Source organism: Anoplopoma fimbria, chromosome 16 (assembly GCF_027596085.1).
Source record: "Anoplopoma fimbria isolate UVic2021 breed Golden Eagle Sablefish chromosome 16, Afim_UVic_2022, whole genome shotgun sequence".
NCBI lineage: Eukaryota > Metazoa > Chordata > Actinopteri > Perciformes > Anoplopomatidae > Anoplopoma > Anoplopoma fimbria.
The window spans coordinates 16,177,382-16,321,560 of NC_072464.1; the positions used below are offsets into that span (position 1 = coordinate 16,177,382).

Consider the following 144,179-nt stretch of genomic DNA (forward strand, 5'->3'; position numbering starts at 1 on the left):
AAATATCAAGCGAGTCCTTTTAAGCAGATTAGTTTTTGGGCATCTTAACATTTCAATGTGTCGGTATAGAAACTCTCAGACAGACACACAATAACCTACTTATTTTTAAGCTCTACTTTTGCCTTAAGATGCCATCTCATTTTCCACCTGCGATTTCTATAAGACCAAGAAATGTTTGATTTGAGTAATTTTCTTTACCCTGTATTAACATACTCAGACTAATATTGTCATTACTGCTGTATCTTGTCCAAAGCAATCAGCTAATGTATGAACTCATGGTTCAGACAATGACTAAGCCTTTATCGTAATGGGAGAGAGACAATTTGTCCAAAAAAAAGGACATTAATCAAGGTTTTGTTAGATCGTGATGACAAACAGTTCATGTAAAAACACTTATCAAAACAGCAAATTCAAAAATGTCAAATTTTTTTGCTTAACCAAAAATACACATCTAATTAATCATTATATTTGCCAGTATCTTTACTAAAGGATATAAGTCTGTAAAACTCTTATTACTACTTTATATGATCAGGGTGACTAACTGCCACCACAACCATGACAAACCTTCCACCTCTATTATTTCCCTACTGAAGAAGTGTGACATCACCTCATCAATGACATTATACTTAATATACAATTCATCTTTATTACCAGAGAGTTTAAATGTAGCTGAGGGTTGCCACTTTTCAAGAATGAAGAGTGAGTCAGCAGTAGAACAATCCTTTTCTTTTCTTTACAATGTAACAAAAAGTGGCTCATATTCTAATATCCTAGTGAATAAAAGGTGGAAGTGGGAGTTCTGGGGCAGAGAAGTAATATAAAGTAGCTTGCACATATTGGTTGCTAATATACTTGATTAAAACAGTGCAGCAGTGGTCTGATAAACAGACTGAACTGCCATTTTGTTTTATTTCAGTCATTTCATCTGTGATGGAGTCAGAGACGTGGGAGGCGATTCTAAGGTCTGGAACCAGGTCAGAGCTGCAGATCTGTAACTACAACATGCACTGTTCATTCTTACATGAAGTGTTCAAAATATTGGCTTAGTCTGTCATGTTTGGATATTTTTTCCTTAAAAATGGTTATGCACATAGCACATACAGTAACATGTCTGCACATATCCTTTTGCTCTCATCTCAGAGCAGGATCTAGGATTATTTTATTTCTTTTGATAACAGGGGACATAAAAAAGAAATAGTACTTTAAAGGCAACAAAAGCCACCCATCAGTTTTTTGGTCTTCCATATATTTTTGACAAATGTTGGCAATAAAAAAAATCTACTTTTCTCTAGTATCAAGAACCATCCTAACTCAGTCCATTCTGTTGTCTTACTATACAGAGATTAGAGAGAGCAGAGTGACGGAATTGAAATCAATGCCAGCGTTACGCTAGGAGAAACCAACAATGTTAACAGAAGAAGAAGACACATATGTGTTCTTTGCCTCGGTTTCGACAACAGCTGAGGGTCACAAGTGAGTCATACATCAGACAGGGACCTTGGACAGGCTTGTACGTTCTCTGTGCAAATATGCAGTTTGGTTCCCACACAGCACTCTACACCAGGAGACAACACACCTAGGGCAGAAGGTTGTTATTATGATACTTTATGGAACTCTATGGAGCATTCACCACTCTTTGTCTTTATTTTAATCACTTTTAGGGCTTTTTTGGAAGGAAAGGTTGTTTTATGGAAAATACAGTACATCATTTCTATTGTACTATAAACATATGTGGCATGAAAGAAGTCGGAAAAAATGAATCACCCCAAATTTGGCTATACAGATTGTATAGCCAAAAAATTGCAGAAAAGTCTGCCTAAAAAGTCTGTGTTAAAGCCTACTGTGAGATCCACCACACCGCCTTACATGATCAACCCATCTAACTTCAATTATGTATGGTCAAGAGATTCCAATAAAAATGCAAATGAAGTGCCTTGAAGGGAAATGGCTCATAATTAATAGAAGGAGGGAGAATTTTTTGGGAAAAACCTTTGGGGGGTGCCTTAAGTAGACACAAATTTGAACTATGGCGACACAGCAGACTGGGCTTCTGGATATTGAATGCTACTGGGGCGGTAGTTGTACAGACAAAGGGGTTTCGTCTTTCTTGGGACAGTGACAACGGTGGGCTTCTTGAAACATGTGGGGACTACATAATGGAGCAGGGAGAGGTTGAAAATGTCTGTGAAAGCATCTGCCAGTTGATCCCCACACACATTGAGTCATTATCACAGCACTGCTGGTTTACGTAATGTCTGCATCTCTCCCAGATGAAACAAACACTATTCGTGCTTTGAATCCAACTCCCCGTCTGAGGAAGGTACAAAAGGCCCAGGACCCCTACCGACTGATAATATTGAGGGCAGATGTGTGCAGATCCTTCAAAAACATGAGTCCACACAAGGCACCTGGACCTGATGGCATCCGTGGCTTCAATTTTACTTTTCATATTACTAGTATGCATTAACGTATTGTCAAATCGTCTGCAACAGTAACATGTGTTGCATAGTCTGGATTCATTTTATTAGATTTTAGCCTGTTTTATGCCACCACATGTGTGTTATAAGCACAGAGGAATTATATGCACTGCCATCTGCAGGCTTTCTTTCAACGAGTTTCACATCTGGCCACACCCCAGTCACTAATGTCACAGCAGATGTGATGTAATTGATAACAATTTCACAAATATGATGTATCTATAAGCACACACACACACACACACACACACACACACACACACACACACACACACACACACACACACACACACAATGAGGGAAAGAAAGTGTATGGAAGACATATGGACACATCTTTCCAAGCTCTGCTCTCCTTCCCAAGTGTGAAGGTCCTTTCTGCTCATTTCTTATGCAACCCTGTACCTCTAACACACACACACACACACACACACACAGATCACACAAACACACACACACTGATTAAGCGCACACACACGTATACACACGCGATGAAAGTGCTTTGTTCTGTCTCCTGGGACTGCAGATCCAGCAGCCACCTGTCAGCCCACATTTAATACAGTCTGCAGGGGGTGGTGTGTGTGTGTGTGTGTGTGTGTGTGTGTGTGTGTGTGTGTGTGTGTGTGTGTGTGTGTGTGTGTGTGTGTGTGTGTGTGTGTGTGTGTGTGTGTGTGTGTGTGTGTGTGAGTTTGAGTATGTGAATGTTTGTGTGTTTCAGGTGGCCGAGCTCTTTACTGCTTGGAAAATAGAGGGAGCTTCTGTATAAGTAATGTGACTGGACCAATGTGAGGAATTGAAATATATGTGGTAATTCCTCAAGGCCTTTTTTTAGAAATAAAGAGTTTGAGCTTGGATTATTCAGTAACAAAATGGGTTCCTAGAGAGTTTGATTCTAGATCGTATGGTTATGTAAAGCTTTAAATAAATAATGAGCGTGTGCTCTCCAGGCCCTGACCTCTGCCTGTATGATGCTGCAATACAACTCTCACCAAGAAGAGTGACAGCATCATCACTTTCAGCTAATTCTCCAAAAACAACATACATTTTTGCATTTTGCATGACCCAAAAACATATTTTGTTGTTTAATTTTAAGATGAACTATCAAGCCAACTTCCCCTCTGATGTGTAGGTATGGAGAAGATACAAAAAAAAACATATGAAAAAAATCTAATAAGAGAAAGCTTAACAAAAAATCTTGACTTCCCTCAGAGCGAGGAGATGAGATTTCCCCACAAGTAACTACTGCATGCGTGGGACTTCTAATTCAATAGACGGTGATCCACTCATTTATTTCAAGCTATTCCTTACCATGTTCATGTGGCAGCCTTCAGAGAGCGATATCAAAATGTAACTGATACCTAAAATGAAAAATCTGTGCTATTCATTAGAAATTTTCCCAGACTTTAAGCTGGGCAAAGTGATTATTCTTCTCCATTAGAATCTCATTTATCAGCCCTCCCTCCTCATTAACCTGCTCTCCCTCAGAGTTAGTGGGTGATCTACTGGAAATGTATGAATGTGTGTATGTATGTCAGTGAGTGTGTGTGTGCATGAATGCATGTACAGTATGCAACTTTAAGCTTCAATCATTAAAGAAAGATGACGCATCCAAAACAAAGTATCCAAACATCTCTACTGGGTTTTAACATGCATTTTCACAGCATGACACACAAAACTTTCCTATCTTTAGTAAGTCCAAGCTTCATATGCAAGATGCAAATACATAAGTTGGAGAGAAGAGATCGTTCTTTGAATTCTGTAAAACTGTTTTATTGGCTTTGGGTACGTTATGATTTGAGAATCCCAATTACAAAACCATTTTCTACCTCATTCACACCAGTTGGCTGTTTGGGCTTAAACGTGTTGAGAGATGACAGAATACAGTCCTACAGTACAGCTTATGATGGCTGAAATACTGTAATTAATGAAATGAATGGAAGAACTCGTATCCAATTTAAGCAGAGTTGTACTATCAGTGTGAACTGCTGTGTCTCTTTATGGCAAGGAAAATTCCACTCAGTCTTAGTACAGTACTATTCAACTTCGTTCCATTCATTCAGTCCATAAAATTTGGAAAATACAGTCCAACAATGAGACATAACTATGTGCAATTCAAAGCAAATTATTCAATGCATACATTTTCTCATTGTACTTTGAGCTATTGAGTATGACCCAGTATGAAAAAAGCATGATTGGAATATGAATATTTTAGAGGGGAAGGAACTGGAGATGAAAGAAGCTCTCAAATTGTTCCCGCTCTTTAAGTTCTAGTCACTACTCTCAGTGAGGCATTTATGTAAAGACTCGTTATGAGAGATTTACTGAAGTGGATCCCAATCAATCCAAGAACAGGATTACCACTGGTCTTTTTTTCTTACTATTCAGTAAATAAAAACATTTTCTTGTCCAGAAATATTCAAAATCTGGACTCGTTCTTGGAAAACCCTGTGAGAGACAACAGAGAAAGCTGGTTATTTCTAGCTGACAGTTAGATGAGAGGATCGATACTACTGTCTGCCTGTTTGCTAAATATGAAACAGGGGGGCAGTTAGTATAACAAAAAAAAAAGTCATTATTTGGACAGAGTTCAGTTTCCCTCGGCTTCCCATCTTTATGCTAAGATAAGTATCTCCTGGCTTTAGCTTCATATTTAATAGACAGACAGGAGAGTGACATTGATGGTCTCATCTAACTCACTGCAAGCGAGTACATTAGGATAACATTAATACAACATTAAAACAATGTATCCTTATTAAGTTTTAATCAATTCTAATGTGATTAAAGACATTACAGTGTTTTCATCTGATAAAACATATTTCTAATTATTCTGCGGGCGCCGTTCATCACAGCTGTGGATGACTGATGGGCACGAGTGTTATTCATTTTCTAAATCTACACATACAAGACAAAGCTGGATGGCACTGATACAAATAGGTCTGATTTCTACTAGTGAACAATTTCAACAAAATGTCAATGTTATTACTATTTACCTTATGACGATAGAAAAAAGCTTTTCTGTGGCTTTCAGGTATAAACTGTTGTCTCCTGGCTTTTGAAAATGAAAACATGTTGCATTTATTGCTATTTTGGGAGTATTGTTTCTTATACAGTCATACCTATATAGCTCTGTATTGAGAAGAACAATAAAATACCTTAAAATACTATAAGCAGAAAAAACACACCTTTATGTCATAGAATTCCTTGATATGTGTGAGTGTCTTGACAACAAAGAGAGCAAAGGACACTGAAGGCAGTCGGGTAGCTGAGTGACATGAAAATGAAATAAGAGACAAAGAGATGAAAAGAGATGCGGAGGAGAGGTGGTCAAGGAGAGAGAATGAAGGAAAGAGAATGAAAGTCTAGTCTGAGGAGTGTGTGCGTGTGTGTGTGTGTGTGTGGGGGGGGGTCTGGGCCATTACATCACTGCTGCAGTGGCTGACAACATGAACATTACTAACACTCTCTCTCTCTCTCTCTCTCTCTCTCTCTCTCGCTCTATGTCGGACATCTATGTCAGACATCATACACAAAAAAAATATATTATTCTGATGTTTTAAATTTTATAAAAATTTTAAGTCACTAAGCCTCCAAGAAGAAATAGTTGAATTATTTCTATTGATATATATTTCTTTTTTAATAATTCAAAAAGTTGATAGCGTTTCTCACACTCACACTGCTTACATTTTTAATGTGGTCCTGTTGAATTATATAACACATCCCCTGATGCTTTCATACACAAAAAAAATTATCAATAAGAACTTTGAACATTTAGGCTGTTAATTTACATGCACACAGGAATAGATTTGGTTCAATGAAACACGAAAATAAGATGAAGTCGCTGGGAAAAGTATTTGTAGATGTTTTAAGATGTATCTCCAGGACCTCAGGGAGATATAATTAGTTAGTAGCTGATGTTTTACATATAGTGAATAGTGATGTTCGTGTGTGTGGAAGATACTTCATATTCAAAAGTACTGTATAGTGGATGAAATGTGCAAACTATAAAGTATACCCCCTCTATTTGCAGTGGCAAAATAGATGTGGGAAGGGTCTAATAGCTGATAGGAACCGCACAAATGGATATGATGTAAAGACAGTGAACTGACCCGGGTCAGGATCGCATGCCTTTCTGGTTCAGCGACCAGTGTGATGGAGGCGTGAGGAGGTGAGGAGGAAAGAGAGGCTAAACAAAAAGGAGAAGGTCAAACAGACCTGCTGGGAAATGCCAGAAACGATTTCCCTCATGAAGACAGCAGGGGAGAGAGAGATGGAGGGAAGACTTACATGTTTTCACCTCACATACTTTCATTGTGTTTGAATGTATGCTTTGTTTTTAAAAAACATCCGCACCCTGCTAGGCCATACTGAATATCGGTGTATGTGTGTGTGTGTGTGTGTGTGTGTGTGTGTTGTGTGTGTAAAAGAGGGAGTACGAGCAAAAGAGTTGGTGGAGGTATGGGAACTAAAGTCTATAAAGGAGCTGAATGATCAATATCGAATGTAGAGTTATGAATTTTTGACAGCTGTAGTCAGTTAGGACCATCAAAAAAGTGAATTAAATATGAGGAAAGCCTCACTGATGTGTTGTCAGAGATGAGGAAACTGCTTAGAGCAGGGATTCTCAACAGCTCTTGTAATTTCGTACTTATGACCTACTTTAGCTTAAAAACAGTTCCCTTTCATGTGTTCAATGCGTGACTGGGATCATACCCCAGGAACTTGGTAAAACATCTTTAAATGCACTTTTAAATGCAGCAACAAATCAGTCAAAACTTACAGAGGAATTGATATTCCAGTATATAATGTATAAAGTAGAAAAACAAAGAACTGAATTGAATAGATCTGCCGCGTTGTCACCTGTATCTGATCCAGCTATTTGAGTCACTATCGGCTTATTATCCATGCATCCCTACTTAGAACACCACCATAATAGTGGGAAATATAAATTTCAAGTATTAAAAACAGTTACCCTTCCTATCATCTTTTACAAAATAACTGCAGCCAAATGCCTGTAAAATCTACGCGCCCTAAACAGGAAGTTATCGGTAATTTGAATGTCAGGACACACAGCACCAGAGAGCTTGAGCACTTTCATGTCCGGGTGTGTAGCATTTTGGGGGATCTATTAGCAGAAATGGAATATAATATTCATTACTATATTTCATTAGTGTATAATCACTTAAAACTAAGAATTGTTGTGTTTAAACTTTGAATGAGCCTTTCATATCTAAATACGGAGCTACGAAGTTATCTTCATGCCTTAACGACATTTTTCTACAGTAGTCCAGAGGGGACAAACCAAACATGAGCCCCAGAGAGAGCCTTTTGTATTTTTATGTCACCTGAAGGCCACCATAGTTCTCAGATACGCTTGTGAAACTGCGTTAACGTGTGCCGCTGACTGCAAAAACGCAGTACCACCAGTAACCATCTGACCTCTGTTGCTTATTATGATATTATGATTATGATAAGGATGGCGTCTGAACGAGCCGAACAACGTTACCACAATTCTGCACTTGGCGGCTCACGTTACAGCAGTCTTGAAAATGGAGGAGTGAGTGGAGGGGTATTCAATTGGTAGCAATCTGCAACAACATTGCTAGATGCCATTAAATCCTACATACTGTGCCAAGATTATGGCAGCCTTACATAGCTGAGGTTATGTTTTTAAACTACACATGGCCGTTATTCACCAGCCTGATTGTGCTGCTTTTTTACTAAAGGGATCAAAGGAAAAATAAATCTGCAGTTGGTGAGTCCATCTTTCTCTGGAAGGGGTGCTGGACAATTTGTACTTCACACTTTTTATTTGACACATCAAATTGGCAGAGAGATGATTAGACTCGACACCAGAAATGTATTTGGACAAACAGAATGAATCTACAGTGTCTAAACGAGTGGGGATGTTGTGGCTTTCTCACTTTTCATCTGAACCATGTGATAGTGAATCTGCCCAATAGAATGACTGTCTGGGAGTGTCTAGACATGTCTACACACACACACACACACACACACACACACACACACACACACACTAATAAAGCCTGTTGTTTTCACATAACAAAAATGACTGAACCCATGTAAGATAGAAATGCATATGTTTGGGGTCTTGGGTGATTAATAGAAAAATGCAAATACATAAAGCTAATTCAGTTACACACACATTCCCCAGCATGACAAGGTGCGAGATAGACAAAGAAACATATGGAACGAATGAGAGATGCATCTGTTATTTCTGTCCTACACTAAATTTACAATTGTGTCTAAATGAAAGTGGCACGGTGACGCAGCATCTTTGCAGCAGCACCCGAATACATATGCAGAAATAGTGAGAGAGAGGGAGAGAGAGAAAGAGACAGAGGGTGAGATTACAAAACAAAGAGAGAGAGGGGGGGAGACAATGAGAGACTCACCTGGCTAGATGGGATGTTGTCCGCCGCTCAGAAGAAAGGCTAACATCCGAGACCTGAAAGGGTGAGAGAGGATACGGGGAGAGAGAACAGTAGTGAGGGGGATGGAGAGAGAGAGAGAGAGAGAGAGAGAGAGAGAGAGAGAGAGAGAGAGAGGGGAGAGAGATTAGATTTGGCTGCCAGTACTTTGGGAGTGCAGTGGCAGGTGGCACCTTGGTTAACACACACCCACATGCATACACACACAAACACACACTGTCAGTATATCTTTGAGACAGATGGAAAGGACGGTGAAAAAGGCAGAGGTGAGAAAGTACTAGGTAGCGGCTGGAGTGGGAGAGTACAACTGAGAGTGGTTTCCAATCAGGTGAGGATCTAAAGGAAGCCATGGGCAGGAGAGACAGAGGGGGAGATAAAGTGACAGCTAGAAAGGGAGAGCTTATCAGTGCACGCGTGTATGTGTGTGTGCTTGTTGAGGCCACATGTGCAGCGTTTATTCGACAGCATCCACAAAAGACGGACCATAAAGCTCCATTTAACAGATACACAAGAGCAGAGACACACACCGGTTGGCGTTAGTCCAACAGCCACAGTCTGAACATACTGATACATGTAGACACTGAGGGCCACTGTGGGTATCTCAGCAAGAGGGCAATGAGTTCCCTGTCAGTGTGAATGGCACTGGACTAATGGACTACATTAATCATCCATGTCAAAATACTGAGCAGCAGAAATTTCCAATAGTCCATCCTGTCATTTCATCAATTTGGACAACGAAGTGATTTTTTTTTTGTTACTTAATCCTGAGGGTTTGGGTAAGATAGTCGCTCTCCAGGGAAAGCGGAGATATGGAGTCGTTCTAACATATCCTGAATCTATCTATACACCTTGAGCAAATTGTTTACTATGGGGCCAACAAATGGCCAAACTCACTGTGGAGTAGCAGCATCAATACCAAGGTCTAGGGCACTAAAATGTGAAACTTGACAAGCAAGCTGTTATTATATAGTACTTCAGTGTGAGACAGCAACATTGGATAACAAATGTCTGTAATAAAGGTTGGTGTTATAAATACAAACAAAAAAACTATAGATATCACCCTCTCAGAAAAGTTATATATACAAACTGCTGAATCAGAGTATACATGAAAAATGTGGATTCAGGTAGAGCCCAACCAAGGTCCTTTCATTGAATTCATCACCCTGCCATGAACATCGAGGACATTCACCTCTGGGAAATCCTCATTTTGAATGCTTGCAATTTCATTCTTTAAACAGGCCCTATTATGCTATTTTCCGGGTGCATATTTTTATCTCAAGCTACAGTTACAACATGTTTACATGCGTTAATGCTCATAATCCGCCTTGTTTTTCTCATCCTGGCTGTCCTGCAGCACCTCTTCTCACCCTCTCTCTGAAATGTTCCGTTGTAGCTCCCTCCAGAAAGCAAAGTATGCTCTAATTGGTTAGCTAGCCCGCTCTGTTGTGATTGGTCAATGTTTCACATTTCAAAACCTCACCTCCAGAGTATTACAAATGGAAGACAGGCCATGATGGGATTCAAACCCGGGTCTCCCAGGTGACGGACTGCTTTCATAACCACTAGTTGTGAGCTTTTCAGCTCTGTCTCTCTCTTTTGTTGTTTGAGGGCCAAACTAGCCGGAGAGTTTTACGTCACTTCCGTAACATTGTGACCTCATAAAGCTACAGAAGTGAAGGAGAGAATTCAATCGAGCCGTTTCAGGGAGCTCAGGAGCTTCTGTGGGGGAGGGTAACTCCTTTTAAGCATGGACTTCAGGTTTATATTCTACAGACCTTTTACAAAAATATATATAACACACTAAAGGAGAGGGAAAAAGTGGAAAAGCATAATAAGGCCCCTTTAAGTCATTAACTATTCCTGTGACCATGAACAAAACATACATATAGTGACCTCAATAATGCAGCTATAACATACGAGTGACAATGCATAGGAGCTCAAAATACATAAAAGCAGGGCCTTAGGCAATGATCCTCCTCCTTGGGTCACCCAGAAAATATCAGATATCAATGACCAATACATATAGAAGGATGTCATCAAGGGGAATTTGTGGAGATGCCATCCAAAAACCTGTTCTGGTTCCTGCTATGCCAAGATATTCTGTCTAGGAACAAAACAAAGCATGAAAGAGGAGGCACAATTTGCATCTTAAGCCCCTAAATGTGGAAGACATGGAACAGGTGCTTTGTTCTTTACACCTCTATATTAGGAAAACAAGTACAAAATTAAAAAAGTTCCCATATGTACTCCAGTTTATATCTGAGGGGGTAACAAGCTTGTCTACTCTTCCAAGACCAGGACAGATTCAGGATTTCTCCTCTTAAAGCTTTGACAGTCTGTTGCAAGCTCCTGTGAGACACCCCCCATTGACACCAGTAGGGGGGGTGCTTTGGGTCTCAGATATAACACATAATGCATGAATCAAGTCCAGCCATAACACTGCTGGTGCAATCAGCTGTAACCATATAAATATAGAGAGAGTAGAATGGACATAAGGTAAAACATTGTGACAAAGTCATTATTACATAGGTCAGAAAAACTACATCACATATGTTATATATTCTAAAAAAATTGTCTATATCAAATTGCAGAATGGACATTCCCAATCAAATAACCAAAGCCATCAACAGATATTTTTATGTGTAATGTTTCCATTGCAAAAACAGTGACCGCTGTAGCGGGCTAACTTCTGTCTGTATAAACATTCACATAAATTGAGTTACAGCAAGTTTCAGACTCACTGAGGTGAAGTTTCGCATTAACAACCAGAATTGATAATTGCTGGACTTGCTTCATATATATATTGATAAAAAAACTGTGTTCTCAAACTAGTGAGTGTGACTGTGTTACAGCCCCACTCACGTGTTGTCGCCACAACAACAAACAAATGACAAAAAATGTTTTATTTTCAATTGGAAAATAAACATATCATTAGTATAAAAGCTGGCCATTTATTTTATTGTATTGTAAAACCACTATTGGTATATGAACCAGTACAACAGGTGCATACAGCAAACATACAGGTGTATATTCTAACTTGGTTGTCCTTTGCAGTTAACTCAGGAGTTGTCTAGGAGACTAAAATCATGTGAGATATAAACTGCCAAAAGCAGGTTTGATAGGGAGACACATGGAATTAAACTCGGCTGAGATGAGATTAGAATTGAGCAAATCAATACAAAAAAAAGAAAGACAGAAGACCGACATGTGAAAACTTCAGTATTTTGTTGTTTCATGTTGACAAATGATGACAGAGAAAGTCCAACATTTCTTTAATAAATTGGTATCAGTACGGAAACTCAGAAATCGTATTAACACTGGTATCAAATCTACAAAAATCAATACTGAAGTCAAAATAAAAGGGGAATCCACAGCTCCCTGTATTTGCTCGAGAAGCTAGATGGGTGTTCTGCCTTATGTGCAAGGAGAAAACAATCTCTCAATAACTACTACAGCTGTTATTTGCACTTAAAATGAGTAGTTCATTAATTGTAAACCCCATTTAGCCCCCTTTTCCTTAATTATCCTGGTTAGATTTGCACAAAGAGTCAAATCCATGTCCATGCGTGTTTTCTTGACACAGAAACAGACTGCCCTCCTAGAAAAGCAGCTAAAGCTCCTTATGCCAACAGGATATACTCCCCAGGAGGCCTCAGGACAAAGAAAGCAGGCAAGTAATTGGGGCGGGGAAAAATTCCGAGAGGCAGAGAGAAGTGCCATGTCATCCATAACAATGACGTGGTGAATCAAGTCAAGTTTTTCACAGCTTGGCAGATATTGAATCACATTCTAAATATCACTGCAAACTTGTACTGGGCTTCGCTCACAATTCTACAAGTTCCAATCATTTCCATAAAGAAACAAGTTAATTATTTTAGTTAAGCTGTGCCAACAACTTTTTTTTGTAAATGGTCTCCACCCTGATTTTATAGAGCTGAATGGATAAATCCTCAAAGTCCAAACTATTTGAAACTTGCATTCCTTCATGCATGAATATTCCCAGCATTGTAGCCAAACTTATGCCTCGTTGTGGGTACTGTTGCCTTACATCTACAATATGTGTTTTCTATGCAACTGCTGAGATGCTGGTTAAAGTGCAGAACAAGAATTTAGCCGGTTGGGTCCTCCCAGGCCTTTGTGGTCGGTTCAGAACCCACATCAGTCGCTCTGCAGCTGGTTGGGGTTTGAGATGATGCTGCCTGGAACTATTCAGCTTTAGCACAAATAGAGCCCACATTGAAAATGACTGCTAACCGTCACTATAATGATATAACCTTTCTTCAAAATTCAGCATCCATCTTTTCAAAACAGAAGCTCATATCTGGGTCTCATTACCTGGACAGTACAATAATGAGCCGGTATTGTTTATAGTCAGAATACAACCCTTTATTTAGCATCCACTGCCCTAGTTCAACATTTTGTCCTCTGTTCTTTTGTAATGACTACTGTAGCTCTTATTTTCAAGACACAACCCTGAGATCCAATAACAAGAATTATTCTGGTGCATTAAGAATTATATAAATCATTGTGTGAAAAGGAATACAGTCAAAGAGCCACATCAGTTTAAAGCAGCTTTATGAAAGTAAAATACACACCACCTTTCAAAAGAACTGTTGTGTTTTTTGCTACATTATAGTGAAACCCTATGTGACTCATGTTATCTCAGCAAATACTGTATCCACAATGTATACTGTATGAATGTGTATGTTTTAGAGGGATGCAACATCCTACTGAAGCACTGTGTTTCCACAGCAGTCGACCAAAATAACCCCTTATTTCCATTCGTTAATGGAAACAGAAAAAGAAATCAACGGGGATTATAAAGGAGAGAAAGAGAGTGAAACTCTGAACACAACCTTCTTCTTACTCCAAATTATGGAAGTGAATTTCCTCCTTCCTGTTCAATGCATTTCATTTATTTTCAGTTTAAAAAAAAAAGGGAGAAAAGAGTAAAAGTAATAAAGAAGACTTACACACACATTACAGAATAGATGACCTTGCTTAAATTAGATTTTTCTCTCTCTCATCTATTTGTCTCTAGCTCTCCAGTTATCTCGGCCTCATTTTGTCTCTTCCCCGGTCTTCCTCTCTCTGTCTCAGCAGCATTTCTCAACAGCCACAGTGAAAAAGAAAAGCCACCATATGTATCGTCACATAAAATGCTCGCCCCTTTAGCGTCAGACGTTGTACAGCCTCAGATGGCGGTGCTCTTTACAACAGAGCGAACGTTTTCACAGCTTCTTTATGGGTTAGCGTGGGCAGCAATATAAACAGCACCACTCAATTATGCTACCAGCAAGCTAATGAACATTCCCTAGACTGTGATCTCGCACAAACAAACCAGTGCACACATACCTATAGTGCAGTCCAAGCACACACACATACACACATGCACAAACGCTCACTAGCAGACACATATGGAGAGCTTATGCTTGTGCTTGCTCGCTGTTGTTCGAGTGTAGGTGGGTGCAGCTTTGACTGCCACTGTAACATGCTGTGGAAGAAACAATCTACAAATCAGTGTTTATGTTATTTTTTTTTTACTCATAACTTGATCAACAGGACCTTTAAAGAGCAACAAGGTTTATGACTGGACAGTTTATTCTGGATAATAAATTCACTGACAACCATGTTGCTGTGCACAAGATTTCCCATGACCATGTATGTGCAACTTACCAGTTCAGACATCTGCCCAACAACGATATGGGCAGATGTCTGAATGTAATATTTTTTAACACTTGTCAATGGGAAATACTACAAAAATACTAATAAAGAAGTTTGGCTCAGTTTTGGGGATTACGCAACTCTTAAAATAAGATAATCCTTTATTGAACATGGCACCTTGAGACATTTTACCTTGGTAAATGAGGATGTACAGTACACACAAAGATGTACTGTAAAATACCTTGTCTGTGTTCAGAGTACATCATGCAGCAGTAGATGCCTTAACTTATTTTAATTTTTTTTTTCTTTGGGCAAATGCAGTGAGAACACAGTCCGCTATGACAGATTATTTAAATGCAAAAAGCAAATCATCCAACTATATAGCAATGAGAAACAAGGTGAGTTCAGATGCTCTGGTAGGGCTTGGCAAAACAAACTGTACTATGCTATGTGCATTGCAACATTTTAGCATGCCTACAATTAGTATTTTAACATGTATTTTTATTGGATGTTAACGAACATCCAATGCTAGACACTAAAAAAGCAAACGTAGAGTGAGGCGTGCTAAAGGACCATGCAAAACACGTGTGCTTCCTACAACTAAAACATGTCCAATGGGACCAAGGCCTTAATACCAATTATATCCTCTGGCCTACATATATTACAGTAAAGATAATGTTAGCACTAAAGCATTATCAAGACTGTGCTGACATATTTGAACATAGTCCAATATTGTATCCTACGTTAAATACCACATGGGACTCACTGTAAAGCCTGTTCTACGGACATCTACGGCAGTGTGTTTGTGTATCACTATCACAGAGACAACTATCAGGGGAACAGTGAAACAGTGAGACGCAGCAAGCAACACAACCACTGTTGAATCAACAACTGCAGACAGGAAGCCCTGCTCAAGTGTGTGGGGTCGAGTTTCTCTACAACATCTCAATGTTAATTAGGTAGACGAGACAAATTTACTGATATCAACATTTTGTCATTTATATTATTTTAAAGTCCTATAACTACGACAATGTAGTCATTTTAATTAATTTTATGAGGTAATTTCTAGTATCTTTATTAATGTATAGCATTATATTACTTTTAACTGAATGTCATTTCAATTAGGAGTGACTATATTATGGACACAAAGTACTAATGAAAAAAAAAGGATAGACTTTGGTGTAGACTCCATGTTAGGTGAAAAATGCAAAAATATCGGGAAAAGCGTTGTTATTGATTAGTAGCATAAGAGTAACACATGACAAAATCTACCTGCATGGGGTGTCAAAAAGCAGGCAGGACAGGTAGGTCTGTAAGAATAAATTGCTCGAAGCTAGAAACTGGGAGTTAGCATTAACATTCCACAACATGTAAATGATATAACTTTCATTAAATTAAACAACACATTATTACCATTAAACAATGTACCGGCTATCAACTCACTGTAGTAGAGCAGAATCCCTTCTTCACAGCTATTTTAATTATTTTGCCATGCAGCTATATAAAGATGGATATAAAAAAAATCAATAAGTCAATCAATTTAATGAGAATTCTGCATGTAAAGAATTAGTCTGACTGAACTAAGATTGCATGAGGCAAACGAGGCAGGATACATTTTTGAGCAAAAGCGAATGAATGTTGCCCCCCCTCCTCATGGGCCATTTTCATGGCAGACATTTTGTCATGCCACACTATGAAAAGCAAAGGTGTAATGAGTAAAATGAACAGTAGCTGGATTCCATTTAGCTGCTACGATTTCAGGGTCTTGTTTCTATAAATGCTTGCTCACTGTCACACTGTTATGATTTTCCATCTACTGTATATTGTTGGAAACATAATTTGCCCAAATTATTGTTAAAAACACCGCTTCAATGTCACAGCTATTGTGCTTTGTGACAATTGGGATAAAAGCAACAATACATCCAGTTATGTTGACCAATGAATCAGACATACATAAACTGTCTCTGTCTGTAAAGGTTATGAGATAAAAAATAATACACAATGTCTATTGTATTCACATCTCTACTGGGCTTCACTGTGTGTGTATCCATGAGCATGTGTGTGCATTTAAATGAGTGTTTGTGAGCTGCTGGTTGGCTCGAGGGAGTGGGGAGGGTTGCCGTGGGTGGTGATGAGCAGCCGCTCAGTTTCCACAGCAACACCCTAACTCAGTCAGTCTCCATGGCAACTGATAACAGCATTAGCTGATTCAGCCTAAGTGAGGGTTCATAACACAGGGAAGAAAATGTTATTTTTGGGGGTTTTTTGTTGTCAAAAATGGCTGCTGGTAAGAGGTGGATATGGGGAGTGGGGACTCCTAGGATATATGACTAATAGTTTTGTAAAGAAGAAAATGGGTCTTTGTGGAAATATCAGAAATGCTCAGCCGACTGGAGGGGCGTGTCACCCTTTTGTTTGATAGACAGCAGTAGGGACCGGAAGAGAAAGTAAAAAAAATGGGCTGAAGCTAAAAGTCATGCGCAGACAACATGTAGTTAGCGGTGATTTTGATCCACATCAGCATCTAACTGGACCAAGTGACATTTGCAGGAACAAGCACCTGCTGTTTAATGTGCTGCAGCTGAGCAGCTAATTAGCTGACTAACCTGCAACCTGACATTAGCGTTGCACCTTTCCATGGTGAACGTCTGTCTGTTGAATCGTTCAACAAGCTTAGAAGCAGGACGTGTTGCATGTTCATGTTTGTAAATGAGATAATGAGACTTTCGGGGTTTTTTTTTTGTTCAAAGTCTTTGGCTCTTGTGTTGTGTAGCAGGCTGCTGTCTGGTGTCGGTGTGACTGTCTATGATAGAACAATGGTGTGTTATGCAAGATTTGATTGGCTATATTGAAATAAGGTGTCTCCATCTATGTAGACAGATACAGAACAATATTCCATATAATTACTTCTGAAATGTGCTGTAGACAAAAGAAAATACATTTTAATTCAGTTGGACTTTTCCAACTCTAGTTATAAAATGACCTTAACATTGAGATTGAACCCATTTTTAGAGGGGACAATTGGTAAGGGTAAAATAACATGGGAATCATTTCTGAATCATTTCAGAACTTGGACAAATAATCAATAAGCAGTCATCAAAGACACTGAAGCGTTACAGCACCTTTATGACTGAATTCATTATGACACACTACTGCAGGTTTGTTTGTGAATGTAAGTCAGTTGCGTTTGTTAATGTGGTTCTTTGTTGTCTACCATATGCATAATTTGAATTAAACTACAAACTTAAAAACCCACAAGTAACTATTACATGAATAAAATATATACAGTACCAGTCAAAAGTTTGGACACACCTTCTCATTCAATGGTTTTTCTTTATTTTTATTTTTATTTTTTTCTACATTGTAGATTAATATTGAAGACATCCAAACTATGAAGGAACACATATGTAATTATGTGGTAAACAAACAAATGCTCAACAAACCAGAATATGTTTTATATTTTAGATTCTTCAAAGTAGTTGAATGAGAAGGTGTGTCCAAACTTTTGACTGGTACTGTATTACATAACAATTAAATGGCTTGTGTAGGAACTATTGTTTTCATGTTTTACTCTACGTGACAATAAACATTCATGAAATAATTAATACTGATCATTAAGCTGATGATGCTGCTCAGGCATCTGTCTCCTCCTGTTTGTCTCATTGTCCATTGATTCATCAATCAAATAAACAACCCACAACATTCAGTCCTATTACGGAGTCATAGAGTTCCTACACCTGTTTGTTTCTAGCTGCTTGGACACTGAAGGGATGGCCAGATGGTAGCAGAACAAATGAAAATGGTCAGAATGGTGGCATAAAGTGGAAACACAGAGTAACCATCCCACTTCTAGCTTGCAGAGCTCAGATCATTACAAATTTGACACCATGTAATCGGCTTGCTTTGCTTTACTTTGACTGCCTCGACTGTAATAAAAAATGATTCAATAAATGTCTGTCAGCTTGTCAGTCATCACAGCTTTTCTGCTTTCGTTCTCACTGTGTATATGTAACAACCACCCAATTGGGGCGACTGTGGCTCAGCAGGTAGAGCGGGTCATCTATTAATCATGAAATCTGTGCCATTGCTGTGTGAATGGGTGAATGTTGACATGTGGTGTAGAGCGTCTTTGTTTGTGTTACCATTTACCAATTGTGATCAGTAATTATTGACTTTATCTCCACATCACAATTGGATTACTAGTGCCAGGTTGCCATGGAAACAAAAGAGGCTCTGGATTAAACGTCTGAGCAAGCACAAACTTGGCATATATGAAATATACACAGTAGTGGGGGAATAATGAGAGGGAGAGTGATTATGCTGATTTAGTCTTGCATTTCTAAGTCTGTCCTCTGGAAGTAATGGCCACGGTTCAAGGTGGTTCATAGAAGTCCTTCTACGGGATTCCTCCATCCCTCCTCTCATCCCTACAGCCCCTGCTGCTGGAAACAAGAGAACGGGACATAAACCCCATGTGTCGCAACACGGCAGAACACTGCAATGAGTAAATCAAAGAGGAGGCCTGCTTGCTGACAAGAGGCGCATGGATTGGAGACTGTAAAAGAGCAGCAATCTCTATAGTATGTGTGTGTGTGTGTGTGTGTGTGTGTGTGTGTGTGTGTGTGTGTGTGTGTGTGTGTGTGTGTGTGTGTGTGTGTGTGTGTGTGTGTGTGTGTGTGTGTGTGTGTGTGTGTGTGTGTGTGTGTTTGTGTCTTTGCCTTAATAGCTTCCACTGGGAGAAAGCACCATGGCCCGATATACGATTTTAGCAGCAGTTGTGAGCTTAATGGTGTTGGTCGCACTACTTCTATCAATCTGGACTAGTTTCTTACAATATTTTCAGAATAACCTTTACACTTAAACTGTAAGTCAAAAATAAGTCAAGGGAAACTAATTTTGATTCCTGAAACTTAATTTGCTTTAAAAATAGTAAACAATCCATCAATGGGCTCACCAATTAGTTAAGATTTTATTAAAATTAAGCATTATTTTATGTATTGTCATGCCATCTGCCTTATTCTGTAGATAATGACAATAATGTCTCGAGAATTCTTGAATCAAGGCTTTTTTTCTGTCTTTTCTGTTAAATATGAGATGAAATGACTTGTTATGGCACATGTTTTGCTCTGTCAGTATTAATCTGTGCTAGATGTGTTTGGTTTGAGTCTTATTACTAATCCCTGATTACAGGCTTGCAGGTAGTTTATCACATTTGTTTTGCTTGTCACTGTTCCTGTACTGCAGGACATCTTCACTCAGAACGGTGCAGTTCCAAACTATTTTTGACCAAATAAGAAAGGATTTTGAAGATTTCATTTCAACATCTCGCGCAACTGCCTTCACTTCTATTCTTAGCTCTTTTCAACCTTTTGCCGATCACCAAATTCCTTCCAAGACTTATTTTTCCTGCAATAGGCAATTTTGTGTGAGAGCGTGTCTGCCAGTACAGTAATCCTAGTCTCCTTTCCCCTGGTGTAATCTTGTGATTTCCTCCAGTAGTGAGGTTCCCACTGACACTTAATCATATATAAACCAGCTCTTAATCCTGGTAATCTAATGTGCGTGCCGCTCTTTGTGCAGGTTCTTTTGTATGCCCTTACTTTTGGTTATTTCTATGGTTCATTGTGTGATAATATGATGAGGCAGGTGAAAGAGTAGGTCAGTACATACAGATGGAGACAATGGATGACTGGGTTATACATGTTTCATTTTAACAAAATGTCATGATAAAGGCCTTTTACATTTTGTTTGCAATCTGAACATGCCTTGTTTAACTCCAATCCAATTCTATATTCAGGTATATTTTACCACACAAATTTAGATTAAAGGCTGATGGAGATGAAGTGATACTAAATTATTAGCAAAGTTGCATCAATTTATAATGTTTGGATTTTATTAAAAGTGAGCAAAATAAACTTTAAAAATATTTAGAAGCTCTAATCCAAAATAATGGATGAATGGATGAATAACACTTTATTAAAAGTACCCTTACCTTTTACTTTGTTTCATTTGAAATTGTTAAACTGAATGTCTAAATATGAAATACAGTTAATTTGTGTTTCATTATAACAATAACAAACAATGAACATGAGACAGTTACATGCCTGTAAGGGGTAATTTCCAGCGGATTTTAATTTGATCTAGTTTATCATGCAGGGTGATGGAGAAAGTCATGGGAACAATGGGACAATGACAGAAGCTCCATTTTTTCCCCTCAAAACACACCAGTGACTTCCTCCCATGTTCTAGGTTTGTTTAACGGCACTTCAGGAGGATATGTGCACATTGAGCACATGGTCCCTGATAACCTTCCATATATTATCATTTAAGGACCTGGAAATGCTGCCTCTTCTGATAAAAGTAGTCTCTCAAAACAGTCTCATTATTTACAGCGGCATGTTCTTTTTGTGTCAGTGAAAACATACTTTTTCTTTTATTCATTGCCATTTTGGACGAGGAGATTTTGAAGGAGAATGGCTTCCAATTCCTAATGTGATCCTTCTCTGAGGTGTTGATTAATATAATTGCCTATTACATTTTTCAACCCCTTCTTTTCTGTTTAGGGAATGTCGACCGATAACTCATTCCTCTGCCAAGCAATCCTCTTTTAACATCAGTGTGTTATCGGTGTTTGGTTTGTGGTACTTTCTTCTACCTCAGATGGTTTGACTGAACAGGTAGTTCAGCGTACGTGCAACGAGTTGGAGCATGTTGTGTGAGAAAGGGCGTGATCAAAAATAGGGTTTGGCAAGAGCAGATGGTCAAAGATTAAAGCCTACGAGAAGAGAGCTGCTTTAACTCCCCCTGGAGAGCCAACCCACAGGCTGCTTTAGAGAAGGACGCACACACTCACAAACAAACACATAACAATGGATCTGTGATAGTTTCCACAGTGGATATCTCAAAATAAAGCCCTGTGGTATTTGGCATAGTGTTGATCCTGCTTCAAGTAGGAATTGGTGACAGTGATACTGAGGTTATATGATGGGATCGGTCTGTCAAGAGGAGAAAAGTAGAGTAACACTTAGGATGACACACAGCATTCAAAAGGGTTCAAAAACCACCCGATTAACGAGTTACATCATCTGGTATCTATTCCTATCGACTACCGTGCGATGCCTGTGTGTATGTGTCAATGTGTTAAAGTGTGTGTCTGCTTTTGCGCTGTGTGTGTAGGTCTTTGTGTGCGTAGGAAATGAGTGTTTATGACATAACTGAAAGAGGGACGACTTGCTTCCCCGAAGACGAATGCTGAAAGAGATGAAACGCAACACTTCAAAACAATGAGGGAATAATTTATGTTCCTTTCTCGTGTCTAACTCGTAAGCTTTTACGCTCTGAAATCCCACAGATCTCCCACAAGTTCAGAACCGGCAGATCACACACTTTACAAAGCGTCTGGTGACACTTCCAGCAATATGGTGGTAAACTGGGAGAGCCAGCACGCCGGGCGACGAAAAACAAGAATCAGATGTTAGCCGTTGCCAAATGGTGACTCAGCATTTTGTCCCTTTTTATACATGTTGTACCCTCACTGCTTGTTTCACTGCTAAGAAGCCTGACATTTCAGGTTAATCCGGAGTGTAATGACCTCTGATTAACCCCATTCTCGTTAATGGGACCAAATGCCTCTCTGAATATTCCTGGCGTGAACAAATGGACTTTTAACATATCTTAGATGTATTTAGACCTGAAATTGATTGGAATAATTGCGTTTATCCAAGACGCGTGTTAATGCAGGCAGACAAGGTCATAACGTGTCATTTGATTGAGTGCTCTAAGCCTGTTTTCTCATTTAGATGAGAAAGAAAAACGAAGATTGTATCCCTCTGCAGCGCTGTCATGCCACAGCTTGTGTCTGTTCTGTTCCTTAGGGGGCGTCGCCATCAACCTCTATGATCCATTAAGACAAGCCATTAAGAGGAGCAGGGCAGTTTTATTGAAGCATTTCAATAAAGTGATGCCAGATGCATTCATTATACAAAGAGATTTATGTAAGCGTACACTGTACAAACCTCTTTTCTATTTAGCTCTTCAAAAGATTATTGCACCTAGATTGACAAGATGTCTCTGACGGCTGTAGGCTGTTATCAGATTGTGATGACTGTCATTAGTGCATGAATTCCTGACGGAGAGATGCAGGAGGAAAAGGAAGGGAAGGCTTGGGGATATTCGTGATAAATGACTGATCATTTTTAAACCCTTGTGGGAGGAAGCGGTGGGTGGTCGGACTTTGATTGGCATTGGGGGGGAAGATGGCTGTCTTTGGATCATCTCAGGGGTTTTGGCTCTCCAATAATGAGCCAGGTGAGTTCCACTATCTAGACTGTTCACACATTCAGGAATACCATGGAGGGTTTGTCCAATACTGTATCATTTTGTTAATATACTGTCTAAAACCAGGCCTATGATTGTTAAGTATAAGTGTGTTGTCCAGCTGTCAATAAGAGGCCATTAATCTTAATTGTTTCTAACATTTTGATTAGCTTCCCAATAAATGTGTGCAGTGTGTCGCCAACTGACAGGCCATTTAGTTGTATTTCCATGCCAACACACTCTTCTATGAAGCTTTTTATAAGAAATTCTGCAATATTACGTAAAATCACTCAAATTCACAAAAGAAGTGCACAGCTTTTGCGGCCACTAAATCTGCATAAATAAGACAAAAACAAAGTGCATAATTTTCTTAACACACGCAAAGGGTGAAATGTAGGGTTTGCACTACCAAGCAAAGAGCATCTTGTTGCTCCTGTATTATTTGCACATATTTTAAATACATAATATTTATACATTTGTCACATACATGCGCCTTGTTGCAGTCCAATTCACAAAGATCAGCAATACAGTGAAATTATTAGTGTTAAATATATATTTTTACAAAAAAAAAAAAACAAAGATCACACACAGAAGCACATAAACTCTCCTAGAGGAGAGGAGAGGAGAGGAGAGGAGAGGAGAGAAGTTCGGTGAGCTGTGACTCACCCTTATGTTTTTCTGATTTCAGCCCACACATGTTTTTCTCGGAGCTCTCACTCTGCTTTGTCGTGTACTGTCGGTTGCAGAGAATGTGGCTCTATTGAAATAGCTATATCCTGTAGACTTCTGACATCAGAGGGGTTCCAGAAATAAATTCCCCATTCAAAATTCTACTTGCATCTTTTATTTATTTATTTATGTATTTGCTGCTTTTTCTTTACGTGATACGCAGCAGGAATACATACGCTTTTCAAACAAGCCCTGCAATGATTGGCCTGTTGTTATCTCTGACAGCCTGCTACCTTGCTGCTGACAAGTGATTTCTTTGTTTGCTGATTTTTTTGGAGGGAGAATTTTTTGGAGTAACTGTAGCTGCATCTTTGTCAACAAGCTAAAATTTAGATACATTTGTTCAAACCAACATCGACGTAGAGGATGGAGGTTCAGTCTTGAAATAGCTGATCTTAGGTCTTGGTGTATCCTGATCTGAGATCGGACAGGAAGACAAATAGAGTTTGGGTATTGGGACCGACTTTTGAGGTGACTGATCTTAGCTTCCCACAAACTAAAGGTCAGTAAGCTGGACACCAACTGTCCCTCAGGGGGGATAACATCTAGAAGTTGAAAAATAAAAGCCCAACAAGCCACTGAACCAAAACTGCTCATATCACTGTTCTGTGTAGAAGGTAAAAGTCTGTCACTGGACAAAGTGGATATCCTTCAGCTTCAGGTCAGGTGAGGTGAGCCATACGAATCCTGAACCCAAGCCAAAAAATTGAAGTCAACTTGATGGCCAACTCCCTGACAGAACTTTAAAGAAACACTATTACTGAGGTCAGCATTATGCAGTCCATCAACATTTTAACGCTGATCTAGGATTACCACTTACACTTTTTTATTTTCTTTGATGATGGAACAATAGTTGAGATTCTCATTTTATGGATACAAGATGATGGTAAAGGCACTAAAGCCTGAGTCTCAACGGTAAAACATGACATCTGACAGGTCGTCTATTCAATGGCAATACTGGATTGGGGAAACTTAAAAAAGAAGTTCATTCCACTTTGTCAAAAAAGGGCAATGTGGCCATGAATAAAAAAATAAAAAAAGTCTTGAATCCATCATTTCTGACCTCAATTACCACCACTAAGTAAGACAGATTCCATGAATACACTCATCTTTTCTAATATTAACCATCCAACTTGTGAAGAAACTAAGTTTGCAAACTGCTGTCTGCCGAAGAGCCCTGAAGCAAGACACTGATGCTTTACTTTAAATCTATTATACTGTATACTGACAAAAATGCCTGGCCTAATCTTAGTTGGAGACATTAAATTGATCCCATGTAGGTGGGACACCTTGGCCCTCTGCCCTCCACTGTCAATCTGAATATAAGCAGCCTCTTACTGTACAGTGCCAAACACTTAATCAAGGCCCCGCTGGTTGTTTATGGTCCCTGTATTCCACCTTGTTTTCTATTTACTGTCCCTACCCTTGAAAAGAGGAGAGGTCCACTTCAAGTGCAAAGATAAGTGAGTTAATCATGGATCTCGGTACTGGAGTCAAGGCAGTTTGCAGTGACTCGAATCAATCAGTAAGCTGTTATTAATAGCTGGCTTCTGCAGGAAAATATCAGGGTTGTGAAAATTGTTTTTTGAAGTGAAAAATCAATACTGTCTACAGAGCAGGTTCAACAAAAAACCTCAAACAAATGAAAGAGTCACATTTGGGTTATTGTAAGTGAGTTGTTTCTGTAATGAACATCTGCATCTCTCTCACCTAATCTCAAAACAAAAACTCCGGTATGGAGTTGGGGAATTTCCCCTCAAGGACTAACACACTAGCTTAGTTTTGAGTCAGAGCATGACTGAAATTGTACAACTACAATATCTTAAGCAAATATAAATTATATAGAACAACACAGCACTGAGGTTTTGAAGAATTTGGTTGTTGGACAGGCCTAGAAAAGTATCAACTCTACATCTCAATGATTTTTAAGAAAACTAATGGTTAATTAAGGTGTTTCTCATTCTGATTAAGACATTTTGTGGGCCAAATTATTAATAGATTGCTAAAAAGGCAACAATCAGCAGATTACCCAATAAATGGAGATAATAGTGGGTTGCGGCCCTCCCTAGTTGACACTTAAGTGTTACCATAAAGCCAAGGAGCATCTTCTCATTACTTCATAAGCTTGTGGACCAACAGGCTAATCTCCCAACAACCTGGAGTACTTCACTTAGGCAGAGAGAGGGGGGAGAGATTGGCAGCTAGCTGGCAGACATGCTGGGTTGAGTGTGTGTTGCTGCTACTGCCAAAGCTCCCACTGTCTGTCTTCTTTCATACAAAGAGCTTTCCCATATTTCCTCTCTCTCTCACACACACACACACACACACACACACACACACACACACACACACAAAAGGGTCTATGTCAATCATTAAATGTGAGAAGTGAGGACTGCCTGTTTTTGTATTTTTCTGTGTGTGTGCTCGGCTGACTAAGTATCTTTGTCGGAATCAGGATTAGGTTGTCTCACTGACACACTAGGCTTATGTAAAGCTGACCTACAGCATGAGGCACCATACTAGAGTGACCCGGCCTGCTGCAGTGCTACCTAACCACACTGGCACCTCTTTGCATGGACCGCTCACTCTGACAGCCCACTGTACTGGAGACTATTAAAATAATCAATTTGGTGATTATGTCCTTGATATACCAAGAAATGTAGAAGTCATATTTTACTGGTCATATATAAAGACACAGCATTACTGTACAACAGTCATTGATTCCATTAGGGCATGCAACACATGGTCAGACAAAAAATCCTTTGTTTAACCTTATAGTCCAATCTTTTCATGAGCTGAAAACAGAGGTGAATGTGACATTTATTACCCAAACTATCCATTATCTATGGATATAAGTACATCTACACTAGAGCTTCAGTGCCATGGACAGTTAACTGCCCTTACATGTGAAGGTGAACACACCCACTCATGGTCTTTACGTTCTCTCGCTATGTTTTTGTTTCCCACGTCTCTGAAATGTGGTTGATGAGTGCAATGTTATCGTAACTGAATGATTGACATTGTCATTTTTCATTCCAATGTTTTTATTGAAGTAAGTAGCTAGATACATTCTGTGCCTTCGGCTACATCCAAACTACTCCGTTTATGTTTTAAAATGCCTTATTTTTGCTACGTTTATGTTTTGGGTCCACACTACTCAGGCGTTTAAAGAACCCCTAAAATGAAGACTTTTAAAAACGATGCTGAAGCCGTTTCAATTCAGAAACCTCAGTGTGTTTTAGTATGGATGTGTATGTAAGCCTTAAACAAGAAAATAGTCCATTAATCCCTCAATAGTAGCTTCCATAACTGGTTACTAGTGAAAAACAATTGGTTTCAAAGTTCTGTTTTAAAAGCACTGAATGTTTTGCCCTTTTCCCTTACTGAGTTTTTCAGTATTTAGACTGCAGAATAGTTAGAGTTTTTTATGTTTAAATCCATTCTTCTAGGACAAATGGGTTTTTTTATCAGGCAGAGCCAACTCCTAATTAAGCTAAAATCCCAGGCTGTGCAAGACACTCACCTTGTGCTTAATCTATTCAAAAAACAATCTTCGAAGTGATTTCGTATTGCAGCAAACAGTAGGAACAAACTAAGTAGATGAAAAAGACCTTCCCATCAGTGCTCTGGTTCATCTTCTGATTCCTCGCTCTGATATCTGACTGACAGTCTTTCAATCCAGCCTCCTGCTTTATCGACCGCACACAGCACGGGCACTGATTCATTAGCTCAGGTATAGACCACCCATGCATCACCTTGATGTCTGCACTTTCAGCCGATGTCTTTGCACCTGATAAATTCTTAATGAATATTCACTTGCTAACCGATTAGTTCCACAAATCAGCTTGTAATGTCTGCTGTAATGTGCTGTCACATGGAGTTTTCAGGATGAGTTTCTTGTACTCCCTAATGAAAAACAGGCACATCATTGTAAAGACTTGCAAACACCTCCCATCTCAGAGGTCCACTTCCCCTCTAAGGCTTCACCAAAACACAAATCAGTAAACTCAAGACTACCTTAAATCTAAATCAAGTATTCAGCTCTAAAAAGGTTCTTTTTTACAGTAGCATACACACGTACACAATCATCAAGTTGCTAACACAAGATGCTGCTGTTAATGCACTCTAGAGGTTGGAAACAATAATCTATTCTATTGTCTGGTTGTGAAAATCAAAAGCTATGATATGTATGCATGTAGATCACAGAGATATCACGTCAGAAGACAAAGCAGAAAATTCCATTTGTCAAAAGAAGCATGCAAAAAACGAACAAATCTCGCAAATGTCTGCTTGACGCCTCTCCTCTGTCCTTCCTCACAGTCGCACTAGAAGCATGTAATGGCCAAAGAATCAATCAAGAGCTGAATCCGCTCCTGTGCGGAACACTTACAGCAGGGGGGGAAAAAAGCAGACTTAATGATAGATATCGATAGACGACCAGCCTCAGGTCCTCAAGGAGTATATGAGCCCACTCCCTCAGCGAGGAGGAGCTCCAGAGCTGCTTGTCTTACCGTTCATGATTCAATGCACCCCTGCTTCATCCTGGATGCATCAGGCATTGAAATGTATCTGCACACTGTAGGCAAGTGGATGTGACAAAGGGAGATCAATAGCCAGCCCCTTTATGTAAATGAGACTGAACGGAAACCTGCATGCACTGAATAAGACATCTATCATGTTTAAGCTCACTATTAAATATCCATTCAGCATGAGGTAAACCATCTCTGAGGTGTAACAAGCAGGACGGCTTCTTTAGCTGCATTTGCTGAGCTGGGAGTATGAAGAAGCAGGGGTTCAATGGAGAGATAAGGTCTTATTGTAACCAGCATTCACACTTGATTTCAAATGGATTCAAATCAACATATAAAATGTGATTGTTTTACATGAATCCCCATGGTTATGATGAAAAATGAAAAAAAAAACATGCACATATTAGGCTTTAAATTGTATAATCAATCAGACAGGGACCAGCCAGCCTATATGACTCAGCACCTATATGTTGCACCGCTCTAACACTGTCATTGGGAAGCGTTGCTCAGACTGTAAATCATGATTACATTACCATACATAAGGCCCTTTTCTCAAAGGTTTTTTTTTTTCATCTTTTTTATTTTATTTTTTTATACAGTGACCTCAAGTTATGTCTTTCTGTAATGCATTATAATGTATTATAGGCGCACTACAGCCTGGTAGCCTCGCACTGCCACCGCAGCAAGGCAATTTCCCGCAGTGACCGCAATAGGTAGAGCCTTCATGTAGCACAATGCAGACATTATCCACTCAGCCCGTTAACAAAACAAGCATTTCACTGCGTAATTGGACAGATAATAGCCAAGGCAATCAATATGGCTTACCTATGTCGGAGATTTTGGATTCCTAGATCTGTTGCTCAGATGCAATTTCCTATCAGACTTAATTCCGCAACATTGCTCATTTAAAACTGAAACCAGAGAAGAGACAGAACAGACTCATAAGAACCCACAATTCAGATGTACTGGAGATGAACAATGAGGGGCAGCTCATCATTTCAGCTCCAATGGTCATTCACTGTCTGGTGCAAATACTGCCTCCAAACAGCCGATATCACAGTCTTTTGTGCAGTCATTGTCATTCATACACATTTTCTTGCATCATCAATCTGTATTAGAAATAAAGAAACCCTTTTTTTTTTTTTTTTTACCTGTTCGGTTCCGTGTCTGTCAGCGCAACTCCGGGTCTATCGGACACAGAGGCTCCGCAGCCTGCATTTACCGTAATGACTGTACAAGTCTCGCAGGAACATGTTTTTTTTTTTTTAACTGCGCTATGGTAATTACGGTGTTGTGCTCCACCCGTTTTCTGAACATAAGAGACATACAGTACCAGTCAAAAGTTTGGACACACCTTCTCATTCAATGGTTTTTCTTTATTTTTTATTTTTTATTTTTTTTCTACATTGTAGATTAATATTGAAGACATCCAAACTATGAAGGAACACATATGGAATTATGTGGTAAACAAACAAATGCTCAACAAACCAGAATATGTTTTATATTTTAGATTCTTCAAAGTAGTTGAATGAGAAGGTGTGTCCAAACTTTTGACTGGTTACTGTAATTAACAAATGCTGTGTGCGTGACATTCATTTGCATTTGGAGAAAATGAAATGCAATGGTAATAACACTGACTCAACTCACTCCCTCATTGCTCACCTTGGCAACAGAGCCAGCCAGCTAACATCATCTGTAGCCTGATCCAACTGGTCCTGTTTAGCTTCATCATTAAAAGGAAGCCTTGACATTTCAATGGATACCACGTGCTTTTTACCATAACATTTATTAACGAACCTGTTGAACTATAACATTAGCCCTTCTTTCAAGCAAAATTAATCAGACCTCACTGTGATCAATTTTTATTGGAACCAGTGTCTAACAAAGACATATGTGAGATTGAGAGGATTGTCTTGATTTAAATGTGTAAAGATGGAGGATGTGCATACATTTCAAAATCCAAATGCACTACAGTAAAATCCTTTAACAGTATACAAGCAGTTCAATTTACGGTATTGTTGTATTATAGTTATACTGTCACATTACATAACACTCCTTCCAATGTCAGGGTTGTTCAAGATGTTCTCTCTGATATGCAAGAGCACCCTCCTGAGTGCAACTGCTGCAGTTACAAGCATGTAAAAATACTAAGTAGGCCATTATCATCAGTTTAGTCTGTTAATTGCAGGTAAATTAACAGATGTTTGAGGGATTCTGTTTCAATGTTGACTTAAACTGGCTTCTAAGCGATAGGGCCCCCGTGCCTCCAGAGGCTCATTTTGCCTGCCAGCGATCAGGATGGGACAGATGTGGCTGGGCAGGGTTCAGGTGGACCTTTTACAGGAGAGCTGAGACTGCTGGATCATCCTCAGTTTTTTAATGGAGAGGTGAGAAAGCCTCTTGGTCACAGCACCAGGGGATGGTTCACAGCTGTTTTGTTAACATCCTATAGGAAAGGGACGGGGAGGGGTCTAATAATAGGTTTGCTTGTTTGCTGCACTTCATATTTTACATTGCATTTCTTCATTAATTAAACACGCTGCTCTCCGAAAACACAGAAAATATATTTTATATCAGAATTAAAATAAAGATTTCCTTCAGGAAAACTTGATTATCAGCCAAATCCTATTTACTCCTACCAACTTGAAATAAAATAGTTACTATCTTTAAATTAATATCATCCGATTGAGTTTCTGCTTCTGGGCCCCCCGTCTCTCATGCCTGGTATAAAGCAACTGACACACATGCATGAAGATGAGAGGGATGACCTTGACGACCATCTGCCCATTAGGCCCCCTGGTAGATGTGAAGGATATTATAAGAGGATGTATGCAAATGGGAACGAGCTGTTTCACTGGGACTATGGCCCTAAAAAGCGTTGACCTCCATAGATGTTAATCATCCAAATCACTCATGTGACCTCACATTAGTTTGTCCTTCTAGCACTATCTTGTATCAATGACGTCTTAGTAAAGTACACTTGGCAGACATTTCACACGTGACTGAAGTAAAAACCAAAGGGCTTCTGAATGATCAGAGGCTTCACTAGATGTGTCCATGTTTTGAATTGCTGCATGTCTAAAGGCTCCTGAAATACATATAGTAGGAACTGTTATGGATTTAAATGTTCTACGTCTCGACCTGGGCTCATACATGCACCTCATAATTATATTACTCTGTATCATTCTTACACATCTGCCTTAAGCTGAAATTCTGAAACCTAATGTTTTTTTTCCTTCTTTGACGTTTCTTCTTTTCTGTCCCCACTCTCATCTCTGTGATTGTTACCATTTGAATCAGTCATAAGAAAAGACTCAAGAAAACAGACTAGCTGGCAAATGTTTTACTAATAACTTTCATAAGAAATATATACCAAATGACAGCATCAACAGAGAAAAAAAACATAAAGTCAAAAAGCACATTTAAATCAAGTAAAAGTTACATAAATATGTGTATGTGCTAAAGTCTTCATATACAGACTTTTTAAGACAACTGTGAAAATAAATAGTAAGTGTCAACTATAAACAGTATACAAACCTGAGGCTACAGTGTGGTTGTGCTGGTACACATCTCTTTACATACAGTACCTTTTATACATTAAAACCTGAAAGTGTAGCAGAAGCTACAGTAGTTATGCTACAATACTCACAAAGTACACCTACAAAACGCTTTTGCTTTAAAGTATTAAGCAAATAACATCAAATCACTGTTCTGGAATGTATTAAGTATCCCATTTAAGGTTCCCACGGCAAATTCTCTCCTCGTGGTCTCAGGCATGAGGAGATCTGGGGAGCAAATAAAAACAATTCATTTATTGGCCAAATATAACCATTTGAGTAACTCTCAAAACCACCACTCCTCCTATTGACTGTCAAAGTTTGAGATCCTCAATTTGCTAAATTCACTGAATTTCTCTGATTTAATGAATTATGCCTTTGTTAATGGTTATGATGTTGTTATGGAAAAAGAAATTGAAAATCCTTTAACAAATAAATAAATCCTTTATGCTATGAATTACTTATTGAACAGATGAATGAATGCACAGATAACTAAATAAATAAATTATTAAATAAATGACAAACATAATTTACTAAACTGACTTATGAGCTGACTGAACAAATGACTAAATACGTTAATTGGCTTAGTAATAATGTCTTATATAGTATTCATTATGATTATTATATTACAATTATTATTATTAATCTTTTTATTATTATTATTATTATCTACTTATAAAAGAAAAATATTTAGTAAAAACTTACTAAATTAATAAACAATTTGATAAGAACAAAAATTCTGTATTTCCCAACTCACATTTTTTAAAAAAGGCACCATGTCTCAGCTGCCATTGGGAGTGCTGCTCTGGCTTTGTCCACTAGAGGGCAGTGTAGCACCACAGGACGGAGACAGGGAGAGCCAGGAGGTGGAGTTCTTTGATGTGGAGGAGGCAGAGCCACACTCTGACCATCCTAATTGGACTTTGTCCAGGTTATCAGAGAGAAGTGCCTCTTCCTCTTCTTCGGCCAAAGGAAACACTCGTGGCTCCCAGGGGGTCTGAGGCTGTCGGGGGACAAAGGGCATTTATCTACAATTCTGTACATATTATAAACATATGTAAATTGAATATATTGTTTGTATATGTTTTAGCCTTAGGTATGTCTCATATGTATAACTTTCTAGAATATAACACATTTATTGATAACTCAAATATATATATACATATATGCTTTAATCTTCATAAGCTACATATTACATTGTTAAATAATGAACACAAAGGCAATGATTGCTCCTCCAATATTAGTCCCTACTACCTTGATTGAGTTTAGACTTTGTAGTCTGTATCATAGGGGTGCATGGCCCTGATGCCTGTTTAAAAAAATCTAACTGTTTACCCCGCTTTAATCAGGGTTTGTATGGGTGCTGGAGTGCATAAGAAATGCAAAAGCAGTGAAGTAGAGGGTATTTGTGGTGTGGAGATGGTTGATATGGACAGTCTGGTTTAGTAGCATCTCATTCCTTCTCTAATCAAAGGGAAGTGGTAAAGAGCACTGCAATCAGAGTGTCATCAACCGGGGCAGAGTAGAGGAGTATCTGTGAAGGCTCTCAAGGATGCATCCAGGCTTTTAAACTCAGAATATGACTGGGAGAGAGTGTTGATTAGTCTGCAACACATTTTTTGCCAATTTATACTCTTCCCTCCTTTTCTGAAGAACAAATAACACAGACATATCTTTAACTGGAATGTATCAGAAAATGTTATTTTAGCCACATTTAGAGGTTGAAGGAATGCTAATCTATGAGCAAATCATTTCTTAATCTCCTCTTTATCTGACTGTAAGGTAAGAATAGAACATTTCTGTGCATGAAAAGTATGCTGAGTGTGAGTTCCCTCCTATGGCACCTGAATCATCATACTCTGATGATTCATAGTTTGGGGGTTTCAGCTGTGGTGCTTTTGATCTTACCAGGCACTCCTCTGAGCTTTGCTGTTCACCAGTATCCAGCCGAGCACAACTCGACTCCACAGAGCTCTCCTCTCCCGATGTGCACATCCCGCCCCCACTGCCTGACAGCCTGCTGCCAGATCTGGAGTGAAAAAACAAGCACACCCCATGAAACTTCACAAGTAATCACTCAACATTCCCCTTTTCACACAGGCTATATTTACGTGCACAGAGACGAACAAACCGAGTCTGCAATAGGTGCACTGTGCAGTCGGCACGGACAGTAGGATTAGGATTTAATACAATTGCAAACTGCATCTCTTTGTTATAATCTTCTGCTAAAAGCTTGAAATGAGACAAACACTGCCTGACATTCCTGACGTTTGTGAAAAGCCAATTCATTCTTCCCAAACCCACCTGATGTAATTCACCTTGCATTTTTTTTTTACTTTGAACGTAAAAGTATGTAACGTTGCATTTCTGATCAGGTGTGAGTATTCTTTGTTTGTGTTTCTACCTTTTAGGAAGCCTGCAGCATTTTCTTTTTCCCCATGCTGGCCAGCGTAATTTCTCCCTCTGCTCTAAGTCCAGGTGTCTCTGTGCAAAAACTTTGTAAGTGAGATCCTCCACCTGACACAAACACACAAACATACACACACAAAGGAATTAAGATGGTACTTTCTTCACAAATAACAACAAACAGCTCGTATGCAAAGGGATGAGACACTACCTGCTCCTCCTCAATGTTGTCCTTCTTCTCTTCCTCGATGTTCATCACAGATGATGTGTCAACCTCCCGCCAACTGCAAAGAAAGGCAGACATTTTAAGGTGACACACCATGATGGTGGTCAGAGTGGACAGGATCCCCTTTATGTCAAAGTAAAAAACAGTGTGTTTAATTACAGCCGAATCATTACGTATCTGACGAGCCTTAAACTCCCCAAAGCGCTATAAATCAAGCACTATTTTTTATGAATAATCAAATAATAAATAACTACATACATAAGAATAAAGAGAAGCATGGTCACATTGTAAGACATTATGATAATTCTTTGGAGACAATGAAACACAGTTAATTCCATGTGCTGTTAAAACCATTTGTTTTCAAGAAAGAAATGCACCAAAAATACAAAACCAGGACCTTTACAATTCTATGGGGCTCCGTTAGAGGCCCGGTTGTTCCATACCTGGGTGTCAGGATGTCTTTGTACTGCAGCTTTTCCACTTTAGCCAGAGACATGGGGATGACAATGTTGTTGATGTCGTACACACTCTCTCCCTGGCGTTTGCGAACAAAGCCCTAAAAGGAAAACACGGTACGACAGGTCACACCAATGACTCAGAAGTGTTCACATATATTCACATCGCCAGGTTGCCGTGTTACTTTTTTCATATTTAACTCAAATGCACGTCAAGAGAATTCTTATCTTGACCTGGTTATAGGGTTTTCACAAGTATACACATGTTTAAAAATGTGTGTGTGTGTGTGTGTGTGTGTGTGTGTGTGTGTGTGTGTGTGTGTGTGTGTGTGTGTGTGTGTGTGTGTGTGTGTGTGTGTGTGTGTGTGTGTGTGTGTGTGTACCTGTGAGGCCTGCTTGCGTGGGAACGGTGTGTAGCTCTCCTCCAGCACTTCATCTGAACTGTCTGGGTCACAGTACTGGTACAAGGCTTCTTCCTCATCTGTATATAACACATACACATATCAAACTATTGCTAGGCTGGAACAGACACTACTTTATAAATGACTTTTAGTATCCAAAAAAGTGTTATTTATAGAAACAAAATAGATAAAAAATGTCTGTGTTTATCAAACCTGCTCCCCTGGATGGAGAGTATTCACTGTTCACAAACTGATTCACTGGTAATGTGTTATTCAGGGTGAACATACACTTGCATACACACACCTTCTGTCAGCCTGTGGATGTGTCTTCTCTTCCTTTTCCTTTGATTGGCTCTCCTGTGTTGACTCTGAGCAGAGGCAGCCACCCTGATAGGTGACAGGCCCATAACTCTTCTTTTGTGATGCCTCGCATGCTGCTTGTATGTGCGACCTATAATGAAACACACACGCGCACACACACGCACACAAACAGGGTTAATACACCACAGGAATTTCCTTTCATCCCAGTGTGCACTTCAGTTCCTGAGGGATTTCACGCTTTGGTTGAAGTGTACAAAAGCTAATCGTTAACCCCGAGTCCTATTATTTTGGCTTTTCGACCACCTCTTAGTTTTCTAGCTGACGCCACAAAAAACAGCTATATTTACAGTGATCATAGTGCAGATAACTTGGCAGCCACATGGAAATGTCTCTTCTTTTTTGTTTACTACATGAAACAATGGAATTAATGAAATGAATAAACTGCTCTGAAGAAACTTTGATGTTTTTTAGGCTCTTGAATTGATACTTTTTTTTTTATGTTACTTTGCTCACCAAAGCACTGCCTGCTAGCAGGGCTAAAACAAGTTATAGATTGTACATACATATATGTGCACACACTTATCTTCTAACTCTTAGTTTTTGTGTTGTTATCGTCAATGATGACTGGAAACTGCTGCCAGTGTCAAACAGAACTCCAACAGATTTCATAAGAAGAAGAGAAGCAAAGAGGTAAAGGAGGAACAAGAGACATGAATTAATAGACTGATGCCTGGAATCCAACTTTCATTTCAATAATAAAGTACACCATAGTGCTCTCTATTCTTACACTGTACAAACAGCTACCAGAGTGAACTATTAATTCACTTACGTCATGAGTCTTTATTCTTCATGCCTGTTGCCCATATTTCCATCCCTTTATGGCTTTGACTGTTTATGTAATCTCACTCTACTTCCGCTACGATCAGCTATGATAAGATGTTTGTGTCCTTGTGCCAGGCTATTATATTAGATGGCGTTTACCTTGTTTTTTTTCTCTGCTATTGACAAAGGAGAAAACAATCATTGAAGCTGACAGGAAATCAACAGAGCGGTAGGCGAGTGACGTCTTCATCAATTCCCAATTGACCTCCTTTTGTCTCCTCCCTTATTCTCTCTCTACCCCTCACCTTTGTATTTAACACAAAAGGTCCATCTAATACGTACTGTTGGAGTAAACCCTCTTGGGACACACAAGGAATGTTCTAAAATCAACCAGTTATTGATTGTTTTGGATCATAAATCTGCAGTGTGGACACCCGTGGGACCAAGGACCACTTAAAGCCCTGAAACCAGAGCTGCCAGAAGTAAATGATCATTTATTAGCTTCAGACCAATCTAAAGAGACACATATTGCTGTCTGGTGAAATCCCTAATGATTTAATTTCCCCATGCTGCTCAGTTGGAAGTCTCAGACAGACCCAGTGGGATATCTGACATACTAGGATCCATTTATGATGCTACACAAGGAGACAACGGCAGCCATTTTATCACCACAACCAAATGAGAGAATTGTCCAAACAAGTTTATTATTATTATAATTATATTAAACGTATTGTTTAGAAACAATGTAAACTACAAAAGTTATTTTAATCTAAAAAATATGTAAGTGTTTTGTTAAAATAACTTGTATTCAAATTTTCGCAAAGTATATGTTTACAATGACTTTGAATGTAAAAATAAACACTGATAAACTAAATACAAATGATAACATAATTCCATCCATTCCAAAGCGCCAACAGTAATGTAATGTAATGTTCTAATAAAAAACATGAAAAGTTTTGACTGTGATGCTGCAGCATGTAGTGTTGACTTTGTATTCACATTAAATTACCATCGACTTCAAAAACAGACTTCAGTGCAGCTCCACCACAACAAAGAGAAGTGGATCAAAAAGCCAGTGTGGCTCCAATCTGTTAGATGAATAACAACAACAACAACAAGAAGATTGCAGGTGCTTTCTTTTTGAATAGCACCTCCGTCCTGCTGTCATCTTCTTCACAAGTTGATTACAACAACAGAGCAGATTACAGGCATGTTTTAACAGCTCACAAGCAGCGACTAAACATATAGCATCTTTAAGGTGTACTGTTGAAACGCAGCAACTGAAAAGACAGGAGAGCGCTATAGAACAGTACGGGGTATGTGATCAACACTGGTAAAGGTCAGGATCTTACTGTTGTGCAGTGGTGTGGAGCTGCGTCTGCTGTAGTGCGGTTGACTGGGTGGTTGGGCATTGATAACCAGAGGCCTTTGGGACCATTGTTCTCTGGTCAGGACCCTCTTTAAGTGGTGGGACAGAGGAGTGTCTGGAGGAGAATGAAAATTGTAAGTATGTGCTCAAAACAGTCTCAGCAGTCTAACAATTACAGGATCAATTTCTGAGCATGCCTCAGATATGAAGCAAAGAAAATACTCTCGTGAACTAAACAGTAGATGAAGCAATTTTACATATTTCTTTCAAAAGATAAGAAGTTGCTGAGCGTACTCCGAGTTCCCCTCATCTCAGTGCGATATAAAAGATCTGTGCAATACTAAAATGATTCTGTCTGTTTATATAATATTTATTATATTTAGTTATTCTGGAAGTTTTTTTAACTGTGTAATTACTTATTTATAATACTTGCTGTAATCCTGCAAATCTCCCCGCTGTCTAATAAAGAATTATCTTATCTTATTTTATCTTCCTACATAACTAAACCTTATGAAGTCATATTAATGTTTCTCCTACCAAATGAAAGAGACGGCACAGGGTGTGGTGTGGTGTCGGGGTCCTGGAGGACAGGGCCCTGCTGGAGCTGCAGTCTGGATCAGAGCACAGGACTACCGGATCACAAGATGAACAACATGAACAGGAAGGTGACGAGAGAGAGGAGGAGAGGGAAGACGTGGGCTTTCCAGAGTCCTGATGCACAAGGGAGAGAAAACAAGAGGGAGAGAAAATCATTTTAGACAAGAGCATAGTTAACGGGAGTAACACTGTGTTTTGTTGGAGTATGAGTCACAAGGATTTAAAGAAGCGGCTCTCTGAGAACACTGATTAAAGAAATTAAGTTGTTAAAGAGCTCTCTTTGTCTTCTGGCAATGTCACAATGGTGGCGGCTTGGTTCTGCTTCTTTTTATAAAAGCTACAATCACTCTGAGCTCTGAAGCTAGAATAGTAGTGTTCAGCAAGACGGTGAAACTCCACGGTAACGGTATGGTATGTTATCATTTATACGTTTGTATATCAGCTGAAGAAGAGCTGGTTAGGGATTAGAAAATGAGGCTCAGACCTAATGTTTCTATCATCGGCGCCATTGATTCAAAGCACGCTCTGACGCTCTCAGACACAACAAGGTCAGAACGAGAGTCAAACATTTTTTTTTTTTAAATGTGGGTTTAAACTGGAACACAATCAGTTAATTATTAACACACCCAGCAGGCACAGAGCAACTTTATCAATCATTTGAAGTTTTTTTCTTTCTGGCCACCTAAACTTTGTTTTCAGTCTCTGTCTCTTAAGAGGCTAAATGCTCCACTTTGTTCACCACCTAGTTGAGTTCAATGTGTCCACTGTTTGGTGCTGGACGTACCACGTATCACTTCTTACCAATACATCTTGATTAGTGCTGGTTCAAATAAAATTATCACCAAAAATGAAGTATTGTGCATGTAATACTACTCATACATGTACAACGATAGTATAAGAGTTCTTATTACTAGAACTGTGTGAAGCTAAGCAGGGCATGGCCAACCACACATTTGACTTGGCAAGAACATAGTCAATGTCTCCTGGCTAATTAAAGGACAGAGCTTTCGAATGCTCGCATGTACTTGTTGATTTGTAGCGAATCCAAGAGATAATACTGCTTAATTAAAAGCAGGTGCGCGGCTTTGAACATTAATTCCTGTTTAATTTGAGGATTTATTTTAGTTATATGGCAATCCAACACTGAAGCCCGACTAGAAAAAACTGCTTTGAAGCTACATTTGACATGGATAAGTGAATAATTTAAATTCAATAAACTAATGAATATGTTTTACAGCTTGTACAAAGTCACCAACTTTCATCAGTTTCCAACATTTATTTTAAAACCCAAAATGGGTCTAAAATTGGAATTTATGGGCGGTGTATTGTAATGCAGCTTATTAAGTAATTAGGCATAGTTCTTCTTCTTGTATCCTCTTCATTATGTCTTTACTGCCAAGTCCTCAGAGGAGAGAGGGGAAAAATGAAAATGCAACTGTATATTAGCATCCATCCATTATCTACACCACTGTGCAGGGACATGGGCGGCACAAATGAATAGACCCTAATGTGTGTGAGGCAGAGAGCGGTTTTAAGATAAGAATGAGTCTATGGGAGAAATAATTTATAATACTAACTGGACACATTGGAGCAGCAAATCATCCCAGAAATGAAATGGAGGAGACTGCATGTGTGCCTACCTGTTGGCTGCTGGAGGACCGGGAGTTAAGGGTGAACAGTTTAGGCTTGTGGTAGGTGACCAGAGGTCGGGTCCGGGCACACACGTACGACACATCAGCTTTGAAGAGCCTCCGGGTCCCCAGTCTCCTTCTCTTAGAGCTCCCTGACTCAAACATACTGTCTCCTTTCTGAGCCCTGCAGAGACGAGATCAGGCGAGGTCACGGAAATGTCAGGGATATGATTCATGCTAAGATCACAGGTATTCAAAAAATAAATGTAATGTGTTGTTTGTCTTAGTTTATCTCTGAGAATCATTACCAGAAACAACGCATAAACAAGAAGAATGTCTTTTTTATTTTTTTTTTTTTTTTTTTTAAATCACATGGCTTTTATCTTCAGAGCCAGACGGACAGAGTTAAAAAGGCAGCAGGGAGGAAAGAAATGAGGGGATGATTGAAGTCAGTCCAGATGGTGGAGGACCGACCAGGCTGTTTCACCGGGTTACAGAGACTAGGCCCAGACGGGACAGTGGATAAACGTCTATCGGTACAAAACCCCTCTTTATGTTATTGCAAACACCAGCATTTCTTCTCTGTCTTGTCTCGGCCTCAAGACCAGTCAAGACCAAAACTGCGGGGATATCACTATATAGTTTAGTTTAGTTTAGTTTATTTGCACAATTGTAAAATATAAAAAACATAACATTGATAAATGATATTACAGTGCAAGAAGAGGCAGAAAGCCCACTGGGCTTATTTGAAGCCTCCACCTATATAATATATTTTTTTAAATCACAATACCATAACGAATACAAATGTATTGTCTAATATATTGTCTAAGCATGGTCTGATTGATTTGTTTCCATCGTTACTGTGATTGTTCATAATTCAAAACTACCACACCTCAAATTCACCTCTCCAATAACTTCTGATCATTAAATCAAGACATGGTTTTGGGGATGTGTATCTTTCAGATCACTTTGAAGACGTGCTTTTATTGTTTTCAAGTCTGTCATGCAATGTGGGAATCTCACTGGTCTTGACTTGTTCTCACCTTGCCTTGGTCTTGGTCTTGACTTTGGTCTTAGATCTGATCTTGGTAATTAGTTGGACTCAGCTCAGGTGGTCTTGACTAAAGTACTACTTACTGCTTACTTGTGGAATCTGTCATCTATCGAATATATAAATACAAGATCTATTTCTGTTTAGAGGGTGTCTCATCTCATTTGGCATAATTAAAATGTCCCATGTCTGATTATTTCAGCTGGAAATGATCTACTGCAGAAAAGTGACTTGCCCCCACATAATCCTGTAAGTGTGTGTGTGTGTGTGTGTGTGTGTGTGTGTGTGTGTGTGTGTGTTCTCTACCTTGCGAAGGCGCTCTTGCCTTTCCAGCTGTGAGGTTGTTTAGATAGCGGTGAAAAGCTGAGAGGAGGCATCAGACTGTTGACAATCTGGCTGAGCTGAGCACTCTGCAAGGAAGACATCATCCGTATAACGCTTTTCACAAGTGATAAATTAAACTATAGTGTGAAATAAAATTCATATCTTCAGTAGCAGTGAGTGAGTAATAAATCCATCCAGGGAAAGGACATCCTACAGTGTTTAGACTCTATTGAACCCTTGATTTAGTTTGCTGTAAGTGATTACGGACTGGTTGGATGACGTTTGCTGTGTGACATTTTTTGAAAGGGGTCACAGAACAAAGGATCCCCAAAGAGAGAATGCTAATTTTATTCAGGTATTCATGTTACCATGGTGTAAATGATCCTGATGTAGCAAATATATATATATATTTATATATTTTACAGATACACAACCTTATGTTCTTTTCTACACAGCAGACTGATAAGCTAACAGACTTCCTGTACTGAGTTGTATTCCCCTTGTTACCGGACTCGGTATTACAGGTGTGTGTACTACTTCATTCTTCCTCACCTGTCTCTCTATGTTGTGCAGAAGGCGTGTGGGGCTGCAAGGTTCAGTGTCAGCATCCGATAACCCGGCCATTTCTCTCAGCAAGCTCTGCTGAATCTGTCTGTCTGTCAGAGGCTGGGACTCCGCCAGCACCACACCACCCTAAGACACACACATCAACACACACACATCAACACACACACACACACACACACACACACACACACACACACACACACACACACACACACACACACACACACACACACACACACACACACACACACAGAGAGACAACATGAGTTCACCTTTTCACCCTCACCACCATTTGGGGGCAGTCTGCCTGAACAAAATACATTTAGATATTTCAATTGTAAACTCTGCCATGAATCATACCTTTATTATACAATTAATACAATTATTACGACAGGGCATTTTCTCAGAAAAATGAACACAATGGCCGAGGAGATGAGTCCATTGATGAATATGAAACCTTGTATAGTGACAGCAGTCCATGAAAGTTGGTTGCATTGCTTAGTGTCGCTTTAAAATGTGACTATGCTAGCTCACCTTTCTATAAGGAACTTTAGCTAAAGTGCTATTAATTTGTTCCAGAAAGGCAGCAGACGTTGGCTCACCCTATATATTCTCTTCACACAAAACTGACTTGTATCAAGGCCAAACTAAAACACTTTAATAATCCCATGGCTGCCAGTCAGCATATTATGTCAGCTGCCCCTTTATTGATGTGGCTACAGAAGATGTTTGTGTTACCTTGGTAGAGCGGATGTGCTTGTGGAGCTCCACCAGTTGTTGTGTCCTCCCCTCCAGCTTGTCCAGACGTAGCTGCAACCAACTCCATCTGCTGCCCAGCTCCGCTCTCTCTTCCAGCCAGCGCCCCTCACAGCTGCTGCTGCTGCTGGAAGTACCGTCAGGATGATGGATGACAGAGAAGTACACTTATGACCCATGTTGTGGTTTTATAGCATTCTGTTCATGTTGGTCAAATGATGTCAATTAGACCCTAACATGACCTCCCAGGAAGATCTTTTGAATATGGCCATGAATGCAGAAAAATGGCCATATTTCACGCGGCCATAAACTCAAATTTAGCCATTAACTGGAAGTGCATGAAGAGGTTAGTGTATTAGAATCCCCGGCAGGGAAATGTGCATCACCAGAGGGAAAAGTAACACAAAGAAGGGAGGAGGACAGGAGATTGAGAGACACAAAGAGAGCACCGACGGAATTTCTCAATTCACATATTTGACCTATTTTATACCAACCATGTTGCCATGTTGCATGTGTAAATTGTTAAGCATCCCAACAGCATGGGGGGTAGCGGTTTTGCTGAGGCATAAAAGCTTATCTAGGCCACAGAATGAAAACAAGGCTGCATTGTGTGTTGTGTACCTATAGTATGTTTCCATGGCACTAGCCTGTTCAGTTAGCATTTATCTTCTGTGTGCTTGGCTGGCTTCAGCCCGGCAATAGTTGCTATGGCAGTGCTCTTGGACCTTGGCGAGGACAGGGAGTGACTCCCCCATACTTCAAACACTCAGATGCAGAACGGAGAAAGGTTAGGCCAACGTGCAAGCAGCTACGCAAAAGGGGGTTTGACTTCACCCTTTGGTATTGTGAGCTAGTTGTTTTAATACTAGCCTAATAACTCAAATAACCAATCGCCTTTTGTTTGTAGATATGAAGGCAAACTTTGCATATGAAAACAAAGCCTGTGCTTAGTTAATGACTGATTCTGAACTGAGTTTCACTAGATCCTGAGCTAAGGAGTAGGCTCCCTCCTTCCTCCACAGACAATGACCAGACCAGACTGCCTCGAGGCTCTTTCCAACTGTATAATGAGAAAATTCCTGGAATTTTTGCCAAGCAGTAGCCGAGTCTGTGGGAGAGGACGGGAGAGGAAAGGTTGCCTTATACCTGTTAGTGTAAAAGTACATACACATATTTTCATGAAGATTTTAGCAATGCTGAATAACATGTGGGGTCTAGAAACCCCCTGGTTACCCTTTTACAGAGAGAAAGTAGGAGTTTTCAAAACCAAGTCCAGGTAGAATAAAAGGCCAGCCCCAGCATGCTGCTGTGGGTTTATGAATGATACGATTTGGATTGCATTTCTTGGCTCTCGCAGAGGCATTAAGGTTTTTGGGTGTGTCCTGCATTTTAAACTTTCCAACACGTTGCCTTTCCCATACAGTACTGCGTATAAAATTCCTAAAATTACAAACATACTGAAAACTGAAAATGATCCCTGAAGGTATGAAAGACGTGTGCTAGTGCCACTGCACCAATGTGGCCACATGTTTTAAATCAAAGTCCAACCATGTCACTGCTTTACAAGTCCACACTAAGAATGTTGAAGTTAAACCGTTTCCACACTTTCTAAAAGGGGGACAATGACCTGTCCCTCCTCCAGCAAGGAGATATCCTCTTCCAGGAGGATCCTGCCATAAAACCTCCCCGGGGGAGCTTTACTGACGAAGCAGATCATTGTTCAACAGACTTGTTCAAAAGACAAGCTGACGCTTCCAAGATGACTGAAGCTGGCCAAATAAAAATAAAAAAAACACACACACACACACACACACACACACACACACACACACACACACACACACACACACACACACACACACACACACACACACACACACACACACACACACACACACACACACACACACAAACACCCGTTCTCTTTCCTGTCCTCAGTGCTAATAAACATGTCCCAGTTTTGTTACCAGCTCCTGTTTATTGCACTGAGTCACGAAACAAACAGAAGTGTTGACGAACAACATCTAACTGAAGAAATAAAATGGTACTGAACTTAAACCAGACTTGACTTGACTTCCAAGAAGGAAATTTCTAAATGGAGACTAAGACGCTACCCCTCCTGTCCTTACAGATTCCACAATGACGTCCCAAAGTTGCAGGCTAGGAAGTGTATTAACCTTGTAACATGAGGTTTGTAATATGAGGCTAAAAAAAAACACTCAGAAGAATAGCAGGATAACTCTGGTACAGCATAATTCTTTCTCCAAGGAATCCCCTATTATCATTTTTCTGTGGAATTGCTCAAGCAAATATTCAGTATGTTGCTCCCCAGGGTCGTTCTAATGTCAGCCAGGAAAATTATCTTTAAAAGAAATATTCTTTCTTCCACTTGTTCCAAGACTAATCCAGATTGTGTATTCAGGTAGACATGACGATGGGGCAAACAGAAAGATGCGTAGTCGATTCACTTTTCAGAAATTATGTGGCCATTAATAGTCCTGTTGGACTGTCATTATACTGTAGATCCTCTATTTTCATTAGTTAATAAAGTCACGGTTTATGGAGAAAAATAAAGAAGTTTGCTTGCATACTGTTGTAAACTTTAAAGTATCGTAGTACTTTTGTTGTTATTGTAGCTCTATTTTAGCCCAATTGATCCCATTCACTGTATTTTTGTGTTTCTCTTTAACATAATGTATTCGTGGACACTTGGCACAATATTAACAAGACCAATGTAAAGGCTAAACAGGAAAAAATATGTGCAAAATTCTGATTATGATAATTTGTGTGTGCAATGTTGACATGTCTTGTGCAGTGTTGCATTCCTTACCAGATAGAATATACAACCATGCAGGATTTTCATTATTTTGACACACCTGGGGCAATATGACTCCTTTTGGGTAAAGACACAAGTACAGAAGCCAACCTTCCAAACCACACACACACACACACACACACACACACACACACACACACACACACACACACACACACACACACACACACACACACACTACAAAAATATTTTTCACTAGAACAAGGAGGAGTACGAGGACACAGAATGGCTGCCATGTTTCAGGCTCGTTGGCATGGCCGGGTTTATTTCCTAGCCTTAGGGTATAGAGAGCTGGCTTGTCTGTTGAATGTATGACTGCAGCATGGAAAGAGAGCGTGTGTGTGTGTGTGTGTGTGTGTGTCCATAGCTGAAAAATGTCATCACACTCTCCACAGCTGGGAGGACAAAATGTGTGCTAATGACAACCACACTGTAAACTTCACTGAGGGCCAAGTGAAACATGACTGCAGACTGCTCATACACTGAGACAGCCGACTTTCCAAAACTTATACGGTCATCCTAAAATCAGCCTCTCCAATTTAGACCATATTTGTATTCTTATAAACTATTTCCCGCTCGCTGTGTTTCAGTGTCTTCATCTTCCTGCACTGAAAGGTTGCCAAAAGTGGGAGTCCACCTCTGTGTACTCGGAATTAAAACAAAGATAAAGGCTCCAGCATGAACCACAGCTGGGTTCTGAAACCAAATCCCCCCCCAAAAAACACAACAAATCTTTTTGGCAGTGAGAGTACAATGACGTTTTTGAAATGGTTTCTGGTTGTTTTCTTCAACTGTAGCTGGTAACTTCATATTCAACCCTGTGTGAAATCAATGGTTCACCTCAACTTGATAAGTAAAATATGTGGTTGAGGGGATTTCTAAATCCTCTCCTCTGTAGCTTGTTTACTTAGCTGGAATAACCAGCTGTGACACATATGACACGCACTGTGGCTCTTAAAGATACACAAGTTCAAAATAAGAAACAGACGTCCATTTCAAACAGTCCACAACTTTAGAAGCAAGGAAACTGGTCTCACTCAATTTGCTTGTAAAATAAAACCCTTCCATGTTTTATGTGCGGAAAATGTGTTTTTGAACGAGCAATCCATCTCACTAAACAAGTAACAGTTTGTACAAAACCTACAACCAAATCTGTTAATTACAGCCATTAACAAATCAGTTAATAGCTTCACATCGTATTCAAACACAATGTGTTATGAAGTTATTGTGCAGTGTGATTTTTATCTTGCAGTACATATCCCAGTTTCCCAAAGAAGTTCCCTTAAAGGCTTTAGAATTTGAGTCGTGTTGGTTAATGTGCACAGGACACATGCAACTAACTACTTCCACCTTCTACTCACACAGGTGCAGTCTTGGTTTTGCCGTAGACATTCTCTCCCTCCTGCTCCTCGTCTGAGCTGCTGCTGGCCGTGGCCTCGGAGTCCAAAGCCTCCTGCAGGCCTCTCAGTACCGCCTGGCTGGAGCGGCTGAACTCGGTGAGCTCTGCGAAGGAACATGAGGCCGTGGACGACTCCAGCCAAGAACAATGGGGTTTACTTCCAACTCGCGGAGGTAGTGTACCAGAACCCATGGAGTCCAGGCTGTCCAGAGACACGCCGCCTAGTTGACGGTGCCTTTTCAGCCCCTCCAGCTGCTGGTTGCAGTGTAGCAAAGCGTGCTCTCCCAGCAGGGCTTGCAGTCTCCTCTGAAGTCCCTGAGCTCGGCCGTGCAGCCCTGCCTGCCTGGAGAGCTGCTCCTTCACAGCCGCATCCAGCTCAGTCCTGGAGGCCAGATGGTCAGAGTTCACCCTGCCAGTGCAAGGCCGCACCGAAGATGGAGGATGCCAGCCCATTGCAGCCACTTTCCCCTGTGTCAGTGTAGGTGGGGGTGCAAAGAAGGGAGTGAACCCCTGGGAGTTGATCTCCCCATGAGTATATGAAGGAGGAACACTGGTGAGGATAAGAGGGGAGGGATGCCCATCACCACCATCTGGCCCACATTCAGGAGCCCTACCGCGCCCGTGCAGCAGGCAAGCCTCTTGGCTATTGTGCTCAGGGGCGGGGACTAAAAACATGTCTGGTACACCTGGGAAGACGCAAGCCACCTGCTGGGAATTTCGCACTCCTTTGTTGAAGGAAAGGAGGCTGAGGAGGGAAGCGGTGCCGGGGAGGAGCACCGTCTCACGCTGGCCGGCAGACGTCTGCAGATGTGGGGAGAGCAGAGGGTCGGCAGGGAGAAAGGAGTCCAGGGAGGGAAACAGAGAAAGGTTCAGCCACAATTTCTGGAGGTCTCCATCATCCGTAGACCTCATCTGAGAGTCCAGCTCAGCGCTACGCATGGCTCTACCATCTGAGTCCATTCTGACAGCGGCAGGAGGCGACGACAGGTGGATCCCATGGCCATCTTTCAGGAGTTTGCTGAGGGCCGGGGCCATTACCCCAGATAGTCAAAGTAGCCAAGGCGGCAAACTTCACAGCCTGCACCTTAAATCACCTGACAAAGAAAAAAAATACAGTACCAGTCATTATTTTTATTTTTTTCTACATTGTAGACTAATATTGAAGACATCCAAACCATGAAGGAACACATATGGAATTATGTGGTAAACAAACAAATGCTCAACAAACCAGAATATGTTTTATATTTTAGATTCTTCAAAGTAGTTGAATGAGAAGGTGTGTCCAAACTTTTGACTGGTTACTGTACATGAAATCTACACTATTACATGTCTGTCGTAACCTCTGAAGATGCAATTAAATGTTGAATTGTTTGGCATAAACCGAGATAATGTCTCCATTAAATCTAAAACATTATGAAATATAATATTATAATAATAAGTGTAGTTCCAATAAGTAATTCAAATAGTTTGATCTATTGGATAAATTACCTAATTTATGAATTTATTCATTATATACAGTACCAGTCAAAAGTTTGGACACACCTTCTCATTCAATGGTTTTTCTATATATATATATTTTATTTTTTTTCTACATTGTAGATTAATATTGAAGACATCCAAACTATGAAGGAACACATATGGAATTGTGTGCTAAACAAACAAATGCTCAACAAACCAGAATATGTTTTATATTTTAGATTCTTCAAAGTAGTTGAATGAGAAGGTGTGTCCAAACTTTATATATATACATATGTATATCCCAATATATATATATATATGTAATCCTGTCAATACACAGATCTGAGACAATAAAACTAAATGGTGGAGTCACTATTGATAAACACTGCATTGATTTAGTATTGATGGGAGATATAGACACAGCACAGGCAGAGCAGCTGTAGTAAACAAACGTTACGTTACGTCAACTATCTTACGTTGACGTAACGTAAGATAGTTGACGTAACGTTCGGTTAACGGGTCTATGGGGAAAATAGCGTAAACTGTCTGCAGCAAGCGGTGTATACTCGTTAATCACAGGTTAAAGTTGTTGTTAGTTTAACGTTAAATCAACTACGACGTTAACTAATCCGTGTTAAATATAAGCGCTACGCTAGTTACGTAAACGCGTCACTGAGTGTGTTTTTTACAACGTTCCGTAAACGTTACTCACCTGGTTGACGCTCAGCCGTTGACTCAACATCGTTCAGCCCGCTGGGAACCAACGCTAAATCTTTATCAATGTTAAATCAAAATGAAATCTGACAGATTGTCTGGTATTCCAACAACAGTGACATTTATTCTTGTTCTCCTCTCCTCTCATCCGCCGCTGCTCCTCCTTCTCCTTCTTCTCCTCCTTCTCCTCCTTCTCCTTCTCTCATCAACCGCCTAGAGGCTGAGACACAGCTGAACGAGGAGGGGCTGGACCAGACCCGTGGTGCGTTCACGGCCTCTGCAGAAGCTCAGACTTTGGAGAACGCAGAGTGAAAAAAAAATGCCACTTCCCAAATCCTGTATTTATTTTTTTCTTCTTCTTAATTGAAGTTACTTGAATTTTAGTATTGTTTTTAGTATGTTATCTTATGTTCGTTTACTATTTTATGTTTACCTATTTCACTTGATTTTATTTATTTTGTTTGTTTATTTGATTGTCACTTGTTATTCCATTTTAAGATAAGATAAGATAAGATAAGATAATCCTTTATTAGTCCCGCAGCGGGGAAATTTGCAGGCTTACAGCAGCATAGAGGATAGTGCACACAAGAGACATAGTAAAAGAAAGACAAGATAAAAATTAAAAATTAAAAATTAAAAATTAAAAAAAAAACAAGTATTATAAATAAGTAACAAAAACAGTAGAAAAACACAACAACTGAAATATAATATTTACAGACAGAAAAAAACTATTTTAACTATTATTGCAAAGTGTTAAAATAGTTTTTTTCTGTCTTTTTTTTTTTTCTTAGTTTAGTTTTACATTACATTACATTACAGTCATTTAGCAGACGCTTTTATCCAAAGCGACTTACAGTCAGTAGTATGTTACATGTCATTCACCCATTCACACACTGATGACAGGCTACCATGCAAGGTGCCTCCATCAGACATCCTAACGATTGTTTTTGATGTTTCTTCTATTGCACTGTTTTGCTGCCTTGTCTGTCGAAGCACTTTGTAAACCTTGTTTTTAAAAGGTGCTATATAAATAAAGTTATTATTATTTTTATTATTACTTCATTGCTTTACTTTAATAAATGTAATGTTAAGGTTTGATTGTACCCGAAAGAACCAATGTGGACTCAAAATGTACTTTTCCTAATTATAGGTGATACGTACAGTACCAGTCAAAAGTTTGGACACACCTTCTCATTCAACTACTTTGAAGAATGTAAAATATAAAACATATTCTGGTTTGTTGAGCATTTGTTTGTTTACCACATAATTCCATATGTGTTCCTTCATAGTTTGGATGTCTTCAATATTAATCTACAATGTAGAAAAAAATAAAAATAAAGAAAAAACATTTAATGAGAAGGTGTGTCGAAACTTTTGACAGGTACTGTAGGTGATACGTAGGTGTGAAGTGAACTGCATTCACTAGAAAAGAAAAGAAAATTGAATCTGTCATTTTTTGTCTCTTGTAATTATTATGTTTTTTACTTATCATCTTATAACCAACAAAACTTGGCAAAATATCTTATAATTATGAGAGTCCTATTTCATAACTATCTCATATCCAAAAGTTATTTCATAAGAAAAAAAAACATCTGGATCTCATAATTATGGAGGCCTAAGTTTTAGTAACAGTAAAGGTAAGATTTTTCTTCATAATGATGAGTCATCCTAATAACAATATACAGACGGTGTGACTGTGAGATCCTTTATCTGAATTATAGAACTAGTTTTATATCTTGTAAATTAACTAAGTCACAATAACTGAATACAGTTTTCTTGTTCAATGTTTGAGATTGGACAGGATATAGAGGACCACCTTGTCTCTTTTTTAATTTTATGAATCCTCATTATGTGAGCCTTGACGTGGTGTCTGAACACTGAAAAGTTGCAGGAATCATGGAACATTTATGGCCCAACAACAAACCGATGACCTAAATTTGCATGCCTTTGGCAGAACTGTGACATGGAAAACATAATCTCAAAACAATATGATGATTTATTTTGTCCAATTTGTTAAGTATGCAACAGCGACACAGACATAATTTAAACTACTAAAAATGAATACATGTGATTTATGTTAGATACATTTTATTGATGAGACGCAGTAAGCTTGAGCCTTATATGAGAATTACAAAAGAAGCATAAATCTGTACCTCATATCGACAGAATGACGCACAATAATATGAAACAGTAAAATCACTTTTCCGCTTGTTTTTTAAAAATTTGCCCCAATTCAGAAACTGGTCTTTCACAATGCAATTGTCAAACCTTCATAGGTCGTTCATGTGTGTTTATGCCGGGTATGCAACATTTCCGACAGACCTTGAAGGCATCATTTTGGAACGTTGTCTTCTTATTTACAGTGTACGGTTTGACCTCTGCCAGCATCAAAGGTTAAAATCATTGACAGAAATATATTGTCAAGAATTATGTCAAGAAGTAAATAAAAGTAGCAATATAATGCTGTAAAAATACTCTGCTACTAGTATATCCTGTATTTAAGTATGTATGATCAGAAAAAACTCAAACTGTAAAGAGTCAAAGCAGTCTATGTAAAAATACATAAATAATATTATGTTTTGTACTACTATAAATCATATAAATTATCATTGCTAAAGCATTCATGTGTAAATTGCATTTAACTGTTGTAAACAGTCAGAGCTAATTTGGACTATTTTATAATTGGTTAGGAAGCTAATCTGTAACAATGCATCACATATTATCTCAAAAGTTTTGTGTGTGCATTGCAATGTTACAAAATTAAGTACAATAGTGCCCTTTTTTTGATATGAAGTAAAAGCATGAAGTGGCAAGAATTGGGGGAAAAAATACAGTACTTGAGAAAATGTACTTTGTTACATTCCTTCATTCCTCTCGGCAATAACTTTCAGGTGGCAACTGTATTTTACTGTACAGTATTCTTCACAGATTTCAGAAAGCCCAGGACCAACGCAGCTCTTTTAGAAAGGGGTGGATCAACACATAAGGCTTGTTTATGTGTTGATCCTATGAATGAACTCATTTATAGGTGATAATTACTTTTCAAGGGAAATACTTCAAAACCTGTTTGAGGAATGAGGATGGCAGGAATGAATTAATTGATCAAATACAATTTGTCATTTTATATTTGAATATATTAGCTGAAACTGGCAGCTTTCCAGCTACTGAATTCTGAATCAATGCATATGAAAAGCAGGAATCAAGCATTTACAGAGTTGTACATATAATATGTAATAATGAAGTTATCATTTCTTACAGTTGATTGGCATCTAAATGTTTATAACATAAAATCACAATATTTCATAAACATCTGAGGTTTAAATAGTTCCATATTTCAACAAAACATGTAAGTAGCTCTGATCCCCTACAATAATATTCCAAGCTTCAGGAGCAGCTTGCATCCATGTAGATCCATAAGTGTCTTAGGTTGACCTCAGCAGAGGCCTGGTCTTCTGGCTTGAGCTTCAGTATCATACTCCTTGTTCAGACGGTTGTTCTTGAGGTGCTTTGCAGCACTGAGTTGCCCTTAGCCAGATGTGCGCTGCTCTCTGCCTGAATACAGCCTGACCAGCTCCCAGGTTAAACAAAGTGCCCAACATGTACAGGTTGATGACAGTGAAATAGGTATATGCACCACTGATCATATATAAACCACCCCCAGGAAAAGACCTGTGCAGAGTCCACATAGAACATATCACATAGAGAACTCCCTGTAGGATGCCGGTGACGGCGACCCTCAACTGATTCCTTAACTTTGGACAGGACAGAGGTTGTCCATTTGCTGCCATACGACGCATGTGTCCAGACAGGTAGAATACAATAGAACCACTGGAGTTCACCATAACACACAGACACAAAATAAAATGGGCCTTCAGTATGTGAAACACAATGTCAAACATACCTGCTGGGAACATTTTCCAGAAATCTCTCACATGCACATCATAAACCACTGTGGAATCGTTGCTAGACTTGAATCCATCACGAGGAATGGCAAGAAAAAACATGATGGAAAGAGCCAATAAACTGTAAATTCTCTCAGTGACCCAAATGCAGTAGATGATGGATTTGACATTCTTCTTCATCCAGATGAAGAGAGCTCTCCGCGCAGGTACAATCTGGCTGCAATAGAAGAAGTTCAGCCAGACAGAGGAGGTCATACTATTGCACACACTGCAGACCACCAGCAAATGTATGATATGGGTAATCGTCATGCTATGACCATGTAGTATAGAAAAGAGCGTCGCAATAATTGACACCAAGTAAGATATTGTAGAGCCAATCAAGGTCCCCAGGAGAAGCTTTAGAGGTTGCTTGAACCTTTTTCCGTGAAGTGGACGGACCATGCAATAAATGTAAAATCCAGTAGTCACAATGCTAAGAATAATTTGAGAACCATTAATTCGGAAATAGGATTGAAATTCCTTCTGTAATATTTGAACGCTTTCCATTTTGGTGTCTTCTTCCCTTGTAGCAAGCTTACAAATAAATCCAGTGAAGCTCTCCAACTCAATGCAATTTAACGAATAAGAGGTATTTGCATCAAATGCAAATCAGAATATGTAATATCGCATGGAAAAAAGAATAGAGACATTACTTCGCGTTTGTTTATCATGGGGTGATAATTATTTTACAACATGACTATTTGTGATTGACTTCACAAAGTTTGTTTTCCAAGCACGTAGATTTAAGTTTAGAAAGTTGATATTTTTATAACATAAATCAGAGAGTTAGAGAATCTACACAATGTCTGAAAACTGAAACAGTAAGCGGATCATATGAAGTTAAAGGGCTAACATCAGGCACATTTTTTGCAGTTTGGTTCAGGAGGGTCAGAGAACCATTGATTTATATGAAAGTCTGCTCATCCAGAACAACGTATTGATGTCAAAAGGAAGTTGTGCCTCTGTGTGTCTGTTTAGGTCTCAAGAGACTTTGTAGGAAGCTCGGAAAACCAACATAAATGAGCTAGAACTGTCACATTAGCTTATGAAAACAACTGTACCTTCAAAGGAAGAATAAATGAGCATTTAAGAGACATCTTACAATATATGTGGATCTACAACATGTGAGCCATTTGTTTGATGGAAATCATATTTCAGATAAAGCATTGTGTTGCTGTTTTGGGGGTTGTTTTAGTGAACACAATGTTGTGTTGACAGTGCATGCTTACTATGGTGACTTAGTTGTCATGTCTGATTTCTCTTGATATTCTTAACAATGTAGATTAGAAGAAGGTTTAAGAAAACAGTTTGACATTTACAAACATGCCTCTTAGCTCTCTCGCCAAGAGTTTGATTAGTAGATCAATAACACTCTTGTGTCTGTGCGTTAAGTCCTTAAAATGCTAAAATTATATTAGCAAATGTCACAATGAAAACTGTCTTTTTTAATTGTGTCCCATTCTTACTGAGTCAAGATTCACTTATTTTTTGCAAACTACAGTTTCCACTTACTCAAACTCAGGAAGCGCCTTTGTTCTAGTTATAAAATATGACATAGTTTGTTCTGTTCTTGTTGCACTACATGCTACTAAAACATTCTATAAATGGGCAAAAAAAAAATGTAAGCTATATAAATTCAAACTCAAACTGTTAAATACAAAATATTAATGAAACAAAAAACGTAATAAATATGAAAACAATTAGGAGAATGGATTGCGAGAAAACCTGCTGTGCAAAAATTTTATTTAAATAAGCACATCTGACTAAAACGCCAGAAACAACAGATGACATAAACTGAGAGACAAAAATAGTCACATAAAAATAATACTCCATGTCAGAAATGGCAAACTAATTATGATACAGCTTTACATTCTTTGCAGTCATTGACAGTAATGATCCTTCTGGTACAGTTAATTTCTCCTCACACACATACACACACACACACACACATGCGCACCCACACCCACACACACACACACACACACACACACACACACACACACACACACACACACACACACACACACACACACACACACACACACACACACACACACACACACACACAACAAGCCACATGTCTATCCCTCTTCAGTCTGTCAGTGTGTAAATGAGATGTCCATTATGCTACATGTCAAGGACTTGGACATAAAGGGAATAAATAAATGTCGGCATCAGAATTCAAAGTTGTTCATCAGTTTCTATTAAACAGACCTTTGTGCATCCTTCAGTGGTTTGTTACTGTCTGGTTTCATCAATACTTAATTCTTAGACTATTCAAATCACAGCAGTGGCACACACATATTCATATTTCAGCGCTTAAAGGACCATATCAATGTTTTTGCATGTTCTAGTCTATTTGCTACACGTCACATACATTTCAAATTACTGCAGGTTTTTTTTTTGGGGGGGGGGGTTTCCACATTCCTGGGGTTCAATAAATCACATCCCTGCCTGTGAGCACAGTAAACACCATCTCTGTTTTTTATTAATAATTGTGCATTAACACAGTGCAGATTTTTCAAACAAATCTGCACTGTGTTACCAGGCAGCAACAAGACAGATATGATTGTTTACTGTCATGGATCATCTATTTCAAGCACGTTTCAAGTGTTACGCAAATTGTTTTTCATCATATGGTGAAGTAAATGACAGTCAGCAGATGCCTGTGAGGCAGGAAAAACACATTAAAACCATCTTTACCAACACAGCAGCAATGTAATGTGTGAGTTAAAGTAAATGAGCTAAAACATGCAAAAATACTGAAATGGTTCACACAATGACACCCTCAGGAAACATATATATTTATGCACACACACACACACACACACACACACACGCACCTGGATTTACATAGTTAGTGTGGAGCCCTGCAGATGGTCAAATGGGCTCTCAATGTGACCGAACACCATCATATCACGTCACAATTTACAGTATTAGAGAGGGTAAGTTTCTGTGTGTTTGTTTTTAAGGTGGGGCAGTTAGAAGTAGTCTCGTCTTCGTGAATCGTCACTGATGAAGGAGGGGTTCCACTGGGCCGGGTAGATGCACGAGTGGCGAGAACCCGGCAGACCTGTGAACGGGTACAGGCCGTTTCTCTCGAGGTCTGAGTTACGCAACGCAGGCTGAGGAAAAGAGCACAAGCAGAGAGAAAATGTGTAAGACTAGTAGCATAGATTTATCAGGTCTAACTAAACACAAAAACAAATGCTTAGCTTGAACAATTAAGACAAATGAAGGAGTGGGAGATTAAACAGGAGTTGTGTTTCATTTCTCCTTACAGAGTAGTAAATGTCAGTCATCTGCAGCAGGTTCTTGGTGCTGCCGTTCTCCTGCATCTCTATGGTCTCTCTGCCCCACTCCGTGGATATGCGGTTATTTTTGGGGAAGTCTGCATACGGGGACATCTGCAGGTCTCCGCTCTTGAAGATGATCTTGTTGATGTCATTCTTGTCTTTCCTTTGAGATCAAACATTTTTAAAAAGTTAAACCTGACAAAGGTCACCGGAATTATTTAATTCACCAAACAATTGAAAGCAAAGGATCTGTGTTTTTTTTAGTTCTGTGGATGAACTGATCCTTTAAGTTACTAAATATTCGGCCAACAGATAATTGCATTCCTTGTATCGTCTAGGGTCCTAGGGTTTTGTAATCAACAACTTACAAATACGGTAGAGCAAGGCAGACTACTGCATTAGTATCAAGAACATGTTAGTTTAAGACGTAACAAGATGAAATGCACTGAAAACCAAGATAAGTTTTGGACTAACAGTAACAGAAGTCTTACTTGCAACAGGTGACAATGAGAGCAATGATGAGGATGAGGAGCAGAGCGCCTCCTGCAGGGGACACCACGATTGCGATCAGCTTGTAAACTGCAATGTCAAACAAAAAACATATTAAATGCTACACTCATAAGAGCAATTTTGTATTTAATTCACAATAGTATACCTTCTACTGAAGCTAAATGTTCAAAGCCTGATTTTTAAGGCCACTTACAGTTTCCACAGTTGAATCCTCCAAATCCAAACATGCACCTGAAGAGTAGAAACAGAATCAGGAGTGAGAATGTGGAATAAAATGTCTCAGTATGAGCTGATCGATACTTTAAGGAAAAAATAAATAAAGTTGAACTTACGGAACACAGGTGCCATTTTCCAGCTTGTAGCCATCTCCACATTCTGAAACAAGAAGTTTTGTTTAGAAAGAGACCAATCACACAGTTTGGTACAAGGAGTTCCAAGGCCAATATTGTTTTTCTGATAAGCCTTGGTCTTAATTTCATGTGAAATATTCATGTGCATTTTGTTTTGGTCAGTAAGAAAAACTTTGTTGTCATTTTAATCAGGTTAATTACATTTTTAATCATATTATAATATACGGTTTGCTTTTTTATCTACTTCTTGTCATTGTTGTATTCAGACATTTAAAAAACCCACACACACTCACAGAAAGTAAACATGCACACACTTAGCTCACCTAAGCAGGACAGGTCATCGGGGTCGTGTTTGTAGTAACCTTGAAGACACTGGCAGTTGGCCGTGCCGCTGTTATCTGTGCAGGTGGAGCGCTCTGCATCACACTGAGTCTTCTGGGCCACACACAGACTTTCCACTGGAACACAGTGTGGACACAATTAGTCATGACTACGAAAGCACAGGGATATGGTCATCAAACACAACAGGAAGCTGCCTTGTTTGCATCAACTCGCTATTAGGTTTCATCTTAAGAGGAAGTCAGATTATATTAACAGAAAGTTCTGGTTCACAACAACCATCTTGTCTGTATGTGTGAGCTCATAGTGATCTTGTTGTAGTGAGTTATGGTATTGTACACTTGTGCTTTTGCTGTTATTAGTTAAGATACTCTGTAGCAGTTGTGAAATATAGCAGCTGGACGTTGAAGATTTTGAGTGATGCAATGATGTAACTGTGGGAGTTTTTTTACGGTAAAATGGTGCTCTCTAGTGGCTGAAAACACATTCACAGCTACATTTTAGTAGTCTGTCCTCGATCACATTTAAAGAAGGCGAGTTACAAACTGAAATAAATCAAGTAAACCTGATGATTACGATTACTTGTATGCCGTATTACCGTGGTAAGTGAGCTGGTGGTGCGGGACCATCCGGCAGTGGGCCAATGAGGAGCTGCAGTTGCTGAGAGACATCTGGATTCTATTGTAGACCTCTGCGCCCGTCACATTGGTGGTAATGGAAAACATGTTGACAGCTGAGATACGAACTCCGTCCTCTCCTCTGTGGGGAAGAGGTCAGAGGTCAGTACAGATATTTATATACACACTGACAAATCAACCATAGTGCATAATTTAGATTAAAAAAATGTGAGAGCTAGTGGGGTAAATATGATTAGAAAACATATAAATATATAAAATATAAAAAAATATAACAACAAATAATAACTACATTTATTTGTACATCCCAAAATCACAAATTTGCCTTTAGAGGGCTTTATAAGCATACAAAATCTACAAAAAACCCTTTAAAGGGGGAATAAAAATAGGAAGAAACTTCCGGTAGAGCAACAGGGACCGATCCCTCTCCCAAAATGCTATAGATGTCATGTGTACAGAATGAAAAACATAATAGAATAAAATAGATGGAATGGTTTGGTGATGACAAGGACTTACTTCTTACTCAGCGTGGAGCGGCTGTATCCTCGGAGGACTGACAATGAAGCATTGAGCTGAGGTGGAGACAGGAAGAGAGCGTGTGGGAGACATAAGACACGTAAGCCAAATGGAGTTATTCTCAGAAATGAGAAGAGACAATGCAGTGACGTGGACTGCCTCTCACCAGCTGGATGATCTCTCTCTGGATCTCATGCATGGTGGCGCTCTTGAAGACAACAGGGTCGTGTGGCAGCCTGTTAACACTGAAAGTTCCCAGAAACGCCTTTGCTATGGAGGGGAAATATACTGTCGGTGAATCAAAAGAAGGGCTTTTGGGGAAACAACTTAAGAGTTCATGTATAATTTATGTTTGCTTATTTTTTATCATCTGTGATTGAATTGTTGTTTTGCTGTTATGTATTAAAGGGGTTTTACCTCTGGTGCATGTGCGTCCGTCCTCCAGGTCGAACCCGAGCGGACATTCACAGCTGAAGGAACCTCGTGTGTTGACACACCTGGACCCAAGGGGGCAGGGGTCCCTCTCACACTCATCCACATCTGGACAGACAAGTACATGCTGGGATTACAATACAATTTCAATACGGGCCTTCACTTGCAACTGATACCTGAATACTTATCTTAATCCTCAGCACTATATGGAATAAAAATAAACTTTTCAATTTGCCTGGATACATCGAAACACAAAAGTACAAGTAGTATGCATGCTGACAATGTTTTTGTCAACCTGTCATGAAGAAGAGGAGGGAAGCTCACCGTGGTTGCAGGTCGGTCCTGTCCATGCCTGCTGACAGTGGCAGGTGAATTGATGCCTCTTATAGCTCGAACACATCCCTCCGTTCATACAAGGGTTCGACACGCAAGGGTTTCCTAAGTTCAGAGAGGAGAGATAAGGCATTTTACCATAAAACAGAAAAAATGAACAATTTAAAAGATTTAAAACAGTTAAATACTTTGGCACAAACAGTGGTTTTGCGCTGACATGCATTATGTCTCAACAATATCATAATGTGAATTGTTCATAATGCACATTTTCACACCATTTTTTAAAATATTTTTCTGATAGGTGTGCTTCTTTTACATTTCCTCTCAGTGCTGCAGTATAGTCGGCCCAAATAATTCAATTTAAGTGGCACAATAGAGGAATTTAAAAATGCATCATTTTGAAGAGATAGCTCATCCTTCAGACCAGGAAGAACTCGCCTGCATTTTCACTTTACTCTCCTAACATTTGAGCTGATAAGTTTAGCTCTTCCTTACGTATTCAACCACACATTATGCAGGACATCAACTGAAAATTCTGTCATTTGATTTGGAAGTGTAATGCTTTTTTGGTTTCGAGCTACAAAAAAAGAGTAAGAAGAGTGTAAACCACTGACTTGAAGGTGTTGGTGAATTGGTGGGTGTAGTCGTCCCCACCAGCTCTGTAGTTCCTCTTTCTGTTTCTGTCTGTTTCCCGGTGGTCTGCGGAGGCACCGTACTCTTGGTTGGGGTGCTGGGGGTGTAGGTGGTGGTGACGTGCTGGCTATGAGTCGTGGCGATTCTACGAGTGCCTGTGCTTGTTTCTGTCTGCAGGGTGGTGGGGTTTGTGGGGTTAACCATCCGAGTTGAGGGCTCCTGAGTTTGGCTGGGGGACACACGGGGAGTTGGGTTCGCTGCAGAGGTCAGAAGGACCAGGGTGGAGGACGTGGTGGAGGATGTCGTGTACCGGGTGGTGGCCTCGGTAGGTGACCCTGGAGTAGGGCTGCTGGCGGAGCTGCTTAACATGTATGGTGAGGTTACAGGTATAAGAGGAGGAGTGGTGGGGTTGGTGGTGGAAGCGGTGGAAGCGGTGGCTTTGAAAGTGTCTTCCTCTGTTATCTGTGACCTGTTGGAGAGTAAATAATTAAATCTTATGATAATAATTTAAAAGAGCATTTTCACCAATTTACATCTTCACAACATCAGGAATTACATCTCATAGAGAAGGCTTTGGTGTCAGCAGTTTCATCCCAAAAAAAATACATTACACGTTACAATAATGTTCTCTAATAGACAAAAAAATAAATCTATATAATAACAACATATTCTATAGCAATAATAATAAACTCTACTCTGTGCTGCTGGGCTTGTGCAACATCTTAATACCTTTCCTTGAACCATTATCCTATTTTCTATTTAATTATAGTAAAAACGTACCTTTCAGTCACAGTGACAGGTGTGGTGGTGAGGAAGACCTTAGTAACCAGGACTGGAGTGTCTGTTAGAGAGTGGTCTCCTTCAGATGTACTGCTGCTGACTGCAGGCGTAGCTGTGGTCAGACCCAAGTCCACGCTGTCCTCGCTGGTCTGGGATGAAACCCCCTCAGTACCCTCCTGGTTCTGAGTGCTGGATCTGTGAGCTCCGGTGGAGGACTCGGTGGAGGTTCTAACACTGGAGCCCGACTCCTGCTCTGTCCCTGTGTTGTTAGCGGGTCCTTGTGGAGGTGAGGTGACAGTAGGTATGGAGGAAACTGACACTTCAGATTGGTCAGTGCTGGGCTCCGTCACTCTGAGAGGCGGTGTGGAGTCGGAGGTGTCCTCTGATGTTGAGGTGTATTGATGATGGGTGGCATTAGGCTGTCCGGTTAAACTTTGGGTTCCTCTGGACCCCCCTGTGCTCCCCGTCTCTGGGTCCATCCCCTTAGAGGAGTGGGTCATGTGTTGGTCCGTTGTGTCCCTACTGTCGGTCCCGGTGGACGGGGCGCTGTGGGTATAGTCCTCAGTCTCTGTAGCCCTAGCAGAAACACCCCAGGTGGAGGGGGGCTGATGGGAGTTGGAGTCTTCTGTAAAGGCAGAGGAGGTGCTGTTGCTGGAGGAGGAGGTGACAGACAGCAGGGTCCTCTCACCGGCGCGGCTGATGGCGGTGGAAGTGTAGGTGCTGTCGGTGCGGACGGCTGCGTTGGACGTAGAGGCCGAGGCATCTCCTAGTCGGAGGGTGGTGTCGGGGCTGTCCTGGGGGAGTCTGGCGTCCTCCGTCGACATCCAGGAACTAGCCTCCCAGGACACGGCTGGGGAGGCGTCTGAGACCTGGTCTGTGTTGGTAGAGTGGTTCCAGTCCCTGATGCTGCTGCTACTGCTACCGCTGCTGCTGCTGCTACTGCTACCGCTGCTGCTGCTGCTGCCGCTGCTGCTGCTGCTGATGCTGCCGCTGCTGCTGCTGCTGATGCTACCGCTGCTGCTACTGCTACCGCTGCTGCTGCTGCTGATGCTGCTGCTGCTGCTGCTGCTGCTGCTACCGCTGCTGACTGCTACTGCTGCTGCTGCTGCTGCTGCTGCTGATGCTGCTGCTGCTGCTGCTGCTGCCGCTGCTGCTGCTGCTACTGCTGCTGCTGCTGATGCTGCCGCTGCTGCTGCTGCTGATGCTGCCGCTGCTGCTGCTGCTGATGCTGCCGCTGCTGCTGCTGCTGATGCTGCTGCTGCTGCTGCTGCTGCTGCTGCTGCTGCTGCTGCTGCTGCTGCTGATGCTACCGCTGCTGCTGCCGCTACCGCTACTGCTGCTGATGCTGCCGCTGCTGCTGATGCTGCCGCTACCGCTACTGCTGCTGATGATGCTGCTACCGCTGCTACTGCTACCGCTGCTGCTGCTGCTGATGCTGCTGCTGCTGCCGCTGCTGCTGGCCTCAGTCGTGGCTACAACAAGGGTGGAGGTGAGTGGCTCAGTAGACTGACTGATGACCTCTAGTGACCTGCTGCTTGTTTCTGTGAAAGTTTGTGCCTGTTCAGTGTCTGCGGAAAAAGAAAAAAAAAATGAAATAACATTATCAAGCGATGACTAGACACTGAAAACATTCATAAGTCTCTTTATTTCCGTTTCAAAAAAGTTTTTGGCATCAACTATTTTTTAAATTCCTATATACACATGGCAAAAGGCAAACACATTGTACATTGTTTTTATAAATATACATATCAATAAATTCCCCATGGTGTGTTAATTATTTTAGTAATTGAAGGCTGTTTCCAGCATAAAGCTATCTCCCAGTATTATTGCTGAAACAAGCAATTGAGAAATCATAAGTCGACGGACAGCAAAATCCCTTTAAAGTTGTTTAAGCCATTTTTATAGTATATATGCCGAGAAGAGTGCCAAGACTTGTCAGATGTGAGGATTCGCTTTTTTATATCACTGTACATTGGATATTTTAGATTTTGGACTGTTGTTGAAGTGGGGCTATGACATATTTGACTATTTTTCGAACACTTTATAGACCAAACAAGAATCCATCAATTGAAGAAAAAAATCTGCCAACATTTTTACTTTCAGGATATAAACTCCTTTAACTTGTAATACAATAGTCATCATTTCACAAGGAATTGTTCATCTGTCATTCATGTGTTTTCAAAGTAACTGTGTTCGCAAATCAGAGACCGTTGTGATCTTAGCAGTGTCAATGGCAATACAGGCCATCTAACCCACTGTTATGTAAACCAGGTAACTAAATGCCTGGGCTGATATTCAGTTATTCAAACAATATGCCTTCTAAACAATATTCATGGTCTGGCTGTTTCTTCACTTTCATTTACTAACTGTCCATATGGTAGCTCACTTCCAGCTGTGGCCACCAGAGGTTGCTCACCAGGCGGTGTCTGGACTGTACCGACTGCAGAACAGTGGAAGATGCTGTCAGAAGGAACATTGCTTGCTGCAGAGGCAATGAATTTTTGGGTGGAGAACAATTGGCAGCCCGGCTCATGAGCTTTAACAAAGGCTTGAGGTACTAAATATGGCGGTGACGGTCCCCCTTGGGAACGGGCCATTTCCTTCCTAAAGCTGAGTGAGCACAAGGCACTGGCAGAAAACTGTCACCGTGGATCTAGGCGTGTTTTCATGTTCAGTGTCAGAGGAGAGTTTCTTTTAACCTGGCACACAATTGTTAGTAAATCATTAAAAAAAGGCACCTAAATATCATCAGAAGTGAAATGTCAAAAAAAGAATGTTGATATTGAACAGAGATTTTTGTTTTAGAGACACATTTTTAGCAGTTTCCTTCTGACAGTTGATAGTGGAGATAAAAACCATGACTATAGAGCGAAGATGACAAGGAAACAAAAGTCAACAATAGGAATCAACCTAGAGATGTTGCAACTACACATTTTGTGCCTGTGTGTCTATTTTCGGCCCTCTTGGATGCCTTAAAAAAGACAACTTTCAAGTGGAAATAAAACTGTATTGTTGGTTTCAAAACAGTGAATATTTTTTTATTACAACACATTACTTTAAAGCTGCCTTCAAAGCTGAGCAAGCAGCCATGACATATCATCATTTTTTCATGTTGAAATGATGAACAATTTGGCATACATTTGCCTTTTTCCGCATCCAGTGGACACAGGTTACATTAACATTAATTTGGTCATTTATAAGTCCAAATTTAAATAATAATAACATTATATTTGTATAGCGCTTTAAAAAGGTACTCAGAGGCACTTTACATAGTAAAGACAGAAAAATAATACTCTGAGTTTGAAATAATACTTTTCCCCATGCTCCATTCTGTCCACAAGTTATAGTTGTTTCATGCAGGGCAAGTTGTGTACAGAAGCAGAGTTTTTTTTTGCTGAAAACAGCTGCCTGCTGTAGCTGGATAGAACGCCATGAGAGCTGTGAGACTGAATTTCGGTTACCGGCCTTAAAACCAAAATAATGAACTGAGAGACGCTAAAATGCATCATAGAGTTGAGGGTGAACTGCAGAGTTGGGCGATAATCATCTGTGGATTCATGACGATATGTTACATATATATATTGATGAGTGTCGCTTGAAATTACATAACTAGTGTGCTTAAATAGAAGTCTTAAAGTATCAAGTGTATGTGAGAGAAAAAGGAACTTTTCTCTGCTCATCACTGATGCTGGGCTGTCTGACAGCCTGTTACCTGGCCCGTTTCCAGCAGTCCAGTACTGGAACAACAGCACCTCTGAGGCTGAGCGTCAGTACTGGACAGCATCCTGACGGCCAGTACACAGCCACCAGCAGCCACCATCCAAAACCAATGGAGGGGAGAGTTCAACTGCAGAACAGCCCGTCCACTGGGAGTCTGTGAGGAGAACTGGACTCTATTTTTCTCTCTCTCTCTCTCACTTCCTCTGCATGTGTCTCTCTCATTATTTCATTTTCTCTCTCTGGATCCAGTCCGGGGCAACAAAAACTCAGACAGGAACGTGGTGTTGGCAACAAGTGAGGGACACTCCCAGATACTGTGGTGTTTATCTCTCAGCTCTTAACTGTTAACACAGCTGTAAAGTCGTCTTTACGCATCTGTTTATTACCAGAAGCTCTGTGGCTTTCATATTCATTTCAGCAAATTCAGTAGTGTTATCATATTAATGTGGCTGGACGCTGGAATGAGGTTGTGAATATATTGGCTGATGTTTTATCGCCTACGGATCAAACTTTTGTAATATTCAGTGACTAAATACTGAGCTGTATTAGTCACCAGATGAACAGGAGAGGTGAATCTGGGTGTAATCAGTGTAAGCACAGTGATTCATTTCCACTTTATCATTCTTTAGCAGGAACTACTCTTTTTCATTTGAGCAAAGCATTTGACCCTTGAATAACTGAATTGTTCTGGGCAGCTCCCAGTCTCAATGCATCAAGCATGACTGACACCAAGCAAAAATCTCACAGGACAACATCCATTTTTCACAATGGCCATCTTAAATTATCACCGACATCGCTGTTAACATGTAGGATGCATAGCCTGTAACTACATCTTAGGTTAACAGTACATTTTTTGGGATGTCTTACTTGTATCAGTTTATAAATGCAGAATACTTTGGGTTCACCAATAACACAGTATGTCATAATCTCCCTGGAGGAGTAGCCCATTCATTTACACAGTATTTATAAATTAATATATCTGTAAAATTATTTTGAATATAGCATCAGAGTGAGACATATGTAGTATCAAAAAGTGCTGTACGTTCTGTGCTGCATGTTTATCATCAGTAGGGTGTTTGGTATACTGTACTGTGACCGATTGGCAAACTGTAGCATTAGACATCAGTAGTGTTAATAGTAATAGTGTCAGTAGTTAGTAATAGTAGTATGTTGTTAATAATAATAATAGGGGTGCAGTTGCATTGCAACTATATTCAGGTAATAATGAGGCAGTTGTGCGGATTTGAACAGCAAAACTATAAATGTATGACTTTTACACAGAGCGGGTAGATCGCCCAAATTCATTAAGTGTCTGTGTAAAGGTCCAGTGCTCTCTGTTCATGAGGACAATTATTGGATGTTTTGTGGTACCCTTTTTGTTTCATGCTTACCAGTGGTTGCATTATGCATTCTAATAATCAAGAAATTATTTTCTGAGAAATCTTAATTCGTACCCCCAGAGCTTAAATCTCTCTTTCTTCTTATTGGCTGTGGTTTAAATTATTCATCGTTAAGTACATCCCTGTTTTGAGACATGAGACAAGATGATCTTGACCAATGGATACAGCGATCCATACACTTTATCAACACCTGAAGAAATGTCAAGACTTTTTATTTTTATTGGAACAGAAACACCTCATGTCTAGCAAATGTCTCAAAAGAAGTATAGATGCTGATCAGATTTGATGGATCATGATAGGAGTTACACATTCATGACAGGGTCTCTGAGTTTTTATTGGTTTAATTTAGTAAATGGGTCAAGATAAACTGGTGAACCACATTTATAGACAAAGTTAACATGTTAACTATAATTACAACTCTTCGTTCATTAGAAAGGTCCGTCAGTTTAAAGTGTTGGGAGGACTTATATCGCAAAAATCAAAGAAAACTGTCTCATAGTGGGCTCCACACATATGAGTACACAGTATGAGCCTTAAAACACTTTATATATTGAAGCAGAAATGAAACAATTAGTTAAATAATTGATCAGCGACAGGAAATTAATTTGCATTCATAGATTGATCGTTAAATTGCAAAAATGCAAAATAATGTACTGGGCCCAGCTTCTCATTTTTTAATATTTTCAGTTTTTCTCAGTCTTCTACAATAATAAAATGAGTACTTTGGGGTTTTAAACTTTTTGTCGAACAAAGGAAGCAGTTTAAATATGCCAATTTAGGCTTAAGGAACTTGTAATGGACAATTCTTACATGACTCAATCAATGGAGAAAACAATTAAACTAAAACATTTCATTATAATTATTGTTAGTTTAAGTTCTATACTGACACAAACTAAACAAAAAGAGCAATGCACTTGTTTCACGACACTCTGTTCAGGATGCTTATGCATGCATGCAATGTGTGGCAGAACAGCACCATGAAAGTTGTCTTTTTCCTTCATGTTCCGGTAGTTTATGCACAACAGGTTGCATCAGCTAATATTCACTTTGGACAGGACAACAGGTGGTATTAAGATATTATAGCAATCCAACACAAACTATTGAGACATCACCAATTGTTTTAATCATTAATAAGCTTCTATTGGGGGCACTTCTCCAACTAAAGTATATTTAGTAAATATGGTTAAAAATGAAAAGAAAAGACATTTAGAGTTATTTTCTTTGCATGGGGAAAGAAATAATAATCAGCTGGAATAATGTGGGTGAACTCATCAAAATAAAGTCACTTTTTTTTGTCTTAACAGTTGCATCTTACCGAGATGTCCAGCAGCAGTGTGTGTCTCCGCAGTGTGTGTGAGCAGGATGTTCCTCTGTGATGCTGATAAACTCTCGCTGGAGTGTGAAGTTGACGTCTCATTGCTGATCTCATCCGTGGCGGCCGAGTAGTCCAGTCCTGCCGTCACCGGGTCCGTGCTGTTCATACTGGGGGTCCCTGCCCCGAGGGGCCCCGGCAGACCCAGCAGGAGCACCGACAGGGACATGATCAAAAACCACGTTTCCATGATTTGCAAGACCCCCCGAACGGTCGCAGATAGTTTCCGTAAAGTCGAGTGCAGGCCGGGGAGTCTCCCGGGGACACCATGGGAAGCAGCGCTCCGGCTGCAGGCGAAGTTTGATTAAGAATGAAATAAAATCCTGCAGCAGGTCCGGAGGAGATCCGCTGCTCGGACGGCGGGGAACGGAAGATAACAGAGCCGAGGCAGCAGCCTATTATCACAGCGAAGGAGCCCGGACTCCTCCTCCTCCTCCTCCTGCACACACACATATATATACACACACACACACACACACACACACACACACACACACACACACACACTCCCACACAGGATCCCAAAATACACCATAGTGTTTGTATTCCACCCAAAGACGATTCATCCCAGTGGCTGCCTTCAGGAGACACTGATGCTTTTAGAGACATGGAAGTTTTGAGACAAATCAAACAAACACACTATGTCACTGCTCTGTTCTGTTCTGTTCTGGAGGATGATAGCAACTCATCAGTCATTGCCAGTAAAAAATGATCAAATTAGGAATCCTATCATCAAAATCTCTGGTGAAGTCATATTATAATGACGCACTTCCTCTTATCCTCTCTTATTGAAACCCTATTAATACACTTTAAAGCCATACTTTTTCCTTCTCCGAGCCATAGCTATGCGATGTAAGCATTTTAATCAATTTATAACTTCATTTGTTTACCTGACGAAAAGGTAAAGTGATGGATGACATTTGATTCTGCTGTATTTTACACTTTCAAGGCAAAAGTGTATAATTAATAATAAATTGAGTAAATCATTTATCTTTTCGACCCCTCTCAGTGACTAATAAGACTGAAACATCAGCCATTCATTATGGTGGTATGTTATAATAGTGAATATTGACAATTTCGCAATAGAGTGACGCAATTAGTGCAAAAACCTATAAGAAATGGTTGGTGAAAGTACAATAAGTGCATTTACACAAGTGGAATACGAAAAGCTTGTGCAAGCTCCAGTTTACTGCAATGTTCAGACCACACTCGTGTTGTGTGTTTTCAGCAGAAAGTTTACTCCTGCTATCTCACCTTCATCACAAAAAGCCAAAAATAACTAACATAAGTTTAACACTGTGCAAGGTCCCATTCTTCAGCCAATCCATCTAGAGGTTTGTCTGCTATGGATGGTAAGTAAACCATACTGTCTCAGTACTGGAAACAAGGTAAGAGTATGTTGAGGTTTACAGATATGCCTGTTGGCAGGTTGCAGAGATGATAACAAAATGCTTAAAGGATGTGGTTTTCACAGCTTTGCTGGTTGAGCTGCTAGAACATTCACTCTTCTGAACTTTGCAACACAAACACTTCACTTAAATAGCATGACCTAATGTATCATACAGTCTATTACGCATGTGTTTGAAACCAGAAAATCAAATGACCTTCTGATATAACTAAGAAATATCAGCCGATTGGATGCTTTTCCTCACTCTCCTTACTCAACATTATATTCCTAACAAGCACTGTGGCAACAGATGCTGGCTGTGGTTTTTAATAGACAGAGGGAGTTGAGTTTTTGTAGAAATGGAGAAATGTCAATGTTGAATGATGTTGAATGATGGATTCAAACATTAAAAGCGTGTATTAGATAGATTTAACCCTCACCACTGATCTGATTTTGATCAGATTTGAAGAATGCATCTTTGGGACTGTGGTTCAGGTTTCAAACATTTTTTAAATTTCAGATTGGTCCGACTGTTGGTCTGGTCTGTTTATTTGCCCTTTTTTTTGTTCCTTTATTTGTTTCTTTGTTTTCATGTAAAGCACTCTGAACTGCTATTGTAAAATATTGTGCTATACAAATTTATTAAAATTAAATTATGCCATCGTTAATATATTTGTATACAACATAATAACGACACAATCATTAAACAATATATATATATTCAAGGGAATTTAGAAATAGGCTGATGATGTTATCTAAACTACATTAAGTAACCCTTTTCTGCATCAGTTATATAAGACACACCTTATTTTACCTTCTGATCTTATGTTTTCCTGTACAACATTTTTAAATAAGAGAAGTGAGGTTTGCAATTTCTTCTGAGTTATTTTCACTGTCTTTTAATCAGATGCCGCCAATGAATATGACAATTTTGTCATTCCATCGTTTTTTCTAAATTATTGTGGGTCTGCAAGGACATGTGTGACTCACAGCTACAAAAAAGCAAACTTATAACAATCTGGGATAAATTTCAATGATCCGTACACACACAGAGGTGAACTAACATAATTTAATTAAACCTTTGTGCCACATGTACGCAAGATATTTAAGCCACATCAGCACCATGGTGTCTGGACTTCCTGGTAGTGACCCAGCGGTACAGTCATCTGACAACATTTTTTAACAGGACTGTGATACTTCAAAAGTTAAAGTCATAAAGTATATTTAGACATATAATAATTTTAATTTCAGTTTACATATATGGAAGAAAAACGATCTGAGCCACTGAATATGTGTGCAGAAAGTGGCCTACAGGCTAACATAAGACATGGTTTGAGGCAGAAAATGTGGTTTTGAGGCTGACAGCTTGTAACAGAGGCTGTGTTTCAGTTGTGTGTCAGTGAAGTGGTGGTTGCACCATCTTGGTGACCCTGATGAATGAGGATTGGTGATAGCGGTGACGAGAGGCAAAGTCAGCATTTTCCTCTGTCAGCTGCTTTGTTTTCAGCCCGACCCCGGACAGAGCTGGGGTGACTACGATCTCATCCGAAGGAGATCCGTTCCTCCTGGAAGATGGAGAAATAGTATGGAGAAATGGGTTTCAGGGGACAGTGTGACATGGGAAATGAATAACTGAAAATCTTATCTTACATTCTATGACTTAGTAATACTAGAATGAATAGTTAATGACAAGGATGAAAAATTACTTAAGTTACAGTCTGTGTTTTATCAATGTTCTGGATAGATAATTTAGCAAAAACATTTCTATTATGAATGACATTTAAATCTATTATTCATCCGTCACTTATTACTATAAACTGATTCCTGATTGATCATTTTGTACCATGACAACAACACAATACCTGCAAATGCTATTCAATGTTGATTTGAGCCACGTGAAAAAGCTGAATCGAGCTGCAATACCTGCAAATAAATCAAAATACAAACTGTCATCTGGAGAAATTAGCTAAATTAGTTGATTTAATTACTATCTGCAGAAAACCATAAAAAAAATTTTTTGGAAGTTGCAACAGTGCACGGAAGTGTAGTAACAAAGCAGGAAGAAACACACAGCATCGCATCAACCACATGTGTGACAAGTGTTTAACACACTCTGAAATGCCATTAGTCAGGCAGCTAAAGCACTCTGTACTGTGGTGAGTTTAATGCACAGGTGCTGGGTGTCACATCTAGCTTTTCTAGAAATCCCTAAGCCACAACAGCTGCCAGCCTGCCAGACAAGAAGACCACGAGTGAAAGTCCCAGAAATGTGCCAGAGTACATTACCAGGTCACATAACAACTGAACAGGGGGTGACCAAATCTAAATGCTTTAAGGGGTAAACTGAAAATGATCTTTTGTTGGACATAATGGGATGATATAAATGATCTAAAAACATGAAAAATGCAAGAAGGAATCGTGCTTTAGCTTACATAAAAGGAATTACTTGCAGACCACTCCCTTTATAAAAGTTTATGGAATGACCTTGTTATCGTGCTACAAAACTAACACTTGGCATAAATAACACGTTTCCTCCATTAAGCAGAGAGTTAACGAATCAAGTAAATATCAAAACACAGAATGTGTAATGAAATACGTTCATTAAAAGCATATGATTTATACAATTTAAAATGCAATGCATGACTGGTGATCAACAATTTCCTGGGTCTTAAAAGGTCTTGTAATTCCAGAAGACTCCTCTATGCACATCATGGCAAGGAACAGTATAAGACTTGTTTTCACAGTTTGTTAATATAATTGATATTTTTAATGAGAAGGATTTCCCTGAACTAGAATTAACACCTCACAATTGTATACCTCCGCTAGCCAGTCATGTGGCAGTTCACATCCATGTCTGTCCACAATGTAATCACTTTATCATTGTATCCTCTTAGAAATTTGTCTGAAATTGTCATAATTAGCACATTCATTTTAGAGTAATGACTAAAAAATGTGTTTTGTGAGGTCAGAATAACCTTGACTTTTGATCACCAAATCAGTTCAACTTTAAGTCCAAGTGGACATTTGCACCAAATTTGAAGAAATGTCCTCAAGGTGTTCCCGATATATCACGAGAATGGACCAGATGGAGGGACAACAAGAAAACCTAACAGCTATAGGTGCTAAGCTCAGTGCTGGCTGTACAGTGTCAAAAGAAACTTCATCCAAATGCATTTTATGTCCAAAGTTCACATTTGCATTCCACACTGGAAAAAGCTGCAGAGGTGCAGGTGGTACATATATGTGAAAGACAGAAAAAACTCCCTCTGTCCCATATAATGTAAATACAGAATTCCCTCAACTTGGATTTTTCATTTACAGTGAATATTCTCTTTATGTGGGACTGTCCTGTCCAAGTCAAGACATTTGGTCACCCTGAAAAAACATCACCGTGGAGCCAAGCTAGGTGTGTCTCAACAGAAAAATAAACTGATTGAAATCACCTATAGGTAGTCCAGGACTTGCTTTCCCGATGTAGATGAAGAGCAGCAAGGCAAAGACTATGTTTGCTAAGGCATAAACCCACTGAATAACAAACATAATAAATATGGAGCTCAATGCCTGAAAGAAAAGACAAATATTCATTAAATTATGTACATATCATCTGAAATCAAATTATTGAAACAAAAACAAATAATGTAGAGCATGAAATGTGTAGCTTACCCCAATAAGAGCAGCCCAGGGGTTGCAGAACTTTGCATGCAATGAATTCTGCATGGGTTTGATCTCAAAAATCTGGTGCTCGGCTTTACCTCCAACACCTGAAAGAGTCAATTATAGGGTCTGGTTAATAAAAAAAAACAGGTACAACCAACTTCTATGTTCTCTTCTCCTGTCTATTGTAAACTAGTGTTTGATGGTTGGAGCTGATCACCTGCGCTGTGACTTTGAGGGTCAGCAGGTGAGTCCTGCTCAGCGTGGTTTATTTTTGAACAGCGTTTCCCTTGTGGTTCTTCTCCAGCCTCGGGCTCTGCACCTCCATGCTGCACCTCAGCTCCCTCTCCTTTCTCTTCTGGGAAAATATTTCTGTTCAGGTCCAAACCAAAGCTGTCCATCAGCTTCTGCTTAGCAGTGACATCAGCCTTTCTGCCCTCGTATCGACTGCTCGGCTCTCGCATGTTGGAGGTCTTCTCGGCTCCAGCATCAACACTTGACACAGGGGGAAAGATCTGGTCCATGTCCCTGGTGAACTCCAACAGAGTGCCTTTACCCTGCGGACTCTCGCCTCCACTCCCATAGCTGGGGAGATTGGCCTCAATCAGAGGGCTAGAGCTCTGCTTGGTTGACCCACGCTGGTTTCTTTTGGCTGGGACGAGGGTTTCCTTCTTCTCTTTGGCCTGCAGCTGGAAGGTCATGGCCACGCTGAAGAAGGAATAGTCGACAAAGCTATAGGTGAGCATGAAGTTTATGGTGACGATCGGGGCCAGCACATTGACCTGACCGATGAAAATGAAGGCCATGGTAAGCAGGCTGGTCAGAAAGATGGCTGCCACTGGAGTCTTGTTTGGGCCTTTCTGTTAAAGACGGAGATAGTGTCACAATGTCGCCATATAAAAAAACAAAATAACCAAAACTGGTGATTGTTTTTGTTTTTTTTCTGATTATAACCATAATCAGAACTAATAAACCACCTGAAAAATGCATCCTGATAAAGCTGAAATCAGACCTGGTTTTAATCAACTCAAGCTAACAAAAGTTGATGTTTTGGAGATGCACAGGTTTCACACGACAGTGGAACTATGTAAAAAATGCATAAAGTCAACACAGTGAGACTGGGACAAAGAAGATTGTCCCATGCCTCCTGATTGAGAAACTGTAGCTCTGCAGCCTTCTACCCAAATAAAAACTTTCACTTATGGACACAAAGGAGAAACAGCCATCAAAAGGGAGCGATGACATTAAACTAAACATAAAGTTATATTCGAGTCATTTAAAAACCAAACCTGTAGAAAGTTAGCAATTACTCTAACATGTGGTTTTCTAAACCAGCTTGCTTTCACTTCCCAGGTCCCGTCACACAGTTTAAGGAGCACTGCTGTGTGCCTGGCGGGCCTCCAGAGCACACACAGCGGAGCTGGGTCCTGCCCGTCGCCCTTCCTGCGTTTGTTCTGAAGCTTTGATTTGGGCCAAGATGTCTAGGGCCTCATTCCAGCCCGCTGAGAGAGGTCAGACACTGCTGCTGGGGTGGACGGGGTCAGGATGTCAACGTGACTGTGTGTGTGTGTGTGTATGCAGTTGTGTAGCAGCAGTGAGTCGTAACTCTTTGCTGTAAATGCAGTCAGTCATCTTACTTCTATGAAGTAAATTCCAAACTCTATAGTTAGGCACTCCTGTCACTGTTTCCTGTTGAGTCCGCCCACCACACCGCCCTGTGCATCCAGACTACACACACTTTATTAGCAGTCAAAGGAAGCACTCAGGTCCATTACTTAAGTACTAATACTACACTGTTAAAATACTCCAGCACAAGCAAAAGTCCTGCAATGAAAATGTAAAAGTGTGTAATTATTATCAGATGTAATTATATTTAATATAATTATATTCATGTTTGAAAAGCATTTGATGTACAGTTGGTTGAAGTGAAGCTTATTTTGAATAATTTTGAACAGTACTAATGATTATTTTCATTATGGATTAATCTGCTGTTTATTTTCTTGATGACTTCATTGACACATTGAGTAAATGTACTTGCGTTTACATTCCACCACTAGTTATTGGGTCCCAATACACATTAGAGTATTGGGGGCCTTTGATTGGTTCACAACGGTTTAACACAGTCTTGATAAACCGAAGCAGATGTTGCTCAGTTGTCATGGAGACAGATTTGTCCACATGTGAGCTCAGAAGCCATTTATGATTTAATCCAAAGTACTTTTAAGAACTTCTCATCCATGATTGTGTTGTCAAATTAATTTTCCTAAACTGAATAACTTGAATTTTGATGATTAATTTATATTGTTAAAAAAAAACATGCAGCAATAAATCTTTCATAAGCTTTACAGCATGCTTCTCTACTTTTGAGAGAAGTTGCTTCCCATAGAGTTTAATTAACTGATCTACTTTGGCCTCATGTTTAAAGGGCATCCATGACTGTTGTTGATGTTTGTCTTACAATGACAAGACACATAAATAGTCATAATTATTAAAAGGAAATTGAACTACCCCTTTAATAGTTGGTCTTAAGTTTGACTCCAATGCATTGCAGGTTACTAAGTCTTCTGGCTTATAATGTTAATGGTACCGTTTAAATAATCACAGTGAGGTATAACTTCAATTTGGGTTTGGAGCAAATGATCGTTCTGCAAACAAGTGAACTCACTGGTGCATAAACACACACCTTCACCACATAATCTGTGCATCATGTTGAATCTAGCTAATATTTTTCGGTATACGTTTAATGTGCACACATTCCTCCGTTTCATGCTCCATCCACCCACCCCTCTTCCCAGGAAGGCCAGCGCGGGGATGACCCTCTCCTGGGCGATGCACTGGAGGATCCTGGGTGCTCCGTACAGGCCGCCCATGCAGGAAGCCAGGGAGGAGATGTAGAGGCCCAGCAGAAAGAGGAAGCCCACCAAGGAGACCTGGAGGAAGAGGGAAAACAAACACAGGGTGGAAGAGGATGGGGTGGGGTTGAGCGCACACAACAGCTACACCCAGTTCAGTTCCGCTGCAGCCAGCTCCTTCTAAAAACAATGAGAACTAACCACTGATGGAAGTCAAGGATTTTTGAAAAGAATCAACAAATAGTTAGAGCAAAATCAAATATATTAATATGAGAGTGAGTTTGTCAGTAATACTACACTATTTGTACACTCTAGTTCACAATGTTATATACAGTAGTGACAACAGGTCTGACATCTAACCACCAACCACTGGACTGCTTTAGAGCTGTACACAATTATGAATTGTGGCATTCACTTTGTTTTGAATAACGCTTTGAAGCAGTATTAAGGAAATTTGCACATCAAATGAAAGTTAAGTGGACAGTGTCTAAGTATTTCTAACATGGGACACATGTGATTACTACTCGGCAGTGACTGAAAGTGCAATTACATGCTTAAGACCGTGAGCTGGGTATTGGGACAGACACAGTAGTTTTCATATACTTCAAGTATGATGTAATTTATGAATAATATTTCTACTTGCATTGAAAAAAATTAAATCAGCAATGGTTTCTACATCTGACTGAGAACAGACTTGCAGTCAGAACCTGGACTAACCACACCACATCAACAAAGTAAGCCATGAGGGGGAATCCCCTCGCCTCAACCTTTGTGTTGAGAGGGCTGCTCTTACAGGGCAGGATGGAAACAGAGGGGGAGTTTACCTTTTCTGCTATCAAGAAGTCATAGCGCAGAGCTTCTCTGGTGCAGATGGCCCCCAGAAGGAAGACAAAGACCAGATACAGGAACCACCTGTGGGTCACCAACAGTACACCACACGGGATTATTAACAACTGCTGCTTTATCACTATTATTAGAGGAATCTGACATCACAGCTCTACAAGTGAATGTCTGAAAGGGCCATGCTGGAAATGTGGGTTTGTCTATTCTCTCCAATGAAGGTGGAAAAGGTGGCCCACAAAATGATGAAACATTTGAAAAGGACCATTTAGGCTGATTCATACTTTGAGGGAGAGACCCCAAAGTATTATATCTGAAAACTATCCTTGTAGCATGAGAACTTTGTAACATAATTTTTGACTTGTTGGTACCACAACCTAATTTTGCAAATATGGCCAGTCTGTATGATCTTATAGTATTTCCGTCTGTGTACTTTTACAGCAGGCCTGCCATTGTCTGTACACTTTTACTGTAGTTGTGGTCCTGTGTGCAACTGTGTAATGTAAGCATGTGGTGTTTTCTTATTTGACAATATTGTTGTGTATGTGTGTGTGTGTGTGTGTGTGTGTGTGTGTGTGTGTGTGTGTGTGTGTGTGTGTGTGTGTGTGTGTGTGTGTGTGTGTGTGTGTGTGTGTGTGTTGAACTATATCATCATACGAGGTGAAGACAGCTGCCAGCGTTCCCACAGGGATGTTGTGTTCAGGCCGCTGAAGGTCTGAGCTCATGTTGAAGCCTGCCATAACCCCACAACACACAAACACAAACACACACACACACACACACACACACACACACACACACACACACACACACACACACACACACACACACACACACACACACACACACGCACACCACAAAAATATAAACAACATACTGTATAATACAAACTGTATTTTTACACTGCATATGTAGCTGCAAGTAATAAAAAAGGAGGGCTGGAGTATGGACAGCTCCTAATTCGTACATATGTGCCCTGCAAACTGTGGAGTGTTTTTTCACACAATATTAGATCCAAAAGAGATGAGGGGGGCCACCTCACCTGTAGCAGCAGGGAAGAAGACCCCAAAGACTGTGAAGAAGTTTTCTCCCGGGGTATAATCTGGCATTGTGTTGCTGCCGAGCAGCCCGGCTGAATAACCAATGAAACCATTTTCTGAGAGGAAAACAAAAACACAAAGCACATTTAGTCCTGAACCTTATGCCAGGATGACACTGCATGTTGTTTTACTGAGTAAATCAGTCATAAGTTTTGCTTCAAGAAGAAGTTTCAAATCAACTTCTACTCCAAAGGCTATAACACTTGACTGCAGGCTGCTTGCTGTAATGCTTCATGCAAACCTTCCTTAAAGCTATTACTGCGGTGTTTTCATTTGCATGTTTTCATTTTTTTTTTTTTTCATAGATGATTGGTGAGTGTTTGCACTGCATTTCCTGGAGAAGTTGAGACTGACAGGATATGTAAACACATCAAGTCTGCACCAGGGGATTTCTTTCCCCTGGAAATACCTACAGTACCAGACACCTATACTATAGTCTTGAAACATTGCATCAGTTAGAGGTTTCATTTTTAAAAACACATTTGTAACAATACATGCTAAATAGCTAAAGGATGCTGATGGCCAAAATAATATTCTTATTTAACTTTTTTATATTCCTCCAAATGTATTAGAGCACTACTTGGAATTATGTTATGTATTTATTAAAATCCAAAAATGACATAAATAGAAAGTATGGGACTGCAGTCAGTTGAGGTCCATTTGTTGAACGTGCAGGGGGAGAGGTGTTCTGCATAGGTGGGGGCCATTTAAAGCTCACAGTCTGAAGGACGGGCCCTATGCTACAACACCGGACATTTCCCGCTTGGTTATCTTGTGATGGGAAAGAATGTGTTCTCTCAGATTAATGACATGTTTATCCAAAAGGAAGTCGCCACCCTTTTCAGAAGCTCAGCAGCTTCCAAGTTTGAGCAAGGAATGAGAGTGAGCGAGAGAGCTAGACAGTGTGAGCGAAAAGAGCGAGAGAGAGTGAGAATAAAAAAAAAAATCTTCTTTTGTTTTTGACAAAGGCCCAAACCATAAAGGCTGGATTGACAAGTCACACCAAATGCACATGTTGTCCAGGATGGGAATTTAGGGAGGCTGAAAAAACCCACATCAAACTAGATTAGATGCCCAAACTTTTGTTCACTCGGTGACCCCGTGAGACCGCCCTCTGTCCAAACAATCATAATATAACAGATCCAGGGCAGTCAGTGTCCATGTCTGCACCATGGGCTCCACACCCACATTACAACATACCCTCCAGCATCCAACAATGGCTGACTCTCTGTGCTCAATTGAGGTTGTTTGAAAACTATTTCTATGAAAGCAAAATAATTTATTGGATACACTGTCTGAGTATTTGATATCAAGAACTGTGAACAAAAAATGCAAACAAATATGCCTTTCAAAGAAAACAGTGTTCCATACTCTGGTGGAACTGCACATTCATATTTAACATACCATGCTCCAATATCTAAGACAGCTCAGGTTAGAGGTCAGATTTACTTGATTGGGGGCCCCGAGACAAAAAATTGCTGTTGGGCCCAATTTTCTTTCAAGTTCAGTGCACACTGTAGATTCAGCGGACTGTAGATGGCAGCTCCCTTACATTTTGCACAGCAATCCAGACACGTTTTTTTTAATGTAAGTTAGTCTGGTAACTTAATTAAATACAAACATCATACCTGCTAAACATCAGCATGTTAAAAGTGTCATTTTGGGCATGTTAGCATTCTCAAAGCACAGCTGTGCCCTTAGTACAGCCTGACTGATGTTAGAATGGTTGTAATCTCAGTCTTGCTGAGTAAAAAACAGCTATCTGGAGCTACAGTAGTTAGTAATACAATGGACGGTTCTTAAAATCATATGACTTATTAAAATCAACTGTAAGGTTTTGTGGCAAAAATCATTCTGCTGTATGGACAATATTTTGTAAAAGCTGTGGTGAAAGCATTCATATCACAATGTTATATTGTCTGAAGAACAAGTGCATGGGCAGAGTGGGGTTCCTTTCTGAACTCAGCATTCCTCTGATACAGACTGGAATGTGTAGTCAGATTACATGAGGGTCTGAGGCCTCTCCCCCCAGTCTGACTGACCTCCTGCTCTCCCACACTAACCAGTATAAACTGCTGTGTGCATGGAGAATAGGGTAGGCTGTGCTGTCACAGAGATGGGGCAGGTCCCACTGGGATGATTGAGAACTATATAATATAGTGTTGATCACAGGAAGAGATGATGTAGCGGTCTCTGGAGCAGCAGGCCTCATATCTCAGTTCCGGCCTTCTCTCTTTGTCATTTACCAAATATGTGGGTGAGTCTGGTTAACACCCTAAACCCCAGTCCCAAGACACACATTATGGCGTCCTGTTCAGTGGGGAATAGGCTTATATAAAAGGATTTGGGTAAGAGTGTCAGATTGTTTTTCATCTGTGCATCACAATCAGAAGGTTTTGCGGTTGAATTGTTTGTCTGCAGAAACAATATGCTGGAAGTGTTACTGACCAAACTGACCAAATAATTTACTACACAAAGACATGCATTCCTCCCATTAGGGGTGGTAAATCACCATTCTGAGCTATCTTACATGTTGCAGCTACACAGCTTTTAAATGATACTTGCCACAGTATCGCAGGAAGGACTTGTCATAATCAGTCACTTAACAGATCCTTAAGGCTGAGGAAATAAGGAAGCTAAGTCAGTCTACAGCTGAGAGTTCACTTACAGATGTAAAAACACCCTCAATCCTTCTACTCATAATGCTAAGTCATTGGTATCACATTGTAGACATTGAGATAGTGGCTGAGAGTTTGTTTTGACAGAATAAGGTAGAGGTTAACTAGATAAATAGATGACTTTACAGAAAACAAAAACAACACAACTTTTTGGATTTTAACTGTGGATGCATTTAACAATAATCTTAATTGTTTGATTGAACCAAAAAAACCCAGTAATTCAGTCTTATCCTTCAAATATCTTTGTTTTTTGGCTTTAATAATAGTACTAATAATAACAACACATACTTGATCTCTGCAATAAATACAAAATGAATGAGACTAGGACTGCAACTAACGAATATTTTTGGGATTTTTGTGTCATTTATAAAATATTTTCATAAATATTTTTTTTGTCAGACTCAAACCCAACTCCCAAAGATCACAAGTTTACAATGACATAAAACGGAGGCAAGCAGCAAGTGCTCAAACTAGAGAAGCTGGAACAAAAGAATGATTGGTCTTTTGGTGTGAAAAATACCATTAATCTATCAATTGACTAATCATTAACTCTAAATACTGACAGATTCATTTCTGTTTTGTATTCAAAGCCAAGCAAACCAACAGCAAGCCAATATCCCATTATAGCTTTCATATAGTAGGCTATGTCACTTGGCTGACCTGACACAATTAGCTATGGAAGTTCCCGGAAGTGTACATAGGAGATCTGATATCAAACTTTGACCACTTTCTTTTTTTACCGGTGGCTCCTTTCCTTCAGGATGTGCCTCGGCGTTCACTCAGTTGCTAATCTGGGCTGATCCAACAAGCTAGTGGACCTGCTGGTCCTCTGCCAACCATGAGGTCACCAACACAACACACACACAGAAGCTCTTAATTGGAAAAACCTGGAGAAGCCATTATGGGTGGTTCTCCTACAATTCTTCAGAGCTGCAGTAAGTGGTCTCTGCCTTGTATAATATGAAGAAGGCTGGAGGTTGGGAGTGGTGGACCAGTACAGGTTAGGACAAGATGGAATTAGAGTCTGTTTTGTTTTGTTGACACTGGGGTGTGAGAAGTTTTAAAGCTTAATCCTGCAAAAACCAGCTGGACACAGGCACCATGAGTTTCTTGTGGTTTGCTCGGGGAAAGAAAAGCCCAAAATAGGACATAAGACTATGTGATATACTGATAAGTCTTTCTTATAGTGTAGATGTTAAAAAAAAAAAATCTGTTTATGCAAGATATAAGGTGTTTTGTCCCTTTTATGTCCTGTTCACATAAAGACTGGAACACTTTTCTCCTCCCACTGGACAGGAAGTTGATAATCAGTGAGAACAGGAAATGTGGGGAAGGACTTCCTGACTGCCAGCAAAAGAATACAATCTACTCAAAAAAGGCAACATTTCCTCACCACAAAAGAAAAAAAAAATCTTCTCAATAAACACTCTGTCAGTCTCAGACTTGGCTTAAGCAACGAGAAAACTGCATTTTACAGAAGTTTCTTACTGACCCAATCCACTCATGTGGGCAAAGAAAATTCTCACTGGAGGAAAAACTAACATAAATTGGTAAAATTTGTATCAAAAAGGTTGTTAGTCAGACAATAGCCTCTAAGAGAGGTGGAGATTGAGCCTCAGTAGAATGCGAAACCAATACTGACAATAATAAGTAGTACTACAGCTCCATCTACTGGCCTGAACAGGTCATAGATATTCACCACTCCAGTCTGTAGTTAGCATACCTTCTCAATCCACTATCGAAGTCATACGAAATTTCACAAACCCTCCCCTGCATTTTAATCAAGCAGTAACAGTGGTGTGGAATCCAGTAACAAAAGAAGCTCAGGTATAAGTAGGCTGAGAAGTATAATGCTTTACTCAGATATGCTTACTCATACATTTGATTTTAATTATTAGTAAGCTGCTTTTCTTTTTTTCCCCTGTCAACAATCTTGTGGTATTCATCTTATTTTAATTTTCTGAATAAATCTGGCTAACCTGAATGTTGAAAGCCTTTCTAGCATCGAAGCACTCTTGTATATTAATCATATCATTAAAAAAAAAAAAATCCATTTGTTACCTCTTTCACTATTTGTTATGGCAGGAAAAGCAAAGGTGAAACGAATAATGTTAACAAGGGCTGCAGTCCAGCATTTACTCAATTACAATGCACTGCAGCAATTAACTTACTAGTTCCACCTGTGGAACAAACAAATCCCCCAAACTTATGCTCTCAATATAGTTTGTCCAGTTTGTGGGGGGCAGCAGTGACCCTTTCTCTGCAACTTCTTCCACCTCCTTGCGGTGGATATGCATAATTAAATCAGTCCCTCCAAGGCAGTCGTCACCCTTCATAAACAGTATATTCACGACCCCCCCCAATCCTACCTGGATCAAGGTGCGCAAAGGTGCCAATGACAAAGTCCAGCGTGGAGACAGCCAGCACAGCCAGCAGCAGCAGCTGGAGTCGGACAATCCACTTGACACCGGCCAGGTTGATTCCCAGCAGTGCCAGCAGCACCACTGCCGACATGCCACGCACAGCCCACTGGCTCTGTAGACCGAGCAGCTCCGCCACCGACTCTGAGAAACCTGTGATGTACATGGCTCCAGCTACGCACTGCAAGGTGGGAGGCAACAACATGTGAACGTGTGGATTGAACCTTCAAAACCAACCACTCAAGTCAAACTGAAAAGTCTGTATTTGTTACCAGGGGCGCCGAAAAGGGGGGGTAAAGGAGACGGATTCTAGGGGCCCATGATGGAGGGGGCCCAGAGAGGCCCCTAATGATGATGAAATTATAATACAGAAAAAATAATGACAAGTTAAGTTATTAACTAACATATAATCACACATGTTTTATTTTCCATGTCCTGGTAACAATTCCTTTATTTGTTTTGGAAGCATCAACCCCTGCAGGGCCCCCCTTCCCCCTCTATTCAAAATTTTGCCGCTGTGTTGGGGGCCCTGTAAAGATTATTTTCATGGGGCCCAAAATCCCTAGCGGCGCCCCTGTTTGTTACTCACCTGTCCAAACACATAGAGCAGGCCCACAGTGCCCCCCACCCTGCCACCCAGGACGACGGAGATCATGGAGTAGATTCCTCCACTCCCAACACCGCAGTGCTCACACACTCCAATCCCCGACATCACCGTCACTAAAGCGACCAGCACAACCAAGGAGACGAGGAACATCCCGAGCAGCACTCCTGTGTTCCCCTGGAGGATGATGGGAGACAAGATGACACAAAATACTTAAATCTCCTATACAAGTATGTGTCCATCGGCAGCATGTAACTCATCTAAAGATGTAAATTGCATATTTTATAATGATGTACAGCTTGTACTATACTGTCTGCGGGCCAAGATCTTTTATGCTGCTTATATGCGAAAAGTTTGTTTGTAATTCAATGCACACTTTGTACATCCTGTATGCATGCTTATATCTTTTTCTCCAATATTTATTCTGTTTATGTCTGCACATTTTCCTTGTCTTTGTTTATCTCAGTATCTTAAAAGGAAAAGTCGACCCTTTTGGTTTTACTATACACTCCTGTGTTCAAACCATTGGCTTATGTGTTTAAAGGTCACAGTTGTATCTAGGAGGAAATTTGGAGAACATTTGTACTCCAATATTGTTATTTTTTACTTGCTACTTCAAATTCCCGTTACGCTATTTGATTCTATTCCATTTGGTGAAATCAGGCCCATAAAAACAGGGAAAACATTAATTGTTTTGCACAAGTGATAAGGAAGTAATAAGATGCATCTCACTTTCACTCAAGAAACCCTGTCTCACTCAAGAAACCCTGTCTCACTCAAGAAACCCTGCCCCCCACATGGCAAACTACGTTTTAGCTGTCAATTTATACCCAAACGAATGTGGCAATTAAGATGACAAGGTCTTTGTAGCGGTGTCCCCTGATGACACATGCAAATTCAAGTGTTTGGGATCAACTGACAGGGTGACACTTACAGATAAAAATAAAAATGAAGAGCTTCTACAGGAATTTAATGAGATTTTATGTGAAGCACACCAGCCATGACCAGTCTTGTGGCTATAAAAGTGAATATAAACATAATATAAAGTAATTTCTGTGTCATTCAATTTGCAAAGTCCTAGAACCAGTCATACATACATGGTCCGCACTATAATGACAAACCTGAGACACGAGTCTCAATGATAGAGAGTTTGCTTTATTGCTGAGTCGGTTGGTTGTGTGCATAAACTGTAGGTTGTGTGCCGATGGGAACCTCCAACACCCGAACGTTGGAAAAACTGGATAGGAAAGTCAATATTTCTTTGCTCATTAAAACTGCAGGTGAATGTACATTCAAGCACACTTCACATTTTATAGGCACTTTAAACTGCATTCTCACACATATTGAAATAATAAATACACAAATGCAAAAAAATTAACTTCTATAAGAGCGGGCAATCAATTTGGGAAGACAACCAAGTTAACAGCATACTGACTGGTTTAATCTTGCGGCAGATTCTATTTTGTTTACATAAAATGAGTGTAAAGGAGAAAATGGGAGGTGCTGGGGTTGTTCCATTTGACCAAACGTCTCATAATTGACCAATTAATAATTAAACAAAGTAAATTGAACCTCATGCCAAAGATTTGTACAGCATTAAGCACTAGATAAAGCTCTAAGAACATTAACCTTCATCATGCATTGTCACACACACTGGTGTCATGGATTTTGGTTAAGATTTAGATTGATTTAAATATTTAAGGTCTGTTATTTTGTCTCTTTAATAAAAAGATTTCTTCATGTGTTTTGCTTCTCTATTAATGCACATTAAGACAAATGCAGACATAGTTAAACTGCAGTTTGTTATGTCAGTGTAACCTAATATTTACAAGAAATACATGTGAAAGAGGAAGGGGAAATGGTACAGAAAGCAACACAGTGCATACTAACCACCAGGTAGCCGGTACGTAAGAATAGCACCACACCAAAGATGTTGATCATGCAGGTGGTGAAAACTCCGTCCCAGGTACCAAAGAGCACCGGCTCCCACACAAACAGTTTGATCCTCCACCAGGGCCGGCTAGACTGCTGGAGGCCCTGATCACAGACACACAACAGTTAAAGTACTGGCTGATATATATTCAACATCATCAAGTCATTATCACATTCAATTTGAGGAGCAAACCTGTGCATCTTCATGAAACAAATCATGGACATGTGCGTGTGTGTTTGTGCTGGTGTCGGCTACCCCCCCCTTCAACAGTGCTGCCACGTCTATGTCCTGGTCACAGGTGTGCACAGTCCAACCTATTGGCAGGGTTTCCATTACAACCTACAAATGTAAACAGAAGTGTTACACTTCAACAGGTGGGCCTGTTTACTCACAGTTGATAATACATTTAATGTAAAGCAACATGGAGAAATTCAGTTTAGGATTTGAATTAATAAGTAAGTGACCACATGTTAGATAGGCCTAGATGAGTTTGTGTTGAATATGACAGTTTGTTCCGCTTATCCCGGTTAAACAGCAACAGGTGCAGCACGAGGACACCCGGATGCAGCAGGGACAGAAGTCAATAATGAGCCAGGTTACTAGTTAAAACAATCAATCAGTCCAGACAGACCGCAGTTTACTCTAAACTATACCCTGATTAGTATCAAACAACCGTGAACAGATTTTTACACTTGTGTTTTTTTAGCTATAAATCAACTATAGTTTGTCAAAACTAATTAACAAACTTTTCAATTTAATATTTCCAGGTGGCAAACAGTTAAATATGCTCCAGTAACGTATCCGACTTACTGGCATTCACCATTTGATTAGTCAATAAGCAAAACGGCACCTTAATTAAATTGTACTTTTGATTGGAATATTTGTTATTCATAAATTGACAAACAAATTGGCCCAAAAAAAGTAAACTTGCTTGCTCAGCTCAACAGTAAGATAACATTAAACCCACCTTATGCAGAGTCCCGTGTCATTCCATGCTGAGAAAAAAAAGAGCAATAGTCAGCTATCGAGGAGACAAATCATTTGATTGTTCCTCTGTGCCTCAGAGATGACTCCAGTCAGTATGAACAACACTGCCAGCTCCTCCTGCTTCTGACAACTTGTGCCACGCAAACATTAGCAGCACTAACAGTTAACTTTAGATAGTTACCTTCCAGGGTGTGTTGCTGCTCTGCACAAGGATCCTGTGTTGGTTTTGGCAAGGCCTCCAGAAAGTTGACTAATCATTAAAGATGGGAAATGCACGTACCGCCCAGTATCCTTCTCTTTTTATTTGTGGAATTATTTCCTTAAACTTGATTGTACTCCAGTTTTTTGAGAAAGAAGATTTTTGGTTTGGGCCATAAGGCTGTTTGTAGGCCTACATTAGATTGTTTTCAGTCTATTTCAGCAAGTCTACAATCACAAATAACACATCCTAAATGTACATTTGTGGATTAACACAACAGAAAATATCTAAAAAGTGTAGCCAAGTGATAGAAATAATATATTTTGATTTGGAATTTGTGGGGATTTTACTTTACCATTCATTATCTAGTTCTACAGTCTGTGTGTTGCTGCTTTTCTCTATGTCATGTCATTGTAAACATTAGATCTTAAAGTTTCTGTCTTTTGTGACATTTTTCCAATTTCCTTATATTTCAGAATTTTGTTAGACAAAAATATTGAAAAATAAATGCTGAGCTACCTGTAAAATTTGGACTTTTGTATCCCAACTGTTGCCCCCGACTAAGAAACAATGCAATGTACAATAAATGGCATCCTGAATGTCACCCGCAGCTGAATAGACTTTGCATCTCAAAAACAATCCAATGTCAAATACTGTGAATTATTTTATTCATAAGAACATGACACACAACAATCAAAACAACAATTTAATAAGATTGTTTACAAATCATAATATATTGCAAAAAATCTAATCATATGGGTTACTTGACTGAAATAAATCAGCTACGATTAAAGCTGCACATTATTCATAAAACAAGTTCACTCGACCCAACAAGACCATGCAAATAAACCTTACTGTCTAACGTAAGCTCAACATTACAGTGAAGCAGTAGGGCTTCTTCGTCAAGTTCTTTAAAAGTATGAAAATGCCAAAGTCAGGGAGGAAGATTCCCATTGGCAATTGAAAGATCTTGACACAAACGACTTTTACAGAGATAAATGAGGGTAGCAATAGTGACTGCATATGATATACTGTACATATCAGTGCCTTAAACGACATGTTTCAAAAATAGTTATCAAAAAATTCAATAATTCAGATCTTTTTACACAAAACATTTTCTCTAGCTTATACAAGGACACTTATGGCCAGTTTACTGACAACAGTTCATTAAAAGGAAAGAATACCATAGTACTGCTGATATAACTCATGAAACCCTCCCATCAGTTCTTCATTTTAAATTACTAAATTTAATTTAAAAATTCTCAATGAACAATTCATGGGATAAAATTGACCAAAGCAGGATTACTCATCTGCATTGTGCTTTCAATAATTGCTTACAATGATATGGGCAGCTAAGGAAATATTTCAACCACAACACTTATTTTGTGTTATACTCCACCCAAAAGGTATTTAAACTGACATGGATTCAAGCTGACCACAGCTGTTGAGGTTAAATACTTGGTAATAAAAAATTAAAAAAAAGACAGATTTCAGGTTGAGTATTACTTTAAGACCAAATAAACATTATCTGGGGTTGGGGGTGTTTTCATTACCAACAGTTTTATACAGTAAATCCCATCATAATGCACAATCAACTGCATTCACTTACAAAAAGTAATCAAAATTCACGTTAACCTGTCATCAATGAAATTGTCAAAGTTTAAATTTTCTTCTGATAACAGAGGTGAGATATATACAAACCTCAGAGAGAGAAATGGATTCATTATTGAGTGTAATAAATGCTGGAAAAACTAGTTCATGTGCCTTCAGCTGACAAAAAAAAAAAGTGTCTCTTGCACAAGTCTGGTCTCTCTATTGACACAAAGAGTTCTTCTCTGAACATAAAAATATTTAATGTATTTACAGCAGGATATTTTCTATACATTCTAGTGGGAATGTTTCAATGAGGAAAAAAATAAAGCATTTGATGATTAACGGGGGTGCTGTCTGTCCCTGATTGTCCGCAGAATTGTAACAAGAGGGAGTTTAACATCAATTATCAAACCTAATTTGACGGTGCATATAAAAACAGTGTCTTACACAATAGCACCTAAAACATCACACATACATGAGCACATGGAAGTCAATCTCAAAGCCCAGATGAGATCTCACTCAAATGCTTTTTTTTTTTTTTTTTTTTTTTTTTTTTTTTTTCTTCAACAAGGCCTGGACAGATGTTGATTACTATTGAGTTTTGAGCAAACAGTGATCAGAACTAGATGTCTGAAACATGATTTTGTACTCGTATACACATACTGCACAGTCAATGAAAACGCCTTTTAACCTTCAAATCAGATAATAGTTTGAGAATTGAATTATTTCTGCTGAAATTCTAAAATAATAAAGTACGATGGGTAAAATGAAATAATGCTCCCAGATGTCAACATATTGAATATGTTCATAGCTTATGTGTTTGTTGTTGTTATTGTGCAAGTGGAATAAGTAGCCTTAGAGCACTGACTAAGAAGAAACTGAAATACATAAAACAGGAATGAGTAAAAGGAAAACCTGGAATAAAGAAAAGAAAAGAAAAGAAAAGAAAAGAAAGGCACATTTGCAGAACTAATGAAAGTGGAAAAACCAAGCCCCTCATTTCCATGTGTACTATCTTTCTTAATATAGCCTAAATAAAACTTTGAGTTTCAATCAATACAAGTGGGTCTAATCACATTGTTGTTTCCCCGAAACCTGTGCATCTTCCAAGAAGAACAATCAAAAGGACCATAAAACTGCAGCTACATCGGAAGTGGCGAAAGGGAACGAGCGTCGTCTTCCATTTCAAATAACCCAAATCTGAAAGTACACACTGCATCCCCCGTAGTGAAAGATTGTGCACATTGTGCAAAGATTAAGCACAATCCTAAAAAGTAATTTCATTACAACTCACTTATACTGCTGAAGGGAAATAATAACGACTCTGCAACCATTTCATGAATGCAGCGATTTGATACCTAAATCTAAATCCTTATTTTTCTTTCTGCCTCTCCTGCACTAGAGACACAAAAGTATGTGCCAAGAAATGCATCTGCAAAGGGAATACATTAAATTAATTCATTCGTTTTTGAATTTATGAGAACTGTTGTATAATTATTTGGCCATCACACCAACCAAATTAGGCCAAATCCGTCCATGGAAAATAAACTAGATTCCTTATCAGAGGAATACAATCAGTCTCCTGTAGCATTCACTACACATATCATATGGACACACTTATCTTAGGTGACAGTAAAATGACTTAGAGTGGAGAATCAGTCATGATCTAATCAGGGTGTCATTTCATAAGACAATTTAAGAGGAGTGACAGAGCTGAAATAAGAGCCTTCTAGGAGTGGACTTAAATATAACCAGATAAACAGCCAGGGGAGGTAGCTACAGTAAGAGCAAAAAAGGCATATATATATATATAAATAGCGCCTATGTTTCAATAAGTGGAAATATTGCATTAAGCAGCAAGAGTGACTTGATCAATTTTGTGCAAGGCAAACTGATTGAAGAAACCTAAATTCTGTGCCAACGGTATGAGAGAATACTTCACGTATCTTGCATTAAACTTTGGTCAATTAATCTCTCAATGTACATTCTGGAGCAAGAAATATATCCGGCACAATTACAATTTTTTTTTTTTTTTTTTTTTTTTTTTTTTTTAGGGGGGGTATGCTAATTATGATGATCTACATTTTCAGTATTTCCATCTTTTAAGTTTGCACTTAACAAAAAATAATAATAAAAAAAAAAAAAAAAAAAAAAAAAAAAAAAAAAAATGCTTTGAGAAAGAGCACATAGTTGCAATGGGAGTTGATTTGGCAAAACAGGAAACATGAGATAAAGTGCCGCTGAAATTATTAACAGAAATGAATTCTTCACCCCCTCCCTTCAGCCAAAGGTTTCACCGGATGAAACATCGGGAGAGGAGTTCATTTGAGACCTGGTCTCGGTGACTCTGACTGAGGGGAACTCTGCGAAGTCTGTGCTGTGTCCTCGGAGACTTAATTGTCCATTGGCAACGGTAAACAGTGAGGAGGATCCAGATCTCGATGTCTGGAAATGAGATTTGAAGTTCTGATCGAAGGAGCTGATTTGAAACGTCTGCAGTATGCCTTGCGGAGAATCTGTCTTTTTGGAGGGCGAGACCTCCTCCAGGAAGTCCTCCTCAGCAGGGGACACAGCGGAGGGAGGGGTGGTCTCATCACCTGAAAATGAAAATGAGTGCTGGGAGTCTCCGACCAGTAATCCAAAGTTAGGTTTTTCTAAAGCGGACCTTAGAGGAGAGCTCAACCCTGATTTGAACCTGCTGGGGGAAGGAAACTGTTTCTCTGTGGAGAACAGCGGTTGACCAGCTAAGGTGGGGTTTTCGGAGACCAGGCTGAGGCTCTGGCTGGTCAGGTAGCTGTCGTTCTGGCTGGTCCTCTCCAACGCTTGCTGGAGAAACTTGGAGTATTCCTGCAAGAGGCTGACCTTCTCCGTAGCCGGCTGAGGCTGGGCAGTGGAGGCCCCGAGACTCTCGACGGGGCTGCTGTCTGAAACGTCGGAGGAATTTATGGATATGCTTGAAGTCACCTCCGTGTCGGCCACGCTGAAAGAAATGTCCGATTGCCCGTTGGCTTTGTTGGAGTAATGATCCAACAGCGTCTGAAGAACCTCGTCTGGCAACACACTCTTGTCGTGTGTCGCTTTAATCTCTGTGTTGATGGGCTGCGGCTCCAGAATGGTGGCAGGGACGATCTCCTCCATAACCGCCGACACCGCGGTTTGTGTAACAGGCGGCGGCTGAGAAGGAACGCTGCTCGTGTTCAGGCCGTAGTCCCGACTGTTGTTGGCCATCGCAGCCTGAAGATAGCGCTTCTTTTTGAGGAACTGCATGGCGTCGTCGTAGTTTGTGCTGCTGGCCGCTGGCTTTGCTGGTCCTTCTTGAAGAGTCTCAACTGACTCGAGGTCAGTGTTGCTTTCTACTTCTAGAAGGCCTTGCTTGTCCACGATTTCAAAGGTGTACTGTGTGACCTTAGTATTCTCCTCAAAGGAAGACAAAGTGGGCAGGCATGGAGGGGTTTGTTCACTGGACTGTTTGAGACTCCTCTTGGGGACTTTCTTCAGCACTAGTTTGGGAGGAATGGTGTCTTCCGATGACACGTCCGCCTCTTGGTGTTGGCTAACCGTTTCTTCAGGAAGTTCCCCGGAGTATTCGGCAATCACATACTCGTGTTTGACTTTGGAGGACACGCCGTAGAGAGGTAGACCTTCGATTCTATTCTGTCTCTGCTCCTCCTTCTCCTCCGTTTCCACGACAGCGACAGTGTGCCCATCGGTCTGGGCAGCAGGGGAAGCTACTGAACTCTTGTCGGCACACTTTTGCCGCTTTTTCTTGGGCAGTGAACACTCTTTGGCAAGAAAGGGGGGGCCCAAAGGATCTTCTTCACGCAAAGGCCCGACTTTACCAGCCGCCTTGTTGGTCTTTCTCTCTCTGTTCTCGTGACACATTCGTCTGTGCTTTAGAACCCGGTCTGTTCTGGAGAAGTACTGTGGACAGAAGACAAAAACATGTATTTTATAGTACCACTAAAAAAAAAAAGACACAATGTAGTGATAAACCATATGTGATCACTGTGTCTTTATTTTTTCTTTGCAGCTCATTTAAATACTGGGTTAACTCCGTACGTTCTGTTTACACATCCTGCCGTCCAGCACATATAAAGACCACAAATATGAGCACCAACTCAGATTGTATGCTCATTCTAATATCTGATTTACCACCATATTCAATTTTTATGTTTCTTCCATGTGCAATAATTTACAAGCAAATAAAAAAAAAACAGAGCATACCTGGTGACAGTAGTCACACTGGTAAGGCTTCTCGCCACTGTGAGTCCTCTTGTGTCTCTCCATGTGGTACTTCTGGATGAACCTCATCCCACACTCGTCACAGCGAAAAGGCTTCTCACCTAAACAAAAAGACAAGAAAGGAAAAAAGAAAAAAAGAAAAGACTCACTTGAGACTAAAATTAAACAATATAAAAATGCATACCAATTGGATTTATTGTTCACTCACCGGTGTGGATCTTCTCGTGTCTCTGGAGGAGATATTTCTGAATGAAGCGCATATCACATTGGCTGCACTGGAACGGCTTCTCACCTGGAGTTTAAGTAGTAAACGTCAGTATATAGATGAGAATATAGATGCTGTACTTCATGTGATACTCAGGGCAACTTTTTAAATTTAGCTCTGCCCTTCTTTTCATCCACTGTCAAGACTTGATATCTAATTTCAAAAGCAAGAAACGAATATGATGGCATTTAAAACCATGACCAAGTAATTCATACCCGTGTGGATGAAGACATGCCTCTGTAGATGGTAGTTGGTTCTGAACGCAGCGTTACAGTGAACACAGACGTGACACTTGGGGCTTTGCATGCCCAATGATTCCTCATCATTGATGCTGAGAATCTGCAAGAGAAAAGTGAACAAAGACATATTAGTATTTGATTAATTCTTACAGTCGCAGATTTGAATATTATTTCGGAGATAAAATGAACTAGAACCTTTGCAGGTGAACGCTGCTTCCTCTTTTTCTTCTTGGGACAAACCATCAGATCCTTAACTGCTTTTTTGTCTTTCTTTATCTGGACCCCTGTATCAGATGACTTCAGTTCTTGCTTGATGCTCAACTGTAAAAGATAGGAAAGACATTTAACAAGGCACATGACCTACTTTAAAGCCCACCCACTCATCTGGCAGCTTATCAGGGTCAGGCAGATGCAGTGGGGCAGGTAGAGGATAATCAAACAATGTGAAGGGACCTCACCACAGAGCAGCTTCTCCTCTACAATTTAAAAGGTGATATATATGAGAATGGAACCTGGACTAACCAGTGGAGCAGGCTCACATGCACTAACAAACTAAAATCACATGCTTCCGGCCCACCTATGTCAACAATGCAAGGAGCAGCATCGACTTCATTCTCTAATGAGACAGACATTACTCCTCTATCTCTTTACATAGTAGATAGTTGTTTGCTGATATATTAATGCACTTAATATCAAATTTAGCCCCTTTCAGAGGACAGCTGGTTGGGTTCAAGCATCCTCTGGGTGACCCCCCGAACGGAAACCTCCGGAGAGGTCATAGAAAACCTAGGAGATGCTAAAAAATCCCATATTTCCACTGGCCTCGGAAGCATCTGCAAATCTCCCATATGACTTTTGATTAAATGATAATGATCATGTTGCCATGCTCCAAGATTCAACAAGTCATTTGGCGAGTAAATATGTTTTTCTTACCGACACAGATAACGGCCAAAACTATGGATAAAACATCAAAGATGTAATGAGCTGGAATTAAGCCGCCCTAAGCCTGATTCTGTGGCTCGGTTTGGGTTATCCTCGATGTTTACACTCGCAGTATGAAAATGTATTTTAAATTTACATATTTACGTACTGCATTCGTATTATTTTGTAATGCGAAAATATTAAAGAAGCACAAACATTTGAGCTAATGCCTTTATCTCTGTGAAGGCTTCTGACTTTGTTTTTACTCCCAAGTGCGAACCGGGTACACAAAGGGCGTGAGGTGATCCCTCTCAACAACAGGTTTTCCTTAATGTTTAAGAAGGTCGTTTTCAGTGAAGTACTGTTGAGCGGGACAAGCTTTCCACTTCTAATATTTGTGTAATACACTTTATCTCACTGTCCTTAAAATGTGTGTGCAAGTTCATGAGTGTAACAGCAGTGAGTGGATTTTACACACACACACACACACACACACACACACAACACACACACACACACACACACACACACACACACACACACACACACACACACACGAGTGGATTTTGAGTGTTGAGGGAACTGATGTTTCATAACAAACATTGCATGGGATGACATGTTGAGACTCACTATAATGACACGGACACCATAAGTACAGTATCCACACAAATAATCCTATTGATGTATTTCTTAAGCGGCGTGAACTCACTGGCATATGAAGCAAGCAGGGCAACTTATTGGTGAGTTTTGGGGGGAAATGCACTCCCACCTCTCCTCCTCCCTCCTCTTCTCCTCCTCCTCTACCATTCTTTGTCATCTCCTCCTGCATCATCAGCTGCTCTGGAGGGATCAGGTCATGTGTGACAAGTGAGCTCCCAGTCAAGTCATCTTCTTCGTCCTCGTCATCATCATCATCATCATCATCATCGTCGTCGTCGTCCTCAGCCAACAGAGGGTGGTTGGCCAGCGATCGTTCCCCAAGTGTCATCACCACCAGTCCTCCTCCTCCTCCTCCACCGCCGAGCCCAACTCTCCCTCCTCCGTCTATTCCTCCACTGCTGCATTTCAGCAGCATCCCCTCCAGCTTGTCCTCAGTGTTCATCTTACATAGAGTAGTTCTTAGGTCTGTAAGAAGGAAAGAAATAAACAGATGACTGGACAATGGTGGCAAGCTAAATACCAAACACACGTAATGCAAGTTTGTTGTTTACGTGACATTATGTCAAGTCTAAATAATATTTCCATTGTGATTCTTCTGGGACTAATTAGGGTGGTATTAACCTACACCTCCAAGTTACCCATAAGCTTGTGAATTCCGTAGTTAAAATTGTGATGGGTACTTATTAATCTAATGTGCAAAAGGAAGCTTTTTTTTCAATTTCTGGCACGCACCCATGTTGGTACTGAACGCCGTCAAGAACAATTCAACAACAGCAGCTATGGCTTAGTTAGGATAAGTTTCCCTGACTCTAGGAAGGTGGTCTTTAAGATACTGTTGCTTTAAACATAATGTATATTCTAGGCTCAGTAGGTTTCAGTCACCTTTTTATTACACCTAATCCCACAGATGTATGACTATCTATCTGTCTTAAAAAGCATGACACAAAGTAGAACTCTTCTCAGTAATGCTTCTGGGCCAGCTGTTGTTTCTGTGATCTCATCTTCACGTTACAAAATGTACTACACAGTGTAAAGTGATAGCACGCACAGTGGGACAGCTCACAAGGTTGTAAAACTTGAAATAATGATTTTTCTAAGCCCAAGCCATAAAAAGTTTGCAGCAGTTTGTAAAGGTTTACGTTTAAGGGTCTTCAGTTTAGACACAGGTAGATATTGGAAAACAATATTTCCTCCAAATGTCAATCTACGGTGACAACCTGGTGTTTAGTGTCGTCAGATAGAAACCCAGCTGTTCATGTCTCTGCTGCAACGCTGCACAGGTGTTGCCCTCACTTGGAGACACACTTCTGCAAGACCTCATTAGTTATCTGGCAATCACTTGATCTTAAAGCGCTAATGCTAACGCTAGCTAACGTAGCACTTGTGCACAATTTGGTATCAGCTTTGACAATGTAGCTAATAAAGACCTTCTACTAGAAACAATGAGGCAGTTCAGTATCTGTCACGGCTCACACAAACACCAACAAACACTCAGGTCCCATATGTAAACACACTCACTGTGGCACTTAGGTCAAGTGGGTTAAGTCTCTTGCTAGCCAGCTAGCTAGCCGCGCTTGTCAACGCAGCTAACGTCAAGTAGTTAGCGAGACCGGAAGTGAGGACGGAAGCGATGCAAAGGCGCCTTCAAAATAAAAGCTCGTTCGCCGCTTAACTTGGAACGCACTGAGAAATATAACTTTTTAAATTCTACCTCATAAACAAATTGTCCGTGGAAACATATGGACCCTGGCACTACAATTGTGGGATATACATTAACAAAACACATTTAGGGTCCACATTTGGATTCTGTTTTTTACTGTTTTTTTTTTTTCATTATGGACCCTGGCACTACAATTGTGGGATATACATTGCTCATTTGCTTATACTTTTGCATTTTTATATTTCTGTGTAAAACATAGTTAATGTTTATCCTTTTTTCTTCTTGGACCTCCTTGATTTCTTTGTTTATTTGTCTGTTTCTGTGTATTATTGAGCGTAAGTAACCGGAGTCAAATGCCAATAAAGTAAAATACAACAGTTATAATAGTTTCTGTCTGTATATATAATATTTCAGTTACCGTGGATTCTTTAGTTTTTTTATTGCTCATTTGCTTATTTATAATACTTATTTTTGATCTTGTTTTATTTTTACTATGTCTCTTGTTTGCACTATCCTCTATGCTGCTGTAATCCTGTAAATTTCCCCACTGCGGGACTAATAAAGGATTATCTTATTTTATCTTAGCGTTGAGTACAAACCACTCTCATTTGCAATATTTCTGGATCTAAATCTAAAGTCAATTTACAATCATTAAAGAGTCATGGGTTTTTTTCTCGAAACCACAATACAGTCCACGCCAAACTTTAAATCTAATTCGTTGTCATACCTGCCTTGTATGATGAAACATTAAAACAATCGCGTCACTAAATTATCTACTTATATTTACTATATTATCATGCTGACCAGCCCCCCCCCCCATGTGGATATACTGTACATTTTTATTTTTTTTTATTGTATAATATGTTGTATTTATTATGTTTCTATGTAGTTGAGCTGCTGCAACACCCGAATTTCCCCATATATATGGGTAAATATACTTATATTTACTATATTATCATGCTGACCAGCCCCCCCCCCCCCCCCATGTTATACTGTACATTTTTATTCTATTTTATTTTTATTGTATAATATGTTGTATTTATTATCTGTTTCTATGTAGTTGAGCTGCTGCAACACCCGAATTTCCCCATATATATGGGTAAATATACTTATATTTACTATATTATCATGCTGACCAGCCCCCCCCCATGTGGATATACTGTACATTTTTATTTTTATTCTATTTTATTGTATAATATGTTGTATTTATTATCTGTTTCTATGTAGTTGAGCTGCTGCAACACCCGAATTTCCCCAAAGGATCAATAAAGAATATAATAATAAAATGCTTTACTTTGAAGGCGGTTGCCGGAAGTTCTACTTTACTTTACGTCAGCTTGACACACGTTTACGGCCTGTTTGCAGCTACTTAGTTAGCTCCTAAGCAAGTTGCTGCAAACAGTAGTCCGTGTGTGTACTAGTTGCATACAGTTGACACCTCACCTGCTTCACATTATACCTGCGGTGTTCAGTGATACATTTTTATCTCGCATTAAACGACATACAAGGCACAAAACACAACTTTTGTTTGCACGTTTTCACGCAACTTGCTTCCTCAGCCACTCTGCTCAGTAGGCCACAATGTTATTGACGGCTGGTGGAGCTAAGACAAACAATTACACACGTCTGAATAGTGCACAGGTGATCTGTCAACCATTAGAGCAGCATTGTTGCTTCTTACCTGCTGTGCGTCTTAAACCCGTTTAGCTGTCATGATTGTTATGCAAGACTACAGTGTAATGATGGTGTGCGGAATAACCAAATACACCATCACATTTCATGAGAGCTTGGATATATTTTTATTTTTGTGGATATTTGTCGCCATCTAGTGGTTGACATGTGTTAGTGCGGATCAGTGCGCTCCTGGTCGCTGCTGCTGGTTATGTTCCCTTATACGCTTTGGTTTGGCGACCTACAAAAAAGATCTATAATCATAATGTCTTAATGTCATTTATTTTTATAATATTGTTTTGCCTCTTTGAAATAGTCTACTCTCTCTAAAAAAATCAAAAAAAATCAATGTATGGTTAAAGTCCTTCATTCCTGCTCTATCTGCCATCCCAGTAGACCACAAAACAAAACACTAATAAATCTGTGCAATACAAATACACTGTGCAATACTATAACTATAAATATTCTGTCTGTATTTATAAGATTTTTTTTTTGTTATTGTGGATTTTTAATTTTTCTTACTTACTTATTTAAAATACTTGTTTGTTGTTTCTACTATGTACCTTGTTTGCACTATATCTATGCTGCTGTAATCCTGTACATTTACCAGCTGCGGCACTAATAAAGGATTATCTTATCTTATCTTATCTTATCTTATCTTATCTTATCTTATAATTATATTAATAGCTTGTAGACTACAGTGGCTACAATATGTAGTCAGTCATCTGATAGAATCAATGCAGACATAAAGCACGGCTTTATAAGGTTAGAGGCCACATGGAAAATCAGTTTCATGCAGTCATGTGATGTGATGGGATGTTTGTATGCTTATTTCCGGATGGTTACAATAGAGTACTCATTTGGCATATGTTCTTGCCTGAATTAAACTACGAAAACGAAGCTGATTTTCAAATTTTGCTGGCTGATAATAGATCATAGAAATCAGAAAAGTGCCCTAGTAGGTTCTGCATATAGTCTATAAAGCAGAATGTCCCTACAATAAAACAAAAATGTAACCATGTTATATTCAATAGTTAATCTCCTGCATCTATTTTGCTTTCACACTGTGGCTTTACAACCGTTTTATATTACATTTCCAGTCCATCTGCCCTTTTTTTAATAGGGATTATCGTGCAATTAGTTCTTGTTGAAATGGTGCGTTAAGGGACCACACATAAGTAGCAACCTCATAAGAATTATCGTATGCAAAGTAGCAGCTAAGGGCAACCGGCTTTAATGCATGACCCCCCCACCCCACCCTGGATTCATCTATTAATCCTTCGACTGACAGCTCTGACACAAAAAGGGATGTTGAGGGTCGTGATGAAATGATAGCCTGTCATCACACACACACACACACACACACACACACACACACACACACACACACACACACACACACACACACACACACACACACAGTCCGCCGTGAGGAATACTAATCAACCTGTTTGCCGTCAAGTGCAACTTCTCCATTCAGTGTCTAGAGATGTCTCTGCTGGATTCAACCCAACACACCTGCACCTGCTGAACACTATCAACGAACCGTGACTCTTATCACTCCTGTGTGTGTGTGTGTGTGTGTGTGTGTGTGTGTGTGTGTGTGTGTGTGTGTGTGTGTGTGTGTGTGTGTGTGTGTGTGTCCCCATTGTCTCTGTCTCTTCTGATGCACGACATGCATCCACAGAGAGTGGATCTGGGGACAGACATCTCACTCCTGCTCCGCTTCTAGCAAAGGGAAGCCCCCCCTTTGCTCACACGCGTTTTTGCGCGCCTGGATCACCGGTAGAGATCTGGCGTGTGGACGTGCGTCGGGCTATTAAATGTGTGTTTTCGCGCACGACAAAACCCCCTTGCTCCATCACCTCAACAGTTGCTACCGGAGCGGCAGTGAGGAGGAGGAGGAGAGGTGGAGAGCAGGAGAGATAGCAGACTGAGGACGGACGGACGGACGGCCCCACGCCGCTCTGCCCGGCTCTGCTCCTGACATGCAGTCGATCATCTCTCCGGTGACCAAGGCCATCCTAGTAGCGCTCTTCATCTTCGCCATACTACTCATCCTGTATGTGATCCTTTGGTACATTTGCAGAGACGTGGACTGCGACCACGGCATCTGAGAGGAGTCCAAACGGGAATAACGGGGGTTTCACAATGGGGCGCACCGAGGAGCCCGCAGAGCCCAGGGTCACCCCGTAAGTCTGCATTTTTGTCTTTTTTTTTAATGTGTATATGTGTTTCTAGGTTATCTGTGAATGCATGTGTGTAGCCTATGTGTGTGTGTTTCTTTGTACAAGCGCGCTTTCCTGCCGTGCGTAATTGTTAAATGCGCTCCGGTCAGATCTCCACCGGCACCGGGTATCCCAAACCATGAATGAGCAGAGAGCCCCCCCAAATCTCTTTGACTTGACAGTGGGATCATCTATCAACAGCCCCACCAGGCTTATGTATCACAGACAGTGGATTCTCAATGTCATCAAGAGGATATCGAACTGGTGTCGAACAGGACACAGTGCGGGTCTCTCGGTTAATGAAGTATATGAGGATCACCGGTTGACATTGCGGTAACCGGCGTGTGTGTCCCTAAAGGTCAAGAACATAAAGTGTTTACATCAGGCTGCCAGTGTTGTTTTGTCCTCCTGCTCGTTCTCTGCCTCCTCCGGTAGATATCTGCAGCATTAGTTCATGTTCAGTTCATCCTAGTCTCTGAGGATGCTCCCACATTGGCATTTTTTTTTAATACATCCAACGAGATAACGGGATTATCTCTATTGGCTCCTGTGAGTCTTATTTATAATCTGTTGTGTGCCATGTTTGGACTCCTTATCATGAATACGGCGTTAATGCTTTTACGCACGGCGCATTTAAATTCCCCCATGACACCAGTGAGCTTGTTTAACATGCTGTGTCCAATCTTAGTTTAGAAAAGATGCACTTACATGTAAGGTTCTCCCGCACACACACACACACACACACACACACACACACACACACACACACACACACACACACACACACACACACACACACACACAGCATTGGCCACGCTTAATGAGGGACTTCTCAATATTGCAGGCACGTTGGCCACCAATGCCTACACGCTGTCACATGGTCCACAGAGCTTTTAAACATGTGAGATATGATAAGGTGCCATTGTTCATCTGGGTCTCAAAGCATTTTGTTTTCATCCTCAGCGACCCAGAACCAGGGAAATGAATACATTTTGCACATTCTAAAGTGGATAATGTGAAGGACACACCAAGGACATGTTGCTTTTTCAATGTTTTTTTGGGACATTTAAGCAGGCGGACGCATACCAACACCCAGGTTTTTTATGTCTTTATTTGCACAAAAGAGTTCAATCATCTTTATAAATTACATTTACGTTACACTTCTTGATGGGGGAAAAGCGTGACTCGATCCCTTATAAAATATTACTGATTGTTGAATGATATTAGCTGACTGCAGCCCACGCTGTAGTTGAGCCACATTTTTATGGAACAGCACATCCCTATTTTCCACCTTAAACACCTCGGAGGATTTAGAGTGCCGAGCATCTCCCCTCACTCACCGAGAAAGTGCAAGTTTAGGCTTAAAATTTTTAAAACCGTCTTATACCACGATAATATTTAAAAATCCATAAGCAGCCTGGATGCAGCCATGAGGAAGGAACCCCTGCCGCCTCCTAAACCGTTGTGTGCTTCTCCCACGGAGAAGAGGAGAGAGTCTGGTGGGATGACAGATGCCCTCTTTGACCGGACTACAAAATGATTGCTGTCAGCATGAGTAGATATGAAAGCAGCCTGTATACCCCTCAACCCCCCAACACACACACACACACACACACACACACACACACACACAGACTGTAAATGACAGCCCCGACTCTAGCAGCCCCAGTTATGACTTAGCGCGTGAGAGAAAGAGAGCAAAAAGGTGTATGGCAACTGCCTCAACTGTGTCTGTCTGTTTAAACTGGTGCCCTGGATTCTCTGTGTGTGTGCAAGTGTGTGTGTTAAGGCAGAAAGAAGGGGAAAAAGCTGTGTTTGAGCGACTGTGTATGTTTGTGCAGTTTGTTAAAGAAGAAAGGCGGTGTGTGTGTGTGTGTGTGTGTGTGTGTGTGTGTGTGTGTGTGTGTGTGTGTGTGTGTGTGTGTGTGTGTGTGTGGTGCGTGCATGCCAGCGTGGGAGGGGGTTAAACACTGACATGCTCCAGAATGACAGATAAAAAAAAAAGAAGTGGAGCAGGGAAGGCTCAGAGGGACTCAGCATGGGAGACAGGTGTGTGTTTGTGTGTGTGTGTGTGTGTGTGTGTGTGTGTGTGTGTGTGTGTGTGTGTGTGTGTGTGTGTGTGTGTGTGTGTGTGTGTGCGTGCATGCCTTTGCATGTATACATAAGCATGACTGAAATTGAGTTAAGTTTATTGAAAATGTTTTGGTTCATTAAATACATGTATTGTACTAACTGTGTAACGGCAGAAGTAAAGGTTTAATTATAGTGTGTAACCTAAAAAGTAAAACATTAATGCACACAATAACGAATATAATGACGCCATAATGACATTGAACAGATTTTATGCAACTTTTACAGCCGTGAGAACTTGATTCATCTTTTTTGTTATTAGTGTCATACAAATAATTTATACCACAAAAACATGATGCTATGTGGGAAGCACGCACTGTTCTTTCAGAATGCTTGAATGTTAATACACCTTGATAGATCCAAATTCAATTTAGACTGAAGTCATAAAATATGTAGTGATAAAAGTAAATTATTGAAGCCTGAGGCTGTGGAGAGGGGATTTGTTATCATATTCTGTCCTCAAACCGTCATAAACTGCATATGACAAAGACTGTATGTATGAGTGTGTGTGTGTGTATGTGTGTGTTGCCATCAGCCAATCATTATCACAAATGATTTATGATGGTCGTAAACATAAATATGATCAAAGAAGCTTCACAACATCAAACTCTGAATGTGACTTTAATTGTCTGGATTTTCTATCTGGGTTGCTGAGAGGTGTTGAAGGTCAGAGCAGAAGCTGCAATGCAACAATGCTTTTCTTTGGCATTCACTGTGAATAACTCATAGCTTTGTAATATTTTTTCAATATATGACCTTCAAGTTTTAAACACACTGCAAACACCATTCAGCATACTGATGATTCATTTAGATCACACATACTGTATCTAGCTATTAACAACGTCTAGATACTAAAATTAACTAAAATATTATGTACATGCCTGATGAATAATTTAACTGATTTACAAAATATAAAATCAGAAAATGAAACCTAAAAGTTGCAAAGCTTTATGTTTCTCACATTAACAACTTTTCTTGCTTGGAGGTTAGAGGTCAGGGTCAACTCCAGAATAGTACTGGAACTGGAGTTTCAGGGTTTTGCTCAAGGACACTTCAGTACACTTAATGGCAAAATGACTTGAACATGTCTCGCTGAGTAACAGCATGGTCTCCTAGCTGTAGGTAACGTGCTTTTCAAACAGTGTTGAATAATAGTTAAACAATGTTGAATTATTCATTGGACTCCCAGTAGGCTGCATTTCCCTGAAGGATACTCTGCTTTTCACAAGGTAACACTCATACTAATCAAGATTTGACATTGGAATTTAGTAACCCTCACCTTTGCAGGATTTGGATAATGTAATGGGTATTTTAACCATTCAATATTCCAGTTTTTCCCTGTTTTAGACCGTTAAAATATACGATAATGAGTAGTCGTTATCTTATACATTTTAAATGTTTTAAATAGGTTTAAAAAGTGTTTAAATATTGTGCAAAGTAAAGTAAGAAATGAATAAAAGATGGTTTGTTGAATGTAAATTGTAGAATGCAAATATAAAGTATGTATTCAAAAAATGTAAATGGATTTGAAATGAAGTCACATTATTAATATTCTCATTGTTTAGTTCAGTTAATGTGTATGTTTCTAGTTTTGAAGACCCTCAAGAGACTACATTCATCTCTTAGACCCTAATCCTAACCTCATAGCTGTGTGATCCTTGAAATGAATTACATTTAATTAATTGAATTAACATTTTTGAATGTTATGCTCTGTTAATTAACATTATTACCTTGAGGTTATGTTTGTTTGTTTGTCGTTAAGTGAAAAGGATAACTCTGAGTGTAAGGACATTTAGTTAGGCCATGGGCCAAAAACTATTATTTTTGTAGTATTCAGAACAGATCCAGGTCCAGGAATTTTAACAAGGCTCTCTTAACATCATGACAGATCATTTTCACCTTTTCACATGAACTACTGCACTGGGGCAAGTATCCAATAGTTGTCTATCACAGTTTGTATTCAAATCCAGAAGCAGATTCAAATTTCTTAACGTTTGCTCCATTAAGACAACAAATTTAGATTGTCCAGCCTTTCACTCCTTAGTGCTCGCTACTTACTTAAGTCCCAATGATAAATCATCTCAATTTAGCACTTGTTGTGGTTTTTACCCCTAATTTATTCACTACCATCAGGGCTACAGGCCTGGGGCGTCCTCTTGCACTTTCCCCCCCTTGTTTCTCTCCTTTCCTTTCCTATCAGATCTCTAGTGTACTCACATAAAAGCAAACAATTCCCCCAAACACTTAAATTCACTCTGCGTTCCAAGTCTGAGTCCTCAAACGGCGCCTTAAAGAATTGAAGCCTGGTCAAGATGACCCGACGTCACAATAGTTCCCTCATTGTGAAGGTCTCGAACTCAAATTGGCTCTCAGAAAGACAGAAGCACTTGAACACACACACACACACACACACACACACACACACACACACACACACACACACACACACACACACACACACACACACACACACACACACACATACCTCAAAGCCATAAAAATAGATTGTGAGTGACTCAGCCGTTATGTAAAGTCCATCTCTGATAGGGCCGCCTGGGGCTGTTTATGTCAGTTTAGCTTGACGGCACTGGAGCTGAGGTGACACGTGTCTGCTGTGTCCAAGTTTCAATACGCGCTGACACACATTCACACATACACACTCACACTTTTTCCCATATGAGTGCAAGCCTCTCCGTCTCTCACTCTTCCTTCCTTTTTTCCTTCCTCTAAGTAGACATTCCGCAGTGTGTGTCCCCCCCGATGGACAGAGATGTGATACAGTCAGCGTAATGCACTCCCTCCAGCCCAAACAGCGTTCGTTATTAGCATTCAACGCCGACTGTGAGGGAAACACCGTGTTTACATCAGCCATCCCTCTGGCCAGGTGGACAGTTCAATCAATGCTGGTAAACATGAGCAAACCAGGACTTAAATCTATAGCACTAGACTCATGCATTAGTCTGCTGTTGTCTTTATTCACTATCGGATCTGGTCCTGTCCGTATCAACCACTTATCATAAAGCAGATGCCATGCAGTGTGTTTGATTAAATATTTATCACCTGCACTGGTTTCTTAAGGGAAAACCTTAACTTGTATTCATTATATTGAGAAATTTGAATCATCTTTCATGCAAATATGTTTACCCCCGTATTAACCTGGGTTTTTCCATCCTCCCTGGAATGGAATTCATGGAGAAACACTACAGAGTGTTTTTTGAATATTTGGGAAGGCTCTAGGTTGATCATGGTCACATTTAAATATCTAAATTTAGCCAAAAGTGTTGTTTTCGACCCAATAACTCACTGGTCCAGCAGTCATCTGTTGTGGATTAAAGTGGACAAAGGTGATATTAGTGCAGACTTTGGTAATAAATGCTGTAATGAACTTTCTGTCACGCCACAAATAATCAGGGCCTACATCACATTCATATGGGTGATATCTGATTTAATTTTCTTTGACACAATAACACTCCCCAAACAAAATGTGCATGAGTGTGTGATTATGCGACTGCATGAATGAGCTGAGGCATCGGTGTTATCGGGTTAAACAGAAAGGGCTTGAAGCCGAGGAAGCAAAACACACACACACACACACACACACACACACACAAACACACACACACACCACCTTAAAGTCTTGCCGTGTGCACACAGCCCTGGAGTAAGAGGGGAAAAAAAGCAGAGGGAGATAGAAAGTGAGGGGAGAACGAGACAAAAGAGTCTCCGCTCAGTCCTGTCAACAGGTTTCACACAGAAGCAGAGGCCCACACACTGACTCACACGCTGGTAAATTGAATGTGTTAATTACTGTGTGTCTATGTTTGTGTGTGTGTGTTGCACAGAGTTAATGACAGACTTAATTGGTGCAAGCAAATATCCCCCCCACTGCTCCTCATTCCACATCTACTAATGGAAAGTCATCCACTCCCTGAAGAGAGTAAGGGGAAACAGTGTTGGGGTGTATTTGATGAACATGAGCGTGCACCCACACACACACACACACACACACACACACACACACACACACACACACACACACACACACACACACACACACACACGCCCCTCATATGCACACATGCATGAACTTTTTGGGTTGCTGAGATATGGGGTCAGAGCAGAAGCTGCAATGCAATAATGCTTTTCCTTGGCATTTACTGTGAATAACTCATACTTTTATATATTTCTATTTTCAGTCCTTCAAGTGTTGAACAGCTAAAAATGTATTTAGATACAAATGTTTGAGACCTCCGTCAATTCTCAAAAATCGATCTACTAAACTTTATTAATATACAGTGAAATCTGGAAATGTAACTTAAAAGTTGCAGTATTTAGTATGGATGCTAATTAAACTTTATTAACAATAGTTTTGGGATTCAGACATGTATAGACAGATTTGAGATTTGATCAGCTGAGCCTGAGTATATTGATGCTGGAACTATCCATAATTTATAGTTAATGCCATTTCCCTTGTTCTGGTTTTAAACTAGGTGCTACAATAATAAAAGGAAGCATGATTCTGCATCTGCATGGTTCATTCCTTCCACTTCAAATTTTACTCAGATGTTTAAGATTGGAAAATATAAAAAAAGTCAAGGCCAAGAAGGAAATGCACTTGGTAGAGTGTGCATCTCCGCCAGGTGTGTCTTCAAACGACCACAGCTGTCATGTGTGATTGAATGAACACAACCCAAAATTGGCTGGCCTCGAGTCTAGACACTAACGGGCTGTAAGGCATCATAAAACACACTTCCTTCAAACCCAATTGAATCGGCAGCAACTGAGTTTTGGAGAGGTTCAAAAGTGTAACAGTTAGCTGTTAGCGGTTAGCCAAACACATCATCCAAAACAACAAAAGTGAACCACAGCGGCGAGAGTTACGCAGCAGTGTGAGTACTTGTAGTTCCATTTGCTCTTAGCCAAACACAAAGCAAACTGTTATGCTCCACTGTTGGTGCAGAGTAGTGGCCGGGGATTGGAGTCAGCCCGCAGGCAGTCAATGGCCGTATAAAACAGGCAATAAAAGGTGTTTTGAGAAAGTCTGACTGTCGCAACCTCAGGAGGTTCGTGAGCATGCAGCCATAACTGGACACTCAAAATATTGTGCAGTTTGCTGTAGTATAATTCAAGATTAGTCACTGAGAGACACAGAGCTGCATCCAGGATGCTGTCTGTGTGCAGTCGCCCACTGCAAACACATGCAGAAATCTCAGGTTTCACTTTCATGTTTACAAGCTGGCCTTTGGCTTGTCTCCCCGTGGAAAGCCTGTGGCGGCTGCAGCTGAGGCGACACAACAATTACCAAATCTGTCCACGTACATTCCACTGCCTTTTACCCCCTCGCATCCTCCAGTGGTGCACATCCAGTCATCTGTGGAGGGGGATTGCCTTGTGAATTGCTTCTCCTGAGGTTTCTTCTATTTTTACGATCTAAATGTTAATGTTTATTTTTTGAGTGCATGGTTAACCCTGTCTAGCTGGGGTTGGGTTCGAAACCCATGTTGTTGTGGGTCAATAAAGCCCTTTGAGACACTGTTTGAGATACTGGTGAACAGTATACAAATAATCTTGACTTCCTGGAAATTGGACGTAAAGGTACTCATGATCTCATCATCTTTGGCTATGGCTCTGAAGGTAGAGCAGGTTGTCCTTTAATCACAAGGTTAGCTGGCTCACTCCATATGTCAAGTGTCCTTGAGTGAGATACTGAACCCCTAATTGTTTTATATCACTACTCCTAATGGTTAGGATGGGGCTAAATGCATAGGTCGAATTTCATGTATGTATGTGTGCGTATATGTGACCATAAAAATAAATTTTATGTTAGATGAGAAGATCAATAACACTCTCTTGTTTTTATGGTAAATGTAGCTGGAGCCAGAAGGTGATTAGCTTAGCTTAGCATGAAGGCTGGAAGCAGGGGGAGACAAAAAAAATCTGCCATGTATAAGGACCTCTAAATTTAGAAGACCCTTTAGTAGGAACTGGATTTTTTCTTTTCTTTATTTACATTAAGGCAGCTAACAAAGACAGCTGTCAAATAATACATTAATAAAATCTGGAAAAATGGACATTTCCCATTAGTAAAACGTTTAGTAAAGGTATTAACTATGCCCAAAAAAAGTATACTCTCTCCTACTTTTCACTCATGCCAGAAACATGATGTTACACGACAACATATGACACACATACTGTGCGTCAACATTTATATACAGAGGTGGTGGCTTCTTTAAGCATGTCTTTATCTTCCACATACCTACAGATGAACACCCACTGCTATTTACACACAGCAGATATACTCAAACACACACACACACACACACACACACACACACACACACACACACACACACACACACACACACACACACACACACACACACACACACACACACACACATCAACAGACCCTTGTGCTTCAGGCTGCTAAATAAGGCGTTCCCCATGGGTTTGTCTTATATGATACACGCTGTCTCATTAGTGGCTGGACACTGTGTCCTGCAGCTCTGGCTCAGTCTCTCAGCTTCGAGTACATCCTTGATTGTCTACTTCTCAGATGGAGGAGACTTCTCAAGGAAAGCTCTGAAAGAAGCAGCTCAAACTGTGAGGAAAAAGACAGCATCAATTCACTCACGCTGTTGCAAAATTGGCCATGACACACCCGGAAAATCCCCTTTCTTCACAATATGACACTTCACCTGCCATCCCCTCAGGGTGTCAGTTGATAAGTCACAAAAAACAAACACAGGGTAAGGTATTAAGGAACAGGGTGTCCTATTTTAAAAATGTAAGTGGAATTTTCTGGTAAAAAATATCCAACTTTCTCTGCCTTCTCTTCTCAACAGGCATTAATATATGTGAAATATGAAATAGAGATCAGATTTTAACTGGCTCTTGAGATCCCATAGAGCTATTGTCAGCCTGGATTTACAAAATAAGACAAGTTGGGCTTTAAAGCCAGCCAGTGGCTGTCATATAAGACTATGTGACTGTTGGTTGAAGCTATTTTGATGCTGTTCACATGTTATTTACATCACACACCCTCCTGTCATGTCCTGTTCGCAGCACTTCTCTTGTGTGTGTACGCACATCTTCATTTGTGTGTATCTATGTGTGGGAAGGACTGTCTCTCTGATGTCCCATCATCCCAAATAATCATCCCGTCGTCATGCGTGAGATGCGATTTCCTTTAAACAATAGCCGACCGGCTCGCCCCGATGAACCCCAACCTCTCAGGCTGCGGCATAACAAACACTCACATGCGCACGGAAACGCACACGTCCTCTCAGCTGGCATTAACAGCAACACATGCACGTTTCAAAGACACACACAGCCTTATACCCTCAGCTTCCATCAGGGCAGTGGCGATGAGTCAGTCTCTTTATGTAGTTGCTCATTTAACCGCCTTCTAAGCGTACTTTAATAACCGGGGCCAACTGCTTGTCAGTGCTGCTGTTTTAGCCTGACCTTAACTATTGGATAGTGGGAAAGACACAAACCAATACTAATGATTTCCCTGCCAAAAGAAAAAGGGGATGTCACTGTGAAGGCCACAGACCTGTCTTTAACTGAAATTAGTGTAATTTAGTTGAAGAGAAAGACATGGAGGGTTTGGTTGGCCTACTTTGAGTGCCAGTGATAATTCAGCTGATTCCTGCCCTGCTAACCAAACACAATCCACCACAGCAGTAGGCTGTCTGTTCAGATTTGTGATGTATAAACTAGAACATAGCTCCTATATCAGATCCCTAACTAAAGTAACAGTACCATGTACAAATACTTAATAACAAGTTAAAGTCACAAATTTCAAATCCTGATTAAGTGAAATTACAGAAGTATTTTCAGCAAAATGTTAAGTACTTGTTCTGCAGATAAATGCCACCTATGACCATTTATTATCACATTATCAGATGATACTGATGTATCAATGTGCATGTAGCATTTCACTGTCAAAGCCGATCATGGTGGATATAATTTGAAATACTTTAAATTTAAATCTGCACCATGACTGGTGATTTCCTCTATTTTTATTCAACTGGTGTTTAGCGGTATCTTTGTCTCTTCTGCCTTTCAATTGTCAGTCTGGTTTACCCATGTACAGTATTTTGTTCTTCATGTAAAGCATAACTTCTTTTTGCATGTCCTTCATACAAAATAACATATATTTATAAACAGGACCTTTAAATAGCATGAAAGACCATTCAAATATATAGAGTAGTCCTGTGACTGTTGCCTACCATATAATTATTTTCAATAGTTCTGTAGATCATTGGTCCCCCAAAAGAAAGCGGCACTCAATGTTACATCTTGGATAAAAAATGTAAACAAGTTTTTTAATTTCCTTTGTCTTATCAAATCTTTGTACATATTCTTTGAACCTTTAACGAGCCACTCGGAAATGGGTTAGCTTCTTGTTGGACACCTCTAGTGTAGAATCAGTGAATACCCATCTATTTTCACTCACATGCAGGTCTTACCACTTGAATTGACTTAATGATGGGGATTAGCATTTTAACATTGTGCTGTTGGATGGTGACTCAGTGCAGCAGGTGTCCTTTCATTGTATTTTCAAGAGACCGAAATAAACATGCATTCAACTTGAAAAGGTTAAATGACAACTTTTCTCTTTTTAATCAATCTGTCGTTGCTTCACAGTCATTAATTACACACACTGGGGCATTCATGAAACTACTCTCAGCTGAGCGTTAGTAATAGTGTAAGCCCTCTAAAAATAAGTGGATGAATGGATTTCATTTATTTATAAAAAAGCATTCACCATTACTACCATTCAGCATTTATTTCAAGTATGCTCTCAAAAGTGGGTTTAATTGATTACTCTTTGTATTTTATAGCTGCACATACAATTACACATTTTCATTTTATCTACAGATAGTACCTTAGTTCATTTGACAGGTGTTTTATCATCTTGGCAAAATGTGATCAATCCAGCACTGAAACAGAAGAGAATATCTGCTCTCCAAAGCATCAGGAGGCTGGGCTGCAAATGACCAACTAGGCTGCAGAAAATGTGGTAAACCTTAAAAGATAAAATCATTAAATTATAAAAAATGTCATCTTGACATTTAATTATATAAGTTCAGTGAAAGGTCCAAGGTGTTCATTACACAGGGTCTATTGGTAGTGTTGGATGTCATAGCGTGTTACATGAAGTGCCACATTTTTATTTGAAATTATATTTTCTAAATTTAAAAACATTCTGGGAAATATACATGCAACAAACTGGTTTCATGAATCATGTAGCATATTGTAAGGCCCTTTAAGGTCTGATCTGAGTCCTTATTTCCACAACTTAAGTTCTATCTTACTAATTATCCCAGTTTGATTGACTCAAGTCATCCCATGAGAGAAAAAGAAACTAACAAACACCAGTCAACCAAAGTGCAGCTGGAGAACTGCAGATATGAGCCTCACTGCTCCAGAAACATGTTTGAAAATCTATCCTGGGAAATTATGGATGAAACTAGTGTGTCATGCCTCTGTTGCATCTCGTGAGTGACCTCTCTGGCAGCAGTTAATGAGATAGTCAGTTTGCTGAAGGGAGCAATATGCTAGATGGATCTACAGAGATGGGTCATGCGGCACATCAGGCAGCCAAGCAGCAGTGACGAGTGCCCGGCCTCCATTAAACACCAATCGCACCTCTACACGTGATGGATAGCTGCAAAGGATCCCTATTTTCAAGGTCAACTAGTCAGAGAGCTGACAGAACAATACTTCATTCTAAGTAAAGTCATTCTAAATAAAGCTCTTTTTTTTTTAAGTAATCGTCAACACGTTTCAAAATAGGCCAAGTATCTCCACTGTTCTGTCCCTGGTCAAGATAAGATAATCCTTTATTAGTCTCGCAGCGGGGAAATTTACAGGATTACAGCAGCATAGAGGATAGTGCAAACAAGAGACATAGTAAAAAAAAATTAAAAAAAAAGATCAAAATAAGTATTATAAATAAGCAAATGAGCAATAAAAAACAGTAAAGAATCCACAATAACTGAAATATACAGATATATATATAATTATTATTATAACTATTATTGCACAGTGTATTTGCATTGCACAGGTTTTTAGTGTCATGTGGTCTACTACGTATTGAAACATGTGACAAGGAGAGAAGCGAGGATGGACGACTTCTTATTGGGACGTGTCCCATAAACGGAACTGCGCTTTTTCTACCCGGAGCTGCTCCTCCTCTGCACCGCTCTCCGTGACAGAAAGAGGCAGAGATGTTATCCGCAATCCGGTCTTGTCTTCTACCAGTTTTCAAACTGTATCTGCTTGGATTCAAGGTGCTGTTGGTCCAGATGTTCAGCAAACCCTTCAGGTTGCCAGGTTGGTTCATCTGGCGATACGTTGTTAGAGTGCATAGTGTTACAACTCGACGTGACGTAGTAACGCTCACGTAAAAGCGAGTTAGAAACAGGTAAACACGAGTGAAAGAAAGGGTTGTTTTGCATATTATCATATCCGATTTCTCCAGAAGAGCTCCACGTGTCTTCCTCTTTTCAAAGTGTCTTCATAAAAAGCGTCTACGTTGTGTTGTCATTATATTTGGGTTAAATTCCCACTTTTTCTAACGCAGTCTGGTAAACAGGTGCAGAGCTCACATCGGCTGCAGGTCAATGCATAACGCATGAAACACTGTGCGTTTCTCAAAGAAAAGTAAAGTGCAGCCACTCAGAATCGTGCTCTTGTGTTGTGCATTGAACAGATTATATCGATTCATGAATTCTGCAGGAATATGTTGGTATTTTGTGTAATTGGATGTGATTGCATTATCAATCGTTGTGGTACACCCACTGCTTCTTCAATTATTATTATTATTAGTCACATTACTATTACTATTCCCTATTTCATAATTATAATTCTACTATAATAATTGGTACTGTTATTATAAGTAGTCTTAATTTTGTTTTCCTTCGTTACTCTGCTTACTACTCTTATTATATGAATCATTTATGTCATATACATTGAATGTGTTGTATCTCTGTTATGCTGTTCATTCTGTACACATGACATCTATTGCATTCTGTCCATCCTGGGAGAAGGATCCCTCCTCTGTCGTTCTCCCATAGGTTTCTTCCTTTTTTTCTCCCTGTTAAAGGGTTTTTCCTGTGAATGTGAGGGTTCATGTGTACAGATTGTAAAGCCCTCTGAGGCTAATTTGTAATTTGTGATTCTGGGCTATACAAAATAAACTGAATTGAATTGAATTGCATTAACGCTAGGTCAGCAGTCAGACATGCATTACAAATTATTGTGTGTTTAATTGACATTCATTTTTATTAACATAATGCAAACTTGGAACTGTGTTTGCCAAAAAAAGCACGATACACTCCGGTATCCATGTCCATCATCATATGCATGTATTAAAACAAATGAGACAAAATCACATTGATGAACCCAATAACTAGGAACTCGATAAAGAATGAGATGGAATCAGGCACAGGAAAACACAAAACAAGTGTGGAGGAATTGTCTACTCATGGCCTGAAAGTCACTGTTCTCAGTCAGACAGTTTCCCCCTCCCCCCAAAAAAACAAGTTTTAAGGACACTTTTGCATGGTGAAATTATAAAATACATAATTCTTCAAGAAAGTGAAGGAAAATTATTATACAGTACCATAGGGATGGAAAAACCCCCAGATAAAGTTCATCTGAGTTCATCGGACAATCTTACTACGAGGACTTCTCATGTCTTGAAGCAGCTTCCTTATCAAATGACATCTTCCCTGATATCTGCATGTCCTCTTCTGCCTCTGCCAGTGATGCCCAGACAAGATGGCAAGGTTGCCATAGTGACAGGAGGAGGCAGGGGAATCGGCTTTGAAACAGCCCGCCACATGGCCAAGCTGGGGGCGCATGTTATCATAGGTACAGTATCAAGCACCTCTCCACTGACATGCAGACAGGATCGACAGGCGATGCCACCTTTTAACAGGACAAACACACACACACACACACACACACACACACACACACACACACACACACACACACACACACACACACGTGATTTTAAGAGATTAGGTTCCAGCTGTTTACACTCAAAATAACAACCATAAACACAGTAATAATAATAATAATCTTGCGTTTGTAGTTTTACACAGCAGGCAGGGCGCTTTGATAAATGAAGTGATTATTTTGAAATTGTATCGCATAAAAATGAAATTATCACCATGGAGTGCAAATTGCGTCCCGGTCAGAATCACCTGTGCATAGCAGCGAACATGACAAAGCAATCTTTCAAAGCACTTGCATGCAGATGCAAAACTGATGAAGGAATTTGAGCCTTGTCTCGTCACAGATAATGACGCCCCAATCACTGCTAAACAGGCTGAGATTAGTTTCGCCCAGTTGTTCAGCAGTAAGACAGGGAGAAGGGAACAAAACTTTTTCAGGCTGATTAGAGGACAGCTAACTGATGGCACGACTTTTACAAAGTAACACTAAAGGAAGATAATTAATAAAGGGAAATGATCTTTTCTTGTTGAGAGACAAGTTAGGTAAGGTTTTGCTGTGGCTTTCATTATTTTTATTATGACAGTATCTGCCTGACTGGATTCCAAATGGGTTGAGTGGGAAGACGCAGTACATCTTTTAGCTGAATGAAGTGGGATCCATGATCCATGTTATTTGGGTTACTGAGCTTCTAGGCTACAGATGCATATTTCTTATAATAAAGTGCCAGTCATATTAAAGTCATCCTCTGTGTGTCCCTATTTAAAAAGCCTGTCGCTGTCAGAGATCCTTAATTAGTCGGAGGCGGTCAACAGCTCATTCGCATTCCTCTTGACACCCCGTTGATCAGTCTTAAGCTTTGGAACAACATCAAAACTTGTTTGTTTTTTAGAAAATATGTCCCACTGTGTGATGATGTAAAAACTTTTTGAGCTCTGCTGGGTTTAAAAGGCTGTTATCAAACCGAGTGTTAAATGCAAATTTAGGGTTATGAGAGTCTTTTTGTTTTGCATAAAACAAGGTCTGTTATTGTTCCATAAATTATTTAGTAATATTAACTGTCTGCAGATAAATGGAATGCAAGTCTTATAAGGGGAGAATCTATTAAAAACTCCATAATTGTGCTGTGCACTGACTGACACTAAACTGTCTATATACAAAGTCTTATATATGAATTTTTAAACTTGGTAAAAATGTTATGACATAAAGGCAAGAGCATTTATAATATATTCATAGATCAAGAAACCAATATCCAAACTTAGGACATTAATGACCTTTTTAAATTCATCTTTGGAAATTGTTTGCTACCATCAAAAGTTTGATACAGAAATCCCCAGATATAAACCAAGACCATGAATGTGTATGTGTACTGTATATAGATTCAGCTGAATGCATCCCCATTGCCACTATGTTTATATATTTTTCCTCCCTCCTTGAAGTGCCATTGAGTACCTACTTATCAAGGGGATGCACTACACCGATCACTCACTCATCTTGTATCCCCCGAGCCACTTGCTAAATTATGTGGATCACTACACCTCTGATGTCTTCCTTGTCTCTCACCTTAATGTTATGCAGTTCAAGGCTCCATCTGTGATGAACTGTTCAGCTCCTTCACACACTTCAGCATTTTGTTGAGCCCCTCTGAATCTAGGCTCTGAAGTGAATTGTTTGGTGCACATTGATGAATCTGTAAATATGCCACTTTTTGACCAAAGAATCGTATCTCTCTCAAACTAATCATATCTGTGCTTCCTTCTGTTGTTGATGACAGATGAATGTTACAGGAAAACCTCTTGCTGTAAGATAGTTGTAGCCATGTCATTGTCATTGAGCTAAAGCAAGGAAGTTTCCCTGGAGCAGTAACTGATACATGGTGTGTGTACAACGGTTAGTTGGAAAGCTCTGTTTAGCTTCACAGGTTATCTGTGGGCATTTATCATGTTGTGTTGCAAATACAGAACATAAATTCACATCTAAAAAAGAGTCATTAACTACTTATGGCTGAAACATGCTTTTTTTTTCTGGGTTGCACGTCAGATAACATGCACTTTTATGCACTTCCACATACATCTTGTTTAAGTTTGACACACAGGTCGTCACAACACGTTTAGATTTATAAGATCTGCGCATTCGATCCTTTGCAACTGACGGTTACACACAAATCTTCTCTTTTAGGGTTTACAGAAACATTTGTGTGTATATTAACAGAAGCATAATGCCTGTTTTATCTGTAGAATTGATCTCGTCCTTGGCAGGACTGAAGCAACAGTTTTGAAATGAGTGATTAAAAAAGATTTTCTTGTATTGGAGCTTATTTACCGTATTTCCTGTTCAGCAAAGTTTCCCTACCTCACCAACAAGGGCAGAGTTAGAGATTTCAATGCATGCAGCAAAGGTCCCCACCCCTGTTTTTGCATAAATGTAAATATGAAAATATTATAACAGTAACAATAATTAAAACTTGGCAAACAACTGCGCGTCAACCATTCAACTGATCTGTTGCAGTGATAGGCCTAATCATAATCTGCCCAACAGCATTTGAAGATGTTTATATCCTTATCAGTACCATCTGTAGTTTTCTCTGTGGTAGAGCCGCAACAGTGCTGAGATGCATCTGTTTAATTGTTTGTTTTGTTTGTAATGTTGTGCGTCTTTCTTTTGTCTGGAGGGTTTTCGGGGACTTGTATTTTGATAAAGTGCATTTTCATTTTCATCAAAGATTTCTCCCAGCAAACGCTCCACAACTGGCAGCTGAGCAAACTGCCATTAGCGTCTCCTCAAATGTACACTCCTGTGAGGCTCGATGTCACCTCTGCTGCTCCTATCAAACTAACAGCATCAAGTTTTCCTCTTTATTCTCTGTTTGGTTTCAACTTAAGTCAATCATCAGGTCATCAGAATAAACCACAGACTAGTCTGAGAATTATCGTCGTGCAGAGTGTTTAACATGTAACAGCTAAACAGGGATTTAAAATTGTATATGCTGTAGGAATACCCTCTTAAAATGCATTAAATAATTTACAGAAATGATAGGTTAAGGTGCCCATGTGACACATCATCTATATTTACAATTACTGCAACTCCAAATTGGTCAAACGAACATGATCTTTTACGTTTTCATAGTTATAAATATTATATTCAATATCTGCCAATAACCCCCCACCCCCACCCCCCCATATTACACAATGTCACTTTAAAGAAATTGATTTCACCACTGCACAACAGTCTGAAATTTAAAAACAAAGCCAGAACTATAGTTATGGCTGTGGATTTCTGTATGTGCAAAGATGGACTCAGTCAATGAACCCCTTTAGATTTCATGTTGATCAATAGAAAAATATTTGCCAACTATTTGGATAATTTATCAATCGTTTACTTCAGTTTTAAGAAAGGATGCAAACAATTCCCTGGTTCCAGTTTAAAAGTGTTAGTCTGGGATAATGAGCAATTTCATGACATTACTTTAAGCTTTAGAAAACTGCTATTAGCATTTTAACTATTTTCTGACATTTTGAAGGTTGAGCGATCAATGAATTAATTAGAAAAATAATCAGCTCACTGAACGGCGTGTTACAGTACCAGCTTAGTCTAATAGTACTACTGTTCGACTGTTGAGAATAAAGCCAGCAAGAGAGGAGTATGGGAAAGAAAACCCTCTTCCCCAGCACGATCTACAGTAACTCCCTCCAAGATGGCGTGCATAGAACAGCAATATGTCTCCATGCTCTCTGCTTCCAGGGTGAGACTGTTTTTACATTTAGGTCACATCACAAGCTTCAAAACTCTGAAGAAAACTCTGCCTTATTCATTCAGTGTGTATACCGCAAAGTCAATGTCAGAGTATCCTTGGAGACGGTTTTAGCAGAACATTAATGAGACCTAAGCCCTACGTTTGATTACACACACAAAGTCAATACATGAAGAATTTTTAATGTGAAGCGTCTGTTGTTCAGTCCTATCTGTGTTGAAGCTGATCCTACAGGACTATGAGTGCATCTCAATTTCAAATCCCCACCTCTTGAGATAATTCATGAAGTGAGAATATTTATGGTAAAGTGGATTCCTCTCTAGAAAATGGAGTGGATCCATATTTCAGGTGGAGTGCTTGCATAGTACTTGTGTGAGGAGAGTGTGGTTTGAGCCTCAGCGCTGTCAAATATCAGTTGGATATTAACCAGGATGCAATCGAGCTTGAAGTGTTTTTTGAGTAGATTTTGAATTGAAATGGTGCCTTTTGGAGTGTTTTTATGATAAGATAATACAATTTCAAAAATGTAGTCTTTGCAGCTGCAAAATATGAATGGAATGAAGTGAATAGGCTGGAAACATGAATTACAGCATGCATGCAAGATGTGCATCGCAACACCAGTAGATCCTTTAAAGAAAAAGAATGAAAATACATGAATGAAGAAAATGGAGAAGTTCAAACTGTATACAAATAGCAAACGTTGAATGCCTTTCTCGCTATTTTATTTTTTGGAAAAACATCGACACAGTTTTTGTGACCTCAAGATAAGATAAGCCTTTATTGATGCACAGAGGAGAAACGGTGTAAGAAGGAAAAGATGCGTCAGCTCTGTCATGGTTAAAGAAAATACTCACCTTAATATCAAAACAAGACTGTTTTATTTCTGCTTCATGCAATAAAATAAAAAATACGATTTTAATTCCCAGTCAAGGCATTTTACCACTCAAATATCTCAAAGATATCGATTTCTTGTCTCCTTCTGTGCCAACGTCCTACATTTCATTAAGTCATGAATGAATGCCAAATGCAAAGACAGAAGCAGTTTACCAGCCAAAGTGCCATTAAATTAAGTCTATACAACGCATTGTGAAATGTAGGCTTGATGAACTGGACTCACAAAGGAAATCATCTTTGTGTTTTGGAAATCTACATTAATGCATTTGCTATATAGCACAAGAAAGAGTCTGTGGAGGCCAATTGTGTTATATGTAGCTTGATGAAATCACTCTCGTCGCTGTGATGGGTGTTTTTCCAGTCCCCACAGGGGGCAGATTTAACCAAAATTTACATTGGGAATTGGCACATCCTTTTACACCAATAAGCCAGGTCTTTAATTGTTGAGAACGTGCTGTCTTCTTACTGTGCATTGTCCCACATCTAAAGTGCAGGACACACATAGCACACACAATAATGGCAGCCTATAGGTAATTGTATATGACCGAAGATGCTGCTCAGGAGCTAGACTGCATGGATGTATGGATTATCTAGTTTATCAAGAAATAGAGAAGTCCCTCCTCTTCCAGTATCCCCCATGGGACCCTATTTTTTTATCCATTTTGAATTGGGCCATTAATTACACATATAATGATTGCTAATTTAAAAGATAATTTTGCAATTCAATGTTTTTCTGAAATATGGTGCCATGGTGGTCCATAAGAAGGGGCAGGACTTCACCTCTCTGTAGCTCCAACATGTGACTTAGCTGTTGCATTTGCAGGTAAAGCAAACCCGATGAACTTAACACAGACATGAGGTTAATACTGAATTTATTACAGGTGTGAGTATAAGTATGATGTGTATGTTAGGAGTTTCTTACTCTGCGTCACGCTCCTTTTATCCATTTGTTCAGCTTTAGCAAGATTATTGAAGTAAATTAATTAGGTTACATTTTTATCCCCCAGCCCAAAAATATTTAGTAGGCAAATGAATACCTCGGGGCATTTTAATCAGAGGCTATTAAATGGAGAGCTTTGAGCGAAAGCATTTCTGCAGAAAACTGTATTTAATATGTGGCGTTCTCAGTGACTGTTGGTCCATAAGCAGAGATGCCTGTTGAAGAACAACTATTTGTCTAAAATAATTTATTTGTGTGAGATCATTCTGTTCTGTTGTGTGACCCTTGCAACACGTCAACAAGAGGAGCCACATCCTTCAGGCCAGCCTTAACCGCAGTGCATCAGGGTAAATTATGCTGTGCCCTTGGAAAGGCCTGTGTTATAATCCAAGATTAGTGTGTGTGTATGTGTTTGTGTCTGTGAATGTGTGTGAATTTGGGCATGTATGTGCATGCAGCCAATCGGCACATTTGAGAAGTGGGAATGAGCTAATGTTTGACTCATGTTTTGTCAATGAGTGTTTTGTCAGTTGACTTATCACTTAATTGACTACCCTAATTGTCCGTACTAATTTGTAGGAGGTCAGTTGATGAAGTATATGTGTGTGTGTTTATCGGTTCTCTTGAAAACAAGGCGCAGTAAATTAGACACCAGCACTCAATTTCTTTCATCTCCAAGTGTCTTTCTCATATTTTCATCCTGTGCTTAATGTATTCTTCTGTCTTTCCCAGAGACAGGGTTCATTTTTATGCAAACATCATCTTTAGATTAATATTTGGTTTTTCTGTCAATGAATGCTACTTTGAGTTCTGAATGAATATTAAGGTCGCCTCCCTTTGAGACAAAAATATTAACAACGAGGTTCATGTTTTTTTCACAACTAGTTTGTCTCTCGATGCCAATTCAGATAACAAAATTAGACAACAGCTATTTTGAAAATGCTCTCTGGGATTGCTTGAGTTCAAGTGTCATTTACCATCAGGTGTACTTTCTATTTAAAATGTTATACATTTTTATGGTATAATCAATTGCATTTTTCTTTTAATTACTGATTTAGTATTTGAAATCTTCCTCAATGGCTCAATTGTTGTATGAACTCTTCGTTTGAAAAACCCTTCTTGGAAATACGTTTTAACAAGATGAAAGAACAAAGGACTGAAAAAACAGGAAATGCAGTATTATTGTATTAAAAGCCTCTAAGGAGTTGTCAGACATCGTATTAATCTGTGTGTCTCCGTCTCTTTCAGGTGGGAGGGATGAGCAGGAGGGTCTGGTTGCCGTCAGAAGGATCTGTGAAGAGTATAAAGAAGCCAAAGGTAACATTGCAAACATGTCTGAGAACACATGCACAAACAAACACACACACGTGTGCGTGTGTGTACTCGTTTTTCTGTGCCACTGTTTGAAGATAAAGGGCAAAGCTGCAGCAGTGTGTCCCTCAGGCTTGTTTCTACAGTTTTTTACTAGACACACACACATAATCGCACACTTGCAGGTATACACTCATACGGAGACACACAGTGCTTCCATGCTGGCTCTACAATGTCAGGAGTGTTGTTGATGCACCAGGAGGAAGAGGAGGATACGAGGGGAAAAGCCCATGAAAAGACGACGAGGGGAGATAAGTCAAGCGAAATGTGAGAGAGGAGGGGGAAAGAAGGGACAGGGAAGGAGACAGGGGGGCGGAGGAGAGCATGATGAATGGGCAAATATAGGACACTAAAAGATGGAAAAGAAAGACGAGGTGGAGGGAAAATTGAGGTGCAGAGGAGACAAACGAGATTTATTACTTCATTGACTAACGCTTACTGTGTTCTCTGTAACTCCCGTGTTGAGAAATTGATTTGGCTGACCTTCACAGCGCCATAAATTCCACCATAGTCTCATGACTAAGGAGGATCATGAGTTCGTTTTTTTCCTGTACCGGCCTTGAGTCTGTATCACCTTGCAAGGCTCGTCATAAGGTGTTTACCTCGGGGGTACTTTTAAAGATTTGTACTAATTATTGATTATTACCAGCATGTGGCTTGTATTTCTTTCACCTGGTGAGTCTGTGTGTGCGCCGTCATAGCAAAGTGTTGGTCCTGGATAGACCTCGGACTATTCTCATTTCTGGATTTTGTGCCTCTTACGCTCCTCCAAAATACATCTCAAGGAGCAAGGAGGCTCGCTGTAGGAGTTGAAGACAAGGATACACCGGTGTATCTTTTGCGAAAGTCCATCCATTATCCCCCGCTCACCGGCGGGGCCACGGGGGCTGCAGGCTGAGCAGGGTATTCCAGACGTCCCTCTCATTTTCTAGCTCTTCCTCAGTTTCCCTGTTGTGCTCCCAGTCTCGACGAGAGAAATCTCATTTTGGCCGCTTGTAGCAGTGATATGATTCTTTCATCATTTATGCTAATCATGCTAATGAGGAAAAGGTTGCATGACCACACCATGGTAATAGCTGAATTTATGGACATCACAAACATGGACTTAGACCACCTTTCTACTCCACTATAAGCTCAATTAAAGCCATTTCCAGTTTTTAGTGATTAGTTAGCTCATTGTGCTAATAACGCCAATTGCCCAACATGCAACTCTTAGCAACCAAGCTTAAATTCATCTGCTAAACCTATATATTCTATTTTAATAATACAACTTCATAGGAAACCACATTGCTGGGTTTCATATAGGCTATAATATAGGAGTTTCCAGTAGACTAATTAGGGAAGCTGTGGATTGTCTTGCTCGTCTCTCCAGTGGGGAGCAGCAGAAAGCCGGCTGACTGGGTCCCTGCTTGTGTGTGGCTGTCAGGTACAGAGACAGCGACCATGTAGCTGGTGTCATTGAAGTCGATTTCCCCTGGACCGGGCCGTGGTGGAATTGATTACTTCTTTTGTAATTGGCAGGCACTGAGGCATAAGGCACAAGGGGGTGTCTGTAGCCAGATGCTTGTGCACTGAATGAGAATGTGTTTGTGTGTGTGTGTGTGTGTGTGTGTGTGTGTGTGTGTGTGTGTGTGTGTGTGTGTGTGTGTGTGTGTGTGTGTGTGTGTGTGTGTGTGTGTGTGTGTGTGTGTGTTTTTTTTTTGAATGAGACTGTAATGGATTCTCATTAGTATGTGAGGCAGGAGCTTTAAACATCTCTGTCCAAACGCCCTTTGGCATCCTTCCTAGTGTTTGCACATTTGTCTTTTATGAGAAAGGGGAGACAGCTCATAATAAACATGTCGGCTGCAGACGTGGTTCTTAAACTGGAACTTGTTGACAATTGTAGAGGTCCTTTGGGAGATTTCAATGTGTCACCAATGAAAAAAGAATTTAATTTCACTAGAAGCTTTTTGACGTATTTTGTAGATTGTGTTCATTCAGGTCACATAATATTCTGAACTTTTCAGCCAGGCGCAAAGTCACACCGCTCCTCAATGTCACACCTGGCTGACTATCATTACATTACATTACAGTCATTTAGCAGACGCTTTTATCCAAAACGACTTACAATCAGTAGTATATTACATATCATTCACCCATTCACACACTGATGACAGGCTACCATGCAAGGTGCCACCATCAGACTCTAACTAACATTCATGCAACATCCAGTCCACACCGATGGCAAGCCTTCGGGAGCAACTTGGGGTTAAGTGTCTTGCCCAAGGACACATCGACTGCCGAAGCCGGGTATCGAACCACCGACCCTCTGATTGGAGAACTACCTTGCTCTCCACTACGCCCAATCAAATTAAGTAAGAGGAGGGCTTTACTACTTAACCACTGCCTTCCTGTTTTGATCCAGGTAGATGTTGTAGGGTTAGCTAGCTAGTTAGCTGTTGGGCTGTGAAAGAGCTACGAAGTTTGTGAGAGGAAGAGGGGATTCATATCTTGTGTTGTGAGTTTCATGTAGGCTACAGTGAGTGATGGAGAGAGTGTTGGAGAGAGTCAGCGCATTATCCGTTTTCCGTTAGTCACATATAATCTGTTGCGCACGCAGCGTTTCTCCTAAGGGGCATCCAGGCAGCAACCTCCAGTTCTGCCGAGTTAGGCAAATGCGGAAGTGTAGAAATTCAGTAAACTCAGTAAACATTGTGAACATGAGTTAATGGACTTAATAACTAGTTGTAATTCTTCTTCAATACATCATGATGTTCATTTAGTAAATTATGGTCCAGTTTAAACCATAAAGCATGTAGCGACGCATCTGTGTGATCAGCCCATTTGCTTTGTGTTGCCAGGTAACCAGCGGTGAATCCCAGAAGTCACTGCTACACAAAACTCTCCAAAAATAAACCACAAATTGTCATTTCTAAACCTTTTGTTTTTTGTATGGATTAAACAAACTGTGTAATGTGACTTTTAATGGTGCTGGTAGGCACATTGTTTTCTCTTCAGACAGACATGCCAGCTGGTTTCTACAATGTCGAATTTTAATGCAAAACTTAGCAAAGCGTTCCCTAAATAAAGGTGTTTTGTCCCGTTTGGTATCATGTTTTAGTGTATTGCCTTGTGTAACAAAGCTACTGTCCCTAGAAAACCCTGAGAACAATCCTGTGGAAATATGCTAATGCCTTTAGACTGCAAGTGAGCTTTAGTCAATGAGGCTTAAAGCATTTTACTTTAAATTATAAACACACACACACTAACACACTAACACACAGGGTATTTGGGGTTTTATTGCCGAAGGCAGCGCTGTCTGTCCACTAACTTTAGTCACGGTGCACTTGAAAGTAACACTTTGTGCCTCAAACCATGGACCTACATTACAGTGTGAAGCAAGGCAACCTGTGTGTGTGTGTGTGTGTGTGTGTGTGTGTGTGTGTGTGTGTGTGTGTGTGTGTGTGTGTGTGTGTGTGTGTGTGTGTGTGTGTGTGTGTGTGTGTGTGTGTGTGTGTTGTGCCTGCTTAACACACATTACATTTCTCGCTTAGGTAAGCCAGCTGCTCCCTTCCTACAAAAACTATTATCATTTTACCTAAGCTCTTTCACTCCAATTAACATCATTTTTGTCGCCTTTGTTTAGTTAATGCATTAAAACAATTGAACCAACCATTTCTAAGTTGAAAGTTTTTAAACGACTGACCTTGTTAGTTTGTTTTTGTACATCGACAGATATCTTTTTGTGCACATTACGACCGTGACATGGTGCACATTCGTGAAAAACTGTTGCAAATGTTGGGTGTATTATTTCTGAGTGATTGTGTAGTGTATACAAGATATGTATGTGTGTGTTTATTTGTATTAGTGCTCTAGTATTTGTATGGGTAAGACAGCTGTCTCGACTTTATCATTCCTTTAACACTACAAGCTGGAGTTGACTGGGACACCAGCCAGCCTCCTCTCTCTTGGAGGAGCTAACACTGGCATCACGCCCAGACTTAATATTCTTAGATATCACTGTTTTTTGTCAGGCAGTTCAAAGGGAAACTATTTATTTATGACCCTATAAGAGGTGCTTTTAGGGAACTATTTTACACAGTAGAGAGGTAGCAAGGTGTGATTCATGGAAATTACAACTGGCTTCAGATTCAGGTGAATTTATGACTCGACAATCATCTTGTATAGTATTGTATTTACAGCAAAAATGAATAACGCCCCCCCCAAAAAAAAACCATCAAGGTGTTAACAGTCAATTTCGCTGAAGAGAAAATGTAATGTGTTGACCAGCAATGTATTATTGTAATATTACATTTAGTTGTAATTCAGCTTCATCATGTCTACTGTATTTTACAATCAAGTCACAAGACGCGTGTTAAAGTCATTGACTGTGGCTCAGTGGAGAGCAGGGAGAAGAATAGAAAAGCGCTATACAAGTACAGTCCATTGTGTTGCTTTTTTAGAAATATTTTTTTAATATATTTTTCTAGCAAATAGAAACTGCTAATAGATTCAACTCAAACTGTTCAGTAGCTTTCCATTGTATTCCTTGCTTCTTATTATATAAAGTTATTATATTTATATAACTAATGAACATGTTTGTATTAATTTGTATTATTTATTAGACCATTTTCACTTGCTCCCTTTTCAGTAGTTATGCACATCTTTTCACCTAAAAGCCAATCAAACTCTACTAGCCCAGTAGAAACAGTTGAGGGATTTTCAGTTGGAGGAAGTGTTTCTTTTTTTTTTTTCAGTGACTCTTGTTGACTGCAATGCCTCTGATTGTGCACTGATGTGGCAGGAACAATTTCTAATCATGTTTAGTGTTCAAAATTACAGACGCAATTGCATAACCCTCTTTGTGTCTGCTTTTCCATCCGCAAAGAGCAACTGGTTGAGACGCAAAAAGAGAGCTGTTTGTGTGGCTGAGGAGACAGAAAAGGGGAAGAGGGAGCTGTTGGTCCACAAGCTCTGGAGCAGAGTTAGAAATCGCTACTCTTCCATGAAACCATCCTTTGACTTTTGCCCCCTTCAAGACTTCACAAGTCATAAATGTGACATGGTGCATTGAAGTGTCTTTGTTTGGAAGTCATGCCAAAAAGCCCACTGTGGAAAACATCTGTTGTTTTGTAGGCAACAGTAAAGTTTAGTCCTTTTTCACTGCAGGCATTTTTACTTGTCACAGAAGGAACAGCACAGGTGTAACTAAAAACATTAAAGATGGCTCTTCTCTAAATGGAATTCAGCCATCATTGATTTTTTCTTATCCATGCTTTTCCTACTTTGACACGACAAACCATATGTCTGTAATAACATGATTAGAGGGACAGTGTGTGGGAATTTGTGGCATCTGGCTTTGTGGATTGCAACCAATTTAATACCCTTCCATGTACTCCTCTCCTTCTAAGACTGCAGTAACGTGATACGCAAAACTATGGTAACGCTGTTTTGTACGCTCAGAGGCCACCCTGACTATTAAAAACACTGCTGACGGAGCAACCAAAGTCAAACGGCGGCTGGCGATGCCATGGTTTTGCACTTTGCGGCTCACGTACCTCAATTTCACAAGCATGTCGGAGAACTACGGTGGCCTTTCGGTACCGTAATAATAATAATACCGTAATCTTGCTGGAGCCAATGTTTGGTTTGTCCATTCGGGGCTACTGTAGAAACATGGGTGTGTAACACGGCGGACTCTGTGAAGAGGACCTGCTCTCTATGTAGATACTAAGGGCTCATTCTAAGCTAAAGAAAAGAATAGAATAGTTTCACTTATGTGATTATGCTCCTATGAAAACACATTTATGAATATTATTTTCTATTTCTGCTAATAGATCCCCAAAGTGCTACCCACTGGCCCTTTACTGAACTAATGGAATAAATTAACTGTTCAGATTGAAAGTGGGATTTAATGTATTTTATATAAATCTGAATTCAGTATTAAAATTACTTATCAAACCTCAATCCTTTTGAGACCGTTGGGGGCAACTTGTGTCACTGGTTGTCGAGGATGAAAAGGACCAAGATGTTTTAAAATCATGGCAGTTTAAATTTTGCAAGACCCAAATCAAGTGTTTTTTCCCTGCCCTTCAGCTGTCATCCTCTCCCTCACCTGTGTCGCTGATGTGGATGTGCCATGAATTTCATCTGTATTTAACAATTAGACTGGTTTCGATACTTGATTTGAATTATTCAAAGTTGTAACCAGTGACCAACTGTATGACCATCCGTGCATACCAAAAAATGTGTTTTCTAAACTTTTGCATGTCATTAAACTGAAAATTATTGTACAGTGTAGCTAAACAAAAAATACTTAAAATAGGTTTAAGAGCATTTGAAATAGTGGAGTAGTGACAGGTCATTATAGACATTCAGTCTAGAAGAAACAATTCACAAACCTTTAAGTTATTGTCAAACTTTAAATTATAATTATATTAACACAACAGATACATCAGCTATGTAATGCAAACTCAGGTGTTTAATATTTATTTGTATTAACATATTATGTATGGTTGTTTACTTGGCTTTATACTATCCACCTAAAAGTAATAAAATCATCAACTGGCATGCATAGAAATGTCTACACTGTTTTATTAAACCACTTTAACAGTTTTAGCAAGGGACTCACACCCGCTTTGCTATTACAGTAACTCAAAATTAATTTAAAATAATTAAGGCGCTGTTTAATTTGCAGTTCACAGTTTAATTTAAGTTAACATGCAGTGGAAATGATAATAATGATAAATTAGAGACGGAAATTGTGAATGGATCCAGTGGGTCATAAACAGCATGTGTGTGTCTCTCCAAAGGCAGTTCCTGTCGTCGGTTTCAAATAATTCCCCCGTAATAAAAACAGTCAGTGTGTTTGAGTCAAGGAAGCTGAGCTTTACAAAGGGATCCTGGGGTCTTAATTGAGGGCCGGCAGCAGCAGGCCCTTGCCAGGTCGATGGCATATCACCCCCGGTGGGCTTTCTAGACATCACTGGCCTGTCTGAAAGGGCCCGGCCCCAAGGGAGTCCACTAGAGAGGAGAGGAGAGGACTGACAGGAGGGGACACAGGACACACACACACACACACACACACACACACACACACACACACACACACACACACACACACACACACACACACACACACACACACACACACACACACACACACACACACACACACACATTTACATTTACTTGCTGGTATGAATACAAGCCAAATACACACCGACACACACCCGCGCACACACACTGAGATATTGTTGTGCTTAAGGTCATTCAAATGCACATACTTGTATTCTCTGCTTCTGTCTTTTCTTTTTACATTCTCCCTCTCTTTCCCTCCTTATCTCTCTTGCAAACACACACATACACAGACACACACACACGCACACACACTCAGCACGAGGTGAGTGGCATGGCTTGGAGATAAGGCTGCTATCAGACCTTCATCAGGAACGGCTGCACTCTCATCTGTCACAGCGGCTTTTTTTCCTCTATCAGCTCCATCAGTCCTCTTCCTGTCTTTGTCCATTTATATTTGACCCTCTCCAGGCTTACTGGAGTTATAGGGTGGAACAATATATAATTTTCCTCATGTTTGAAAGGAGTGGCCTTCTCTCTGTATTATGGCAGTGTGCTCATGTTTTAGTACTTTGGCAACAGCTGTTTACCCAACAGGAAACAAGGATATTTACATATTTTGGGTGGGGTTCATCCCTATTTTTTCCATTGCAATTTGAGGGTTTGGGTTGAATTGAGGAGAATTTGACATTACTATTAAACAGAGCCGAGTCAGAACATAAATGATCCAAAGGCTTTGAGCATCTCGAGGCATACTTGTCAGTATGGATGTAGATATCCTCACTTTACATTCTCATCGTTGATCCCAGACTCAATGCTCCCTCTGATACTGTGAAAGAGAATATTACCCCCGTCACCTCTACATTGAGAGTTGGAGTGGAAAAACAATGTGAGTATTATAATAACTCTGTGGTTTCCCCTACAAGCCTGAAGAAAAACATAAAATGAAAGACCTCAAACTGTTGCAGATGCAACCATTGCACACATTGGTAAGCCTGAAATATGGCACAAGGAAACACTTTTTATGCACTTACACTGCATTTATATTGCTTTTTGGTGAGGGATTGGTCAGCTAATTGTGCAAGTTACCAAAAGGTCATGCAGTATTTACACTCTTAGAATGTGTTTTTCTAGCAGAGAGGTGCTAGGAAATGAGAGTCTGTAGAGGAGGACGAAGAGTGGCAATTTTAAAGCCTGTCTTGATGAAATGCGATTTAAATTTACTTTTTAAGATTGACTCTGCAGTGGATTGTGAAGGTCATTCCATCAACAGGAAGCCTGTTTGGAGAAAGAGGGATGAACATCATTACTTTTTATCTATTTCAACAGTAGTAAATAAAGAGGGAGACAGAAAGAGATTGGTAAGGTTTATAAGAATACGTCCAAATAAGAAGCAACAGAACTGGCCTGAAAAGATCAAGAAAAGACAAAAAGTAAATCGGAAGTTTTAGGAATGAATTTGCAAAACTCATCCTATGAATGTGATGTCTCTTTTTACTTTCTGTAAAAATGTCACAACTCAGTGTAATGTGACAACTCAATATGACACTCATTCTCCAAGGGTTGGAGCAGTGACATGAGGGACAGACACCAGACAATTCACAGTAATCCCATATAATTTATTGGCTGGTGAAGTCTCCTTTCATGCCTGTCTTATTCTTCCGGATGTATAACAATAATAGTGCTGCTTGAACATTAACACTCTTCATACTGTGCTAAGTAGACATCCCCACAAGAAGTATGTGTCTGTCAAGGTTTTAAAGTATTGCAGAGTTCAGCATCCTCAAAGTAACTTCTCTGCATACAGTACACACACACACACACACACTTACACTTAAGCATACAGAGTCCCTTTTACGCTCTGATGATACCAGCTCCTGGGCATTGCTGTCCTACCTGTGTCTTATCAAACATTAGACCTGATATAACGGTGCGTTAAGCTTTCATGTGGCTCAGGAAGAAGTATTAGGTTTAAAATAATGTGCTGGAGCAACAGAAGCGTAGCGCTGCCAGCATCGTAGTTTAAGAACCCAACGAGCCTACAGTAAGAGATGATTAATACACTCTTTGATGTCTTACAGCCAAAATGGCTAGCAGAAATAATCCCTTTATAATGGCTCTGACATGTGTATCTCTCTGTGTGTGTTTGTGTGTGTGTGTGTGTGTGTGTGTGTGTACATTCCAGTGGAGTTCACCAAACTGGACCTCGCCTCTTTGCAGTCCGTCCGTCAATTTGTCCAGAGCTTCAAGGAGCGGGACATACCACTACACATTCTAGTCAACAATGGTGAGTGATGAAGATGTCAGCCGTCCATCAAGTATTCAGTGAGAAAAGTAGAAATCATTAACTAGATTAATTTAAAGGCCGTCACCTGACTGAATTTTTAAAAGGATTTAAAGCGTTAAACTCACACACTTTGACATTCATAGTACACAACGTGTCATCCTCCAATTTTTTTTGATTTAACTGATTATAAAACTGATGCTTTTTAACATTACTAATGATATAAAAATGGATATTGTGGAAACGTTTTTTCCCGCAAAAGACAAAAATCCTGAAATTGTCAATGTTCAGACTGGATTTCTTTTCTTTGGATCAAATTCCATCAAAGTCTGTTTCTGTCATCTATCTGTCTCAGCCCTCTATGCTCGCCTGCCTTCTAGTTTTCATGCGCTCTCAATCTAAGCACGTAGTGTTCAGGCCACAGGTGTCCCCTTATTGGTGAGTCAGCCACTGATGAGCCACTAAAGGCAGATCACAGGTGTGATCACACATAATGAGTCCTGTGTTGAACACTGCAGACACATTAGTGACCCCTATAATATATTATTAGAAGAGTATTAACCAATTCATGTACTCTATTTTGTGTGTTTGATGCTTTAGCCACACCAAACACTTTGGATTTAAGTGTTCCTAACAATATTACACATAATGTTTGGAATACAACAAACACTGAAATGTATTTTTGTACGTTTGTGTGTTTGTGTGTTTTAAGCGGGTGTCATGCTGGTTCCTGAGGGCCGTACTGAAGATGGATTTGAGCAGCACTTTGGCGTGAACTACCTTGGCCACTTCCTGTTGACCTGGCTGCTCCTGGACACACTGAAGGATTCTGGGAAATGTAGTTCCTTCTCGCGTGTTGTCAACATCTCCTCCTCAGCCCACAGCGTTGGCAAGATCCACCTAAATGATTTAAATAGCTGGTAAGCTTCCACACACTCTCACAGACACACACACACACACACACACACACACACACACACACACACACACACACACACACACACACACACACACACACACACACGTAAGCAATCATAACCATTTAAAAAAAGAGTGGTGTATAAAGAACATTTAATCAGTATGTAAATGATGATTCCAGTTTATTTTAACTGGGATCTTGTTTTGGACTTTTATCAGTGATAATAACATTGGACCAACTTAATTGATGAGATCTGGGAGCAAAGGGAAATCGGTCAGAGTATTAGACAGGATGTAAACAACCTACAATGAAAAAAACTACAAGAATGAACCCTTAACTGTGTTTTTCTGTTTTGTTCTGCATTGTTTGTTGTAAGAACATTGCAAATCCAATCACGAACGCCAGTGTCTAATTCTCCTGTTGGCATGAGTGGACAACTGTTGGCTCCAGTTGGCTCAGTATCATTCCAGTTAGCTGTCCAGAAGCATTAGCAGCCGGAATATCTTTGTTGTGTTAGATTAACCCTAGTGGCAGGAAAAGGACCAAACCAATGTGCTTAGCCTCTCACAATATGTTATTACTGATATAATTCAAAATCCTTTCAGTTATTAATGCCGTTCTCCGCTATGATAGCTTGCAAGGCTTTAGTTATGCCTTCAAGGGTTCTCGGAAGATCCCTGAAAAAAAGAAACTGTCTGTATATTCTGCCAATCTTTTCCTTTCCGATGCCTCAGAGTTTCCCACCCGTTTTGATACAAGGTAAAACTGTGACTGGATTATACCTAAACAGTAACATACAACCAAAAGTTGAGAGTTTTAGTGTTGAGGTTCCTAATGTAACTATCTTGTAGCTAAATTGACAAACGTACCTACTGTAAAGGAAATAAAATAAAATACAAATTGAAACTGGAATTGAATTATCCTGTGGGTATATTAGATACTCAAACAGTCCAGTCTTTCACAGATGTGTTTTTCGATGGGACGAGCTTTACACATATTTAATATAATATAATAGGGAGAGTATTTACACCTGCAACTGCTGTTGTTCTTACTTTTATTGTTGGACTAGATATCCCCAGTTGAAGGTCTTTGTAAATTCTGCAGTCAAATGAGGTTGTCTGGTTTCAGATGCTTCACATCAATGACACTGTGCGTCCTTGTTAGCCTGTTGAGGATTCATAGAGGTATTGTTAAGTTTCCTCTGTAAGAAGAGCTTGGCCCTATTGAACAGGACATGGCGAAATAGAACCTATTGTGGCAACAGTTTATTATAATCAACTGAGAATAACAACTGTTTAACTGCCTTTTATCTGTGTTGTATTTAAACAGAGGCACATTTCATGGTTTTAAAGTAAGCGTCTTACAGTATTTATTGCTTTCTCTCTCTTCAGCCAGTGTTATTCAGCCCATGCTGCTTACTGTCAAAGTAAGCTGGCCCAGCTGTTATTCAGCTCCCACCTCCACCAGGAGCTGCAGCATGGAGGTTTCCCACTGAGTTCATGTGCTGTGGATCCCGGCATGGTGGATACTGCTCTCTATCGCCATCTCTGGACGCCCCTCTGCCTGGTGCAGAGCATCATCGCTCGCCTGCTTTTCAGGGTAAAAACACTGTGCTGTACTTTCATCTGCTTTATTCATACATTTGATTTATGTCATCCTGCAAGTCAGCAGAGCCACTGTGATACAACTATTAAAGTACACTTATCATACACGTAATGAAGTGCTAAAATTAAATTAAAAATGTTAATTGCGACGCTATGTAGTTCTATAAAAAATACAATTAAAAAAAACACACTTTGTGAAATGAACTTCTGCTACACAATTTATCATTGTTCAAGTTGCCAGACACTGACTTTAACAACAAACTTGTGTGCAGAGATGTACAGGATCTTTTTTCACAGGATGAAACACAGACAATCATGCATGCGTATACACACAGTCTATCCACATCACTGAAAACGGAAGTGCTACTAAAAATCAAGGCAGGCTGTTCACTGGGTGTTATATTTTTAAACATTTCTTGCATAGCTTAAAGCTGTGGCCGTGGGCTGTTGTTAATGTCCCTGGGATTTAATGGAAGGAGACGTGTGCGTGTTTGAGCCCAAAAAAGGCAATTGTCACAGGCATTTGCCTCCGAGCACAACCCTCGGGATGGTTCTGCCCCACATACGCAAACACATTAATCACACAAACTCATGCATGTAATTATTAACAAGCATTCACACAAACACACAAACTGTGTCTCTCCTGTTACGACACCTTTTGTATCTAGAGCCGTAGCATTCAGGTTCATTCAGAGCCAAAGGCTTGAAGATAAGCAGAGAGAGAATTAAAAAGGCAGAGAGAGTACTATATTAATCCTAAATCACATTGCAAACAACAAAACGACGATCAAAGAAGTAGATACTATGTATACATATATATATATATATATTACACACACAAAAAATAAAGAAAAACAAGTAGCTGCAAGGCATTCAGATGATGCTCTTACCAGCAGCCGCTTTAGGCAGCATGCTGCCATCAATATCTGAAGGAATTCCTTTATTGATCCCATGGGGAATATAATAATAATAATAATAATAATAATAAGTTAGTATTATGCAGTATCTTTTGCAAGTAAAGCATTAAACAACAGGTGAGCTGATTTTTTTTTTTTTTTTATAAACACAAAATTAGACAGTCACGGCACGGGGATGTGGGCAAGACGGACACTGGCTCAATCCTGCTGCGGCGCCTAACAATCAAACTGTTTTGAAAAATGTTCAAAGATGACCTGATTAGAGTCCAAATGTCTGTCAAACCAATTTTGTTTTCTCAGTTTCCAATGAGTAAGTGTTGTCCTCTCTACTGAAAGACATGCTAGACCAATTAATCGTTGCATCACCCCTGTTGTTCTTCCAATTACCCTGCTGAATAAGTAAATACTTAACACAATTTGACAGATAATTTCTACGCTGTTATGTTTTTCAACTGCTCTATGGTGAGAGATACTCCTAGGTCTCTCTCCTACTTTGAAATGAAATGTATGTTATAAACAGTTGTAAAAATGTTATATACAGTTATAAAAATGTATATAACAAAAGTTTGGAAAAGGGTCCTTTTGCCACTTACTGTCTCGCTTTTCTATCAGCAGTGTCAATTGTTTTTATTTAACCTAAACTGGTCTATGAAGAAAATTGATTTAGATTAATAGTACTTACTTTTAGCTTGACCAGACATACGCTTTAATCAATAACAGCCAAAGTCCGAGAGTTACTTTTGAAGCTGGAAATTCATAAGCAATCAGACGTAATGAGCAATTAAATGAGTGGCCTGTAGCCATGGAAATTAGCTGTTTGTTTTATTGTCCTCTCACAAAAAGTGTTCGTTTATCGCGCTAAAACCGCTTCATGTGTGAACCCAAGCCACATGAATAATGTAGCTCAAGTAGTGTTTGCTTGTATCGTCGCTTGTACTGAAAAAATTTAGCCCTGCGAGCTAAGTAATAATTAATTCAGAGAAACAATTAAAATTCTGGTTTAGAAATATTGTGGAGTACAACAACACACGCACAGACTATGCACACAAAGTATGCAAGTGTACTGTTGATGCTCGCTGGATGTGATCCCCTCTCTGCTCTGAAACCTGCTCCTGGTCTCACAGCTGACACTGAGATCATTGTTGAAATGCATCAACACTAACACTCTAACACACGCACACGTATGCAGACACACACACACACACACACACACACACACACACACACACACACACACACACACACACACACACACACACACACACCAACACACACACAGGCCAACACACTGAGCCATCGTTTCACTGACGCTAATAAACAGTGACATCAGCCCTCCTTTGGCATTCACTCACAAACACACACACACACACACACACTTAGACACGCTATTTGTTTTTTGCAGCTATAACTTGTTTTTGAACTTGTCATCCTGCACTCACTCTAATTCTTTTTGATGTTTATATTTATTTATTTTTGATGTTTATATTTATTTATTAATGTGTGTGTGTGTGTGTGTGTGTGTGTGTGTGCATGTCTTCAACAGACTCCTGCAGAGGGCGCTGCCACGGTGTTGTTTGCTGCTCTGTCACCGACCCTGGAGGGGGAGTGTGGGGGGGGCTACTGGGCCAAGGGGCGAAGGGAGATGACAACACCGCCGACCTTTGACCCCCAGCTGCAGCTAAGCCTATGGGAAACCAGTGTCCAGTTGCTGGGCCTGCAGTAGCATGGGCGGAAAGGACGACTAACTGGAGTAAACCTCGAAGAAAAAATCAGATGAAGACCCTTACCCCGGGGCCAAAAGACACCTTCTCCTCCACCTCCCTTTATCTCAGTATTTATTTACATCCATACCTCACACCGAGGTGTTCATAGAGATTTATGTTGACAATCTGACAATCCACCGCTGGACTGGTTATTAGGGGAGTGAAAACCTCCATTTGTTCCAGACCTGCCAAAGAAGGTTTGTTTTTGTTTTTTCGCTTTGAGCAAATAAACATATACAAACACACAATAGGGGTTACATCAATATATGGTTTTGCTGTCATAGATACTGGGCAGCTGCTGGCCTTAAGTTATTAACAGATATCAGTTGTCATCCATCTCTGATATGAAGCTTATTCCTTGATCATAACTAACCTGATGTCTGGCCGGAGGAATCGTTCCACAGTGTCATGTTCTAAAACCTGCCATGACACCTGCCTCACTCTGCCTTAATGTCATTAGTCTGGCTTTCAGTGAAGATGTTCATTGTTCATTGTTCAGTGAACTAACTGCTGTTTCAGAGGCTTTTCAATGTGTAAGGTAAAAATATCAGCAAACATTACGATGCTTTTATGGCAAAATAATACTTTGGCATACTGGCTTCAAAAATCCCATGGTGGTCAAGCCCTAGCATACACACATACACACATTCATGCTCCTTGATAATGTCCTAATTTTCAAATCTGACCCTGCCTTTCCGTGGCAAGGGAATGTGATGTCATCAGTTTCATTTGACACATCACCATGATTTTACAGATCGTCTTGCCATCCCTCTCTTTTCACTGGGAGCACTTTTTTTCCCGATACATTTATGTGCTTTTACTGGTTATTACTGAATCTTTCTGTTAACTGCCTGTAGGTGTATTATAAGCTATTTTTAAGGTTCTGCTTAATCTCATGAAAATGTTAGGAAAATATGATCAGCTCCTCTTTCTTGCCATGGCTCAGAAATTCAACAAAATACATTTCTTGGGTACTGTCAGGGGATTTGGGATGGCACTGACAAAAGGAGGAGATGCCATGTAAAAGTAGGCCTAATTTTGGAATAATTCCCCCTATAGACCCAAGAGGGATGAGACATTCGGTTTTGTTCTGGGGAATTTTGTTGCTGTTGACATTTTATGAAGCCGGGATTTACAGACGTTCCTGTTTGCTTTTGTCTGCTCAGAAAACGATGGGGAACCAGCCGCCATTTCTGTCCCCATTTTCCCTTTGTTATCTGTGTTAATCGGTTTTACTGAGTCTGTGATACATGTGTGTGTTTTATGCACATGAGTCAAGAATTAACTCATGCTCTCTAGACCCAATGTTTTATGCACATGAGTCAAGAATTAACTCATGCTCTCTAGACCCAATTCATGTTGATGGATAGCACAACAATGCCGACTCCTGGCCTAACACCGATGGGAGGAAAGGAGAGGCCAAGCACTTCTTTTCTCCAGAATTCAAGGCTGTGATTGGTTCCTCATTGCTGCTGCTGCCGCTTCCTCATTTGGCGCTGCTCCCAGTGCATTGTGGGATTGAGATTTCCCTGTGTCATGAGAATCAAACTCCATCTGCTGAGGTGACACACACACTCACTCAGAAACATTGGAAGCCGTACATCCAGGCACAGGCTTATCTAAACAAGCACACAGCAAACAAACGCGTCTGTTACTCATGCAGGAAAACCCATACACACATACACACACACATACACATACACACACTGCGCCATAATGCCATCTCCACTGTGATAAACCATTTTAGCTGTGAAGATGAAAAGTTCTATCTCAAATGAACAAGTTTTGGCTACATTCCTGCCTCACATGCCACATGAAGTTGGGATTAAATTGTAATACTTCAAAATGTGTTGATTTAGAGAAGAAAAGTGCTTTATTTGCATTCAATTAATGACTCCTAGATTGTTTGCCTTCATTGCCCTTGGGGCATCCCATTGTTGTGTGTGTATGTTGTTGCTCTGAATACTGCCACTGAGCATCCAGCATTTGTTATCATCTGCCGTATGTGAAGCAATAGTATCACTGTGGTAGCTAATTCAGCCAGTAACACAGAGCCAGACACTCAGAATAGGAAATGAACCCAAGAGGGTAAAAGTGAAAACATGGAAAAGACACCAGCTCCAATTTACCCATAATATCAGGAACTCTAAATGTCTCTCTCTAGATGTATGAATTTAAGGTATATTGTTTTTCAAGCAGTTTGATAATTTGTAATGGGCTGAATGTTCTGAAAGATTCATGAAATGACGGTCTAGACTCGCAGAGATAAAAACTAATGATGCGTTCAGGCTCTCCTTGCCAACTCAATTATAGTTTTTTTTTTAAACAGCCAACAAAGTTTGCAGCGTGAGTTATGATGGTTAACGTCAACTCACAATGAACTCGAAGTAAATAGAGGACCAGGTTAATGGTAAATATATCCATGATACTTCCATTTATTTGTAATGCCCTGTGATTAACATGTCCATGCTGCAAATAGTGGAGCTCATGCCTGGCTTCCATTGTTTACTACCTATACTATTGTCGGTCTAGTCCATGTGATATGATTACCCATAATACCTGGTAAGTATATCATGATCACGTGACTTTATGAGTTGACAAAGATTGCCTGAATGCTCCATTGAGCAGTCGAACAGCACATAATAGAGTAAGGCACTGTTTCTTGGCCTTTTGTAGAGGAGCCTTTGAAATGACCTTGTTGGCTCATTATAAAATAAAGAGTCTGGAGGGTCCATCTTTAGACAAATTCTGCATTCATGTCATATGGGATGGTAGAGATGCAGAAGATAACCATACCTTGATGCGAGTGTTCACTTCACCTGACAAATCAAGATGGTCTTCTTGTTTCAAATACTGTTAAATGACAATATAACACTCTATCCGTGAAATTTGGGTTTAAATAATATTGAACAATAGACTTTGGTGAATAGATCAAATGGAAGTGGGGACATCTTTAGAGTCATAATGACCGAATTACTCTTTACAACTTTTACAAGTGGTAACCTAATTTGGCTTTACCTCATTAGAGTAAGAGACGCTGATTCCAGTGAGTCAATTAAACAAATTAAATTCAGCTTTTAACTTGCGATTATTTTGCAAAACATTACATTCCAGAAGCTGAGTGTATTTGAATGGAAGTTCAATTCATGTATGACATTTAAATTTTAAAGCAAATATCTTTTAGGTTTTGATGGGTTTTTTTCTTCTGATGTAGTAGTTGTGAAGAAATTGACCAAATACCAGCAATACTCCTCAGCTCTTGAGTATCTTTTCTTCCACTCAGTGTTGTCAAACTGCTTGGAAACCAACTGTTTATCATCAGTGCTTCCTTGTTTGACTGTGTGGTTTCCTGAGACAACTGAACTGACTCAATAACAGAATAGCAAACAACACAAAACCTAGGCCTGTTTAAAACAAATGCGTTCGCCTCCCTTCACACAAATGAAAACACCAGCTTAGCGAGCAGCTCTCATTTAAAAAGGACAAGGCTACAGTGTGTGCTACCACCTGTCAAAGAGCTACCGTGTTTTTCACAGTCCAGATGCTACAGCAGCTGTATTAAAACCTGAGAGGGAGAGGTGGGAGAACGTCGCTGACTTTCTTATCTGAGCACAAGGTTTTCCAAAGACGAGGCGAGGAGGAGTGTGAGGGTCTGCCTTGGTGTTGCTGTTGTGTCGGCGCTCAGAAGAGGGCTGCTGAATTATCAATGATTACCTTGTTATATATTAACCGTTCTCCTGAAGCGCTCTACACAGACAGGAAAACACAGTGAACTTTCTGAACTTGAGCTGCAAAAATAGAAAAAGAGCAAAAAAAAAAACTCGGCTCAAGTAACTGTCTGTGATATTGTCTGTATGTGAATTACTCGTATATATGATCATTTCAAAGCGTTGCCTCCGCTGGACAGTGGAGCTGTATGTAGACTGATAATGTTCTAATAGCCATTCTTCTTTCTGACCTGGGATCACATTTATATTAAATGTTTCAGTCCCAAGTTCTGCGAATCCTAAATGTGTATATGTATAGGGAGAGAGATACAATAAAGATGTAAACAGGGGGTAACCAGATGAACTGAGTCCTTACTCTGGTACCATACTGGTTAAGAGCAAACACATGCAGACATTTATCTGTCCTGTCACCTTTACTGCCATATCCCCCTATACCATTTCCTCCTTTGGTGCGAGTGCGACCTTTTCACTCGAGTCCCTGCGGGCTGCAAAAAGAGCATGTTCCCACCTCAAATCCAGTGTGTAAATATTCAGTCCATCTGGGACCCTGAGGATTTATGAAATGTTTAATTTTTTATCATTATTTTGTTGTTGTTGAGATATGCATCTTATTGCTTTTGCCGTGCCTAAGAAGAAAAGCTCCCTCATATATGTGTAACTGTGAATTTTTCATGTAGAAATGAACTTGTAGAAACTGTGATTACCGTCTTGTCCTGTGCATTGCCGTAAGTTTTTTCTCTTTGTGGACTGAGGAAAGTTGAGGTGAAGAGTGTTTGTGTGTGTGTGTGTGTGTGTGTGTGTGTGTGTGTGTGCGTGCGTGAGTGTGTGATTGAGTGTGTGTGTATGTGTCTATTTAAGGGAGTTCATGTCCTTTTTTTTGTCAATGGTTGTTTTATTCCAGCAGCAGCCACCACCTTTTCTATTATCCAAAGCCTCTCAATAAACATATCATTGTGCCAGTCTCGCTCTCCGTCCTTTACTCTGTGTGTGAGTGAGAAAGTGTCAGACTGATGACACGCAGCATGAGACAGCGAGCCTCGAGCACAGGCTGAACTTTTGAGATATTCTCAGATCCACCAGTGAAACTCAAACGCACACAAACATTTACTATCAGGTCACATCATGCAGTTTGTCCTCATATAGTCAGTATTTCACCACTGATAAGTGATTAAACTATTATTACATAACAATTTTCAGAACAGTCAATTGGTGATTTTATCCATCTGAAGTCATAAACAGTGAAAACTCCAACTTAATTTCTAAGGTTGTGCTGCTACATATATATTTCACTTGTAAATGTGATGTTTTCTTTTTGTCTGAAGTTTTTTCTTTTCTCATTTCCTTAAAGTTTTACTTCACCACAGATATTTTGTTGTCATTTAATCCTTATAAAATACTTTCTATGGCAACAAATTGGGCTCAGAGGATTGGGCCATATTATTATGCTATCACATTTCTTCAATAATTATGTTTTTTTTATGTTTCCATTCCACAGCAATTGTGTACTGTAGCTCCATATTCTGCTCATCCTGAGGGACTATATAGCTGAAGGATGTGTTTTGTTTGTTTTGTCTTTCTGTTGGCTTGCCTACGGTAGCTAGTGGGGATAATATAACTGCAGAGAGGATTTTATTTCAGAAAGGAAAACACACAAATTTGAGAGGCAAAACAGAATCCCTCTCTTTTAGGGCTCCCAAATAAATATATTCATAAACTCGGACCCAGACAAGGTGCAACAAATTAATTAGACACCTCTCCTCCTGCACGGGTGAAAATAGAGTTTCTATATAAAGCAGCATTTCATCTTGTCTTAAAGAAAAGTGCCATTGAGACACGTCTAATTAGGAAGCTGAGCCAATATGACTGCAAAGACACATGAATCATAGCAGAAAATCATCAATGCGCATTTGAATGGCAGGCGAGCAGAGGTACATCATGTATATGCCAACTTCTTCGAATGAATATCTGACACAATGAGGAGAATGAGGCGCTGTCTCCTCAGCTCTTTGTAACATGAGGACACATACAATACAGCATGTCTGCACTTAATTGACTGTCGTCTCAGCTCACTCGGGCAGAAAACAGAGAGAGGGAAAGAATGAGCAACCTGAAATGACAAAATGATCACCCTCATTCATGTCTTGGTAATTGATGCTCATATACTTGGGCCAGACTGTGGTTTAGACCAATGAGTATAATGCACAAAGCATTATAAACACACTCAGGTCCTTATTCAACCATTAAGTGGCAGTTCTCCCTCCATAAATTCCCTACGGGAGATTTAATGAAGTCATTGCATGCACACTCATAAACTAGGAAGTGGCTAATAAGCATTAATTTATCTAATTACTGCCAAATGACTTAGAGGACATTGTTATTCATAGAAATATTCAAGGCCTGGTTGTACGCAGTCCCTCACCTTTTTTTTTTTTACCTGCAACATAGTCTCATACACATCTCGATAGCCTGGTTCCTTCCCAGCTCAGAAGTAATATTATTATGATACTTACTGTTGTGCCAAAAGAGCAGTACTTAAATACCCAGTACATCTTATTACGTCTCTATCAACGTTTCAAAAATTGGTAAATGCCTCTGTAAATTATGTAAAAGGTAAACAGCATGTTTTAAATAAAAAATCTGCTTTTATTTACCATTTCTTTCTTTTAAACTAGCCCAGTTTAAGAGCTTTATGAGAGCAATTACTCAAGTACTGAAGTTAAGCACAATTCTAGACACATGTAATGCAATTGTATACTTTTACTTCAATACAATTCTTTGACAGCTGTGGTGACTTTGCACAAGGAATTGGCTGCACACCCACACGTTTCGATTATTCCGGCTGATTAGATCAATTTGTCAATCGAGTGGAGCCATTATTTTCATTTCCCATCTCTTTGTCCCCTTCTTTCCTGTCATCTCTTCAGCGTCTACTACAATAAAGACATGCAATAAAGGGTGAGGGATCTAAGAGGTGATAACAACAGTAAATGCACAATTTTTGTTTGGAAATTTGATTTTCAGCTCTTTTAATCATTTTTAAACTTTAGAAATTTAAATTGTAATTTGTTACTGACATTATTGTTCTGTGTTACTGAGTTAATCATAGCTCATTCACTTATTTCCTTAATTAATTACCAAGGAATAAAACCAGTGACCTTCTAATAAAAAGCTCAAACATGTTTACTAGTTTGGCTCATCATTTATTAAACATAGTTTAATTTGTTCTTCATCATCATCAGAGGTCAATCTGCTGAACAGATGTGTCCAACAGATGTCTAATAGATGCAACGATGAATTTTTCTCAGTGACTGGAAAGAAAAACAGAATGACCTTTTCTTTGACTTCCTTACAACAGGAATCTTAGAGGAACTGGACTAGAAAACCCACAGTTGAACATACCAAGACAAAAATACTTTATTACATTAGGGACAAGATTAGTCTCATATTATGATCATCTATTATTTGATGAATAAACAAACTAAACCTGCGTGATCATGAAACAGTGATGCTGTACTTTACAAATGTAGGGCAATAAATGGCCAAACATACAAAACAAAAATGAGGATCTCTTTACCTGCAGAGTGTGAGAGAGGTCTGTCTGTCTGCCGGTCCACCCATTAACAGTCTCTAAGTGTGAGATTAAAGACAGTCATTAATCTTCCAGGCAGCAGTGGCTTATAGGAAAGGCCCGACAGCCCAGGGCTAAGTGATACATGTACCTTGTCAAGACTCTTGATCGAGGGATGGATGGGTGGACACACACACACACACACACACACACACACACACACACACACACACACACACACACCTCACCTGGCTAATAAGGAAGGAGAAGTGAAAGTTGGTGTATGTCAGCACAAAGATTACTGCTGACACAGTTAGGTTTTTGATGTTACTTCATCTCAGTCTTGTTACAGCAGTAATTTATGTAAAATGTATTTGTTCCTACATTTTACATAAATTACTGCTGTAACATCCATTTTCCATAACCTGCTTATCCAGTTAAGGGTCGCAGGGCTGCTGGAGCCGATCTCAGCTGTCAATGGGTGAAGGCAGGGTTCACCCTGGACAGGTCGCCAGCCTATCACAGGGCTACATATAGAGACAAACAACCAGTCACGCTCACATCCACACCTACGGGCAATTTAGAGTCTTCAATGCACCTAAGCTGCATGTCTTTGGACTGTGGGAGGAAGCCAGAGAGAACCCACACTGAACATGCAAACTCCACACACTCTCTGCAATAAAGCAGAGAGTGAGGGTTCCTCTAATAAACTTGTCTGTGCAACAACTCCAGTGGCCAACAACTTCAGTCACCTGCTGCTTGTTCCCGTCACAGAGGTCAAACTCAGAATCTGGAACGGCTTTCTGTTCCGAGTCCTGTGACTGTGAAAAACATACTAATCAGGGAGCTCTCATTGCACAGTTTTGCATTCTGTGAGATCCTGCTTTGTTTGTTATGCATCTCTGTTAATCTATTTATAATTCTACACCACATGTGCTCTCCAATTGTGTGGCCAGTTTGATTTGGTTTGGGCTCTGGTTTATATGGAAGGCAGCAGTTGGAGCGAGGCCAGAAGAAATACAGATGGAGATCTCTGCTCTATAGAGCCAGAGAAACACACTGGCCTTTTCAATGCAACTGCTTCAACACACATCCACCTGTAACCATCAGGTTTTTCAGGGCCTTCAAATTGACCAATAACAAAGATTCAAAAATAGCATCCTCTGAGTCAGAATATTGCTGACGATATATATCACGAGCTCTCAATACCCTTGTTAATTGCCTTTTAAATACAATGATTCCGTGTCAACATGACTTGATAACTCATCCCCAAGCGTAAGTAAAGCTTAATTAAAGAGTCTCTAAGCATAGCTATCTACAACTAATTTGGCCACAAAATTTATTTTAATATTTATTTATTAATCTTTTTCACATGTATTTAACAAAACGTGAGAACAATTAAATTAAATTGAGGCCATGGATTACATCTCGTGAGCTCAAATAAGTAAATTGCAGCATAAGTAAATACTGATATATATATAGTCTACCATGAAATTAGCTGTACTTTGAGCTGACAATCATGCAGTATTTTAGGAATGTAATTATTCATATATGACATGACTCTCTCTCTCTCTCACCTCTCTTCCAAGTGATTCTGTTCTGTGTAGAAATGTGGGCACTATATAGTTTTCTGAAAAATATAAATTGTTCACCATTAAAATCTATATCTATTAACATGTTGTCACTGTGCATTCAAAAAGATCACATAGCTTTTACGCTCAACACTCTGAAACTTGTTTCAGGTAATGGTGATGCCAAACATACATCAGTGGGGTCTCAGTTGTATTTTATCAACCATCAGAAACCTGCAAAAAATAATAAAATACATTTCATC

The 144,179-nt window shown here is 39.8% G+C and overlaps 6 protein-coding genes across 8 annotated transcripts; 1 reads left to right on the plus strand and 5 right to left on the minus strand.

The window, feature by feature from the left end:
- Nucleotides 1-31,500: 31,500 nt before the first annotated feature.
- On the minus strand, nt 31,501-49,268 carry kansl1l (KAT8 regulatory NSL complex subunit 1-like). Its single transcript, XM_054615508.1, is given in 17 exon segments — nt 31,501-31,946; nt 32,476-32,721; nt 33,627-33,747; nt 34,123-34,235; nt 34,336-34,408; nt 34,794-34,906; nt 35,189-35,286; nt 35,511-35,657; nt 37,702-37,833; nt 38,256-38,294; nt 38,297-38,429; nt 39,956-40,130; nt 41,304-41,407; nt 41,874-42,014; nt 42,627-42,771; nt 46,842-47,973; nt 49,050-49,268. Coding segments are annotated over 15 exon segments (2,829 nt in total). The 5' UTR covers nt 47,915-47,973; nt 49,050-49,268; the 3' UTR covers nt 31,501-31,946; nt 32,476-32,499.
- A 3,253-nt stretch (nt 49,269-52,521) lies between these two features.
- On the minus strand, nt 52,522-53,499 carry LOC129104941 (uncharacterized). The gene has a single exon (XM_054615806.1). It carries the CDS (start codon nt 53,497-53,499, stop codon nt 52,522-52,524), a length of 978 nt encoding a protein of 325 aa, XP_054471781.1.
- Nucleotides 53,500-55,354: 1,855 nt separating this feature from the next.
- On the minus strand, nt 55,355-61,864 carry heg1 (heart development protein with EGF-like domains 1). The gene is made up of 13 exons (XM_054615202.1): nt 60,817-61,864; nt 60,018-60,505; nt 59,395-59,508; nt 59,056-59,178; nt 58,805-58,908; nt 58,639-58,694; nt 58,086-58,246; nt 57,472-57,606; nt 57,131-57,173; nt 56,992-57,029; nt 56,780-56,867; nt 56,274-56,451; nt 55,355-56,117 (listed from the first exon to the last, which is right to left on the minus strand). The coding sequence occupies exons 1-13, from the start codon at nt 61,638-61,640 to the stop codon at nt 55,974-55,976; spliced, it is 2,496 nt and encodes an 831-aa protein (XP_054471177.1). The 5' UTR covers nt 61,641-61,864; the 3' UTR covers nt 55,355-55,973.
- Nucleotides 61,865-69,590: 7,726 nt separating this feature from the next.
- slc12a8 (solute carrier family 12 member 8) lies at nt 69,591-86,012 on the minus strand. Its single transcript, XM_054615194.1, has 15 exons — nt 85,945-86,012; nt 85,744-85,771; nt 84,969-85,115; nt 84,734-84,880; nt 82,829-83,020; nt 82,189-82,420; nt 77,083-77,197; nt 76,699-76,785; nt 76,026-76,113; nt 75,133-75,279; nt 72,570-73,209; nt 72,359-72,456; nt 72,139-72,256; nt 70,558-70,618; nt 69,591-70,260 (listed from the first exon to the last, which is right to left on the minus strand). The coding sequence occupies exons 3-15, from the start codon at nt 85,107-85,109 to the stop codon at nt 70,092-70,094; spliced, it is 2,235 nt and encodes a 744-aa protein (XP_054471169.1). The 5' UTR covers nt 85,110-85,115; nt 85,744-85,771; nt 85,945-86,012; the 3' UTR covers nt 69,591-70,091.
- A 3,686-nt stretch (nt 86,013-89,698) lies between these two features.
- On the minus strand, nt 89,699-97,261 carry znf148 (zinc finger protein 148). Of its 2 annotated transcripts, none has more exons than XM_054615620.1 (7): nt 97,224-97,261; nt 93,932-94,347; nt 92,497-92,622; nt 92,278-92,401; nt 92,006-92,089; nt 91,780-91,898; nt 89,699-91,476 (listed from the first exon to the last, which is right to left on the minus strand). In XM_054615620.1, the coding sequence occupies exons 2-7, from the start codon at nt 94,322-94,324 to the stop codon at nt 89,836-89,838; spliced, it is 2,487 nt and encodes an 828-aa protein (XP_054471595.1). In that variant the 5' UTR covers nt 94,325-94,347; nt 97,224-97,261; the 3' UTR covers nt 89,699-89,835. The 2 variants fall into 2 exon arrangements, with proteins under 2 accessions (XP_054471595.1, XP_054471596.1); XM_054615621.1 differs by lacking the exon at nt 97,224-97,261 and adding an exon at nt 95,401-95,447.
- A 14,483-nt stretch (nt 97,262-111,744) lies between these two features.
- Nucleotides 111,745-135,809, plus strand: LOC129104813 (dehydrogenase/reductase SDR family member on chromosome X-like). Of its 2 annotated transcripts, XM_054615660.1 has the most exons (7): nt 111,745-111,918; nt 113,353-113,460; nt 120,381-120,449; nt 129,748-129,849; nt 130,559-130,766; nt 132,157-132,364; nt 134,830-135,809. In XM_054615660.1, exons 1-7 carry the CDS (start codon nt 111,813-111,815, stop codon nt 135,007-135,009), a joined length of 981 nt encoding a protein of 326 aa, XP_054471635.1. In that variant the 5' UTR covers nt 111,745-111,812; the 3' UTR covers nt 135,010-135,809. The 2 variants fall into 2 exon arrangements, with proteins under 2 accessions (XP_054471635.1, XP_054471636.1); XM_054615661.1 differs by lacking the exon at nt 113,353-113,460.
- The last annotated feature ends 8,370 nt before the right edge of the window (nt 135,810-144,179 follow it).

Coding starts and splice junctions, on each gene's coding strand:
- LOC129104941 (XM_054615806.1), bottom strand. CDS start 53,499: ATGGAAAGCGTTCAAATATTACAGAAGGAATTTCAATCCTATTTCCGA.
- heg1 (XM_054615202.1), bottom strand. CDS start 61,640: ATGTCGACGGAGGACGCCAGACTCCCCCAGGACAGCCCCGACACCACC. Junction 56,868..56,991: donor AGGATTCAACTGTGGAAACT/GTAAGTGGCCTT, acceptor TTGACATTGCAG/TTTACAAGCTGATCGCAATC. Junction 56,118..56,273: donor TGACTGACATTTACTACTCT/GTAAGGAGAAAT, acceptor TCTTTTCCTCAG/CCTGCGTTGCGTAACTCAGA.
- slc12a8 (XM_054615194.1), bottom strand. CDS start 85,109: ATGGAAACCCTGCCAATAGGTTGGACTGTGCACACCTGTGACCAGGAC. Junction 84,881..84,968: donor TGTTTCATGAAGATGCACAG/GTTTGCTCCTCA, acceptor GTCTGTGATCAG/GGCCTCCAGCAGTCTAGCCG. Junction 83,021..84,733: donor TACGTACCGGCTACCTGGTG/GTTAGTATGCAC, acceptor ATCATCCTCCAG/GGGAACACAGGAGTGCTGCT.
- znf148 (XM_054615620.1), bottom strand. CDS start 94,324: ATGAACACTGAGGACAAGCTGGAGGGGATGCTGCTGAAATGCAGCAGT. Junction 92,402..92,496: donor AGCAGCGTTCACCTGCAAAG/GTTCTAGTTCAT, acceptor TTTCTCTTGCAG/ATTCTCAGCATCAATGATGA. Junction 91,477..91,779: donor AGTGTGACTACTGTCACCAG/GTATGCTCTGTT, acceptor TTCTGTCCACAG/TACTTCTCCAGAACAGACCG.
- LOC129104813 (XM_054615660.1), top strand. CDS start 111,813: ATGTTATCCGCAATCCGGTCTTGTCTTCTACCAGTTTTCAAACTGTAT. Junction 113,461..120,380: donor GGGGGCGCATGTTATCATAG/GTACAGTATCAA, acceptor CGTCTCTTTCAG/GTGGGAGGGATGAGCAGGAG. Junction 120,450..129,747: donor AGAGTATAAAGAAGCCAAAG/GTAACATTGCAA, acceptor TGTACATTCCAG/TGGAGTTCACCAAACTGGAC.